Source organism: Schistocerca piceifrons, chromosome 5 (genome assembly GCF_021461385.2).
Source record: "Schistocerca piceifrons isolate TAMUIC-IGC-003096 chromosome 5, iqSchPice1.1, whole genome shotgun sequence".
NCBI classification, from domain to species: Eukaryota; Metazoa; Arthropoda; class Insecta; order Orthoptera; family Acrididae; genus Schistocerca; species Schistocerca piceifrons.
In genome coordinates this window covers 534,579,822-534,715,196 of record NC_060142.1, presented here as the reverse complement: position 1 = coordinate 534,715,196, position 135,375 = coordinate 534,579,822, and the positions used below count along the sequence as shown (strand labels likewise).

At 41.9% G+C, this 135,375-nt stretch overlaps 1 protein-coding gene across 1 annotated transcript; it reads right to left on the bottom strand.

Moving 5' to 3' along the window:
- Positions 1-13,790: 13,790 nt before the first annotated feature.
- On the bottom strand, positions 13,791-110,199 carry LOC124799123. Its single transcript, XM_047262660.1, has 6 exons — positions 110,185-110,199; positions 100,509-100,717; positions 96,052-96,171; positions 23,031-23,040; positions 18,828-19,030; positions 13,791-14,001 (listed from the first exon to the last, which is right to left on the bottom strand). The coding sequence occupies exons 1-6, from the start codon at positions 110,197-110,199 to the stop codon at positions 13,791-13,793; spliced, it is 768 nt and encodes a 255-aa protein (XP_047118616.1).
- Between the last annotated feature and the right edge of the window lie 25,176 nt (positions 110,200-135,375).

The following is a 135,375-nucleotide window of genomic DNA, read 5'->3' as shown; positions in this document are numbered from 1 at the left end:
CTGGAGAACAGGCAGGCCGCTCCATTCGTCTGATATCTTCTGTTTCAAGGTACTCCTCCACGATGGCAGCTCGGTGGGGCCGTGCGTTATCATCCATCAGGAGGAAGGTGGAACCCACTGCACCTCTGAAAAGGCGGACATACTGGTGCAAAATGACGTCCCGATACACCTGACCTGTTACAGTTCCTCTGTTAAAGGCACGCAGGGGTGTATGTGCACCAATCATAATCCTACCCCACACCACCAAACCACGACCTCCATACAGGTCCCTTTCCAGGACATTAAGGGGTTGGTATCTGGCTCCTGGTTCACGCCAGACGAAAACCCGGCGAGAATCACTGTCCAGACTATACCTGGACTCGTCTGTGAACATAACCTGGGACCACTGTTCCAATGACCATATACTGTGTTCTTGACAACAGGCTTTACGGGCTCTCCTGTGACCAGAGGTCAGTAGAATGCACCTTGTAGGTCTCTGGGCGAATAAACCATGTCTGTTCAGTCGTCTGTAGCTCAGTCGTCTGTAGACTGTGTGTCTGGAGACAACTGTTCCAGTGGCTACAGTAAGGTTCCAAACAAGGCTACCTGCAGTACTCCGTGGCCGTCTGTGGGCTCTGATGGTAAGATATCGGCCTTCTTGTGGTGTTGTACACTGTGGACGTCCAGTACTGTAGCTCCTGGACACGTTTCCTGTATGCTGGAATCGTTGTCATAATCTTGAGATCACACTTTGTGGCATACAGAGGGCCCGTCTACGATCTGCTGTGTTCGACCAGCCTCCAGTCGCCCTGGTATTCTACCCCTCATAATGTCATCAATATGTGTTCTTTGAGCCATTTACAACACACAGCCATCATTAGCACGTCTGAAAACGTCTGCACACTTACTCGCTGCACCGTTCTCTGACATGCACCAACAAACCTCTACGTATATGGACTGCTGCCAGCGCCACCGTTCGACGACCGCAGGTCAAACGCACCGCATTGTTTCACCTTTAATCAGCATTATCCTTAATTTATGAGCATGAGTGTACATAACGCCGAACCTCTACTGCTCTGAGCAAAGAATCTTGGAGATAGATACGATGGCTGCTAAAGCCAGAAATATCACAATAGTTCAAGTTTCACTAAAACAAACAACCTCTAATGATGCAACGACCTTACTTTGTGTGTAGAACACAATGAATTAGACTTGAATATTACAAGAAAATATTTTAATGAAAAGATAGAAATAAGTGTCAGATTGGACGGGTGACATATACACCTCATTTTCATTTTAGGCTCCAAATCTTGCGACATACTCGCCAGCCAACCTATTTATGGTGAGCTGTGGGTACCTGGGATGCTGCGCCTCAAGGAGCTATAATTAGAAAAGCTGTTATGACGACACAGACTGGAAGCTGATGTCCGCCATGTTAGTTGACCCAAACATTAGCTTCTGATGGAAGCCATTTGATCAAAAAGACCAGCTTGCGTCATTTACGTGTGTACTAATCATTCTCATTGTAGTCTAAAGGAGGGATTCCCATACGGTGGTTTGCTACTACTGATGGTACGCAAGATCATTTCAGGTGGCACTAGCATAAGCAAACAAAACACTTACTGATCTAAGTAAAATTTTCCTCCTACGTTACTTTATTATTAAAGTAAAACGGTAGTGCTAGTGAGAAAACTGACTGATAAAAGTAGCATCTACATAATGTTAAAGAAAATGGATTCAGTGCAGAACGTTTGTTTTTGACACAGGAAGATCGGATTGCGTCCACCTCACCTCTACCTTCATTAATCGTCGCTGCCTTGGCTGGGACTGATTCATCTTGTTTTGATGTTGTCGACATTTTTATCGGGTTCTTGGACTGTGGTACTTTTATATCGATAGTACTGACTGTGTCCATAGGGATCTCAACGATAAGTATTATATTTTACTGCATACATTTTTAGTCAGTGATATCTGTGTAGGGTTGCCATCCATCCCGATATATCGAGACCGTCACATCCTCGACATCCTGAAAAGACCCAATTTTTTCCCGATTTTGCAAAATACTGTTATGAGCTTGGGTCAAGTACTGAAGTAACGCCATTGTTAGCGCAATATGTAAATGCAGCCTCATTCAGTTTTATTTATGTCAACAAACTTATGTTGACAAGTTCGTTCACTGATGGCGTTGCATTTTGCGTATCCTGCAAGCTCCTTCTAGATCTAGCGCCATTATTCGAGAAAATACGAGACTTCTCCAGTAGTACGGAGCTCGAACTATTTAAGCAGCTCACGGGGATAAATCAGGCAGTGCTCATTTGAATAGCGATCTGATAAGACCGTTCTTTCGAAACGTAATACTGGCAACGAGTGCAAGTTAGTAAGGTTCAAAGTGTTTACTGCGTGCATATAGGGCCTGAAGTGTATAGGGATGTGTACTTCGAAGACTAAAGTGTTGTTGTCGACTGTTTACCGTGTAATAAACTTTTCTTATCATAGCTTACGAAAAATAATTATATTGAATAAACTTTTTACTTCATTCCCCCCCCCCCCCCCCCCCGCCACCCCCTACCCCATCTCAGAGTGTCCCGACGACGTCCCAGCTAGATACGGCAACCCTAGTTCCGTTCCATGAATGTGTTTGTTCACTGTGTAAAGACAGATGTATCAGTATTTACCTTTTTCTAAATAAATATTCTTAACACGGGTCTTGTGGGTGGTTTTCGAACGTTTTCGTCCCGCTTTGTAACCGCTGCCAACTTGCTGTATACCAGTGTGTGACATTGCAGTAATTTATTGTCTTTGTAGCTTTGTTGGGCGTTACGTTAAATGTCATTGTGATACTAAGAAAGCTTGCCTCTGGAACTAGAGTATGCGTAACACAACGAGCTGATTCTTGACTATTATAATTGTGATGTGAAGTGTGACTTATAAGTGACTGTGTTTGGAGTTAAGCATAAAGCTATTTTTAGGCCACGAAGCTCCTTCTACCCTCAATGATGTACCAACACCTAACCGCAAGTATGATGTAAGCTACTTACAGTTTGGTTTTACAGTAAAGGCTGGTCCAGAAACCAGTGATAATCCAGTTCCCCAATGCGTTTTAGGCCCCGAAACCCTTTCAAATCTAATCATGAAGCCTTCTTTATTATGACGACATGAAAGTACTAAGCACTGTGAGTTAGTTGGAACCTATTGGCTTTCTTTTTCAATGGAAATCTGCGTTTTGTAAAAAGAATACGAATGCATGGCAAATTTTTTAACACTGGTACTAACTGGATAAAAATCTCGTACCTGACTAGTTTTAGAACTGCGAAAGAAGGAAATCCTCATGGAATTGATGAGTCTCTCTAACTGCGTGCGCCTAGAGACATGGTCCAAGCAGTTTTTGGGGAGAAAGTGTCCAAAGAAATACCGAAAGTTGCGTTATCGAACAACACGGTAAAAAATTCATATTATTTACTAGAAATAAGTACCACATGTGAACATGAATGACTCTGTAAAAAGTGCTTCCCCGAGACTTAATTACTTGTGTATGTCACATTTCTACCACACATAGTAGTTGAACGGCACGACAACTACATTTCATTCACAAGTGGATTCGTTCAAGTGTTATTTTCTTTTATATACAGGTATACACACGAATTATGGTTGCGCGGTTTACTTTTACTGTACTGGTTTATTTGTGTCATCTGACTTTAGATTTCCCATCATACCAACTCGAAAAGCTCTCTGGGTGAACACAGTGAGAAAGGAAGGAGGTTTTAAAATTTGTGGTAAGCTTCTATGAGATCAAACTGCTGAGGTCATCGGTCCCTAGACCTACACACTACTTAATCTAACTTTAACTTACACTAAGAGCAAAACACACACACAAACACACACACACACACACACACACACACACACACACACACACACACACACACACACACACACACACACCACACCATTGCCCGAGGGTGGACTTGAACCTCCGCCTGGGGAGGGGGGGGGGGGGGGGGGGGGGAACCGTTACAAGGCGCCTTATACTACGCGGCGAGAAGGAAAGATTGGAAACCGACAAAACACAACATTTTCGAGAAGAGGGCATAAACTGAACGTTTCGCCAGTCTTTATTAAGGGAACTTCTGGATTGCGAAAACAGCCTTTTCACATCATATCCTTCCGTTCCTAATTATTAGAAACGTATAACAAAAAGAGAGTGACATTAACGAGGTGATTTGCTTCGTATTCGTGGATCAAATATGCAAAAAGTTTGAATATACCTTCTTGACGGTGTGTTATTAACAGAATCACTGTAATATTTTCTGTTTAGAGTTGCTCCTGCCTTCTGAAATTAACAAAAATGGTTCAAATGGCTCTGAGCACTATGGGACTTAACATCTGAGGCCATCAGTCCCCGAGAACTTAGAACTACTTAAACCTAACATCATACACATCCATGACCGAGGTAGGATTGACTTAACATCTGAGGCCATCAGTCCCCGAGAACTTAGAACTACTTAAACCTAACATCATACACATCCATGACCGAGGTAGGATTCGAACCTGCGACCGTAGCAGTCGCGCGGTTCCGGACTGAAGCGCCTAGAACTGCTCGGTCACAGCTGCCGGCTCCGAAATTAACAGCAAGAAGCAATCGTGAACAGTAGTCTGCTAATGTTTTGGGGCGTCTGACATGGCGGATCTGGCTTTCAAGCAAAGTACTGCATTAATTTACAGAATAAAAATCCGCTTCACTTGCCAGTAATTTCTTAATTTATACCACAACCGGTTTCCAAGGATAATGCTTCATCTACAGGTGTCACCAAATAACTGTTGGAATATAAATGTGTGGCGATCGGGCCAGTCAGTCATGGTGGTCGCACCCATGCCTAACAAATGCATGGGAGCGTAGGACCCCCATGGCTGGCTGAGTCACTTCCGTGTCGTGCTGCGCAGGCGGGCGCTGTGGTTGCTTCCAAGCGTTTGTTCCACACGACTGTGACCTCCATGAATGACTGGCGCGACCGCTACACATTTATGTTCCCACCTGAAGATGAAGCTTTATTCTTCGAAACTGGTCGTGGAATAAATTAAGAGATTACTGTCAACTGAAGCGGATTTTTATTCTATATATATGTTCTCAGTTGCGGATGTTCGTTTGACCAAATATTTTGTACAGCGTTAGGTTCGTGGTGCCATTTCCCCTTATTACCTTATTACACCCCCACGTGCGTCATAGAAAAACTGGAAGAATAGCAATATCATCTCTGCAACATGTCGAAGCCAGCGCCGCTGTCAGCGTACTGTTCTTGACTTACCAGGCACCGGTGGAGGATCGTTAAGGCGATTGTGTCTCCCTAGTACTTATAGCTAACCATATGTTTGACAGTACAAAGAGGCGAAACTGCCTAACTGGTGTTCTACTTAACCAATAACTGTCAAAGACGATGTTATCGCACAAATCACTGAACTGTGTCGAGATGTGTTAGTCAAATCAAATGGTTCAAATGGCTCTGAGCACTATGGGACTCAACTGCTGTGGTCATAAGTCCCCTAGAACTTAGAACTACTTAAACCTAACTAACCTAAGGACATCACACACATCCATGCCCGAAGCAGGATTCGAATCTGCGACCGTAGCGGTCGTGCGGTTCCAGACTGTAGCGCCTTTAACCGCTCGGCCATGTATTAGTCGATCACAATGTTATTGCTCCCGGGAATGAGGACACTTCGGTCGGCTCGTGTGTTTACCTGTGCGCTTGAGCCGGCCGGTGTGGCCGTGCGGTTCTAGGCGCTTCAGTCTAGAACCGCGGGACCGCTACGGTCGCGGGTTCGAATCCTTCCTCGGGCATGGGTGTGTGTGATGTCCTTAGGTTAGTTAGGTTTAAGTAGTTCTAAGTTCTAGGGGACTGATGACCTCAGATGTTAAGTCCCTTAGTGCTCAGAGCCATTTGAACCATTTTTGTGCGCTTGAAGCCGATCAGATTTTGCTCTGCTGTTTTAACGACCATACAACTTGCTCTTGAAGCTATTCAGACTTCCACAGTGTATGCGACAGCTGAAAAAATTGTTGTGGTTTTTGTTTACTGTAATTTCAACGCGCGTTTCCGATAACGGTCACGGGAGGCCAAGTGCAGTGAAGGAGTGTGCGGCTGGTCCCGGCGGAGGTTCGAGTCCTCCCTCGGGCATGGGTGTGTGTTTGTGTTTGCCCTTAGGGTAATTTAGGTTAAGTAGTGTGTAAGCTCAGGGACAGACGACCTTAGCAGTGAAGTCCAATAAGATTTCACACACATGTGAACATTTGCCAAGTGCAATATTGTCGTGGTGCAGTAGTATACGGGTAATTTATTTATTGAAACTTTCTGACACATTAAAACTTTGTGCTGGACCGAGACTCGAACTCGGGACCTTTGCCTTTCGCGGGCAAGTGCTCTACCAGGAGAGTTTCTGTAAAGTTTGGAAGGTAGGAGACGAGGTACTGCCAGAAGTAAAGCTGTGATGACGGGGCGTGAGTCGTGCTTGGGTAGCTCAGTTGGTAGAGCACTTGCCTGCGAAAGGCAAAGGTCCCGAGTTCGAGTCTCGGTCCGGCACACAGTTTTAATCTGTCAGGAAGTTTCATATCAGCGCACACTCCGCTGCAGAGTGAAAATTTCATTCCTGAATTTGTTTATTGTTATATTTAACCTGCTAACGAAGCAGTCTACACATTTTCATTCCATTCATTACAATTACCATGTTATAAGTTAATCTAATATACGAGAGTATAAGACCCTGAATAATTACTGTAGAGCAGAAAAAACGCCGTTTGCATTCGTCTGTGAACAGTGCAACAAAAGAGACAAATTACAGGGACGTAGATTTAATCTATAAGGGCTAGATAACAGAGGATAGGAAGGAAAAAATAGAAGAAAGAGAGAAAGCGCGCAATGTGATAAAAACGCTGTGGTGATAGGGGAAAAGAAAGTGACGTGACTGACTGAGAAGTGAAAAGACGAAGTGTTCATGGGAGAAGATGGGAGCATCAGGGGAAATACTGAAGAAGGAAAGAGAGAGAGCAATGCGATAAAACAAAATGGAGACAGGCGAAAAGAAAGTAATGTGACAGACTAAGAAATGAAAAGATGAAGAAGAGTTAATGGGAGAAGGTGCGTGCATGAGGGGAAAGACTGAAGCAGAGAGAGAGGGAGCAACACAGAACACAGTGGAGATAGGGGAAAAGGAAGTGACGAGCGTTGTTTGAGAGATGACTAGATGAAGAAGCATTAACGGGAGAAGAGGGGTGCATGAGGGGAAATATACAGGGCTATTACAAATGATTGAAGCGATTTCATAAATTTACTGTAGCTCCATTCATTGACATATGGTCACGACACACTACAGATACGTAGAAAAACTCATAAAGTTTTGTTCGGCTGAAGCCGCACTTCAGGTTTCTATCGCCAGAGCGCTCGAGAGCGCAGTGAGACAAAATGGCGACAGGAGCCGAGAAAGCGTATGTCGTCCTTGAAATGCACTCACATCAGTCACTCATAACAGTGCAACGACACTTCAGGACGAAGTTCAACAAAGATCCACCAACTGATAACTCCATTCGGCGATGGTATGAGCAGTTTAAAGCTGCTCAAGTCGACGAATAAAGCAAGCAGGGAGCTAAACGTACCACAGCCGACGGTTTGGAAAATCTTACGGGAAAGGCTAAAGCAGAAGCCTTACCGTTTACAAGTGCTACAAGCCCTGACACCCGCTGACAAAGTCAAACGCTTTGAATTTTCGGCGCGGTTGCAACAGCTCATGGAAGAGGATGCGTTCAGTGCGAAACTTGTTTTCAGTGATGAAGCAACATTTTTTCTTAATGGTGAAGTGAACAGACACAATGTGCGAATCTGGGCGGTAGAGAATCCTCACGCATTCGTGCAGCAAATTCGCAATTCACCAAAAGTTAACGTGTTTTGTGCAATCTCACGGTTTAAAGTTTACGGCCCCTTTTTCTTCTGCGAAAAAAACGTTACAGGACACGTGTATCTGGACATGCTGGAAAATTGGCTCATGCCACAACTGGAGACCGACAGCGCCGACTTCAACAGGATGGTGCTCCACCGCACTTCCATCATGATGTTCGGCATTTCTTAAACAGGAGATTGGAAAACCGATGGATCGGTCGTGGTGGAGATCATGATCAGCAATTCATATCATGGCCTCCACGCTCTCCCGACTTAACCCCATGCGATTTCTTTCTGTGGGGTTATGTGAAAGATTCAGTCTTTAAACCTCCTCTACCAAGAAACGTGCCAGAACTGCGGGCTCGCTTTAACGATGCTTTCGAACTCATTGATGGGAACATGCTGCGCCGAGTGTGGGAGGAACTTGATTATCGGCTTGATGTCTGCCGAATCACTAAAGGGGCACATATCGAACATTTGTGAATGCCTAAAAAAACTTTTTGAGTTTTTGTATGTGTGTGCAAAGCATTGTGAAAATATCTCAAATAATAAAGTTATTGTAGAGCTGTGAAATCGCTTCAATCATTTGTAATAACCCTGTAGAAGAAGGAGAGAGATAGCAACGCGATATAGCACAATGGAGATAGGGAAAAAGGACATGAGTGACTGATTGAGAAATGAATAGACGAAGACACAGCGAAAACTGGCCACATCCGTTAATAATTTGGGAAACGTTATGTATGTAATGGAAGTACTTCAGCTTCTTCTTAAAAGCAGCCGGGCACTTAATTGTGCAAAGAGTGGAGGGTAGTTTGTGCAAGAGATGGACAGCAACAAGACCGAAGGAGTTTGTGAATGCGGGAACAGCTACGGTACTAAATACGTGAGACGACAAGTACGTTATCTCTGATGTGAGGTACTGTGGTGCACGACCACTGAGGTGCCAACGAAGTGAACATAGCGTTTGGTAGTCACGTAACATGTCTGATCGCAGCCTTGCTAACTGGGTGTAAGAGGCACTGACATGATCAATCAGACGGATGTTGCAAAGAGCATGTCAGTACGCTTCCTAGAGTCACAGTCAACTCTGAGACTGACTTCCATAGAATAATGCATTGTGAGAACTTTGTACAAGACGAGTGTCACGTTTGTGAAATGGTGACCAAAAAAATGCGAACCCGCGTTGCTCGGACCTGTGTCGACTTTCTTTTAAAAATTGAAGTGATTTTGTGCACCGAATTGTTACTGTAGACGAGACTAGGGTCTACTATGTCAGATCAGAAATAAAACAGCAATATAAGCCGTGGAAGGAAGCTGGTGTAAAAAAATAAATAAATAAATAAAAGGCCGAGCTGGTTATGGCTATTGTTTTCTAAGATACAAAATGCATTCTTCTTGTTGATTAACTTGAAAAGATTGAAACAACCTGCCGAATACTATGCGAGATCTCTAGGGCAACTGGATAAATTCCGCGAGAAGAGAATTGGATTGCAAAAGAAAAAAGTCATCTTTTATCAGAACAGAGCAATGGCACACTAAGACTTGCGTCTATACCCTCGTCTGAAAAAAATTGTAGATTGCAAACGGTTTGTGGTCAATGACCAAATTTTAACAGTTATAGATGAGCATTTTTTAGACCACTAAATATTTTCCTTATCTTCTTAAAGGTTTTTGAGACCAAGACATGATCACGGTATAATTTATTGAAATCTTAGCGTAATAATGGAGATCTGTATGGCACGGATGTTTCTTCACCAGTATTGGATATTATTTTTGTCGACGGACCTGATACGATTTAAATGGGCTACTACTGACATTCACATGTTGTTAAGTAAATTCTCGTTTTTATTTGTCTTAAGCAATGCCCATTCCTGCCCCTTACACAACTGACCTCGAGAATACGAGCAGTCCGTGACGGTGGTGACACTGTTATTTTTACCGTTGTAACATAACGTAAGTATGAACGCTTTTCTTGAAAGCAATCGGCCATTTTCATGTTGATCATGAACCGATGGGGAACAAACACATAGTCAATCTACTTTTGCAAGGTGCCACAGTTGCACTAAATATCACGAAAAAATACAATTTCACCCTGACTGTTAAAATTTTATTTTCTACAATTGATAAATTGAGGATAATAACATTTTTAAGTGTACTTCTTCAAGGAATAATCATAACATTGTATATGGTAACGATGCAGAAATACCTTTCTGGAGCTATCACAATGTCATCATTCTTAATAAAGCTCTTTTGAGGCATAAATTCTGGATCAACAAGTTCGCCAAATTGTATTCAAAATTCCTGTTTCCCTATAGCATAAGGAACCAAGTATATACACACTGAAGAGCCAAAGAAACTGGTAGACGTGCCTAATATCGTGTACGGCACCTGCGAGCAGGCAGAAGTGCCGCAACACGACGTGGCATGGACTCAATTGATGTCTGAAGTAGTGCTGGAGGGAACTGACACCATGAATCCTGCAGGGCTGCCATAAATTCGTAAGAGTACGAGGGGTTGGAGATCTCTTCTGAACAGCACGTTGCAATATGTTCACTAATGTTTATGTCTGGTCAGCGGAAGTGTTTAAACTCATAAGGGTGTTCCTGGAGCCACTCTGTAGCAATTCTGGACGTGTGTGGTATTGCATTGTCCTTCTGGAACTTCCCGAGCCCATCGGAATGCACAACTGATATGAATGGATGCAGGTGATCAGACAGTATGCTTACGTACGTGTCACATGTCAGAGTCCTGTGTAGACGTACACTCCTGGAAATGGAAAAAAGAACACATTGACACCGGTGTGTCAGACCCACCATACTTGCTCCGGACACTGCGAGAGGGCTGTACAAGCAATGATCACACGCACGGCACAGCGGACACACCAGGAACCGCGGTGTTGGCCGTCGAATGGCGCTAGCTGCGCAGCATTTGTGCACCGCCGCCGTCAGTGTCAGCCAGTTTGCCGTGGCATACGGAGCTCCATCGCAGTCTTTAACACTGGTAGCATGCCGCGACAGCGTGGACGTGAACCGTATGTGCAGTTGACGGACTTTGAGCGAGGGTGTATAGTGGGCATGCGGGAGGCCGGGTGGACGTACCGCCGAATTGCTCAACACGTGGGGCGTGAGGTCTCCACAGTACATCGATGTTGTCGCCAGTGGTCGGCGGAAGGTGCACGTGCCCGTCGACCTGGGACCGGACCGCAGCGACGCACGGATGCACGCCAAGACCGTAGGATCCTACGCAGTGCCGTAGGGGACCGCACCGCCACTTCCCAGCAAATTAGGGACACTGTTGCTCCTGGGGTATCGGCGAGGACCATTCGCAACCGTCTCCATGAAGCTGGGCTACGGTCCCGCACACCGTTAGGCCGTCTTCCGCTCACGCCCCAACATCGTGCAGCCCGCCTCCAGTGGTGTCGCGACAGGCGTGAATGGAGGGACGAATGGAGACGTGTCGTCTTCAGCGATGAGAGTCGCTTCTGCCTTGGTGCCAATGATGGTCGTATGCGTGTTTGGCGCCGTGCAGGTGAGCGCCACAATCAGGACTGCATACGACCGAGGCACACAGGGCCAACACCCGGCATCATGGTGTGGGGAGCGATCTCCTACACTGGCCGTAAGCCACTGGTGATCGTCGAGGGGACACTGAATAGTGCACGGTACATCCAAACCGTCATCGAACCCATCGTTCTACCATTCCTAGACCGGCAAGGGAACTTGCTGTTCCAACAGGACAATGCACGTGCGCATGTATCCCGTGCCACCCAACGTGCTCTAGAAGGTGTAAGTCAAATACCCTGGCCAGCAAGATCTCCGGATCTGTCCCCCATTGAGCATGTTTGGGACTGGATGAAGCGTCGTCTCACGCGGTCTGCACGTCCAGCACGAACGCTGGTCCAACTGAGGCGCCAGGTGGAAATGGCATGGCAAGCCGTTCCACAGGACTACATCCAGCATCTCTACGATCGTCTCCATGGGAGAATAGCAGCCTGCATTGCTGCGAAAGGTGGATATACACTGTACTAGTGCCGACATTGTGCATGCTCTGTTGCCTGTGTCTACGTGCCTGTGGTTCTGTCAGTGTGATCATGTGATGTATCTGACCCCAGGAATGTGTCAATAAAGTTTCCCCTTCCTGGGACAATGAATTCACGGTGTTCTTATTTCAATTTCCAGGAGTGTATTAGGGTTGCCATATCACTCCAACTGCACACGCCCCACACCATTACAGAGGCTCTACCAGCTTGCACAGTCCCCTGCAGTGTCCATGTATTCATGAGGTTGTCTCCATACCCGTACAAGACCATCCGCTCTATACAATTTGAAACGATACTCGTCCGGCCAGGCAACATGTTTCCAGTCATCAACAGTCCAATGTCAGTGTTGACGGGCCCAGGAGAGGCGTAAAGCCTTGAGTCGTGAAGTCATCAAAGGTACACGAGTGGGCCTTCGTCTCCGATAGCCCATATCGATGATGTTTCGTTGAATGGTTTGCACGATGACACTTGCTGATGGCCCAGCATTAAAATCTGCAGCACTTTGCGGAAAAGTTGCAATTCTGTCACGTTGAACGATTCTCTTCGGTCGTCGTTGGTCCCGTTTTTGCAGAATTTTTCCCGGCCGCAGTGATGTCGGATATTTGATGTTTTACTGGATTCCTGATATTCACGGTACGCTAGCGAAATGGTTGTACGAAAAAATCCTCACTTCATCGCTGCCTCGGAGATGCTGTGACCCATCGTTTGTGCGCCGGCTGTAACACCACGTTCACACTCACTTAAATCTTGATAACCTGCCATTGTAGCAGCAGTAACCGATCTAACAACTGCGCCAGACACTTGTTGTCTTATATAGTTGTTGCCGACCGCATCGCCGTATTCCGGTTATTTACATACATCTGTATTTGAGTAGGCGGGCCGGCGTGGCCGAGCGGTTCTAGGCGCTACAGTCTGGAACCGCGCGACCGCTAAGGTCGCTGGTTCGAATTGTGGATCGGGCATGGATGTGTGTGATGTCCTTAGGTTAGTTAGGTTTACGTAGTTCTAAGTTGTAGGGGACTGATGACCCCAGCAGTTAAGTCCCATAGTGCTCAGAGCCATTTGAACCATTTGTATTTGAGTACGCATGCCTATGCGTTTTTTTTGGCGCTTCAGCGTAATATCACCTCTCATTTACAGTTCGCTTGAAACGTACGTATTTTTCATCCTCTGCAGAATCCCAAAATGTTTTATCACCAGGAGGTGGACTGTTCTTAAAATTTACGGAGTATTGTGCCGCCTGAAAGTGCAGCGAGTGTAGAACAACAGGAAGATATGTTCAAATCTGTGTAAAATCTTATGGGACTTACCTGCTAAGGTCATCAGCCTCTAAGCTTACACTCTACTTAGCCTAAATTATCCTAAGGACAAACACACACACCCATGCCCGAGGGAGGACTCGAACCTCCGCCGGGACCAGCCGCACAATCCATGACTGCAGCACCTTAGACCAACAGGAAAATAGCTGTGTAGCATCTGATGTCTATAAACCAGTTATCTGGAGTCCAGAAGGTACTCCAACAATAATTATGGGGATAGGAATGTCGTTGCTTAAAAGTTCAGAAGTAGATTTTGCATATTGAAACAAAAATTTTTGCAATAAAAATTTTGTAAATATACTGAAGTTTTATTTTGCACATCAGATCATATCTCAGCTCTCTACATGGAAATGTTACATAATGATGCAATTATTTTATACAGTAGGATGTTATTATTCACTTGATGAAGGTGGCGTTACATGTATATGTAATTATGATGCACCACAACACTGTATGCGTGTATAGATCACACAGTGTAATTGGCTATCTGACTGAGGTTTGCAGGTGCTGATAGCCCACCACAGTCCCTTACTTTTTCCAGGCAGGTAGCACACGGAGGGCAGGCACGGGTGCCGCCGCCACTACAGGTGCGTACGGATACGTGTAGTAGGGATACGTGTAGGCATACGGGTAGTAGTAGGGCACTGTAGTCACCACTCCGTTAGAGTCCGAGCGGGCCAGCTGCGACGGCGCTGCCAGGGGTACGTAGTACGGCCAGTAGTAGGAAGGGTACGGTGTCCTGAAAATGACAAACATCTCTTGTCTGAAACACATCCAGAGGTGGCGAAAAATGTGTTCCTTCGATCTTCTTTCTACAGTTCACAGCAAAACTTTTCCGTATTGCATCATCATAGTTCAGCTTCTGTTGTGTACTCTAGCAAACGATCCAAATACAAGAACCCTGTTCACGTTTAATACACCAGTTCCTTCTCCAAATGCCTTGCGTGATTCTTGTTAACGTTTTACACAGGTAGGCGACTATACAAGGTGGTCCATTGATTGTGATCGGGCCAAATATCTCACGAAATAAGCGTCAAACGAAAAAAAATACAAAGAACGAAACTTGTCTAGCTTGGAGGGGGAAACCAGATGGCGTTATAATTGGCCCGCTAGATGGCGCTGCCATAGGTCAAACGGATATCAACTGCGTTTTTTTTAAATAGGAACCCCCATTTTTTATTACATATACGTGTAGTACGTAAAGAAATATGAATGTTTTAGTTGGACCACTTTTTTCGCTTTTTGATAGATGGCGCTGTAATTGTCACAAACATACGGCTCACAATTTTAGACGAACAGTTGGTAACAGGTAGGTTTTTTAAATTAAAATACCGAACGTAGGTACGTTTGAACATTTTATTTCGGTTGTTTCAATGTGATACATGTACCTTTGTGAACTTATCATTTCTGAGAACGCATGCTGTTACAGCGTGATTACCTGTAAATACCACATTAATGCAATAAATGCTCAAAATGATGTCCGTCAACCTCAATGCATTTGGCAATGCGTGTAACGACAATCCTCTCATCAGTGAGTAGTTCGCTTTCCGTAATGTTCGCACATGCACTGACAATGCGCTGACGCATGTTGTCGGGCGTTGTCGGTGGATCACGATAGCAAATATCCTTGAACTTTCCCCACAGAAAGAAATCCGGGGAGGTCAGATCCGGTGAAGGTGCGGGCCATGGTATGGTGCTTCGACGACCAATCCACCTGTCATGAAATATGCTATTCAATACCGCTTCAACCGCACATGAGCTATGTGCCGGACATCCATCATGTTGGAAGTACACCGCCATCCTGTCATGCAGTGAAACATTTTGTAGTAACATCGGTAGAAAATTACGTAGGAAATCAGCATACATTGCACCATTTAGATTGCCATCGATAAAATGGGGGCCAATTATCCTTCCTCCCATAATGCCGCACCATACAGTGACCCGCCAAGGTCACTGACGTTCCACTTGTCGCAGCCACCTTGGATTTTCCGTTGCCCAATAGTGCATATTATGCCGGTTTACGTTACCGCTGTTGGTGAATGACGCTTCGTCGCTAAATAGAACACGTGCAAAAAATCTGTCATCGTCCCGTAATTTCTCTTGTTCCCAGTGGCAGAACTGTACACGACGTTCAAAGTCGTCGTCATGCAATTCCTGGTGCATAGAAATATGGTACGGGTGCAATCGATGTTGATGTAGCATACTCAACACCGACGTTTTTGAGATTCCCGATTCTCGTGCAATTTGTCTGCCACTGACGTGCAGATTAGCCGCGACAGCAGCTAAAACACCTACTTGGGCATCATCATTTGTTGCAGGTCGTGGTTGACGTTTCACATGTGGCTGAACATTTCCTGTTTCCTTAAATAACGTAACTATCCGGCGAACGGTCCGGACACTTGGATGATGTCCAGGATACCGAGCAGCATACATAGAACACGCCCGTTGGGCATTTTGATCACAGTAGCCATACATCAACACGATATCGACCTTTTCCGCAATTGGTAAACGGTCCATTTTAACACGGGTAATGTATCACGAAGCAAATACCGTCCGCACTGGCGGAATGTTACGTGATACCATGTACTTATTCGTTTGTGACTATTACAGCGCCGTCTTGTCACAAAGCGAAAAAAGTGGTCCAACTAAAACATTCATATTTCTTTACATACTTCACGAATATGTAATAAAAAATGGGGGTTCCTATTTAAAAAAACGCAGTTGATATCCGTTTGACCTATGGCAGCGCCATCTAGGGGGCCAAACATAGCATCATCTGGTTTCCCCCTTCAAGCTAGACGTGTTCCGTTCTTTGTGTTTTTTCGTTTGATGCTTATTTCTTGAGATACTTGGCCCAGTCACTATCAATGGACCACCCTGTATAATACTATCACTGTGTCCCAGAAGCTAAATAAACACAAATCCGTCATTCTTGTCACGCATGACATTTCACAGCATTTTTTTTATTTCTTTTATTATAATTTTTTATTTTTTACCTGCAAAGCATCACAGCATGGTGAGACAGTCACATACACTTACGAGCCCAATGACCAGTACCTCCCTACTCCCTCGCCCCGTTTCATGTATCCAGCAGACAGGAGGTTATATCCAGACCGCTGTAGCCCGCACCCTTCTCTGCGTTGTTCTTGTGGTCTTCTGTCCAGAGATTGGTTTGATGAGCTCCCCATGCTACCCTATCTTGCGCACGCCTCTTCATCTCCGAGTAACTACTGCAACCTACATCCTTCTGAATCTGCGTATTCTTACCCTCCACGCTTTCCTCAATATTTAGCTGATGATCCCTTGAAGCCTCACAACGAGTCCTACCAACCGATCCCTCCTCCTAGTCAAGTTGTGCCACAAATTCTTCTTCTCCCCAGTTCTATTTAGTACCTCCCCACTAGTTACGTGATCCACCCATCAAATCTTCATCATTCTTCTGTGGCACCACATTTCAAAAGCTTCTGTTCTCTTCCTGTCTAAACTGCTTATCGCCCACGTTTCACTTCCATGCATAGCTACATTCCATACAACTACTTTCAGAAAAGATTTTCTGGCAGTTAAATCTTTACTCGATGTTAACAAACTTCCCTTCTTCAGAAACGCTTTCCTTGCCATTGGCAGACTACATTTTACTTCCTCTCAACTTCGACGATCATCAGTTATTTTGCTGCCCAAATACCAGAACTCACCTACTACTTTAAGTGTCTCATTCCCTAATCTATTTCCTTTAGCATCATCTGATTTCATTCGACAGTTTCACTATCCTTGTTTTGTTTTTGTTGATGTTCATCTTGTATCCTCCCTTCCGTTCAACTGTTCTTCCAAGTCGTTTGCTGTCTCTGACTGAATTACAGTGTCATCGGCAAACCCCAAGGTTTTTATTTCTTCTCCCTGGATTTTAATTCCTACTCCAAATCTTTCTTTTGTTTTCTTTACTGCTTGCTCAATATACAGATTGAATAACATCTGGGATACGCTACAACCCTGTCTCACTCCCTTCCGAACCACTGCTTCCCAAATGTTCAAATGTGTGTGAAATTTTATGGGACTTAACTGCTAAGGTCATCAGTCCCAAAGCTTACACACTACTTAACCTAAATTATCCTAAGAACAAACACACACATCCATGCCCGAGGGAGGACTCGAACCTCCGCCGGGCACTGCTTCCCTTTCATGCCCCTCGACACTTATAACTGCCATATGGCTTCTGTACAAACTGTAAATAGTCTTTCGCTCCCTGTATTTTACCCCTGCCACCTTCAGAATTTGATAGAGAGTATTCCAGTCAAAGTTGTCAAAAGCTCTCTCTAAGTCTAGGTTTGCCTTTCCTTAATCTATCTTCTAAGTTATTTCGTATGGTCAGTATTGCCTTGCATGTTTCTACATTTCTACAGAATCCGAACTGATCTCATGAGGTCGGCTTCTACCAGTTTTTCCATTCATCTGTAAAGAATTCGTGTTAGTATTTTCCATCTGTGAGTTATTGAGATGATAGTTCGGTAATTTTCACACCTGTCAGCACCTGCTTCCTTTGGAGTAGAAATTATTACATTATTTTTGAAGCAAGTGGGTATTTCACCTGTCTCATAGATCTTGCTCACCAGATGGAAGAGTTTTGTCGTGGCTGGCTCTACCTAGGCTATCAGTAGTTTTAGGGGAATACTGTCTACTCACGGAGCCTTGTTTTGACTTATTTCTTTCAGTGCTCTGTCAAGTTCTTCAGGCAGTATCGTACCTCCCATCTCATCTTCATTTACGTCTTCTTTCATTTCCATAATATTTCCCTCAAGTACATCACCCGCTTGGGACTGGTTTCCCAACTGAGCTGTTGATATTCGTACAGATGGTATTCTTTTCTCGAAAGGTCTCTAATTTTCTTGTACTTGGCATCTGTCTTACATTCTTATATTTGCCCTCTAGCCATTCCTGCTTAGCTGGAATGGCTTTAATGGAGAAATTATCTATTCAGATACCCACCACTCGCACCAGCTCTCACATATCTTTATGTAGCGTAACCTACATCTTGTTGTCAAGTGATTTAATGTACTAGTGTATGAAGTGCACCTTTGTCACAAAGCAACTGTCCCGTCATCATAGCCAAATAAAAAAAAATGGTTCAAATGGCTCTAAGCACTATGGGACTTAACATATGAGGTCATCAGTCCCCTAGACTTAAACTAGTTAAACCTAACTAAGCTAACGACATCACACACATCCATGCCCGAGGCAGGATTCGAACCTGCGACCGTAGCAGCAGCGCGGTTCCGGACTGAAGAGCTTAGAACCGCTCGGCCACAGCGACTGGCTTACAAAAAAAAAAAGAAAAAGAAAAGACCGCCTGTAAAGTACCGCACATATTTCATCCATTCCTTAAGCTCTATTACGTAAGAAACAGTGAGAAGATATAAAAGATATTGTTACAAGAAAGGAGTCTACCATATTCTATCTACTAACGGTTGGGGCACGGTAGAGATAAGTTTCCATTCTGATAGTGGTCGCTGTAGAAGTTCTTAAGAAATAACTCTATGAAGTGCAGTGGCAGATGAATGGACTGGTACTCACGGGTAAATGGGGGCTGCTGGGACGGCGCTCCTCTCACCGATGTCGACTGCGCCTGTCCTGGAGCCGAGCTCCAGCCCCTCCCCCTCCACCTTTGCCACCACAGGCGTCATCTTGTCCTCCGTTTTGGCCACCACTGTGACGGGCTTCTCCTCCACCTTCACTGTTTCCTCCGCAATGGCCGCACCCACCAAGACAACCAACAGCTGTCAACATAATGCAAACTTATCGTTATCTTTCTACACCTACATCTACAATCTGGAAGTCATCATAACACATGTACAGGAGGGTACTTCGATTACTGTTGATCTGCATTATGCTTTATCATATACGTAAGTAATAACTCCATCTTTTGAAACTGGATGTTTCATTTGTGTGCACCAAACATAATTATTTAATCACACGTATTTTGACAACAGATCTGTAGTGATTCTTCGCAGCTCCTTTTATTTTCTAAATATTTACAACTAAATTGTTGTGTTTTTTTACACGTCATTTTTGTGCTTTTTAATGTATCCACATGATTTTTTATTGTCTATATGATAAAGCATAATTGAAGAGGCAACTGAGGATAAATGGGTAGAGATATTGATAATCCTATATTTGACGATACGAGGTAGTACAGAGGAGCTCAAACTAGTAGTGCATTGGCTAAACCAAATATGCACGAATTCAATCTTAAAATCACATTACATAAAGCAAAATTTATGACATTTTTGACAAATACTCAGTACAGTCACTGGTAGTGATTAACAACAAAATGATTGTTCATACATCACATTTTAAATATCAAGGATAGCATCATGATCTATGAGCATGATAATGATGCAGATTTTAAGTTACACAAATGCAACGCAGTATGTGGAACAATAAACAGAACATTTGAGTTAACTGTGGTGCAATTTTTAAGTCAGTATCAAGAAGTAATACATATCTATGCACATGGCTCCAAAACCAGATACTCTGTCGGAAGCGTGACTGCTTACCATGTTTACAGAAGTCTGGGTTGCTCAAATAACCAACAGAGGCAAGTAATGTGACCGCGACGCTAGAAGCACTTCGTTTCTGCTCGCGGATGACAGCATCGTATTTCCTACTCACTTCAGTGACCCTTCGTTTGCTCTAACAGTACCTTTTTAGCACCAGTTTGACTGAAAACTCTATTGTATAGACCTACAGGATTATCAAAATGTTGGAATTAATGCGTGGAGGAAGCAAGTCCATTAATTTCGCTTAGGTGAAATCACACAGTGGAATCACTGGCAATGAAGCTATGACCGGTTAGCCAAAGAAGCTGCCTCGGCAGGTCACACCATCTGATCTAAAAACTTCGGATTATCTGTATGTCCTATACAGACGCATGACAGAAGCCCAGCAACGAAATTGAGAGGAAATAAGGCACAAAGGTAAGAAGGACGTAATAATTCATCCGGCGGTCTCCTGTTCCACGAAGTCTCATAAATTCAGTGCTTAGGAAACTCGCCTTTCTAACAGCCAGACTCAGGTTTAATGACGGATGTTTCCGTAAACATCTTCATAGGCTGCACATCGTCGATATACCTTTCCGCTGTTGCGAAGAAGAAGACGACGCATATAACTTTTTCTGTGGACGTCCCAGGCTATATGGAAGTACTACAATCGTTTTATAAGAACTTGTGCACCTTGGTCATCCGTTCCCAAACTCTACGACAACTTTATTGGCAACACAGGACTCCGGACTTTCTAAGAGATGTACAGATTCACGGTTGCCGCAGGTATAGACGTCTACACCACCATATCACTGAGAACTGAGTGCATAAAAGTGTTCTACAACTAGTGGTTTGTAACTATGCGTGTTCTTTCTACAACTTCTGGTGTGCATGCAAACAAACAAATATTCTACCACCAATTTTCAATCAACGCCTTTATATTTCTTGTAAATATGAACTGCCTGTATGGTGTATGCCAAAGGCCAAAACACTAAATAAAAAGTTAACAATAAAGCTCTAAAAGTATAAAAAAACCAAATGTTATAAAACTATGACGACAATGTTACATGGAATCAAGAGGCAGATAAATAAAAAGACAGATGACAACAAAATACAAGCAGCAGCCCAAGTGATATTCTTGAAGGGAATGAAGGGCGGCTTAAGAAGGAAACTAATCGGATTTTAAAACATTCATAATGAAACGAAAGTATGTTCTTTTAATGAGAAGATTATTGAATTCAGAGATATTGGGAAGCAGATGTGAACAGAGTGAGACATGAAAGGCTGTCGCAGGAAGTCATGAACGAAGATTCGAAAAAAAGACAGAGGCCGACGAAGGAAATGGTGGATATCAAATTTGTGAAGACGACACAGGCAGACGCCTCGTGCCTGCATGTGAGGCGACGATCACTGTCACTTCTCACATTTACGGCTCCACTCCAGAGTCATGAGCGGGAAGAATGGCTGTCTGTGACCGATGGTAAGGCATCGAATTTATCTGATTTTCTCGCCTCAGTTATTTCGCGAGATATGTGTGGCAGGTAATAATTCTTCTTGGAACTTGCTTTTTCCGAGCCTTAACAGTAAATCTCTCGGTAGCGCACAACGGTTCTCCGCTACCATCTGCCAATAGAGATCGGTGAAACCTCTGAGACGCTTGTCTCTTATTTGAATTTTCTCTATCTTCTGTAGCAATCGTAGCTCGTGAGTCTCCTACACTGACGAGCAGTTTCCAACAATCGGTTGAACTATGCTTTTTTAACCTACCTCCTCGGACCGAGCGAGGTGGCGCAGTGGTTAGCACACTGGACTCGCATTCGGGAGGACGACGGTTCAATCCCGCGTCCGGCCATCCTGATCTAGGTTTTCCGTGATTTCCCTAAATCGCTCCAGGCAAATGCCGGGATGGTTCCTTTGTAAGGGCACGGCCGACTTCCTTCCCCGGCCTTCCCTAAACCGATGACCTCGCTGTTTGGTCTCTTTACCCAAACAACCCAACCCCAACCCCCCTACCTCCTCGGAAAATAATGAACATTTTCTTTGGATTCCGTCTGTCAATTTCATCCTGGCATTTGTCTTGCCTACAACTAGTCTGATGTAATTTTTTTCGCTTTAAACTACCCCTGAAGCTCTATAGGGAAAACTTCAGGACTTCAACAACAGCATGCAGCACCAACAGCAGGTAAGTAACAAGTGACGCAGAACAAAACGAAAATCAAGTCGCCATGTATTTTATTTTACAAATTTACTAGTGCAATAGCCAGTAATTCTTCATCCTCCATTTATTAGGCAACCAACGTGGCAAGAATACCAGGAGCAAAATATTAGCACCATCCCACAGAATGTCACATCACTAAACTAATAGAATTTAATTGTAGTAGTCGCCTGATCATAAGTTGAAATTCGCAACGCACGGCGACATACTTTACCTAATAGTAAGATGAATATAAAACACAGAAGCGATTGTTTTGTGGTTAGTACAGAAACTGAAAGAAACCTGTATGATCAAGGGCTCTAATCGCCTAACATAGCAGCTGATTTTCTAGACATAATTTTTCTTTAGGATTTAATAAAAGTTTCTCGTATTACTCTCTTTAAGTTCAGTTTTGCTTCATTCAACTTGTGTTTACCAATGAGGCGCTCACTTCGGTTAAATCTGTGTAGAAGCTCCCTTCGCTTTTTGAGGAACTTTCGAAAATGGATACTGAACCACAGCGGGGCTTTTCCATCACATTCAACGAATACGAGAGCGATAGATCTTGCTTGGTTCAAAAGTGTGTAAATTTTACCCTATAAAATTCTTGATTTTCGTCCACTGGCGTCGAAATTGTTTATATATTTTAAAAAATGGTTCAAATGGCTCTGAGCGCTATGGGACTTAACATCTGAGGTCATCAGTCCCCTAGAACTTAGAACTACTTAAACCTAACTAACCTAAGGACATCACACACATCATGCCCGAGGCAGGATTCGAAACTGCGACCGTAGCGGTCACGCGGTTCCAGACTGTAGCGCCTAGAACCGCACGGCCACACCGGCCGCCTTATATATTAAAAGATCTTAAAATATTTATAGTTTTATCATTACAAGTATTGTGACGTGTACCATGGTTGTACTACTTTTTAACTGAATCATTTAAAATATGTGACGTACGCCAGAGAAGTTACTGGTTTCAAAGACAAACCAGACAGACAACTATTTCTAAATGAATCTAAGTAAAAATATTCGCGTAACAAACCAACAATGTCCTAAAAGAGAATTAAATTCAACGTACAACAAAACTTTACAGTGTGCTGGTTGTAATATGTAAAAGGACAGTATAGTTTTATTATTAGAATGACTATTAAAGTCGCTTGCACATTTTAGTAAATTATACGAAGGTCACAGCTTGTTCCGAGTGCAGGTAGAGCTTACAATGCGCAGGATAGTTAAACGATTTTGCATAGATGGAACTGAATGTAAATAACTAGTCTTTAAGCGCCATAATCGAAACAAAAATAATTCCAAAAATTTTCCATTAACAACCGTGGGGATCAAGGAACACTTACCACGTACACTGAATATCTAAAGTTGTTTTCTTTACTTTATGCATTCTTGTGACTCTGTAACTGTTTCTTCAGCTTCAAATCCCACAATCCAGAAAGTGTTCTGATCTCCCACCACTCCTGTAACCTCTGGTTAGGAACCTGTTGACATTCCAGAGGCATACGATGGCCAAACTTTGAAATAGTCGTCAGTGATGCTGTCCATTTTACCGTTAACTTATGCTGGATCTGAGATACCCATCTGACCTTGTTAATGCTATTACAATTTGCCTTCCGCAGTAAACACAGGAGACGCTAGAATTACAGCAAGCAACGGGCTGCTTTTTTGAGCACAATCGCTCGCCATAATAGCATCATCGAATGTAGCAAGTTGAAATGTCTATGGGATCGCTCACTGAAGCAGGTGTGAGAATGACTAACAATAGTAAAACGTGGAACTTCACAAAACTCGTATTCGATAAGGACGTTGCTGCAATGTAGTACGACAATGACTAAAAGGAACAAAGAGAAACGAGAAACGAAAATAAGTAAGGCAGTAAATAACGCGACTGGTTTGTCAACCAGCTTTTTCAAGCGACGCCATGGAGACAAGTTTTCATCAACAAACACGTTCATATATTGTTTTTCAGTCATTATCTCTACAAATGCAATAGTCTCTCTTAACAACAAAACATCCACAGTCTTTTCTTGGAGTTAGAAACGATAGAGGAGGAATGTGGCGTACAGAATGTGCATCCGAAACGTGTGTCTGTAGTCGTATGGTTTCATACCTTAACGATTTGTGCGTTGTTTCTGAAAACCATTTTGTGCACCAGAGCAAGGGATGTTAATTATGTGTGAATACCCTATGTGGAGGTGGCTCCCTCCTTGTTTACCATATTATCACTCTACATATTTGGCTATACGAACTAGTACATATTCCTCGATAATTCTTGTTTGTATTAGTAGGATCAAGTTTCTACAGCAGTGACACGGTGCTAACTGAAAGAGTTTTTCATGCCACTTACTCATTTTTTTCCCTTTTGACCCACAGGCATCCCTATTTCATGCAGTTACTACCGGCTACTTTCGCATGGCAACTTTTGAAATTATTGATGTACATACAGGATTGTGGAAGACTAAAATTGACTCTAAGCGAACTGCAGTTTCCTGCAATGATTCATATGATATGCTAACGTCTAAACTAACGACCATGAATTCCGTAAATGCTAAAAATATATTACTTCATGTGCACGTGCAGGATAAAACACATTTCGCCATGATCTCTCCATCGTCCAATGCAACGTCGGCAACTCTTACTAAGCAACTGAATTCCGGTAAATAAGATTTCATGTGAGAACTATGCGACCATTCGTGCACTGCGTGATGTGCCTTTTCATTCGAACAGAGCTTTTTGCCACCCAAAATCACATGGAAATCGCTCGGGGAAAGACTTGGTGAGCATAGTGGATGCGAAAGTAACTCAGACCTCAGGTTTGTGATTATCACAGGTGGTGTTTGGAGTGCGAGGTCCGTGGATTATCACACCTGCAGAAAGAAAACCAGGTCGAAGATGATAACTCCCAAAGGAGGGCCAGGAAAACTTTCCTGCTGATTACTGCTATAGTTTTATTTTTTTGGGGGGGGGGGGGGGGCGCGGGGCTTAGCAAGCCGTTGGAGTATGGAGTAATTCTAATGATTTGGAAGACGAGTGGCGACATACAAAGTTCTAGTTCTGCTCCTATCAAAAACCTAAGTAATACCGACTTTTAAATGATTTTCTTGAAAGAAAAACAGCTGATTACACCATATTTTTTCCTTTTGCTGTGAGCTTTGCGGGGCGGAGGGGGGGGGGGGGGGGCTAGCCACCGGCTTCGGGTGTCCTTGCACGATCTGTTCGTTTCTCTTTTACAAGAGTATTTTTACCTCATGTACTGAATTTGTAATGGAACAAGCAGGACACGATACTGAACAAAGCTGCAAAAGAGTACCAAAATCACATCTTATATTGTCTTAAAATTTACTAAACTTGTACTTGGTACTTACGAAGAACGTCTTCATGGTGGTTAGTGAGAGTCGCTACAGTTTCGGAACTGAGAAGCTGATGTCTAAACAGAGCGTCCTGTGGCACATATATATAGCAGTAGTCGTTACCCTAACTTAGTCTCGTATCTTAATTGTCTCTCTACTCCGGGCCATCTACACCTACCGCGGGAAAATTTGGTCATCAGATAGGTATTTTGTGTGACGGGGTTGCGGGCAACGTAAATCCCGCAATGAATGAAAACTAAGATAACTAATGGAGCTTTCTGTTGCGGCTAGGAGCCGTAAAACCCAGCGACAAGGAAATGGCGCCGAAATACCTAATTGATATGAACAGCTTCTCCCACAGCCTGTATGTCCGTTTTCTTCAACTAATTTGATGTTTATATTTTGTTAATTTTCTTTTTAATTCGTTATTATAACTTCGACTTTTCTTTGCTGAATACAATATTCGCTTGTGTAATGCAAATGTTTTTGTTATTGCATGATGAAAACTGTAAAATGTAAAATCAGTTTTAAAATACTGAGTTATAGGTCTCTAAATATTCAAAAAATTAACAATAAAGACTTTAGAGACACACGGAGACGACTTTCTGTTATCCGCCAACTGCAACCACTATACGTCAATGGATGTAGATCTCGGAAAAAGTCGAACAATGCAGTAACCAAAATTCCAAGGATGAAAGAAAACTTTACGCTAAATCGTGGCGTGCCTTGTAGAGAAGCTTACAGCAAACTATCACTACTTTTTATTTTATAAATAATTCAAAAGCCAATATCGCTTAAATACCTAATATACCTAATATAAAATTTGCAGAACGAGTAGTGAATTTAACAGATATCGTTTTTAGTCAACAAGAAGAGGAGTTGCTTAGCAAAGCTTTGCAATACAGTATTCCCCAAAATTGTAGCTCTAAGCATGTTAGCGAAGTCATTGCTCAAACGAGAATAGCGTTACAAGTAGCACGTTTTAAAGAGAATGAAGTATTGGCCGCAGCTACCAAGGTAGCTAAGATATTGGAAGATAGTACGAAATTCCGGACTCAGGTAAGTAAAGAATGTAATACATTGCATTGTACGAATCAAAAATTGGTAGAAAATCGCGCTATTGCGGTCCCAGCAGATAAGTCTAAGGCCACAGTAATCATTCGGGAAGCTCTGTTTCCAAACCAGAAATTTTTTTTCGCAAAAACAACATCAGGCAAATGACTAAGAATCCAATTAATAAGTTTAACACGGAAGTTAGGAAAGCAATAGATCGGTCACATTTTTTGCTGGATGATAAAACTAGGCGTGATTTAAAAATGATGGCAGTCGAATTACGTAACTTTAGGGCCCAGGTTAGGACTCACAAAGTAGAAAAAAGCATTAGGCCGATTGTGGATGGAAGGAAAGCTCCTAATGCCAAGTTGAGCAAATATCTTAATAATAAGTTGAAATAACTATATGTGTTTGAAACCTCTTACAGTTTAAAGAATAGATATGAGTTGGCAAAGTTTCCTTACGGATGTAACAGTACCAGAGGGCTCATGTCTGGCATGTTTTGATATAAAAAAATTGTATACTAATATTCCAATTAAAGAGTGTTTTGAAGTGGTTAAGAATAATTTCATAAAGCTTTGTAAGCTGAGCCAGGCCGGACTTGTGGAATTTGTCGATCTATTAGAAACGTCGCTGTCATTTAACGGCTATCAGTTTAATAACAAGTATTACAGTCAGCGTGACGGCTTAGCAATGGGCAATTGCCTAGCTACTACGCTGGCCGATATATTTATAAACAGCCTGGAAAGTAAGTTATTCAGGGATAATATAGCGCTAAGAGAGAAAACGGTTTATTACAAGAGATATGTAGATGACATTATAGTCCACGTGATAGATGATAGAAAGGACTTCAATGATTATTTAAATGCGCTGAATGCTATGCGTAAGCAGATCATATGTACAGTAGAAGTTGAAAGTAATAATAGTATTAACTACTTTGACCTCACTATTACTAATGCAGCCGGCCGTCATACGTTTAGAATTTACAGGAAACCAGTAGCTACAACCTTGTTATTCATGCGCAATCCAACCATCCATCTAAGTATAAAAAGTCCTATTTTTGTTCAATGATACATAGGCTCTTAAAGCTGCCGTTGCGTCGGAGCAGCGTTAGGCAAGAGATAGAAGTTCTCAAACTTATAGCCAGTAGCAATGGTTATGATGTGGCCATGGTGGAGAGGTTGTATACAAAAATTTAAAAAAAGCAGGGATAAGAAGGAAAGGCCATCTAACAATAGTAAGGGTAAAAAGTACGTTCCAATGACATATCAAGGCCCGTTTTCTGACAAGATAGACCGATAGTTTCGTAAGTCCGGCGTGGTCCTGGCATTTAGCATGAAAAATAGTTTGCGCTCGAAACTTGGGCATACGATTGAAGACAGCACCGATAAATGTAGAAACACAGGGGCATACGATTGAAGACAGCACCGATAAATGTAGAAACACAGGAGTATACAGATTGCAATGTGACGGGTGTGAAGGCTTTTATGTGGGGCAAACGGGGTGATCGTTTTTTACGAACTATCGTGAGCACACGAGTGCCCACAGTAAGTCCGCTTTGGGTGACCACCTGCGGAACTCTAACCATAAAATTACTGATATGCAATAAGGTATGAAAATCTTGCATAAAGCACCTAAAGGAAGCAAACTCAACGTTTTGGAAAACATCGAAATTTACAAAAACAGAAAGAGGTTTCCATGCGAATTGTTGAACGACCAGTTAGAATCGGCGGAACAATTTCTTTCACATATTTGATGCGGTGCTCTAGAGATCCTGTGCGGCCTGTTCACAAACTATGATTGGTGTTGTGTGTCTGTTATACTCGGAAAACCACCTACAGAGTGCTGCTAAAAACTGTTTTGACCTGGCCTCCCATAATTTCATGTGCCTATGCAAGTTTTCATAGTCGGACCGTACTACACTCATAATGAGTGTATAGATGGTGAGAGCCTTTTGTAGCACGTTAGTACTTTTTTAGCATTTACAATACCTAATACCGTAGTGCCCAGACAGGTAAAGCCCAGCATATAGGTTTTAATCACTCGTCACATTGTATCTAAGTTGTGTTATGAATAGCTTACTATATGTAAATTCCTGACTTCCGTATATGAATAAGGGTAAATTATAATATGTAGTTTTGTATGACGCTAATATGGATAATGCCTTTGCTTCAGATGCTTTTACTCTGTAATTGACGTACTTCATAGTATGTATAGTATGCACAGCATGTATAGTATGCACAGTAAGTGCATTCGAAAGTGTTCTGTGCATGGGTATTTGATTGGCAGTAATAGTAAAGTTGTATTGCGTAGGGGACGATGCGGGAGACCCGCACCGCCGACTAGGCAAGCTTCTAGCGCAGGTGGTTTTGCCATTGCCTTCCTCCGACCGTAATAGGGATGAATGATGATGATGAAGAAGACGACACAACACTCAGTTATCTCGAGGCAGGAAAAATCCCTGAACCGCTGGGAATCGAACCCGGGGCCCCTATCGCGGGAAATGCAAACTCTACCGCAAGACCACGAGCTGAGGACATTGTAGTAGTAATGAGTGGTTATAGCCTGGGACTGTGTGTGCACTGCTGGGTCAGCCGGACGGTTATGAACCACTAGAATCGCAGCAGGTAAACCTGCGCAGAATAGGGCAGTGTCATGCCGACCGTTGTCAGTCGAGCAGTGGTCATGTACCAAGTAGTTTTATCTTGTGACTTCGGTTTTACATATCTGATGGAAAAGAATGACCATGAGAGCAGTCGTGTTTTATTTTTGTGACAATGATTTTATATCAGCTGGTCTGCCTCATGTCTCGTTATATCCATATGGTTTATAAATGTTAAGCCACATTCAGGTATGTGGTACTGTACTAATAGTAATGTATATAGTGTAACTCATGTAAGCCCTCCCTCAAACCTGTCATTTTACATCTTCACAGATCCGATGATGGCACCTTTAGTGTGTTGAAACCGGTCATCCAGTAAACAGTATTTAAGCGATCTTGGCTTTTGAATTATTTCTACAACAGAGTGATCGCCCCACTACACATCATGTGTTCACTTTTTATTTGTTTATTACTATTTCATTAAGACCTGCCTCCTTGAATTTCTGTTGCAGACCATTTGAGACTCTAGTGACGCTATGGAGGGTGATTAAAAGGATGCACACAAAGTGAAATACTGAGAGGAGCCGGCCACTGTGGCCGAGGCGTTTTAGGCGCTTCAGTCCGGAAACGCGCTGCTGCTACGGTTGCAGATTCGAATCCTGCCTCGGGCATGGATGTGTGTGATGTCCTTGGGTTACTTAGGTTTAATTAGTTCTAAGTCTAGGGCACTGATACCTTTAGATGTTAAGTCCCATAGTGCTAAGAGCCATTTAAACAATGTGTACACGAATTGGAAAAATTCTTTTAAAAGTCCGTCCCATGAACAAAGTGTAAGAACTAAAGAGAAAGAAAAACGTCGATTACCCAAAGTAACAAATAACATTGAAATTGCAGAAAATGATTGAATGCTGAAATTTAGTTCAAATAGTGTACGGAAAAATAAATGTTATTATGTGTTATCTATGTATTGCAGTAGCCCGGAGAGAACACATTCTATAAAACCTGCGACACTGAACTATGTCTGTGATGCTAAAGAACAGTGGTCTTAATTCTCTTTTTTCCTATTCTGGAAGCGAAAAGCTACGTACTTCTCTTGTGGAGATCGATGTATGTAAGTGGTTTTCACAAAGTAATTGTGTGTTCCTTAATTTCATTTCTCTTCATGTGAGTTAATTAAGAGGATAATAATATAAGAAAACTGATATGGAGATTCTTTTGGACATTGTCTTTCGTTCGTCGTAATGGCGCACAGGCAACCATTACGTTTAAGTTAGAAACGTTGATTACTTGCGGCCTTCACTCGACAATAGAAGCAGAGAAATTAACCTTAAACAGTTTTGCTTACTATTTGAAAGTCGTTACATTTAAGGCAGGCTGATTACAATTTGAATTTAACTGAGAACAAATTTCAAAGCTCTAGCCTGTACCAGCATTAACATCTTTGCTCAAAAATATTGAGATAACAGCTTTCATGAAACAGTGAAATTAATTTTTATGAAGTTACCGAGAAGCACTTCACCGTTAAAACAAAGTCGATAAGGATCTTACTATTATCACTGCAACAATATAGCTACGTAGCTGGTTGTATTGTCTATCTCCGTAGTATTGTTGTATATCAGGCAATATACATACATTTTTGTTCCGACAAGCTACATGTGTGGTTCATACTGGGAGTGCATTTGTATTAAGAAGCGAACTTTCTCAAAGCACTAATTCATTCTGTTATTGCCTACGTAGCGCATTTCTTTACTGCCAGCATATGAAACTAGCCGTCCATTCGAAAGTTCAAAAACCCATACGAAAATTTATTGACACACTCAAATGCGTGTCGGAGGACAATACAATGTACCTCAAGTTCAACAAAGATAATACACTGTTTCTGTTGTGTACTTACGGTTGGACACAACTAGACGGAGCACCTGCATTTTCCTGTGGAAGTACGTGACGTAGGCAGTGGTACTTATTGCAGGATTTGGATCGGAAGGGGAGATCCAATTAAATGGTAAATCAAAAGCCTCGCATACGTACGCCTATTCGCCTCGAAGAAACTCATCCCTCGATAATACTCGTTTGGTGTAGAAGACAGCGTTGTACCCGAGTCTAACATACGTGCCAAGAAACTCCCAGAGATTTTCTGCAACTTCGCTATTGCAGCGCCGCCAAGCGTCTGACCTGTATAAACATAACATACTGCGAAACGGTTGTGTATATATTTAGGAGAGGAAGAGCCAAGTTAAAAATTTGTTCATGTTGTGGAGCTTATTATGATGCTATAACTTGTAGCACCAATCACACATCTAATCCAGAAATATCTTTGTTTCCATTTCCAAATGATGCCGAGAGGGAAGTCAGTAATGTTATGAATAAAAACATGCTTATTTCAGGATGACTAGTTATACTTTCTGGCATGCGAGAAAATGTTTAACATTTCCACTCACTCGAAGTGTCTTCAGAATGAGAATAGTAAAATCTTAAACATTTCATGATGTTACTGCTGTATAAAAATGTCTGGGCGTTTCCCGATTGCAGATAAACATCGACAGCTTTTTCAGTAGGAACTGCTTAGTTTCATAATTCAACGTCACAAAAAAGTATAGACCTACATACGGGTATGTTTTTGCAGCCGTCCGGAGTGGCCGAGCGGTTCTAGGCGCTACAGTCTTGAACCGCGCGACCGCTACGGTCGCAGGTTCGAATCCTGCCTCGGGCATGGATGTGTGTGATGTCCTTAGGTTAGTTAGGTTTAAGTAGTTCTAAGTTCTAGGGGACTGATGACCACAGATGTTAAGTCCCATAGTGCTCAGAGCCATTTGAACCATTCATCAAAAGAACTACATCTGGCTATGAGAGCTCTTAATGGATTCTCAGTTAGGAGGGCGACAATAATAATATAGAATGTCTAACAAATTTCAGTTTTAGTACAGAAAGATGGAGGAGGCATTCCAGAAACAGTTTTACCTCAGTGTGAAGTTGCAGAGGAAACCATTGAAATGTATATTAATTTCGTAGGTATGGAAAGGTGTTTTACAATGTAGGATGAAATAAAATGTTTTCCCTTTTTTAGACAGTGTGGTACCGATAACAAAGAAAGATGGATAACTTACTCACTTCCTTTCTTCAAAGCGATTTTTAATAGTATGTTCTCACAGATTCATATAAGAAGTCAAAACCAATGGAGGAAAGGTAGAACACAAGAAATTTCCTTGTCACTGCTGATGTTTATTTTGTACTTTGAAAGCCGGCCGGAGTGGCCGAGCGGTTCTGGGCGCTACAATCTGGAACCGCGCGACCACTACGGTCGCAGGTTCGAATCCTGCCTCGGGCATGGATATGTGTGATGTCGTTAGGTTAGTTAGGTTTAAGTAATTCTAAGTTCTAGGGGACTGATGACCTCAGAAGCTAAGTCCCATAGTGCTCAGAGCAATTTGAACCATTTTTTTTGTACTTTTAAAAGCGAATGAGAGAGGTAAAGGACTACTGTAGTTTATCAAGTGCAGAAAGTTAGCACAATTCAGTTAACTGATGATTCAGCAGTGGTAGGCGAAAGTGAACGGGAGTTTGGTTTTGTGCTAATTGTAATGGAACATGTGGTAGCTGTAGTTTAAGAAAGACACATAAATAAGAAGAAGGCCTAACAGGTGGACATCATGGAGGACTAAGTGTTACATCTGGGAAAGAGATTCTTGAAGCGGTATATGTATTTTCAACCTGGAAAGCAGTAAAGATAAACATGATAGGCACACGGAAGGTACAGAAGCAAGGACAAAGCTAAAAGGGCGTTTATAAGAAGAAGCGTTTATAAAAAGTATCACATAATCTCCTGAATGTAAAAATTGTGTCTAGTGTTGAATGTACTAAAATGAGTCCGAAATCCGCTAACAACTAGTGAAACAAACTACAGTCGGCCCAAAGCATCAGAAACTACGTGACAAGCACGCATATAAACGATCAGTTGTATTTTTTTAAAACATTTATTGAAGGAACAATGTTGCACATTCCAAATACATATTAAGTATATGTATATGGACACATTTTATACTTGAAATGACGTAAACAAAAACAGTTTGAGCGTTTGCAATTATGCTGACGTTAAAGAAATACAACAGAAGATTGTGTTACTGAGTAAATTATGTATATGGATACATGTTATACTTGAAATGATGTAAACAAAAACAGTTTGATCGTTGTAATTACACTGACGTTAAAGAAATACAACAGAAGATTGTGTTACTGACTAAATTACCAGAAAGGATTAACATGAACATCAAGAAAAGTTTTTTAAAGACATTCAAACTTCTTCAAACATGAATAAATAAAAAAACTGCACTTCGAATTACATGTGTTCCAATCTTTACAGAAGCATACATAGCATATTATGAAGGGTATCAACTAGTTTTGGGGATAATTTTTAATATATTAATGCAATATGCAAATATATTTTAATATAATAATGAACCATAGACCTTGCCGTTGGTGGGGAGGCTTGCGTGTCTCGGCGATACAGATAGCCGTACCGTAGGTGCAACCACAACGGAGTGGTATCTGTTGAGAGGCCAGACAAACGTATGGTTCCTGAAGAGGGGCAGCAGCCTTTTCAGTAGTTGCAGGGGCAACAGTCTGGATGATTGACTGATCTGGCCTTGTAACACTAACCAAAAAGGCCTTGCTGTGCTGGTACTGCGAACGGCTGAAAGCAAGGGGAAACTACGGCCGTAATTTTTCCCGAGGGCATGCAGTTTTACTGTACGGATAAATGATGATGGCGTCCTCTTTGGTAAAATATTCCGGAGGTAAAATAGTCCCCCATTCGGATCTCCGGGCGGGGACTACTCAGGAGGACGTCGTTATCAGGAGAAAGAAAACTGGCGTTCTACGGATCGGAGCGTGGAATGTCAGATCCCTTAATCGGGCTGGTAGTTCAGAAAATTTAAAAATGGAAATGGATAGGTTAAAGTCGGATATAGCAGGAATTAGTGAAGTTCGGTGGCAGGAGGAACAAGACTTTTGGTCAGGTGAATACAGGGTTATAAATACAAAATCAAATAGGGGTAATGCAGGAGTAGGTTTAATAATGAATAGGAAAATAGGAATGCGGGTAAGCTACTACAAACAGCACAGCCAACGCATTGTTGTGGCCAAGACAGACACGAAGCCCACGCCTACGACAGTAGTAAAAGTCTATACGCCAACTAGCTCTGCAGATGACGAAGAAATTGAAGAAATGTATGATGAAATAAAAGAAATTATTCAGATAGTGAAGGGAGACGAAAATTTAATAGTCATGGGTAACTGGAATTCGGTAGTAGGAAAAAGGAGAGAAGGAAACGTAGTAGATGAATATGGATTGGGGGGTAAGAAATGAAAGAGGAAGCCGCCTGGTGGAATTTTGCACAGAGCACAACTTAATCATAGCTAACACTTGGTTCAAGAATCATAAAAGGTTGTATACATGGAAGAATCCCGGAGATACTAAAAGGTATCAGATAGATTATATAATGGTAAGACAGAGATTTAGGAACCAGGTTTTAAATTACAAGACATTTCCAGATGTGGATTCTGACCACAATCTGTTGGGTACGAACTGTAGATTAAAACTGAAGAAACTGCAAAAAGGTGGGAATTTAAGGAGATGGGACCTGGATAAACTGACTAAACCAGAGGTTGTACAGAGTTTCAGGGAGAGCATAAGGGAACAATTGACAGAAATGGGGGAAAGAAATACAGTAGAAGAAGAATGGGTAGCTTTGAGGGAGGAAGTAGTGAAGGCAGCAGAGGATCAAGTAGGTAAAAAGACGAGGGCTAGTAGAAATCCTTGGGTGACAGAAGAAATACTGAATTTAATTGGTGCAAGGAGAAAATATAAAAATGCAGTAAATGAAGCAGGCAAAAAGGAATACAAACGTCTCAAAAATGAGATCGACAGGAAGTGCAAAATGGCTAAGCAGGCATGGCTAGAGGACAAATGTAAGCATGTAGAGGCTTATCTCACTAGGGGTAAGATAGATACTGCCTACAGGAAAATTAAAGAGACCTTTGGAGAAAAGAGAACGACTTGTATGAATATCAAGAGCTCAGATGGGAACCCAGTTGTAAGCAAAGAAGGGAAAGCAGAAAGGTGGAAGGAGTATATAGAGGATCTATACAAGGGCGATGTACTTGAGGGCAATGTTATAGAAATGGAAGAGGATGTAGATGAAGATGAAATGGGAGATATTATACTGCGTGAAGAGTTTGATAGAGCGCTGAAAGACCTGAGTCGAAACAAGGCCCCCGGAGTAGACAACATTCCATCAGAACTACTGACAGCCTCGGGAGAGCCAGTCCTGACAAAACTCTACCATCTGGTGAGCAAAATGTATGACACAGAAGAAGACTTCAAGAAGAATATAGTAATTCCAGTCCCAAAGAAAGCAGGCGTTGACCGATGTGAAATAAGTCACGGCTGGAAAATACTAACCCGAATTCTTTTCAGACAAATGGAAAAACTGGGGAAGATAAGTTTGGATTCCGTAGAAATATGGGAACACGTGAGGCAACACTGACCCTACGACTTATTTCAGATGCTAGATTAAGAAAAGGCAAACCTACGTTTCTAGCATTTGTAGACTTAGGGAAAGCTTTTGACAATGTTGACTGGAATACTCTCTTTCAAATTCTGAAGGTGGCAGGGGTAAAATACAGGGAGCGAAAGGCTATTTACAATTTGTACAGAAACCAGATGGCAGTTATAAGAGTCGAGGGACATGAAAGGGAAGCAGTGGTTGGGAAGGGAGTGAGACAGGGTTGTAGCCTCTCCCCGATGTTGTTCAATCTGTATATTGAGCAAGCAGTAAAGGAAACAAAAGAAAAATTCGGAGTAGGTATTAAAATCCATGGAGAAGAAATAAAAACTTTGAGGTTCGCCGATGACATTGTAATTCTGTTAGAGACAACAAAGGACTTGGAAGAGCAGTTGAACGGAATGGACAGTGTCTTGAAAGGAGGATATAAGATGATCATCAACAAATGCAAAACGAGGATAATGGAATGTAGTCGAATTAAGTCGGGTGATGCTGAGGGAATTAGATTAGGAAATGAGACACTGAAAGTAGTAAAGGAGTTTTGCTATTTGGGGAGCAAAATAACTGATGATGGTCGAAGTAGAGAAGATATAAAATGTAGACTGGCAATGGCAAGAAAGCGTTTCTGAAGAAGAGAAATTTGTTAACATCGAGTATAGATTTAAGTGTCAGGAAGTCGTTTCTGAAAGTATATGTATGGAGTGTAGCCATGTATGGAAGTGAAACATGGACGATAACGAGTTTGGACAAGAAGAGAATGGAAGCTTTCGAAATGTGGTGCTACAGAAGAATGCTGAAGATTAGATGAGTAGATCACACAACTAATGAGGAGGTACTGAATAGGATTGGGGAGAAGAGAAGTTTGTGGCACAACTTGACTAGAAGAAGGGATCGATTGGTAGGACATGTTCTGAGGCATCAAGGGATCACCAATTTAGTATTTGAGGGCAGCGTGGAGGGTAAAAATCGTAGAGGGAGACCAAGAGATGAATACACTAAGCAGATTCAGAGGGATGTAGCCTGCAGTACGTACTGGGAGATGAAGAAGCTTGCACAGGATTGAGTAGCGTGGAGAGCTGCATCAAACCAGTCTCAGCACTGAAGACCACAACAACAACAACAACAATGTACACAAGGTTGTATCAGAATTTAAAGACATCCAGTTGCAATTCATTTCCCGTCTTAAACGATTTTTGACGATACGATTACGGCTCTGCTACTGTGAGCTATTTGTGTTACACTACACTGACATTTTAGTGGATTGACATTACTAGGAGATGGAATATTTCTTTAATAAAATTTACTATTCGTGCTCTAAAATTCATCACCACATTTAGTGACTAAGCTATATGGAAACCGCTTGGAGCGCTAGCATCGCTTAAGCTGTTGTAATAAGGTTGCACTCTTTGTCCTACAGAGTTTCGAAACTGTTTGTCTTAGACTGTGGTTGTGCCTTGATAGCCTTTTCAGAATTTCGCCTCTGGCAAGTCCTGTAAAAGAAGTTTAATAATTTGCTTTTCCATTTTGAAATGATAGTATTCATTTTATGTGCACTGCAGTCATTTTCTGATATTACAAAAATTACTCCAAAACATGTTTTTCCAATTATGAAAAACTGTTTCTCGCTAAAATATGGTCACGTAGCTAGGAACAAATATTCTATTCAAATTTGAAAGTGTCACAATCGAAAAAATGTTGCCAGTGCTAAGATATCTCAATATTTTATTTTTACATAAAAGCCTGTACCTTAATCTACGCACTGACGCCATTACAGTCTGATTCTTCCTTGTTTACGTTGTGTACTGTGTGTTTAAAACGCCTCCGATAATCGTGAGTCCCGCCGACTGTGAAGTACGGGCTGTTATAATATTTCTTAGTGCTAAAGGCCTGTGCAGTTTGCGGAGAAAACATTATGAGTGATGGAATGGTAAGAAAGTGGGTGAGAGCATTTAAAGATGGGCGCACAAATGTGCATGATGAACAACGGAGTGGGCGTCCTTCGGTCGTTAATGAAAGGTTGATGCAGGAAGTGGACACTAAGGTGAGAGAAAACAGACGCTTTACGATTTCCTCCTTGCGGGATGACTTTCCTAATGTTTCTCGTAGTGTTTTGTATGGCATTGTGACCGAGCACTTGAATTACCGAAAATTGTGCGCATGTTGGGTACCGAAAATGTTGACGGATGTGCACAAAACGTTTAGACAGTGCATTGACTTTCCTTGAGCGGTACCACAACGAAAGTGATGATTTCTTAAGCCAAATTGTTACGGGCGATGAAACATGGGTGGCCTACGTAACACCAGAATCCATGGAAGTTGAGCAAGGGCATCGTTTTGCTGCAAGATAATGCCCGTCCGCATGTGGCGAATCAGACCAAGATCTCATCACATCTTTTCGATGGGAAACTCTAGATCATCCTCCGTACAGCCCCGATCTTGCGCCCAGTGACTACCATCTGTTACTGCACTTGAAGAAACACCTGGGCGGCCAGCGTCTTCAAGACGATGACGAAGTCAAAACAGTGGTGATGCAGTGGTTAACAAGTCAGGCGGCAGACTTTTGTGAGGAGGGTATTCAAAAACTGGTACAACGTTATGATAAGTGCCTCAATATAGACGGAAATTATGTAGAAAAGTAGATTAAGGTACAGGCTTTCACGTCAAAATAAAATTATTGAGATATCTTAGCACGTCTTTTTTAAATTTCGGAACGGTACTTACTTAAAAAACACGCCTCGTACTACACTGACGGAGTCGCGCGGGATAGCCGAGCGGTCTGAGGCGCCTCCCTCTGGCATGGGTGTGTGTGTTGTCCTTAGCGTAAGTTAGCTTAAGTAGTGTGTAAGCTTAGGGATCGATGACCTCGACAGATTGGTCCCATAAGACCTTACCACAAATTTCAAAATTTTTACGCTGAAGGAAAAAGGAGATGTTATGCCATGAAGCAAACTTTGTGGAGTGTTCATTACAAAATGGGCACTAAACGATTAAATTATCATTCCATTCGAAACTGATTCCCGTCAACACATCAGTATGAAGTGTGGACCCCACAGGTATCAATGCATTCTTGTATTCGTTGCCGTATGGAAGCAAATGGCCTTCAAATTTCATGTGAATGAATTTACTGCCGCGCCTGAAACACATGACGTGTCAGTTCACGAAAACTGCTGCCTGGAGGGTGCTGAAAGTAACTGTCTTCCAGTGCCATCCTAGACATGTTCTATGGATAACAAATCAGGAGACCATTCAGGTCAGTCAAGGTGTTAGACGTGTAAACTGAAGTGTGAGATCTTGCATTATTCTATATTTGTTATACCGGCCTTGAAGGCTATGACAACAGCATCTTGCTACATATCGGCGTGAATTTAGCCTCCCTTCAATAACTGCCAAACCAGCCGTATTGTCATATCTAGTAGCTCCCCACCAAATGATCCCAGCAGCTTTAAAGGTACCGGTCTCTAGAATCGCTGCTTTCTGTGACCTTTCACCAGGTCGGCTGAAGACACGTCGGCATTGATTTGGCCACTAAACACGGAACCGATACTCTTCGCTGAACACCACCATAGCCAATCAGTTGCCCTAGTTGTACCCCATGCAAGTCTTTGTTTTCTGAAGTCTTTGATTTCTGTGGTATGATGTTAGCGGTAAATGACGCGTGGTAAATTGAGGTTTCAACTTCGAGTAATCTCTTCCCGACGGTTCGTGGTGGCGCCAGTAAGCTCTACCTGAATTTCAGCTGTTATCATTCGTCTATTCGACACCGCCAGTCGACCAGTCCTACTATCTTCTCTTGGAGCAGTTCTTCTGGAAGGAACCGAGCCTGTCACTCTGTCGTCTTGAGCCCCTCTCGTCATAAATCATTCTCCAGTCATTGCGTTGCAGCCAACAATTTGTGCAATCAGTCGGTATGATGCTGCTTCTGTGTCTCTAGCGTCAGTGATTCGACCTTTCTCAAAGTCCGAAAGAGGAAGATAAGCTGCATGTGCATGGCGTCTGGACGACAGTTCCAGTAACGTTAGACACATAGAATAAACACCATATACTTAGACGTTCTTCATCTGTAAGAACGCTTTTTATGTATTGAAAGTTGAAGCGCGTACGTTTCATAGGCAGCGATGGCGAGCCACAGAATCTCTGACCAGAGAGCATGTAGTTCAGTTGCGAGGTAGCAATGGGAGAGTTCAGTGCTGTTGCAGTTGAGTTACGAGAGAGTGCAGTTGCGGTCTAGATGCGAGAGAGTTCAGTTGTGTGTGAGGAGTCGGCGGGCGTCGACATGGCACTCTGGTCAAGATTCAGGACGAGGTATATTATTTTTTAAATAAGGTAATGAAGCAGCATTGCGCTCAGCTAATGATGTAAATTAACTGTAACTAATTTGTCCAAGAATCGCCCCAAAAATAATTTTGTTTTCAAAGCAATTTTTTAACAAAGAATCCTTTAAAGAAAGAAATATTTCCCTTGCTATTCCTTAAAGAAAAGTTTCCCTTAAATTCAAAATTTTTGGAATGAATTTCCTCCAAGCTATGGCAAAAAATAAGAGCAGATGCACTTTTACCAAGGTAAGAATTACAGTTTAATTAGTGAACAGGGCCTAAGATCGACATTTCGGTCTATTTGCGTTTTCATTGTCACTGAGATTTCATTTTTTTATTGAATTGACTTAACATTTTTGTGGGCAGCTTATACCTGGGTCAGATTGCTAATTTTTATTTAATTGTCATTGTCATTAAATTTAATTGCTAGGAGGTTACACTTAGATCTATGTCTATTCTCATTTAAAATATTATCTTTTTCATTTTTGTGGGGAGGTTACACTTTTCGACACCCGGTCCAGGATCGTATTTCGTTGAGAATCTTCTGAAACGTAGCCAGATATCTGCTCTTATTTGTTTAAATATAATTAGCCTTTGGCGCAACGCTTTTACTAATTTTGTGACTTTCTTTCCTCAGATCATCGGCAATTCGTTGCTCTGTTGTATTTGTGTGCTGTTTTTGCATTGTGCTTATTTCTTTTGTGAATAATTGTGACTATTGTAAAAATGCCGCGAAAGACTATGAATAGTGTATCGCGAGGTATTATGAAGGAATTTACCGACTTAAACAACGTAACCGATAGTAATTGTGACACGCAGTGTAATGATGACAATGCTGCGTTCACTGACAATCAGTGCGTTCCAACCACTCGTGATGATTTTTATCTTACTGATGAACAAACGAACTCAATTGTCTCCTCTGTTGATTTGACGACAATTGATGACGTGGAGCGCCCTATTGTAATGAGCGCTGCCCAGCTTAACACACCCGGTTTAGAAAATTCAAGTAACGTACAGAGAAATTTTTCTAATGAAAATGGACAGTGTACTGAAAGTACGACGGATCCATTTAATTCCGAAATAGTGACCGACAGTGTACATTCGGCTGGCAAACCTTTTTGTAAATCTCAGAATAACCAAATGGTTACAGAAAACGCGACAATTGCAGGTACGCAATCAAACAGCACAGATAATAGAGTAGGTAATGTCACAGAGGATCCAATCATGGCATTGTTGCTACGAATTAATGAACGTATTGAAAAACTTGATAACGATTCCAAACAAAATAAGGAAGAGTCCAAACAACAGAGTGAAAATCTCAAACAACACTTAAATGAAAAACAAGACAGTCTTAAAGAAGATCTCAAACAACAACTCAGTGAACAGAACGAACAGTTAAATGAAAAATTAGACAACAATTCCAGACAGTTAAATGAAAAATTAGACAACAATTGTAGGCAGCTTAGTGAACAAATTAGAGCCGTTGCCGCGCAGTGTCATGACACTAACGAACAGTTACGCGAGGAAATTGAGGCTTGTTCAAGAAAAAGTAGCGAAGAAATTAGATCTGTTGCGCAAGAATTAAGGGAAATGCAAACAGCTACAACAGAAACACTTCGAGACGAAATTAACGGAGTCGCTAAACAATGCTCTGAAAAGGCTACACAATTACGCGACGAGTTTAAAGCAATGACAGCAGAACTTTCGCGGACAGTGGATGAAAAGATTGACGCGAAATTCGACCAACAGAACTCTCAAATTAACGAACGTCTTAGTCTTCACATACAAAACAGTGATACGCGTTTCCGCAGATTTATTCAGGATGAAAATAAAGTAAAACGTCAAGTCATGGAAACAATCACTGCACAGAGACAAGAAGACAAACGTAAAATGCTTGCAAAGGCAAAAACATATGTAGACAACAATATTGCCACAGTGTCGGACAAAATTAATACCATCGAACAGTTGAACGCGGAATTACGTGATGAAATTTCTGATCTTAAATCGAAAACAGACACATACACAACAGATTTTCAAACAGTGACCGACAGACTCGAACAATTAGAACTAACACAGGATTCCGATGTCGTCAAAGCTGACGTTAAAAAACTGAACGAAACTACACGTAAGTTGCAAAAACAGATTAATGCCTCCGATTCTAAAACCGATGATCAGGCAAAAATACTGACTGAAAAATATGATGAATTGGCCAGTCGTATTGATGCTATTGAAAGTAATAATGACAGCAAATCAGACGATACTTCACCGGTTTCATTTAACCAAACTTCTGAATTTCAAATTTTACAGCAGACAATTAATGAGATCGATTCGTCTAATAACACGTTGCGTAGAAAGTTGTCAAATTTACAGCAAGAAGTAACAGAGATAAAAAATACTTCAGTTAATAACACATCACAGCAGACGCCACTTTGCGAACATTTGTCAGACTCGCGCGGCGCGTGTAGTTTGGGTGATCTACGGAGAGTACGGGACTTAGATTCCGAACAACCACAGTTCAACAGATTTTCTTACAATCCTGATCCTGTTCCATCATACAGAGACGATAATTTCGATTACAAATATTTTCTGTCAGTGAGAAAGTTTAAAGTGTTTAAAAATGACAGAACACAGATTCATCCGCTACATGTGTTGTTGTTGTTGTTGTGGTCTTCAGTCCTGAGACTGGTTTGATGCAGCTCTCCATGCTACTCTATCCTGTGCAAGCTTTTTCATCTCCCAGTACCTACTGCAACCTACATCCTTCTGAATCTGCTTAGTGTATTCATCTCTTGGTCTCCCTCTACGATTTTTACCCTCCACACTGCCCTCCAATACTAAATTGGTGATCCCTTGATGCCTCAGAACATGTCCTACCAACCGATCCCTTCTTCTGGTCAAGTTGTGCCACAAACTTCTCTTCTCCCCAATCCTATTCAACACTTCCTCATTAGTTATGTGATCTACCCATCTAATCTTCAGCATTCTTCTGTAGCACCACAATTCGAAAGCTTCTATTCTCTTCTTGTCTAAACTATTTATCGTCCATGTTTCACTTCCATACATGGCTACACTCCATACGAATACTTTCAGAAATGACTTCCTGACACTTTAATCAATACTGGATGTTAACAAATTTCTCTTCTTCAGAAACGCTTTCCTTGCCATTGCCAGCTTACATTTTATATCCTCTCTACTTCGGCCATCATCAGTTATTTTGCTCCGCAAATAGCAAAACTCCTTTACTACTTTCAGTGTCTCATTTCCTAATCTAATTCCCTCAGCATCACCCGACTTAATTCGACTACATTCCATTATCCTTGTTTTGCTTTTGTTGATGTTCATCTTATATCCTCCTTTCAAGACACTGTCCATTCCATTCAACTGCTCTTCCAAGTCCTTTGCTGTCTCTGACAGAATTACAATGTCATCGGCGAACCTCAAAGTTTTTATTTCTTCTCCCTGAATTTTAATACCTACTCCGAATTTTTCTTTTGTTTCCTTTACTGCTTGCTCAATATACAGATTGAGCAACATCGGGGAGAGGCTACAACCCTGTCTTACTCCCTTCCCAACCACTGCTTCCCTTTCATGTCCCTCGACTCCTATATCTGCCATCTGGTTTCTGTACAAATTGTAAATAGCCTTTCGCTCCCTGCCACCTTTAGAATTTGAAAGAGAGTATTCCAGTCAACATTGTCAAAAGCTTTCTCTAAGTCTACAAATGCTAGAAACGTAGGTTTGCCTTTCCTTAATCTTTCTTCTAAGATAAGTCGTAAGGTCAGTATTGCCTCATGTGTTCCAGTGTTTCTACGGAATCCAAACTGATCTTCCCCGAGGTTGGCTTCTACTAGTTTTTCCATTCGTCTGTAAAGAATTCGTGTTAGTATTTTGCAGCTGTGACTTATTAAGCTGATAGTTCGGTAATTTTCACATCTGTCAACACCTGCTTTCTTTGGGATTGGAATTATTATATTCTTCTTGAAGTCTGAGGGTATTTCGCCTGTTTCATACATCTTGCTCACCAGATGGTAGAGTTTTGTCAGGACTGGCTCTCCCACGGCCGTCAGTAGTTCCAATGGAATATTGTCTACTCCGGGGTCTTGTTTCGACTCAGGTCTTTCAGTGCTCTGTCAAACTCTTCACGCAGTATCATATCTCCCATTTCATCTTCATCTACATCCTCTTCCATTTCCATAATATTGTCCTCAAGTACATCGCCCTTGTATAGACCCTCTATATACTCCTTCCACCTTTCTGCTTTCCCTTCTTTGCTTAGAACTGGGTTTCCATCTGAGCTCTTGATATTCATACAAGTCGTTCTCTTATCTCCAAAGGTCTCTTTAATTTTCCTGTAGGCGGTATCAATCTTACCCCTAGTGAGATAGGCCTCTACATCCTTACATTTGTCCTCTAGCCATCCCTGCTTAGCCATTTTGCACTTCCTGTCGATCTCATTTTTGAGACGTTTGTATTCCTTTTTGCCTGTTTCACTTACTGCATTTTTATATTTTCTCCTTTCATCAATTAAATTCAATATTTCTTCTGTTACCCAAGGATTTCTACTAGCCCTCGTCTTTTTACCTACTTGATCGTCTGCTGCCTTCACTACTTCATCCCTCAAAGCTACCCATTCTTCTTCTACTGTAATTATTTCCCCCATTCCTGTCAATTGCTCCCTTATGCTCTCCCTGAATCTCTGTACAATCTCTGGTTCTTTCAGTTTATCCAGGTCCCATCTTCTTAAATTCCCACCTTTTTGCAGTTTCTTCAGTTTTAATCTACAGGTCATAACCAATAGATTGTGGTCAGAGTCCATATCTGCCCCTGGAAATATCTTACAATTTAAAACCTGGTTCCTAAATCTCTGTCTTACCATTATATAATCTATCTGATACCTTTTAGTGTCTCCAGGGTTCTTCCATGTATACAACCTTCTTTCATGATTCTTAAACCAAGTGTTAGTTATGATTATGTTGTGCTCTGTGCAAAATTCTACCAGGCGGCTTCCTCTTTCATTTCTGTCCCCCAATCCATATTCACCTACTATGTTTCCTTCTCTCCCTTTTCCTACACTCGAATTCCAGTCACCCATGACTATTAAATTTTCGTCTCCCTTCACAATCTGAATAATTTCTTTTATTTCATCATACATTTCTTCAATTTCTTCGTCATCTGCAGAGCTAGTTGGCATATAAACTTGTACTACTGTAGTAGGTGTGGGCTTCGTATCTATCTTGGCCACAATAATGCGTTCACTATGCTGTTTGTAGTAGCTTACTCGCATTCCTATTTTCCTATTCATTATTAAACCTACTCCTGCATTACCCCTATTTGATTTTGTGTTTATAACCCTGTAGTCACCTGACCAGAAGTCTTGTTCCTCCTGCCACCGAACTTCACTAATTCCCACTATATCTAACTTCAACCTATCCATTTCCCTTTTTAAATTTTCTAACCTGCCTGCCCGATTAAGGGATCTGACATTCCACGCTCCGATCCGTAGAACGCCAGTTTTCTTTCTCCTGATAACGACATCGTCTTGAGTAGTCCACATTGGATACAACAATTTAGCTTTGCCTTTCCACCGACTTGGCCCGTTACGCACAAACTTGAATTTATTTGCAGTTTTTTGGAAGGCGAGCCGGCAACTCGTATGAGACCGATCGCGAGGCAATGCTATTCAGTAGAGGAATTTCAGAATGCTTTTCTGTCAGCGTATTGGTCGAAGACGACACAGCGTGGAATTAAAGATCAATTAATTAGTTTACCAAATTATGAGAACTCCAATTTTTCCACTGTCACGCAATTTTTTGAGCACATGGTCCAGCAAAATCAGTATTTGAGTGAACCCTACAGTGAATCTGCACTGATACAATTATGCATTTCTAAATTACCAAGGTCATTAAGAGTGTCACTTCTAACAGGTCAGCAAAAAGAAAATATTTCGGCATTCAGGGATCTGCTGCAGCTTTTAGAAGTGCAGCAATCAGATTATTCTTTCGTAAACAAAAATTTTTCATATAACAACCAAGGCCAACAGACGTACAGCAATTATGATCAGACACGTAATTTTAATAGGAAAGGTAACAGACGCTTTAGGAATGACAACCACCAAAACTTTAATAACAGACAAAATTCTAATTATCAATATCGTCAAAATTTTGAGCAACAGGAATCACATTTTGATAACAATAGACGTTTTCCACCACAACAGCATGAAAGTCAGCCGGTTGGAATACATAACCAACAATGTAATGCACAAAGTCAACCTAACTTTAATGTTTCGCCGCATGCACGAATAGTCCCAGATCCAACAAATAGTAACGCACGGCAGCAAAGGAACAACTACGTACAGAAAACGCAGTATTTCAATTCCTATCGCAATGCACCGTATAGGAATGACTATCACGACAGACGTAAAAATGATGAGCACATTTATCAGCGTACATACACTCCTGGAAATGGAAAAAAGAACACATTGACACCGGTGTGGCAGACCCACCATACTTGCTCCGGACACTGCGAGAGGGCTGTACAAGCAATGATCACACGCACGGCACAGCGGACACACCAGGAACCGCGGTGTTGGCCGTCGAATGGCGCTAGTTGCGCAGCATTTGTGCACCGCCGCCGTCAGTGTCAGCCAGTTTGCCGTGGCATACGGAGCTCCATCGCAGTCTTTAACACTGGTAGCATGCCGCGACAGCGTGGACGTGAACCGTATATGCAGTTGACGGACTTCGAGCGAGGGCGTATAGTGGGCATGCGGGAGGCCGGGTGGACGTACCGCCGAATTGCTCAACACGTGAGGCGTGAGGTCTCCACAGTACATCGATGTTGTCACCAGTGGTCGGCGGAAGGTGCACGTGCCCGTCGACCTGGGACCGGACCGCAGCGACGCACGGATGCACGCCAAGACCGTAGGATCCTACGCAGTGCCGTAGGGGACCGCACCGCCACTTCCCAGCAAATTAGGGACACTGTTGCTCCTGGGGTATCGGCGAGGACCATTCGCAACCGTCTCCATGAAGCTGGGCTACGGTCCCGCACACCGTTAGGCCGTCTTCCGCTCACGCCCCAACATCGTGCAGCCCGCCTCCAGTGGTGTCGCGACAGGCGTGAATGGAGGGACGAATGGAGACGTGTCGTCTTCAGCGATGAGAGTCGCTTCTGCCTTGGTGCCAATGATGGTCGTATGCGTGTTTGGCGCCGTGCAGGTGAGCGCCACAATCAGGACTGCATACGACCGAGGCACACAGGGCCAACACCCGGCATCATGGTGTGGGGAGCGATCTCCTACACTGGTCGTACACCACTGGTGATCGTCGAGGGGACACTGAATAGTGCACGGTACATCCAAACCGTCATCGAACCCATCGTTCTACCATTCCTAGACCGGCAAGGGAACTTGCTGTTCCAACAGGACAATGCACGTCCGCATGTATCCCGTGCCACCCAACGTGCTCTAGAAGGTGCAAGTCAACTACCCTGGCCAGCAAGATCTCCGGATCTGTCCCCCATTGAGCATGTTTGGGACTGGATGAAGCGTCGTCTCACGCGGCCTGCACGTCCAGCACGTACGCTGGTCCAACTGAGGCGCCAGGTGGAAATGGCATGGCAAGCCGTTCCACAGGACTACATCCAGCATCTCTACGATCGTCTCCATGGGAGAATAGCAGCCTGCATTGCTGCGAAAGGTGGATATACACTGCACTAGTGCCGACATTGTGCATGCTCTGTTGCCTGTGTCTATGTGCCTGTGGTTCTGTCAGTGTGATCATGTGATGTATCTGACCCCAGGAATGTGTCAATAAAGTTTCCCCTTCCTGGGACAATGAATTCACGGTGTTCTTATTTCAATTTCCAGGAGTGTATAATAACAGTCGATCTTACCAACAGCAAAATCATCCGCAAGAACATATTCTCATGAATGAACCCGACAGTAGGTATCATCCAGAGCGTAACACGTCTGGAAGAAGTAATAGAACTGTTCAAATAGTAGAAATGCCACAGCATCCTCCTGATAACAATAACACATCAGATAGAATTTGACCAGATACAGTACAGGTCGCATCTTCCAGTAACACAAGCACAACTTTAGACACACAGAATGTTATTCACGAAAATGTTATTACTTTTGACGACATACGAGACACTCTTTTACAGGAAAGACCAGTTGTTCAGAAAACTATTTCACACCCTGTCATCGAAATTAAAATTGGTTCATCGAAATTTTCAGCAGTAATTGATTCTGGATCACCTATATCAGTAACAAATGAAGAAACTTTTAACGAGTGTAACAAAGAGAATACATATCCCACATTACCATTAGGCAAAACGAAAGTGAAAGGAGCAGTATCGAGTAAAGGAGTAGACGTTAAATTACAGACACATTTATCATTTTGTATTGCAGGTCACACATTTCACTCAAATTTTTGGATTGTTCCTTTATTGACAACAGACGTTATTTTAGGTAATAATTTTCTGGTACAACACGACGCAATTATTGATTTTCAGAATTCCTATTTAATGTTGAAGGATGAAAATGTGCAATTGGCTTTAGAATTTCAGCATTCACTATCTGCAGAAGAACAAACAATTAACCGCACAGAGGTCATTTCCGCAACGCGTAACATAGACTATAATTCCACATTGTCCACGGATACGTACGTACATAACTATAATACTACAGACGAAGCTGACTACGACGTAATGCAGATGATTTCCGATAAAGTTAAACAAAGCAGTGCAAATACAGACGACGAACGCACGCAACTACATAAAATTCTTTTACAGCAAGCTCCAGTTTTCGACAACATTCCTGGTACTATGTCCGGATTTAAGTATGAATTTCAAGTCAAACAGCACGACACATTTAAAGCTAAGCATTATCCTATTCCGTATATTTATAGAGAACAAGTTAAAAAAGAATTGCAGGATATGCTCGACCAAGGAATTATAGAACCAGCAGTTAGTCCGTACATAAACCCGCTACATATTGTTAAGTAAAAAGATGGCTCACTTCGCCTCGTACTTGATTCACGTCACATTAATGACATTATTATTAATGAAACAGATCGACCACAGACATTAGAGGAACTTCTACAAAAATTTCACGGTACAGCTATTTATTCCACACTAGATTTGAAATCGGGATTTTGGCAAATTCAGCTCCATCCGAATTGCAGAAAATATACAGCTTTTCTCTGTTTTGGTGACTGTTATCAATTTTGCAAATTACCATTCAGTTTAACTATTTCTTCTGCAGCTTTTATTCGCGGTTTGAACACAATACTTCCGACAGACCTTAAAGACAGAATTACGACGTACGTAAATGACATTCTTATTGCAGAAGCTAACTGGACTGAACACAATCTGATTCTAGAACAACTGTTGGAAACTTTTCATGCACAAGGACTCACAGTTAATCTCGGTAAATCGCATTTTGGCAAAACTTCTATAAAATTTCTTGGACACGTAATTTCAGCAGAAGGCATTGCGCCTGATCCGGAAAAACTTCAAGCTCTACGTGATATTACTGTTCCTACGACAAAAAAGCAACTACGCAGTTTTTTGGGCTTAATTAACTTTTTTCGCAAATTTATTCATCATTCTGCTTTAGACACACCTAGATTATGTCATTTAACAGGTAAAAACAGTATTTGGTCTTGGGATAAGCAAGCACATTCTGAATTTGTGAACCTGAAACATGCTTTGTTGAATGCTCCACTTTTATCGCACCCAGATCTTACCAGAAATTTTTCCATTGCCACCGACAGTTCTAACACCGCTTTAGGCGTACACATTTTTCAGGAAATTGAAGAAGATGGCTCTACAGTAATTAAAAACATCGCATTCTGTCACCTGCCGAACGAAATTATTCTGTTACAGAACTGGAAACGTTGTGTGTTGTTTGGGCTTTTACGAGATTTCGGCATTTTCTTTATGGCAGACATGCCACCGTATACACAGACCACAGAGCGATACAGTTTTTACTTTCCGCAAAATTCACTCACGACAGATTAAGCAGATGGAAACTTTATTTACAGGAATTTAATTTTACGGTAGTTCACATTCCCGGCCCACAAAATGTTATAGCAGACGCACTTTCTCGTTCTCTCAGCAACAATCAGCATGACATCGCAACCAACTTCTGCAAAGCAAATTTCAGCGTTATGTACATTCAGCAAGTTGCATTTGAAAATTTTATTTCGTCGTCATTACAGGATATAGCAAAAGAACAAAGTAAAGACAACGTGTGGAAAGAAATTAAACACCTTTGGCAAGATAGGAATAATGTTACGATTAGAAACCATTACACAGTACGCAATGACATTCTGTTTCGCCGCTTTCATCCTGACAGCAACAATTGGTTATTATGCATTCCTGACGAACTGGTTAACAAATTAATCTGGCACACTCATTTAAGCTACGCACATTACGGAGCCAGAAAATGTTTTCTTATACTGAGACAGAACTTTTATTTTGCCAATATGGAAAAACGTATACGACGAGTTTTAGCGTCATGTAAAATTTGCCAGAAAGCTAAGTCAGACACCACTTCACATATTCCTCCATTATATCCCATTATACCTATTAAATTAAGACATATGGCCGCAGTAGACATTTTTGGTCCAATTCCGAGAACTAATAGAGGTTATTGCTACATCTTTGTCGCTGTTGAACTCACTTCAAAATTTGTTACTTTCACTCCGTTGCGCAAAGCTACTGCTAAAACTGTTTCGAAAGCATTTGTAAAACATTTTCTATTTCATGTAGGGCATGTGATGAGAGTAGTTTCCGATAATGGATCACAATTTCGTTCTGCTATATGGACACACATGTTACGAGCTAGAAACATTTCTCCGATCTATATATCCAAGTACCATGCTTCTTCGAACCCCTGTGAACGATTAATGAAAGAAATTGGTAAACTGTGTAGAATATACTGCCACAAAAGACATATTGATTGGGACACACACATACACTCATTCCAAGATGTAATTAATTCCATTCCAAATGAATCCACTATGCTATCTCCGTCTGTTATACTGAAAAACGTTGAACCACCAAACAAAATTAAAGAATTAGTAAACTTCCCTACCTGTCGTCGACTAAAACACCACGAAATAATTGACATTGCGCTGAACAACATCAAACGTGCCGCAGAGCACCGGAGAAGACAGCAAAAACAGGTTTGTACGCTCCGAGACTTTCACATTGGACAGAAGATATTAGTACGAACACACTATTTATCCAGCAAAATAAAAGGTAAGTGCAGTAAATTTGAACTTCTATACGCAGGTCCATATCGGATTCGCAGCTTTCCTCACCCCAATGTTGTACACGTCGAATCTTTGAGAACCAGAAAATCGAAAGGAAACCACCACTTATCCAACATAAAACCCTTTATTGAGTGAACATACTTTACGATTTATCACACTGTAATGCTATTTGCTAATTTTTATAAACATTTCTGCAATTATATTCACATGACTAATTATTGATGATTATCGTATTTTTTCTTGGCAAGTGCCCGGCAAGGTAAGGTTAGCAGGTCGCTTTACTTGTTGTTACACATCAGACCGTGCACATTTTCCATTTTTTTTGTGTGTATGATTGTTTTCCTGTTTTGTTGCTATACATTACGAAATAGCTAAGATATAGCAAACACCAGTTGACTTTGACATTTTTTGCCCTATGATATCTCAACATCGTGACTATTTTATATTTTTCTTTTTTTTTTGCTGCTGCATTGTGATATTCTGTGTACACTTTTTGCCTTTGAACTCTGTCTATGCTTTTGACATATTACGTTTTCTATCATGTTATGCTGTATGCTTAATTGTGTCACCATTAACCAGTCATTATTTAGTGAGTATATGATTTAAATGCAAGGGATTAATCTTTGTTCATCAATTTCAGAAAGAAATAATGCGTAAAGGAAATAAATTAAACAGAAATGGGAATTTCAACTACGGAATAGACGAAAGAAGATACAAAAACCTTATGAGGAAGAGTAAATGGATCAGAATTAACAAGCATTAACAAGAATATAATATACACATCGTAGAATAGCAGTCTTAACTAATTTTTTCTTTCAGAATACAAGGCGATTGATGCAGGCTGTCAGACAGAACTACACATCTTAGTTTTAAGTGATGAAATATGATAGAGATAAGGAATAGTTGTATAATGAGTAATGAAGTGATTTTTTGCAGATGATAATGAATGCTGATGAATAATGATGAAGAATAATATGGATAATGAAGTTTTTTTCTTTACAGATGAGGATGATGTTGAAGTTTATGTATTTATGCTATGTAGTTATTTAAGTATTTGTTGCAGTTTGCTTTGACAGCAGGTGTTATATTGCATAGTAGGATGACTGAAGGTTTTGGAAAGGACAGCTATGGAACACATTTTTTATACACATTTCACTACCTGTTAATTCGAAGTTCACTACTTTTCAGCATAGTCTGCGTTTCTTCTTTCAGCTCAATAATCCATTTTGTATTCTTTTCAGGAGAAACTTTTCATGATACTTACTAAACCTGTTACTTATTATACCTGTTCTAGTACTTGCATTTTTATTTTACCCATTTGTGTCTATCATTTATAAATGTGATCACATATACTGCCTTGTTACATAACCTTGCTACAGTTGACTCATGACGAATGACGTTACCTATCCTCATTTGCAGCAATAGGTCAAAAGCAAATATTGTTATGCCTCAGCAATTAATTATCGATCCCAACGCAATGCATTGCTAACTAACAAAAAAAACAACAAAAAAAAGACAAAAAAATTGTATTACCTGTCCCAAATAAGGCTACTAGTTTAAGAGAATTCTGAATAATACTGATCAGCTCTGAATAGTATGTCACTTCAGTAATGACTTCTTAATGATATAAAAAAATATAAAATAATGCTTTGTAACTGGCTAATAACTGCCACTGTTTATTGTAATGAGACTACTTATAATGCCCATGATTATTAATGCTATGACTGTAATTAACTGATTTTTAATAATGACTTCTTAATGATACAAAAAAAAGGAAAAAAGGTGTGTATCACCAGTTTCAAATAATGCTACTCATTTGAGAGAATTCTGAATAATACTGAATGATGAACAATGTTTTATACTATTCAATACTTGCTGGCCACTGAGTGCCAATAATTAATATAACTAAATGAATTATGAATTTTCATGTTTTGGTAACTGGCCACTGAGTGCCAATCATCAATGTAACTAAATGAATTACGTTATTAATTATGCCATTAATTAGCTCCTGTTTTCAATTATGACTTTTCATGTTTTGGTAACTGGCCACTGAGTGCCAATAATTAATGTAACTAAATCAATTATGTTATTAATTATGCCATTAATTAGCTCCTGTTCTCAATGATGACTTTTCATGTTTTGGTAACTGGCCAATGAGTGCCAATAATTTGTATAACTCAATGAAGTATGTTAATGCTAGGTCAATAATTGACTCTCCTTTTCAATGATGACTTCTGATGAACATTATTCTGTCATACTAAATATGCTTTGTAACTGGGCAAGGACTGCCACTGTTTATTGTAATACGATTACCCATGATGCCAATAATTTAATTTTATGAACATTATTATGTAATACTAAATACATGGTACAGAAATGTTCAATAACTGGGCTATGAATGCCGCAAACTACTAATGTAATTGCTAATCAAGACTAGTCTGTGACTTAATGTCCTTCACCTTCTGACCTAACTACCTGGAATTACTGTAATATCCATTTGTCTTATCCATTCTCATGATCATGGAGCACTATATTTGGTTTTTGCACTAATTCTACGTTGGTGTGCCTTGTAAGAGCGTGGTGTTGACACGACATGCTGTCCACCACTGTGAGCGATGAAGACGTTATTATGGTCCCACTGTTTGGTGTACCTGATGTACTGCCAAAATGATAACATGGAATATTACTACGACATTTCAGTGTCTTGGCTACGCTGATAAACACTTATGGGAAAAGAACTACGAATTATCTCACTTGGTGTTGTACTTCTGTGGAAAGATATGGACTTTCAGTGCAGCTGCGTGCAATCTAAGTGCTACAACCATGATGCAATCCTTCCCTTTCCTATCCTAATTCTGGTAACATAGTAAAAAAAACATTTTTTGCTAACATGATTTGTATTCATGACCTATACATTTTTTTCGATTTGAAGATATGTTCTAAACTACAGTGCATGTGCACTCATGTCACTTGTCAACATGATTTTTTGCCGTTCTGTTTATTTGTTCTGAAAATGCTAAAGAATTTTTTCAGTGCGTGTGAACTTTGTTATCTATCAAATAATTAGTATACACATTTTTCTGATTTGCTAATATGTTTTGTACTCATTTTGTCTTTGTCTGATATATTTTGTACTCGCTGCATGTGCACCACATTTAATTCATGTACTACATCCGAATATTCTGTAAATTGTAAAAGTTGATCAATTAAAGAAAAAATTTTGCCGCGCTTGGAAAGTCCAAATGACTCACCATCGCTGCCAAATTCTTGCCCCCCCCCCCCCCCCCCCCTCCCAGTGGAGGGTTATGAAACGCGTACGTTTCATAGGCAGCGATGGCGAGCCACAGAATCTCTGACCAGAGAGCATGTAGTTCAGTTGCGAGTTAGCAATGGGAGAGTTCAGTGCTGTTGCAGTTGAGTTACGAGAGAGTGCAGTTGCGGTCTAGTTGCGAGAGAGTTCAGTTGTGTGTGAGGAGTCGGCGGGCGTCGACATGGCACTCTGGTCAAGATTCAGGACGAGGTATATTATTTTTTAAATAAGGTAATGAAGTAGCATTACGCTCAGCTAATGATGTAAATTAACTGTAACTAATTTGTCCAAGAATCGCCCCAATAATAATTTTGTTTTCAAAGCAATTTTTTAACAAAGAATCCTTTAAAGAAAGAAATATTTCCCTTGCTATTCCTTAAAGAAAAGTTTCCCTTAAATTCAAAATTTTTGGAATGAATTTCCTCCAAGCTATGGCGAAAAATAAGAGCAATGCACTTTTACCAAGGTAAGAATTACAGTTTAATTAGTGAACAGGGCCTAAGATCGACATTTCGGTCTATTTGCGTTTTCATTGTCACTGAGATTTCATTTTTTTATTGAATTGACTTGCATTTTTGTGGGCAGCTTATACCTGGGTCAGATTGCTAATTTTTATTTAATTGTCATTGTCATTAAATTTAATTGCTAGGAGGTTACACTTAGCTCTATGTCTATTCTCATTTAAAATATTATCTTTTTCATTTTTGTGGGGAGGTTACAAAGTATTGAAAATAAGCTCTCACAAGGGTCAAATTTTAATCAAAATATCCCGTTGGCATGGAAATTCTAGAATTTCAGTTTCATAGCGTCCGCACGAGGGTTTCAAGGAGTGAGACTTACAGTTTCCATCAGCATACATTCTAAACACTACGGCGTTAACACTGTATGAAACTAACTAATACGACCTGATAACATATATTATGCCGGGAAGAAAAGACACTTCTCCCACAGTTTTTTATGCGCCATGAAGGCTAAGATGACCATTCAGTGTAGTTCACACTTCTTCCGACCTCGTGAAGGATTCCGTGTGATGCGACGAGCATACAGAGGAAAAAGGGCTAGGGGACACAACGTTGGTAGTGTGTAACAAATGGGAATCTGGAAATGGTGAAGGCGTGCTTGGGTAGTCTGTGCGTCTAACTACTGTGCCAAGGTGACACATATGGTTAACGCATCTGCCTAATAAACAGGAGACTCACGTTCGAATCTCGGCCTTCGTACAAATTTGCATTTGTCGCCAAGGAATTTTCTCATTGCCCGAATGCGGCAGAAAACGAAATTTCTTCTTTTACAACAGACGTCCGTGGGATCAAACAAAGAATTGGTGTTTGTTACTTCTGACATGTCCGTGAAAACAGACACCACTTGTATGTATATAGACACGCCAGGAAGGCTAATATAATCATTCAGTATAGAGCACTCTTTGCCGGATCTCGTGCGGGACTACGCTTGGTGCGGCGATCAAGCAGAGAAAAAAGCGCCAGGAGACGCAACTTTGATAGTGTGTGAGAAACGGGAATTTGGGTTGACGTGGGAGGCGTGCTTGGGCAGTCCGTGAACTTTTCTCTAACCACTATGCCAAGATGACGTAGGTGGTTAATATATCTGCCTAGTAAACAGGAGACCTGAGTTCGAATCTCGGCCTTAGTACAAATTCTCATGTGTCGCCAACGAGTCCTTTCATTGTAGGAATACGGCAGAGATCGGAGTTTCTGAACATATAAATATAAATTTACTTGCATTACTGGGAAAATGTCAAGCAAGGTAGTTACGAAGACAAACTTTCTAGCATTTGGGTGCAGTTGCGTCCACTGAATACCATGGTTCTGAGTCACTTAGAAGATTGTACAAATCATCTAAAAGCACTTGCTCTCTAACGTCTGCCATAAGTGGACAAATTAATACTACGCACTCAGGAGACCTGGCCCGTCAACAAACGGACGTTTCTGAGTGCCGTTTCCCAAATCCTTTCTTGCACTGAAGTCTTTTGATTGTAATCTTATCCCGTTATCACAAAATAAACAATAAATACTTTTGCGAGGGCGTGCTGAAAAGTAACGCCTCCGAGTTTTTTGTGTGAAAACTCTGAAAGATTTTTAAATAAAACAAGGGTTATTAACATTCTACAACTTCATTCTTCGTGTCTACATATTCGCAGCCCTCATCCGTTGAGGGTTCCGAATTGTGGCGTGTAACAGGGCAGTTTGTAACGTAACTAAGTCAGTGTGTGAGAAACGGCGTGCTATAATCGAGTTTCGAATTGGAGATTTCGTCCACACATGGAGCACCATTTCCTTAGCATGACAATGTCGGAGCACAAAAGGACGCTGTGACATCTGCAACAATTCGACGCCTTGCGCTCACTGCAATCGGCCATCCTCCGTACAGTCCCGACTTGGCCCCATCCGATTTTCATCTGTTTCCAAAACTTAAAGTACACCTTCGAGAACTTCATTTTGGTAGTAGTGAAGCGGTGCAATCAGAGATGATGTGGCTCCGTTAGCAAAGTCAAACATTCTACAGTGACGATATCAACAAACTGGCCTCTCGTTGGAAGAAATGTGTTCGTCGCCAAGGTGGCTACATTGAGAAATAAACATGTAGACATGAGTAATAAAGATGTAGAATGTTAATAACGTTTGTTTTATTTAAAAAGCCTTGAGAGTTTTCATGTAAAAATTCGGGAACATTACTTTTCAGCACACCCTTGTAGTTCGAGTTTGTTCGTCCCACTCACGTTATCTCTCGTTTATTTTCCAGAATTTTAGGTTTTAGAAATTATTTTGATTGTGGCTGACAACGTGTTATTTTCTTCATCAGTGATCCTCGAAACATTAATTCAATAGTACTTGTTTAGTACGAGGCAGCAGTGTACGTCCCAATTATGTCGACTGGGCATACTCTAATATAACGGGAACAGAAACGAGATAGATGGAAAAAAATAAGTAAGCTGATTGTTATTCCATAAGTAATCGCCATAATTGTTAAGACATTAATTCTATTGTCAGACAAGACGATCAATGCCTTCTTGGAAAAATGTTTGCGGTGTGCGTGCCCACGTGTTGCCAAGGTTGTTTCGAGCACGCTGCAGAAGTTTCGCTAGGAAACACTTACACGTTCTCCGTACAGTCCCGACCTCTCCCCAAGCGATTTCCGTGTTTTTGGACCCCTGAAGAAAGACAATCGTCGCCGTCTACTTGCTTCGGTCGAAGAGGTGCACGCCTGTGTACAATCGTGGTTCCGTGGGCAACCGCAAACATTTTTCCATGAAGGCATTGACTGTCTTGTCTGACAGTGGAATAAATGTCTTAACAGTTAAGGCGATTACATTTAAAATAATAAACGGTTTACTTACTTTTTTCCATATGACTGCTCCTGATAACTGCAAATAGGGCTGCAGCCGGTTTTGCCTTGGAACCTCTAGAGAATCTTACGTATCATTCGTCTCAGTGTGGTCCTGAAGTTTTCAGTTGTGATCCGTGCACCTAGTCAATCACTCCAAGGCTGACCGAACGAAGTGGCGCAGTGGTTAGCCCACTGGACTCGTATTCGTAAGGACGACGGCTCAATGCCGCGTCAGGCCATCTTGATTTAGGTTTTCCGTGATTTCCCTAAATCGCTTCAGGCAAATGCTGGTTCTTTTAAAAGGCGATTTTCTTCCCCATCCTTCACTAATCCGCGCTTGTGCCCTGTCTCTAATGACCTCGTTGTCGACGTGACTTTAAACAGTAATCTCCTCCCACTCGAAGGCTGATTGTTGCACTGATATGGTATTATGATACAAAGAGAGTGCAGCGGTGTTTTGTACTCTGCAGTGATGGCATGGCTATCAAGTCGATAAAGGCGCTACGCCTTTTGGTGCGGTTACACATGCCAGATTTTTTTTATCAGTATGCACACCTAGACACTAGCACACAATATTTCTTTTTAATGAAATACTATGCACCCTAACAGTGGACTTCCTGGTGACGGAGAGCCTACTCTTAAGCAGCAGTTACGTAGTTTTTTGTGCAGTTATTTTCAATTTATTTCTCGCACATTATTGCTGATTGCGTGAGACTGCCTCATTCAATCTTTTACCTAGTTTCAGTCTGTATTCAGCAGACACCGCAATAATGATGTGGTCAACATAGCCAACTGTTATGTCCACTGTATTCACCCCTTCTAATATCCAGCAAAGTAGTGTAGTCTGTAACTATGGAGCAATGGTAGTCAATCTGGTCCCTACGGCCAACCAGTAGCCGTTCGAGCTTTCATGGTGAGCGGTAGGTAGTTGGGGGTGAAAGATATTTTCATTAGGTTTTTATAAACTTTTGACATAAAGTGTTTGGTAAGTAAATGTCAATACAGCTTTAACTTGTTGCAACTATGCTTCATAAATTTTACGACATAAAGTTAGTTTCTTACTGTATAAATCACCATTACCCCAGAACTGGTGGACAGTTAAAAAAATTTTACTACCGACCGAGATACAAAAGTTGGTGGTAGGTAAAAAAGATTAGCTGTGGAGTAGGGTTGTAAGTGCAGCCACCATGCAGGTTGTAACATAACTACAGCCATCCACCTCTGTCTCCCCCGCCACCCCACCCACCACACACACACAGCATTGCATATTCCAGTTAATAATACAGTTGCAAAATTTATTGCATTTTGTTTATGTGATTGTATATTGTAAATTACATAAATGTAGTATTACATTTGAATTTATTCTTTTCATACTGAAATTTCCATATTGTGAATGTTATTAAGAAATTGTAGCTTAACTACTTAGTTGCTTCATTCCTGTAAAAGCCGATATTCCCACGAGGGAAAATTACCATAACATTTTGAATTTACATGACACTAACCAGCAAACCGATTTTTGTATTTTTTTTTTATTTACGGTATGTGAAGTTCAGAGCTCAAATGTCAGTCAGCTTCAACAGTTCGATGTACTCACAAAATTCTCGAGAAAATCGAGTTTCGAGTTTTCCAAAGAACTATAATTCACAGAAATTGAGACAATATGTCATGATGGGCTACAGGGATCATTTGGTAGCACATCATCAGTTATTCTGCTGTTCAAATAACAAAATACGTCCATTACTTTAAGTGTTTCGTTCCTTTATCCAATTCCCTCAGCACCATCTGATCTAAATCAGTTACATTCTATATCTTTGTTTTGCTTTTCTTGATGTTCACCTTACATTTATCCTCCTTTCAAGACACTATCCATTTCCTTCAGCTGCTCTACCAAGTCCTTTGCTGTCTCTGATAGAATTACAATCTCATTATCATACTTCAATGTTTTTATTTCTTCTCCCTGAACCTTAGTTCCTTCTCCAAATTTTCTTTGGTTTCCTTTATTGCTTGCTCAATGTACAGATTGAATAATATCGGGGATAGGCTACAACCATTTCTCATACCCATTTCAACCACTCGAGTCTTGTAACTGCCGTCTGGTTTCTGTACAAGTTATAAATAACATTTCGCTCCCTGCATTTTACACATGTACCTTCAAAATTCGAAGATTGTATTCCAGTCAGTATTGTCAAAAGCTTTGTCTACGTCTACGATTACTATAAATGTAGATTTGCCTTTCCGTACCCTTTCTTCTAAGAGAAGTCGTATGGTCAGAATTGCCTCAAGTGTTCCTACATTTCTCCGGAATGCAGATTGATCATCCCCAGGCTTGGCTTCTACCAGTTTTTTCCATACTTCTATAAGTAATTTGTGTCAGTATTTTGCAATCATGACTTATTAAACATAGTTTCGTAATATTCAGACCTGTCAGCAGTTGCTTTCTTTGGAATTGGACTATTACATTCTTCCTGAAGTCTGAGGGTATTTAGCCGGTCTCATATGACTTGCGCACTAGTGGAATAGTTTTGTCATCAATGGCTTTTCCAAAGATAACAATTGTTTTGACAGAATGTCGTCTATTCCAGAGGCTTTACTTCGACTTAGGTCTTTCAGTTAGTTGTCAAATTCTTCTCGCAGTATCATATCTCACAACTCATCTTCATACACATTCTCTTCCCTTACTGTAATATTTCCCTTGTACAGCACCTTTATATGTAACTTTCACGTTTGAGTTTTCCCTTCTTTGCTAGGCACTTGTTTTCCATCTGCGCTCTTGGTACTCATATAACTGCTTCTCTCTTCTCCAAAGTCCTCTTTAATTTTCCTATAGGCTGTATCTGTCTTGCCCCCAGTTAAATACGCTTCTATAGTCTTGTATTAACAGTTAAAGTAGTAAAGGAGTTTTGCTATTTAGGGAGTAAAATAACTGATGATGGTCAAAGTAGAGAGTATATAAAATGTAGACTGGCAATGGCAAGGAAATCGTTTCTGAAGAAGAGAAATTTGTTGACGTCGAGTATAGATTTAAGTGTCAGGAAGTCGTTTCTGAAAGTATTTGTATGGAGTGTAGCCATGTATGGAAGTGAAACATGGACGATAACTAGTTTGGACAAGAAGAGAATAGAAGCTTTCGAAATGTGGTGCTACAGAAGAATGCTGAAGATAAGATGGGTAGATCACGTAACTAATGAGGAGGTATTGAATAGGATTGGGGAGAAGAGAAGTTTGTGGCACAACTTGACTGGAAGAAGGGATCGGTTGGTAGGACATGTTTTGAGGCATCAAGGGATCACAAATTTAGCATTGGAGGGCAGCGTGGAGGGTAAAAATCTTAGAGGGAGACCAAGAGATGAATACACTAAGCAGATTCAGAAGGATGTAGGTTGCAGTAGGTACTGGGAGATGAAGAAGCTTGCACAGGATAGAGTAGCATGGAGAGCTGCATCAAACCAGTCTCAGGACTGAAGACCACAACAACAGTCTTGTAGTATTTGTCGTCCATGCATTCCTGCTTAGCCATTTCACAGTTTCTCTCGGTCTCATACGTTAGACGCCCGTATTCCATTTTGCCTGCTTGATTTGCTGCATTTTTATATTTTCTTCTTTCACGAGTTTATTTAAATATCTCCTGTGGTATCCACAGATTTTTACTAGGCCTTGTCTCTTTACCTATTTGGGCCTCTGCCGTGCTCACTATTTCATCTATCAAAGCAACCCATTCGTCTTTTACTGTACGAGTACACCTCTCCCCTGTTTGAGTCAATCGTTCCCTAATTGTTCCACTGAAACTCTCGACAACGTCTGGTTCTTTCAACTTATCTAAGTCCTTAACCACTGACCCTTCTGCAGTTTCTTCAGTTATAATCTACAGTTCATAAGCAGTAAAAATATTGTGGGCAGAGTCCACATCTGACGCTGGAATTGTCTTAAAGTCTAAAACCTGACTTCGAAATATCTGTTTTACATTATGTGATCAATGTGAGACTTTCTGGTGTCTCCAGGTCTCTTACACGTAATACAGTCTTCTTTCCTGATTCTTAAACAAACTGTTAGCGATGTTTAAAATAGCTCTGTGCAAAATTGTACCACACGGCTCCTTCTTTCATTCCTTTCGGTTCGTTCATATCCTCCTACTATCTGTCCTTCTCTTCCTTTTCCTACAATCGAATTACAGTTCTCCATTACAATCATATTTTTCCCCTCGCTTAACTATCTGAGTAACTTTTTTTAATCTCATAACACATTTTTTCAATCTCTTCATCACCTGCGGAGCTAGTTGGCATATAAATTTGTAGAACTGTGGTGATCATTGGCTTCATGTCTATCTTGCTACAATAATGCGCCAGTATGCTGTTCATAGTAGCTTAGGTTAATTCCGGCTTTCTTATTCATTATTAGACCTACTCCTGCGTTACCCCTATTTGATTTTGTATTATTACCCTGTACTCACCTGACCAGAAGTCCTATCTCTCATGCCACCGAACTTCACAAATTCCCACTATACATAACTAGACAAGACAGTGAGTTAATAAAAACGTAGTAAAATTTGGCTGAAGTTGGTCCAGGTATCCCTAAGTTCTGTTTTTGTATCACCCTTTTTTCACTTTCGCCTTCTGTGGTTGCAAGTGATACGTGTGTCCAGTTTGGCAGGAATTGCGTCAGGCATTACAGAGGTGCACCTATAAATCGAATGAGCTGTCACAGGCTCTTACTGCGCCCAAGGGTCTGTGACGCAATCTGCTAAGCACAGCCATCGTGCAGGAACTCCAACTGGACAGGCGGGGTTCTGTGTTATGCTCTTTTGTCACCTCGTTTTCAATCCCCCCTCCTTCGCTGTTGCGGGGAGATTGTTCTTACCCCATATTGTTGCGTAGTCATGCAGTTATGTGCCATGTTTAAAATTTCAAGTTTCAGTTCATCGGAAACTTAGTTTAAAGTCAGTTGCAAATTTTGTACCAAACAGACAGAGAGACAGGAAAACGACCTAATACAATGTGTTAAAAAAGCTGAGACGCAACACCTAAGTCATTAACAACTGTCTTTCAGAAACACATTGTAGCTGTTCACTTTCTTTCTTTGTCAGGCGTTTCTTCTTCATCATCTGGAGCCAAATATGGATATAGATGCATCAGTGTTAGTTAAAGTTAGAAAAAAAAATGGAGGGAAGTCCGCTTGACGATGAACTCGTTAAAGAAGGCTGTGTGCTAGGACAGGAAACGGGAGTCGTCCATGTCCTTTGCAAAGCAAGCATTCCAGCATTCATCTTAATCTAGTTAGGGAAAACTTTTAACTGCATAGGAGTTATTGCTGTATTCTGTATTTCTAATATGAGCTGTTTTTGCGAAACACTACTTGCTCTTAAATCATGCACCTTTAAACAGAGTAAAATCTATACTGATAAATTATATGTTCTTATTCTGTTTGAAAATTTTTGATTTTGTCTAAATTCCTCTCCCATGAACCATGGACCTTGCCATGTTGGGGTGGCTTGTGTGCCGCAACAATACAAATAAGTATACCATAGAGGCAACCACAGCAGAGAGGTATCTGTTGAGAGGCCAGACAATCGTGTGGTTACTGAAAAAGGGCATCAGCCTTTGCAGTAGTTGCAGGAGCAACAGTCTAGATGATTGACTGATCTCACTTTGTAATACCAGCCAGCATGACTTTGCTGTGCTAGTACTGTCAATCGCTGAAAGCAAGGGGACAGTACAGTCGTTACTTTTTCCTAGGGCATGTAACTGTATGGTCACGTAATGATGAGATCCTCTTGGATAGAACTATTCCAGAGGTAAAGTAGTCCGTCATTCATAACTCTGGGTGGGGACTGCTCAGGAGGACGTTAGATCTCTTAATGAGGCAGGTAGGTCATAAAATTTAAAAAGGGAATGAATTGTTGAAACTTATTTGTAGATTTATAGCATATCATGTTGTTGTAAGCAAGGGGAAAATGGATTTAGTGTTGGTAATATTCTAAGTCATGTAAATAATAACATTATCCATGTGGCATCTTATGCGTTCTATATAGGGATTTTGCTCAGCTTTGAGCGTGTCTTTTGTTCTTTCTATATGTTTTGCCGAGTTTTCTCATGTGGTTTTGTACTGATCCTCAATTATACGCAAACTTTGATTGTATCTTGTGTATAGACAGTGTTGTCCTATCCCACATAAATTTATTCAGAACGCCAATATTTTGCGAAATCAGACAGGAAACGTGAAAGAAAATAATATTATTTATAGCAAACTCATTTCTGTAACGAAAGTTGGATGTAATTCCTACAGAACGATGTATACTAGTAATTCTATAAACATTTTTACCTGTGACTTACATTACTAGAGATAACCGAGATCCGTGGGGGTGACGCGAAAGCATGTACTATAAATAAGACAAGCTGATAAACTCTGATGTAGTGACTTCACTTTCTAAAAGGGATGTTGTGTTAGTCAATATACCAAGAAGATATGGGACACTGATGAACACACTTCCCGAAAAATTACTGGGCAGTCAAGCTAACACTGTGTTTATATGGACAGCAAAACACTAAAACGCTGAGGGAAGCTCTAAGAAGAATCCTGCACTTACCTGAGATCAACTCAGCAATCTGCTGTTCACTTCTGGCGTAGTTCAGGATGATGAAATTCTCTTCGTGCGATGTGGCACGATTTGACTTACACCTTCACAAGCTTAAGGAACTCAAGAGGCTCCGGCGTGGCCAGGTGATCTGCGTGCGGCGTGTCTGACATGGTTGTCGTTATGAATAGTGGGCGCGTCATCATTATTGATTTGAACTGTATATTTAAAGCAATATAAAATTGTCCTGTAGAGATACTTAAACAGTACATGCCGTGGAGATTAATTACAAAAGTCCAGAATGAAATTTTTACTCTGCAGCGGAGTGTGAGCTGACATGAAACTTCTCGGCAGATTAAAAATGTGTGCCGGATCGAGACTTCGAAACTACAACTTGGGACTTCTGCCTTTCGCGGGCAAATACTCCACCAAAGGTCCCGTGTTGGAGTCTCTATCCAGCACGCAGTTATAATCTGTCAGGAAGATTTATGTCAGTTCACACTCCGCTGTAGAGTGAAAATTTCGTTCTGGAAATGTTCCCCAGGCTATGGCTAAGCAGTGTCTCCACAATATCCTTTCTTCCGGGAGCGCTAGTCTTGCAAGGTTTGCAGGAAAACTTCTGTGGACTTAGGAAGATAGGAGACCAGGTACTGGCCGGAGTAAAGCTGTGAGGACGGGCCTTGAGACGTGCTTGGGTAGCTCAGTCGATACAAAACCTGACCGCGAAAGGCAGGGGTCCCCATTTCGATTCTCGGTCCGGCACACAGTTTTAAGCTGCCAAGAAGATTCAATTACCAAAGTGATTTCGATTCTATGTCCTCCGGCAGAGAAGACATACAGAGAAATCTGCGCAACATGGAAGCCCTACCACTTCGGCTGTATGGATTACCTAAGATCCGCAAGAACAACGTTCCACTGAGACCGATTGTTAGCGCTCCTGGCTCACCGACGTATAAAATGGCAAAACACTTGGCCTCTATGCTCCAACCGCACGTGGGGAAGACCGACACATACATAAAGGACTCAGGACATTTCATTGAGAAGCTAAAGAAACTAAAACTTGCACCAAACGACATCCTGGTCAGCTTTGATGTTGTTTCGTTATTTACGAAAGTGCCACTCAGTGACGCTCTGGAGCACATCGCTTCATTTTCCCGCAAGTCATCACAAATTTCTTGCATGCATGTCTCGCCACGAACTATTTCACGTGGAATGGCAATTTCTACGAACAGCTGGAAGGCGTTGCATTGGTAGTCCTCTTAGTCCAGTGGTGGCCAACTTCTTCATGGAACATTTCGAAGTACAGGCACTGGACGCGGCGACTTGTAAACCTAAGGTGTGGTACAGATACGTGGATGATACTTTCATGGTGAAGAATAGCTCGGTGACTTCCTAAGACACTTGAACAGCTTGCACGCCAACATAAAATTTACCATGGAAGTAGAAAAGGACAAAAAAACTACCATTTCTTGATGTGCTGGTCACATGAGATGGTGAAAACCCGGGACATAGCGTGTACCGAAAACCGACATACATGGACCGATACCTGCACAAACTATCAAACCACCACCCGAGCCAGAAAAGAGGCATTATTCATACGCTCGTAACGCTAGCAGGTCGAATATGTGAGCCGCAGCACCTCAGACGCGAAATGCTACACCCGGAAAGTTTTCTGAGGAGCAATGGGTACTTTACAAATCATATTAGAACCAAACACTAGGCGAAGCAAGAAATCAGAGAAGGAAATGTCGGGTACGGCCTTTCTGCCATACATTCCCAGAGTGACGGACAGAATCGGCCGCATATTGCACAAACACGGCGTAAAAACAGTTTTCAAACCGACAAGGAAGATCAGAGAATGTCTTAGATCGACAAAGGATGAAACGGACCCACTTGCAGTGTCGGTAATATACCACATACCATGCACATGCGGAAAAGTTTATGTCGGAATCTCTGGACGATCTATCAACACAATGATCAAAGGACATAAGCGACATTTGCAGGTTGGGGTAGGTGGAGAAATCGGTCGTGGCAGAGCACACGTTGAGTGAAACCGACCACGTAATAAAATTCACCGACACGGAAGTGCTGAATGTAGAGAAACACTATCACACCCGATTGTTCAGAGAAGCTGTAGAAATACAAAAACACGGGAATAGCTTCAACAAGAAAGAAGAAAGCCTTAAGGTAAAAGGATCCTGGCTTCTCGTACTGCAGCGAACGACCGTCGCAGGTAGCAAGAGGAGAACCGCATCGGAAATGACAGCGGAGGAGCCCTCGGACGTTGGGGCGCCAGGTGCATATAGTCTGCGGCAGCGAGCTCGGCTCCAGTTCAACATCGGCAATGGAGGCTGAAGCTTTGACAATGCCAGCCACTCGTAATGGCGGAAGGTCAGTAAAATCATCAGACAAACGTTGGCCGAAGAACCCGAGACAGAAGCAAATAGGCAGTTTGTCAACAAGTGGCCACGAAAGCCTTAACAATTTTTAAACAGTCTGTTATAATCAAATGGCTTACCAAAACGTCGTGAAAAACAAATCAATTCTTTCATGTTAGTTAACAGTAACGGATTACCATAAGTCATTCTATATCTAAGACAAATAAGTTTTCTAGAAAAGCTACCGTATATATAACTAACTGCAACTATGTAATTACTAATATTGTTATGCTATATCAAACATTCAGCCCCTAAATGCTGTAGCACTGAATTGCGACTCCCAAATATCGTCTTCGCCATTCAAAGGGGCAATGAAAATCAGTATATTTAAATACGTCAGAGATTGAAACAGAATTATCTCTTTGTAATAAACTAATATCTTTTTTTCCAAATTACTATTGCATCCTGTTTTTTGCTAAGAAAAGGGAAGTAAGAAAAGTCTTGTTGTTAACTCTCACGTGTCCGACCACCAAGCAGTAAGGTCATGTATCTGTTACGTTCTGTACTTTGCTTTAATAATAACTGACGTAAGTTAGTTAAATTTGTGTCTGTTATTATTTATTATTATATATTGTTTACATTCATTAGCCACGTAGTTGATCCTTCTGTTACTCTCGTATAAAACATATATTAATGTTTCGACCCGTCAAATTAGTTGGAGGTGGTTGGTTTGGTGACGCCATCAGCGCGCTATCGTTTATGCATTTTCATTTTTACATTTCGAGACTGCAAGCCAAGTTAGTGTTCTTTACTAAGTGCGATTATCGCTATTATTCTCATGCAAATCATTTTGTTACATTGAAACTAAACATTAACAAGGTCTTGGGTCACCAGACTTTTCCCCTCTCCAATAACTACTTCTAGGTCTGATAGGACGTTTCAATGAATATTTAATCCTTTAAAATATTAGACAAAGTAGGAGTGCGTGATTTTAGATCAGCAAGTCTAAGAGTCATCTTTTTATGACTATATTCTTTATTGTTGTCATCAATGTGATGCGGCCTTACTTCCAGTTCTAAACATTAATAAAATCCACACTAAGCAAAGCATTATATCATGAAACTTTTTCTTGCATGTATATGCAAATGATTAAAATTTTTGCAGACCTACACCAGGTAGGTACACGTAACGTAATCTATATTCTGTCTATGGAAAGAATCCGCAGTGAGTTTGTTATTTATATTTCGCATTTTAGTGTTGTTTGTTTGTGAGAAGGTCGTATTATGCAACGTATAAGAAAGAGAAACACCTACCGGCACTAATCAGAATTCGACAGTAGCAAGATCATTCTCTGCCGAGACTGCCGTTAATCGTTCTGAAGTATTGCTCCACCTGTTGCGGGGTCCCATGACTGTGAAGCAAGTATGGAACCGACGTGTTCAGGAGGGTAATACTCAACGCTATGCAGAATCTCAGAGGCCACACACGATTAGCGTCCGAGAGGACTGACTTGTATTTAGCTCAGCCGTGCACTATCGTACAGTGACGTCATCTATCTTGCGCCAGTAAATGGACTCGTTTGCAGCAAAACGACTGTCCAGACGGACAGTACGACGACCCTTCGCACTCCAAGAACTGCGAAGTTGTTGTGGCTTCACTTAACATGAGAGCACACCGACTGTGGTGATCCCAACGACAGTACTGGGCATGGGAGTGGCACCATATCGTCTTTACAGAAGAGTACCGATTCTGCGTACAACAGCACGATGGACATATCTACGTGTGGAGGAGCAAAGGAGAACGAACTTTCCCAGATTACAATCTTCATTGAAATATTGACCTAACAGCTGGTGTGACGGTATGGGGTACCACTAGTGTAAGACGTGTATAGTTCTGTTGTCTATTGTCAAACCACAATTTATGAAAGATATTTATATTTTATTAATAGGATTAAGTAGGAATAATTAATATTTGTCATGTTGGAAATAATTGTGGTAGCAGGGAATATCTGTAACAAAGTATTGTTGATATAATTTTAAAAAGGGCGGGAGAAACCGCGTACGGATCCATTTTAAGAAAAGAGTGGGAAAGACCGCGCATTGATACATTTTGTAATGGTAGCAGGGATTGTCTGCACCAGAAAGCATTGTTGGCAGGAGAAACGGCACTTCAGCGTTCGTAGGAAGTCAGTAGTAAGCGAGAAGTGAAGCGAGTCGGTAGCAGGTCTGAAGCGAGAGGTTGAGAGGACCGGTGTGCCTGCCAGCCACTAGCTATGATTTACAAGAGATTATAAACGGATGTACAGAGACATCAGCTAACTATTATAATAAGAGGAACTAATATTATTGAATTAATTTTTTGAGGAACTCAAGACTACTGAAGGTAGGTTTGCGCATTGTTAGTTGTAAAGATTATTGTAAAAAGTAAGTCTCATTTGAACGTCTGTAAAATCATTTCATTCAGAATATAATTAACTTTTGCCAGCAATATTGCATTTCTAATTATAATCCATCCCAAAAACCATTAACGTAAAACTTTGCAAAATTTATGAATTACGTAACTTCAGTCAAATTAAGTAAAGAATAACGTCAGCTTTGCTATTAAAGAATAACGTCAGCTTTGGTAATAAATACAACCACTTATTATGAAAGCCCACCAGCAGCTAATAGAGTATAGTAAAACAGAGTAAGTATATTCATGTCGCAGTTCGATGTAGCAGTCAGATGGAGATCCAGTAACAGTAAAAAAAGTAAGGAATTGTTGTGGGTTATTGCAGATAATGACTGAGGGCCACGACGACGACACATTCTACATTTCGTCGAAATAATCAGAAAATCACTTTTAATAAGCAGCAATTAAATTTGTATGCGAAGATAGAGAAAGAGAATAAATTTCAAAGGGAAGATTTCATTTGTTATTATTAAGCAAGAGATGGAAATCCTAAGGAAAGGTTTCATAGTTTATTGTAACAGGAAAGGTTATCAATAACAAAAGAGATATAGAGGAGACGACGGGAAGGTTTCACTAGATGCAAAATATGACCATCTCTCCTCGCGTGGATGGCAACTTGGACAGCAGTTACTGTTTACTATTTTCTAGGTCTCTGTGATGTTACATTTCAACGGGATAACGCAAGACCATATACTGCCCGTGCTGTCCTCTCCTACCTCGTCTGGCCTGAACGTTCTCTAGATATCTCATCCACTTAAAATATCTGGTCATGGGTTGCCAACCACAACGGTTTAAACATTTTCCAAAGAGCTGAAGTAGAATGGAATGACGTGTCTCTCACTCATGCTCAGGTCTACTTAGCCTCTTTCCTTGATGTCTGGAAGAAGGTGATGAACACTCCAGCCAGTTTTGAGTGTGGCGAGGAGGTTATCCTCTCGTGTGACACTTCAGAGTGTATCCATAAACATGTCAGTAAGTGCTGCGTGGACCGCCCCCGGCCGAGTCGGTGGGGCGTCGGTTGCCGTCGGCTGCATCGTGGTTCGGATCTGCTGCTGGCTAGAAGTCGCGCTGCAGCAGGTCTTGTTTCTCCTTTCCCACGTCCCTCAGTTTAAGACTGGTGTATGAAATGTCAAAATATAAGCATCAGTGAGAAGATAATTACTATTCTCATCCTGTGGAAAAGTTTATTAGTGTCCATTTCACTTGCATTCACACGGATGGAATTAGACTGTTTTTGGAGTATGTTCTGTATTTTGACACTGTTCAACACAATGTAGTGATTCACATGTAAGCTTATCACACTAAGCACATTTTGAACACTGCACCGTTAATCATACAAGTGCCCGTAGTGTGCTTCGTTTACTTAAGCGGAATGTAAATACACTCCTGGAAATGGAAAAAAGAACACATTGACACCGGTGTGTCAGACCCACCATACTTGCTCCGGACACTGCGAGAGGGCTGTACAAGCAATGATCACACGCACGGCACAGCGGACACACCAGGAACCGCGGTGTTGGCCGTCAAATGGCGCTAGCTGCGCAGCATTTGTGCACCGCCGCCGTCAGTGTCAGCCAGTTTGCCGTGGCATACGGAGCTCCATCGCAGTCTTTAACACTGGTAGCATGCCGCGACAGCGTGGACGTGAACCGTATGTGCAGTTGACGGACTTTGAGCGAGGGCGTATAGTGGGCATGCGGGAGGCCGGGTGGACGTACCGCCGAATTGCTCAACACGTGGGGCGTGAGGTCTCCACAGTACATCGATGTTGTCGCCAGTGGTCGGCGGAAGGTGCACGTGCCCGTCGACCTGGGACCGGACCGCAGCGACGCACGGATGCACGCCAAGACCGTAGGATCCTACGCAGTGCCGTAGGGGACCGCACCGCCACTTCCCAGCAAATTAGGGACACTGTTGCTCCTGGGGTATCGGCGAGGACCATTCGCAACCGTCTCCATGAAGCTGGGCTACGGTCCCGCACACCGTTAGGCCGTCTTCCGCTCACGTCCCAACATCGTGCAGCCCGCCTCCAGTGGTGTCGCGACAGGCGTGAATGGAGGGACGAATGGAGACGTGTCGTCTTCAGCGATGAGAGTCGCTTCTGCCTTGGTGCCAATGATGGTCGTATGCATGTTTGGCGCCGTGCAGGTGAGCGCCACAATCAGGACTGCATACGACCGAGGCACACAGGGCCAACACCCGGCATCATGGTGTGGGGAGCGATCTCCTACACTGGCCGTACACCACTGGTGATCGTCGAGGGGACACTGAATAGTGCACGGTACATCCAAACCGTCATCGAACCCATCGTTCTACCATTCCTAGACCGGCAAGGGAACTTGCTGTTCCAACAGGACAATGCACGTCCGCATGTATCCCGTGCCACCCAACGTGCTCTAGAAGGTGTAAATCAACTACCCTGGCCAGCAAGATCTCCGGATCTGTCCCCCATTGAGCATGTTTGGGACTGGATGAAGCGTCGTCTCACGCGGTCTGCACGTCCAGCACGAACGCTGGTCCAACTGAGGCGCCAGGTGGAAATGGCATGGCAAGCCGTTCCACAGGACTACATCCAGCATCTCTACGATCGTCTCCATGGGAGAATAGCAGCCTGCATTGCTGCGAAAGGTGGATATACACTGTACTAGTGCCGACATTGTGCATGCTCTGTTGCCTGTGTCTATGTGCCTGTGGTTCTGTCAGTGTGATCATGTGATGTATCTGACCCCAGGAATATGTCAATAAAGTTTCCCCTTCCTGGGACAATGAATTCACAGTGTTCTTATTTCAATTTCCAGGAGTGTATTTTCGCGACGCGCTGCGTAGCCAACGTTGCATTATTGTTTGGCCGCGCGGCTGGCTGTACAGTCTGTCACATTAAATTTGGCACGCGGAGACGCTTCATATCAAACTACTAAAGGTCATCAGTTCAAATTAATTATTAATATAGTCAACAGTACTCAACGTTCATAGCGTTGCTGCCAACTTTGACACTCCAAGACGTGATCACAGTTTTTATCACTGTTCATCATTATTCACAATGTAAATCACAGTTCTTCACGCGTCCAATAGTTCCTGCGAAACACGTTTCACTGTTCTGATTGCTGTCAGTAGTTTTCCACAGTACTTAACAGACAATCTATATGCAAATGACACTTTTCAAGTAATGAGATATGATACGCTTGCACATAAGTTCATATTACCGTGACTGAATAACAAAATTTAAAATTTTACACTGTCACATAAACATGAGACAATATAAAACTTTCAGAATCTGCTACATTATCCTGACCATGAGATCATTACTGAACTGTCCAGATAACAGTACATTTCCATTTTTATTACAGATGCATATATTTATATATTTCTATTTTTTATTTTTTTTATTGGGATTGTTATTTATCATGTTTTCGGGACAGATGTCCACGTTCGCTTTATCTAACCGGAATGTTGCTCATAAGAGCATTTTAAATGACTTCGTAATGAAACCGGGTACGTAAATCAGTACACAATCAGATTTCGCTTCACTAGTGGTGAAAGCAGTTTATTTTATTTTTATTTATTTATTTATTTTTTCCTCAGTCAAACAGCTCACACACCACCAACACTCGCTACATGTGTGGGACTACATGACTTATGAAAATATTTTTGTTATATCCACTCTTAAACACGAACAAATATATTATTTAAGCATTTTAATCATTTCTATGCTACGTATAGAAAGGTAAAATTCCTCAGATTTAATGCAATAACACTCAAGTGTTTATCAAGTTATTGATCCCTTTTAGAGTGAAATACATTTATTATGGAAATTCTCTACTCCTTGTTCAAATAATTCCACAACATTACAGTGTAATACTTGACATAAAAGCTTATAAACTAATACATACATAATATTATCAAATTATTACTGCTAATTATTTTACCATAAACATTATATTTACAATTACGGGGTAGTGCACTTGCACTTCTGTTTGGTCCTCTGTATATTCACTTCGTTTTTCTTAGTCCAGGGGACCGAGTAAGATGCTCTGCAATAGGTCTTGTGCGGATATACTTTCATGTTCATTGAATACTTCGAGGTATCCGGATAATAATTCTGTTAATTGTCTAGCCTCTGAAGCATTAATGCAAGCTGCCTCCTGTACTTTCTCTTCTATTTTTGTGACGATGTCACTCACGTTGCTGGGTGCATCGTTATTTCGATTTTTGTGACATATCTGTGGGTTTTCTGACAGAAAGATTCATTTTTCTCATCAGCAGAAGGTTCGCACCGAACTCCCGATTCAGCATTAATGTTATGGGTCGCTGTTGGTACTTAAGTGCACATGTCCCACGGGCGAGATCAATTACAGCTTCCCTTGCCCGAAGGAACTCAAGACCCAGAAGTACCGGTACTGACAAGTTATCCGTTAGTAGGAACGTGCATAATAAGCGATCATTTCCCAAGGAAACTTCCACCTGTGTCTGGTATTTTATACTCTGTGCCTTTTTTCCCAGTGCCCCTATAACCTCACAATTTGCAACCTGCAAAATCGGCAATCTCCTTATCTCCGATACCTTCTTGAAAAACTGCGTGTTCGTAACTGATACATTTGCACCTGTGTCAAGCAGAATAGTAGTTGTCACACCATTTACAGCTCTGGTGACACTTGCTTGGATATTTTCCCTTTGTGGCTTATTAGAGACAGTAGGTTCCTGATATAGCTCATCTTCGATCCTGTTGCCATTACCGTATCATGTTTATTTTTTGTTCTGTCGACTTATTGCCTTCATTGTTGGCCTCGGTCACCTGGCGAAGGCCTACAGGGACCGAAATTAGTTTGTTGGCTTCTGAATGTTTTGTTTTGTTTCCGAAGGTACCTCCACTGTTCTAACATTTTGTGAGTTTTCAGTCGAAGGAGGCCTGCTTGGACCCCACCACGGTGGATATTGATTGCTTGGTATAGGTATAGCCTGTACATAATTTATTGACTGACCTGAATTGATAGAATTTTGCTGCGGCTGCCAATGATTTGGCCCCGGCTGTCGCCAATATTCACTGTTACCCCGCATATTTTTAGGCTTGTCTTTATATGGACTGTCTGACCTGTTGTCATTTCGTCTCTTTCGGTTGCTATTGTTATTATTTGGGTTTTCATTGTGGTACAGCCTCTGATTACCATTCGGTTGTTGGTGTTGTTCGACCTTTTGATAATTACTGTTATTATTATTAGGATAACCAAAATTTTGTTTGTAGGGATTCCTACTACTATTATTATTATTGTATTTTCCGTTACTATAAGCTTTATTTTTCTTTTTCTTTGGACTACCTTCACCCCTATTTCCATTATTTCCATTCCATGAATTTTTTTATTAGGACTATTATTGTTGCTGATCACGTCAGAATTTTTTCTAGCGTCTTCTAGCACTAGATCCAGTGAATCAATTACAGACAGAAATTCTTTCAGATCGGTGTCTGTAACATTAAATAATTTTTCTCTAATATGTATGGGCAATCTAGCTTTTAACACTCGCAATAAGCCTCTGGTTGTTACTGGCTCATCCCAGTACCGGGTCATGTTAATATATTTTTCAAAGTACTTTCTTAAGGAACTTGACTTCGGATTGTACATTTCTGCATTGTAAACAACTTTACGGAGTCGCTCTTGAGTAGACGCTGACCAGAATTGATCAAGGAACGCCTTCTCAAAGTCGTGGAAAGTCTTGCAAGTTTCTGCTGCATTTAATGCCCAGAGCGACGCATCACCAGAAGTATGTGAAACCACAAACTCTATTTTCTGTTCTTCCGAACATGATTTTGGAAGAACACTTTTGAAGTTTCGAATGAAAACTACTGGATGTATGTTTTTCTTGCTTTCTTCGTTAAATATTTGAAACTGTCTATGCTTAATTAGGCTTTCTTCATGCATCAAAGTAGTTAAGTGCATGGAATTGCTATCATTCGCAGGTGGTGTGGTTACTTTATTACAAGTACATTCTATTCCACTATTATTGTTCCTTGGTGTCACATATTGCTCTGATAATATCGGTTGATTACTAAAAATTTGGTCTTCCTTCTGGTGCATTAAAATTCGCTGATAGATTATCTGCGATCTTTTCCCTGTCAGTACCAGTGTTGTCATTACTGCATACTGTCAGATTTTCAAAGTTTTGATTTTCAGAGCTCAGCACCCTGGCTACTTCTGTTCGGACTTGCTTTCGGATTTCCGAGGGAATGTCCTCCTGCATTGTTTCCACAGCGGTAGCCAAGGCTTTGAATTGGTTCTCTAGTCCATCTACTTCAGTTTGAAGACTATTGACATGAACTGGAATGTTTGTTAACGGTTCAATAGTGGTTTTTACTGCATAGATCTCCTGCTTAAAATGGGTAGTAATAGCATTATCACGATCGACCAACACTTGAGTTATCCTACCGACAATTTCTTTATCTCTTTCCAGAAAAATATTGTTTATATTTTCCATAAATTTCTTTTCCTTTTCTTGGTTCCTGAGCTCCTGTTGCTGTTTTTCTATAAGCTTTTCCTGTTACGTTTTTCCTTTTCCTGCTGACGTTGTCTTTCACGCTCCTGCTCTTTAAGCTCGCGTTGTTTTTCACGCTCCTGCTCTTTAATAGTAAAGTTTTCAAATAATTCTGTTAGCATATCCTGTATGGACATAGCTTGAGCATTGCTAACTTCTGCCCCTTGCCCAGAAGAAATATTGTCATTAATTCCTAACTGGTTGAATGCAGGAGTGTCAGTTTGTTTTGGCAACTCCTCGGTTTTACTATCACTCGGGACATCAGTTTCTAAATTATCATTCATAATTAAATTTTCTAATAATTCGACAGAAATATGGGTAGATTGTTCTACCTGAGACTCTGATGTCATCTCTGCATCAGTATGCTCATTCGGTTTATTTTTCTTTTGTTTAACCATTCTATCACCAATATAGCACAACAAATATATAAATCACTGACAAGCACCAATTGACACAAAATGATCTTATAACTAACACATATACACAAATAACACTCAAAAATATTATTCTCGCAGCCAGAATATTCAGTTATTACTATTTATGGCTGCAGGTACTACATTTAGTTTCAAATTGCACACGCAGCGATTGTAGCTAGTGTGCTGCTATGTAAATACAGAAATCTGTATTGATTGAGAATGGTGGAGTGCACTGCTTGTATGAAGTTATGGCGCAGAGACAGATTCGTACAGCCGTTCGGTAGGAAGATGTCAATGCTCATGAAACAAGTAAATAAACAATGATTAATAGTTTGTTTTGGTACTCCGTACCTGTAATAGATCACAATTTCAATTATTAAAATGAATAAACGTGCATTGGTGGCCCCACGTTGGACGCCAGTGTGGCGTTTGCTATGTTATTCAGTGGTTTGGTATTTAACTATTCAGTGGTTTGGTATTTAACTAATTTGTAAATGGAAATGATAATCTTATTTCATTACACTGAGTAATTACTAAATAATTTATCTCCCGGCTAAAGATTTGATCAGGTTGCTAAAGAACTCCAAGTTAACGTCGTGTTAAAGTGTTGTCTGTAAGTTGTGTAAGTGTCACTAAATCACAGTTCATACAACAGATTCCTTACAACTATTGATTAAGATGGAAGCAGTTATCTTCAGCAAAATGATCGTTAAAACCACCGAATATCAGCCGCGCACAACACTGACGTATGTTACCTGAAACAATATTCTTCGCAACTCGTGCGTAATTAATTTCGGCTCCACACATCAGCTAGAAAAGTTTCTTATAAGGATCGTGCTATAAGCACTGTTTTTAAAGAACCAGTCTGATTCGAATCATTTTCATATAAAATGAGTTCGGGACCACCGGTGCACATTTATTTTTACACATTTGTATTACCTTCAGCATTTATTCTGCAGAGTTGCGTAATTTAAATCTGAATTTGCCGCTGAGGTAATTGTTAAGATGGCGGCAGACAATTGATAGAGACTTTCTATTGTTAGGGCAAATAAGTAAATATTTAAAATGCTTATTAAACGCTATAAAATCTACTTTCGTATTGTGCACTATTTAGACTTCATCAAGCAAACATTTCATTTGTTTCTAAGGAAAAGACATACAAAAACGCGATACAAATCGCTATCATCAATGGCTGCGCTCCTTGCAGCGGAAAGAAATAATTAACACAGATAATGCTTACTGAGAGAGGAATTAAAGTTACAAATAATTATTCACTCATATTTATAATAATGATGAACTCTATTTTCAAGTAATAGTTAACAAATAATTACAATTTCTTAACAGACTTCAGTTCGATATGCGTCCGCAACCTACAAAACCCAACCAACAAAAGGGTATAAAACAAAGGAAGACAAACGTAGATCATAAAAGAAATTTACAATTATCATTGTATTTGTATGATACACATCAATATGTCCAATGACATCATAGAATATTATATAAATAATTAATATTTATCATATTTTTCACTGTTTTTTCATATGTTGAATAGATAATGTTATAATTGTTAGAGGCATAATTTTCTCTCGTCGCACTGCAGCTAAAATTTATCTCGTGGATGTTACACATAGCCAGCATTACATTGTAGCATGAGATACAATGTTCTACTGCTATTCAAGGCTCATCGTCCACTCAGTCGTAGATAGTTTGCAGCTGTGTTACATCATGTCTTACGGAACATTACACCAAGAGTTCAAACGCCGTAATGCCAGCAGCCGCAATAGGCTATCACTAAGGAACACGATAGCTGTGAATTGCGGACAGTCCCAACAAGAACAACTGACGCAAGAAATAATGCGAAAGTCAGCCCATGTCTTACATTCTCCGCAAACTCGGACTCAACAATCCTTTGGTTTCCCCATCTAATTTCCATTTAGTGGTATGCCGCCTCGCGTGTACCACTACATTCCATCAACTCTACACCAACACCCACGCCAATGGCCGGCCGCGGTGGCCGAGCGGTTCTAGGCGCTTCAGTCCGGAACTGCGCGACTGCTACGGCCGCAGGTTCGAATCCTGCCTCGGGCATGGATGTGTGTGATGTCCTTAGGTTAGTTAGGTTTAAGTAGTTCTGAGTTCTAGGGGACTGATGACCTCAGATGTTAAGTCCCATAGTGCTCAGAGCTATTTGAACCATTTTTTGAACTTGCCAAAGAAATTTCCGACGAAATTCCAACCGAGTCGTTGTGAATAAATCTCAAAGGATGTGTAACGACGAAAAATCAACTTCATATGTTTTGATTATGAAGATCAAAAGACAGAACTAATTTGATATGTGTAGAAAACAGGGGTCAAATTTCATTAAGGTGTGCCCAGCTTACTATTCGGATACGATATACACATACAGATTTTTCATGGTATGTCAGTTTAGTCTGTATTTGGCCTACCAGTATGTCACACAATCTTGTTATGACGTAATCAGAATATATCTGCCACGATACAGGGCAGCAGAGGGTACTTCTGGCACCATTATCATTAATGTATTAAGTAGAAATGTGAGCAGTGGAGCTGCGACCTAGTGTAGTAAACATGTGATTCATCCGAAGAGGCGGCAAGTTTCCATTAGTCCCGAATCCCTATGGTTCCGCTCCCACTGCAGTTTTAATTGACGACGTCGCTGGGTCAACATGTGAACACGTAGGAGTTGTCTGCAGCGGAGCTCCACGTTCCACAATGTACTATGAACGGTGTGTTCGAAACACTAGTGCGTGCACCAGCATTGTGCTCTTTCGTCAGAGGTGCCACAGATCACCATTTAACCTACTTTACAGAGCAGACAAGTCTCCGAACCCCACGTTCTGTGAAGAGTCGTGAACGTCCAACCATTTTACTCCTAGTGGTACTTTCACTGTCCTTCTACCTCTTTCCGTAGGTGCTGACGATAGCAGCACGTGAACCATCGACCAGCTTCACTGGCTTCGAGATACTCGTTCACAGGTTCTGCGTAATAATACCTTTGCTACCGCGTTACGTGCCCGCAACGCCACAAGGCGGCATCCAAATGTAAAGATTCATGTTGAATGTTACTTAAGTTTCTCCTGCCTGGTCCATTGATGAATGAATGCGAAATTTTCGTGCTTCACAAAATTTATTCACTTTAATTGACATCCGAACTGCACACTCGTCATGTAAACAAAACACAGACAGACTTGACTGATCTCTTTGACTTCCAAAAGTAACTTCAAAACTGACCCCTCGCTGCATCGCTTTATATAGAATTTTAACAATAACGTCCAAAATAAAGCATTGTTAATTTTGTACAATTTTGATGTTACAATGAAAATTTACAAAACGTAAAGAAACTGATGTTACAGCCGAATAAGGTACAAAATACAATATTTAATGACAATCTTTTATAGTAATATCTCTGGTTTTTCATAAGAAAATCCTTCTGAACTTTAATTACAATAATGTCTCTCATATTATTTTAATTACGTAATTAAGTACAGTTTGGGTTCGGTTACTAATATTCAACGGTAGTACAGAGCTCGTGCTTTATCCGATTACATACATAAAAGACACAAATAAGGCCTCAAATTCTGGAAATTGGAAAACTGTGAGATCTAAACAATTGGAGAGTTAATTAGAAATGTAATTACAAAGAATATTAATTACAGAGGAAGACATAAAAATAAATAACAAATGAAAATACATCGCTTGGTAGTAACTTTTAAGCTGTTTTTCAAGATAGTGAGGTCTTCTGTCACTGGATTTTTAGATTACTATTTTGTTAATTAGAAGCATTGATTTTTCATGCTAACATCTCTGCAGTCTCTAGTTATTTATTGCTAAGGGCTTATTACTTCAATTTTTGATTAGTTACTTAATTTAGCATATGTACATAATTTTATCAACGACACCAATCCACCGATAATTATGACAACGCACGTCCATCCAGAACATTCCACACGCCTTCGCAATGAATATCAAGTTTTTTGTCAAATAGGACAGAATTTTATATATATATATAAAGACACACATACAAGGCCTTAGGAAGCACTGGATTGTCCGGTAACTATCCGGATGTATATAAATGAATTTTGGGGAAGGCTGTATCGTTATACTAAGTTGCGGTTGGCAGTGGTCTTGATGTTTGGCTTTTCACTGTATATTCTGTACGTACTTTACATCTCTATTTTACTCATTTTGTTTAATGATACGCTGTGTAGCGGAAATAACAAATAATAAAAAAAGATATGCGTAGCTCCAAGGTTCTCTTTCATTAATTTTGACATTTTTTACTGTTACCTGATTTTTGTTGATATTTTATGTAACCCTATACTTTTTACTAGTTATCCTCAAAATATCGATCATATTATTACAAGTAACCTCTGTTCTCACGATCCGGAGGGTTAGATTGTGATTCCAGTTCTTTGTGACGGACAATATGTCACGGTCACCCCTATTAACTGTCACGGAAGCTTGTGCAGAACTCATAGAACTGCTGGCTCTATGTTCCATATTGGGGTTTCTGGGTTATCAAACACAGCTCGTGCCGGGGTTCACCGGTATCCATGAGATTGTACAAGTTGCATACTCGTTATGTATCATCTACAAAGTGGTCCGCCCCGGTAGCTGAGTGGTCAGCGTGACAGACTGTCAATCCTAAGGGCCCGGGTTCGATTCCCGGCTGGGTCGGAAATTTTCTCCGCTCAGGGACTGGGTGTTGTGTTGTCCTAATCATCATCATTTCATCCCCATCGACGCGCAGGTCGCCGAAGTGGCGTCAAATCGAAAGACCTGCACCAGGCGAACGGTCTACCCGACGGGAGGCCCTAGCCACACGACATTTCCATTATCTACAAAGTTTCGATTGCGGCAAGTACAACTTGAAACGGCACACTTAAACTAAAACACCCCGATACGTCGCGCAGGTGTGTTGCTATTCTAACTGTTCCTGTACCGATCGGAAGATTACCCCTGACGTTGTTTGCAAACATACAGTTACGGGTAGAACGTCGTACTCGAGAGGATTGTAGCATTTCAGTTGAAAATAAAGCGCCAGTAGGGACGTATTAGAAACGTCTGTGGAACAGTACAGTGATCATCTTTCATACCACGAAGGACAGTCGCGATCAATGATCAGGTCCGTATCATCATGTTACGCTCAGAAAGCTTATCCCCATCGACGCGCAAGTCGCCGAAGTGGCGTCAAATCGAAAGAATTGCACCAGGCGAACGGTCTACCCGACGGGAGGCCCTCGTCACACGACATTTCATTTCATACCAAAGTGATGTGGTGCGGACATGCAATGGGTTTCCATTGACAGGTAATGTTCACGTTCACAGGATGATCGATATCTACGGTTTTTGAGTCAAAGGGACCGTGGGCTGAGTGCTCCAGAACTAAATTCGACGTTCGCAGAAGCTACAGGGCCTCGTATATCACACCAAACTATTAGGAAACTATTGCACTATGTCACCATTCCTGACGACCATGGCGAGTACTACGTCGTATACACAACACCATGGACTGCCTTACAGAAGGGCAATAAATCGTGCATAATGGATGCCCCAGTATTGGCGTCGCGTGTTGTTTGCAGACGAAACTCGGATTTGTTTGTAACTTGATCGCAAACGACATGTTTGGAGGCAACCTGATAATTTCCAACGCTTCCAGCACTGTGCCCCACATGTGCAACAAGAGCGTGGTGGAATGATGGTGAGGTGGTATTACGAACAACTCTCCTGCTTGTTGAGGGAGATTTCACTGCACAGCGGTACAGGGGCGAGATTCTGCAGCCAGTAATGGGACTGTATCGCCAACATTTCGCTGACAATTTCATCTTGATGGATAATAGCTCACGTGTTCATCAGGCGTTTCTCGTAGACATGAAATGAAATCAAATTGGCGTATGGCATTGCTGGACGGGAGGCACCATCCGGGGAAGTTCGGCCGCCGAGTGCGAGTGTTATTGCAGTCGACACCACATTGAGCGACTCGCTTGCCGGTGATGAGGCTGAAACAATGATGAGGACAACACAACACCAAGTCCCCGAGCGCAGAAAATCTCCAACCAGGCCGGAAATCGAACCCGGGCCCATTTTTCGTTCACATATTCCGTTACCATGCAAGGATCAAGACAACAGAGTGTCTTGCCTGTACCCTGGACATGAACTCAGTCGAAAATGTGTGGGATCGATTGAAGCGAGCTGTTGTTGGACGTAGACAATGACCATACACTCTGCACCACTTGCAGAGAATCGCCATTGAACAGTGGAACGATATGGACCAGGGGTGGCTTGAGGATCTCATCGATGGTATGCCACGAAGGATTCAAGCCTGCATCCGAGCAAGGGGACTTTCCACCCAGTACTGACGTTGCTCAGGAGTACTGTGATAAATCTTTCGTGGGAAACAGATGAGTTTGTCGTTACACAAATGTTTATTTCTTGGGTTGTTTGGGGAAAGAGACCAAACAGCGAGGTCATCGGTCTCATCGGATTAGGGAAGGACGAGGGATTAGGGAAGGATGGAGAAGGAAGTCGGCCGTGCCCTTTCAGACGAACCATCCCAGTATTTGCCTGGAGCTATTTAGGGAAATCACGGAAAACCTGAATCAGGATGGCTGCAAAAATTTGTTGATACGAGAGTTGTCCAGCAAGTAAGTTCCGATTGTTCGCTAAATGGAAACCACAGTGAAAATCAGAAACATTTTATTTGCAAGAGTTAGCTACACTTTCCAAATACTTCTCTACATAGTCGCCGCTCCGACTTAGACATTTGTTGGAGAGTTATACCAAATTTCTAACACCATCGTCATAGAAGGCAGCCGTCTGTGCTTTCCAATAATTCTCTACGCTGGTCTATAGCGTATAGCCTACGCCCAAGTGTTGTCTTCGTATCCAGCGTTTTATGTGAACAGAGATGATACACAGGACGAGCCAATTGGAGCTGTGTTGTGGGTGATCGAACACTTCCAATCGAAAAGGCTGCAGGAGCGTCTTCACTGTCTCTCCAGAGTGCGGTTGAGAATTGCCATGAAGAAGGAAGCGCGTGGCAGTTGTGTCAGGTGGGCTGCATTCATTAAGGCGAAGGCTCTCAGCGGGCTCTCTACTTCGCACGAGACTGCGCTGTTCTAGGCACATTTACTCGCTAACAGTGCGCTCACAACTGAAAAGAGCATCTTGATGCGATCGATGGTCATACTAGAGACACTACCCAACACATCTGTGCAAAGCTTCATTGGGTTTTCACTGTGGTGTCCATTTGGCGACCGATCGAAACTTACTTTGTGGACAACCCTCGTATATTCGAGAGCATACTGAAAAGTAATGCCTCAGAATTTTTCATGTGAAAACTCTTTAAGCTATTAAATTAAAACGAAAGTTGTTAACGTTCTACATCTTTAGTCTTCATGTCTATATATTAGCAGCCCTCTGTGGCTAGAGGACTCCGAATTGTGGCTTGTAACGTGACGATGTATAACGTAAGTATGTTGATGTGTGAGAAACGGCAGCCTGTAATCGAGTTTCGAATTCGAAGTGTTCCTCCACATAAGGAGCACCAATGCCTTCAGCGCGATAATACCAGACCACACACCATCACCTTTGGTTCACCGTGATCGATCTTCCTGTCTGGTTTCCATCTGTTTCCAAAGTGCATAGGAAACCTTCGATGGCTTCACTCTGATAGTGATATGGCAGGATGACTGCGCTGAGAAATAAATATGGAGACATGAAGAATAAAGTAGAATTTTACCAACGTTTGTTTGATTTAAAAAACTATAAAGAGTTTTCATATAAAAAGTTTGTGGGCCTTACTTTCCAGCACACTCTCGTCTAGTAGCAAACCCGGCAAGTCACAAAATTTACAAAACTAAGTTGAAGCTATCAATTTAAAGTAGAAATATATCACTACCAAGTAAAACAAGAATATGTTTCAAAATCAGCGATTTATTCGTGATACAGAGCACTGAATTCTTGGTCATGCAACAGAATGGGCCAAGTCTTGCAGGCATTGAATTGATAATCTGCCATGTCAAAGAACGAGCAACAATCCACATAACGCAGCATTTTTGCCTGGAATCTTCTGTTGTTAGCTTACACACTAATGTGACCAAATCAGAAGGGAAAAATAATTCCCTATACTGTGTATAGCCTAATGTGTACATGTCCCGAGTGGTGAACTGAAAAACTGACTTTCACACGTTGTGTTACATAGTGGAAACATCAATAGATGAAACTCCTGAATCAAGTGCAACAAAGAGACACATCAAAGTGGAAGTCACAACTGCTAAAGCGAGAGCGGTAAGAATAATAATTCCTGCAGAAACATTTTGGCCTATGTGGTTCAGAAGCTGCTGAAATTTCAAAATATCGTCCTTCTGCTGACACAATCAGCTGCCGAATTAGTGACATGTCCAGTGACATAGGAGACATTTTGAATGAGAAAATAAAGAGCAGTCGTGAGTTCTCTTTTCAGATCATCGAGTCAGCCTATATTGGCAGTCATGGACAACTTCTTTCCTACATAAGGTATGTTGATGGGTATGTAACTACAAGTAATTTCTTTTTTTGCGAAGAACTTCACAAACGAGCAGCTGGTGAAGAAATATTTTGTGTGACTAATGAATATTTGCTCCACAATGAATTAACATGAGAGTATTCCGTTAGTGTTTGCACAGATGGAGCTGCTTCTGTGTCTCGTTCACTGTGAAGCCATTGTTGCTAAGTCTTTGCCACCTCCTCCTAGAGTTGTGAAATCTTGCTAGCATTCTGCTTACATTGATGTCCTTATGAGTCATATTCCGAGCTCATGTGGGATACAAATTGAGAGGGAAGCAGCTCCAGTCCTGAAAGCCATCATCTGAGAGTTCACCTTAAGCCTTTTAAGGAAACCGTGGAAAATCTAAATCTCGATGATCAAACAGCGATTTGACCCTAGAGATTATGGGTTATTGTAAATATTGTGTATGAAAGAAGAAACTTTGTAGCAGATGTTGGTAACATGATGTAGATGTGTAATCGTAAGTTTATTAGTAGCTGGAGATAGCACATGTGCAGCCGTCAGTTGTTCACCGCCAGCCAGTCTGTGCTATTGAATAGAACAATGACTTTATTGTTTTATTGGTATTGTTTTGACAGTGAAGTGACTTGGCAAGTTCTGAATCACAGAAGAAATAAGAGATGTTATACACTCATTCCGTAAATAGTGACAGATATTTAGGAGAGCTTTTTTCTTTACATAAGAACTAAAAAATTTTCCTGAAAAATTTTGTTTATGTTGTTGTTGTGGTCTTCAGTCCAGAGACCGGTTTGACGCAGCTTTCGTTGCTACTCTGTCGTGTGCAAGCTTCTTCATCTCCAAGTACCTACTGCAACCTACATCTTTCTGAATCTGCTTAGTGTATTCATCTATTGGTCTCCCTCTACGCTTTTTACCCTCCACGCTGGTGTCAAAAACTAAATTGGTGATCCCTTGATGCCTCAGAACATGTCCTATCAACCGATCACTTCTTCTAGTCAAGTTGTGCCACAAATTCCTCTCCTCCCCAATTCTGTTCAGTACCTCCTCATTAGTTACGTTATCTGCCCATCTAATCTTCAGCATTCTTCTGTAGCACTACATTTTGAAAGCTTCTATTCTCTTCTTGTGTAAACTATTTATCGTCCATGTTTCACCTCCATACAAATACTTTCAGAAATTACTTCCTGACACTTAAATCTACACTTGATGTTAACAAATTTCTCTTCTTCAGTAACGCTTTCCTTGCCATTGCCAGTCTACATTTTATGTCTTCTCTACTTCGACCTTCATCAGTTATTTTGCTCCACAAATAGCAAAACTCCTTTACTTCTTTAAGTGTCTCACTTCCTAATTTAATTCCCTCAGCATCACCCGACGTAATTCGACTGCATTCCATTATACTCGTTTTGCTGTTGTTGATGTTCATCTTATATCCTCCTTTCAAGACGCTGTCCATTCCGTTCATAAGGCAGTAACAAGCATCGTCACCTTGTTATTGATGTCTTGCTGTACATTCATCAAAGGTACTTCGTCTTTTTCGAGTTGCAAAACTTCTTCAAGATTTTTGCCACTAGTCGTTTGCTTTTTTCTTAATGTTGCAGTGCTTGCCAGTGGTTCATCGACTGGAACCATTTACGACCTCTCTTCTCGTGAGACAGGTATAATGATAGGTTAAAATTCTTGAGATATTGCCATCTGGATTGGTGGTTTACAGTAACAAGGAACTCAGCACAACTCTTGGAATTAAAGTGTCATTTAAGAAATGAATGTGTGGAACCAAGGCCAAGTAGAACTGCATTTCGATGGAGTTTTTGATGTGGACTGCTAAGGCAGCCAGTCCACAGTGACGGGTAGCCGAAAGAAAGGCACGCGTACCCACACGCCGACTGGCGTGAATTCTGGAGCAGGATAAGTATTGATTCTAATAAGAAAAGTATGCAGCTCCTCGAATACTTAACTTTAATTCTTTGTTGGTTTACAACGTTCTTGATGAGACATTTCATACGATAACTCTCAAACTATGTAAGGCTAATGGCGCCTTGCTAGGTCGTAGCCATGGACTTAGCTGAAGGCTATTCTAACTGTCTCTCGGCAAATGAGAGCAAAGGCTTCGTCCGTATAGTCGCTAGCAATGTCGTCGTACAACTGGGGCGAGTGCTCGTCCGTATCTCGAGACCTGCCTTGTGGTGGCGCTCGGTCTGCGATCACACAGTGGCGACACGCGGGTCCGACGTGTACTAAATGGGCCGCGGCCGATTTAAGCTACCACCTAGCAAGTGTGGTGTCTGGCGGTGACACCACAGTTTTCCCTTGGTCACTTGAAATCATTTTGCCGAGTTCCTTAAGTTCTTCTCTGTAACTTTCTCTCAAGTGTTTCCCTTTCGATATCACCATTTGAATTTGAAGAATAATAAAAGGATGTAAGAATATATGGCTCTGAAAATTCCTATTGTCACACATGTATGAAAGTAGATGGACTAAGTAAACATAAATGGATTAAGTACCTTTACATGTATCATTACAATACTTGTAATGTACCCCCACTGATGGTAAAAAGTGGGGCTACTTCTTTTTTTTTAAAAAAAATAAAAAAGACTTGTGCAGTAACACTTCTGACAAAAGCAGATGGGAGTCGTCTGATACGTTGACTGCAAAAGTTGGGGCATAGCACCAGCTCGCTCAGCATTCCAAATGTCGTCGGCGCAGGCAGGCTTCCGCCATCCTGTTGTGGCCCGCCGGCGGTTGTGAACACCGCTACTCAAAACAATGTACTTGATATCCCGACGTGTCACGGCTCAGCCCGGCGTGTCCCGGCCTTGCAGATGATATGAACAGGCGTGAGTATCCGCTGTAACCGCTGGTAGCCTCACGGCAGTCTACCTCTTAAACTTCGTCGTGCATTTTGTTGAAGAATCGTTTGAATTACAAAATCATTTACATTACAAAACAAGACGTAAATATTTTTTCCTGCTCACAACGTTTCCAAACTACGGCACAAGAAGAAACGAATTATTCAGCAAAAACAATATTTGAAACCTACGATCTAAAATTAAAGGTTTCTTTGTGTTTTACATTTTTGATACGGTGATGTGGCCATTCCACATTGCCGTTGTTGGTTTCGATTGGCCAGTGGTCATCTTCAGACTACCGGAAGATAAAAGAGAATACAAGGAATCATTGTATCTGTAATAGAATGAATGTGTGAACATGTGTATGTTCAGGATATCCTTCCAAACCACTGGATCGATTTCAGCCAAATGTGGCACAGAAAAGGCAGCCCTTCTGAGTACCAGCAGTGTGTGAGCTGTAACCTCGTTGGCTCCAATAGGAGTTAGCCTCTGTTGTATAGGCTACCCTGCACTACAGCAGTTTGTGTGGAAAAAGTATTGGTCAGTAAAGCCAACTTGCTTTGCAGGAGAGTCTACATGTCAGGGGCAGGAAATAGTTTTCTGGTTCCCAGCATCTGGTCTACTCTACATGATGGGTGTGTTATGTTAGAGTAGTGTAGGCCTGTGCTACATAGCAGCCTGCATGTCAGAGACAAATAAATAATTTTCAAGCTCAATGTGTAGCCTGCCCTGAATGATAAGTGTGTTGTGGGAGTAGTACTGGCCTGCTTTACTGAACTGTACTGCAGGGGCTACATGTGCCGATGAGCTTGGCTGAGGACATGTTCAGATGGGTGGAGGAGGGAATGGACAAGAGCGAGGGGGAGAGGAGGAAATTGATAGAGAGAGGGGAGGATGGGAGATGCATGTGGGAGATGGAAGGTGTAGAAGGGTAGTGGGCAGGTGGAAACGGAAAAGAGAGAGAGGGAGGAGTGTATAGTCTGAAGGAGGGGGGGGGGGGGAGAAAGATAAGGTCAGTGAGATGGGCAGAGGAAATTGACTAAGAGAGGGGAGGGAGAATTTCGAAGTGGCAGAAAATGTGGGGAGGAGAAGATAGACAGAGGTGGAAGGATGGTGTGGTTGGACAAGTGAAGAAAGAAGTGGACACAGAGAGGAGAAGCAGGAACTGTGTTCAATATATGTGTTGGATGCATAAGTGGGTGAAGCTGTGGGGAAAAGGCTAATCCATACAAATTATAAAAATGTATATATGTTCCACACCTCCTAAATTACTGGACCGATTTCAACCAAACTTGTTACACACGTCATTTACTGTCTAGAGAGAATCACTGTGGTGATAAGAACCACCCACCTATCTAAGGGATGGGGGTGAAAAAGCAATGTAGGCCACGCTGTGAGAATACCCTTACTTTAGTCATTCAATATTTGAGAATGTGGGAAAACTTAATGCACAATTTCAAATTTTTATGATACTTTTTCCCGTTGACAACCCCCGCAAAATTATGGAAGGGAAAAATTGCAACACTTGCTACATTTTCACTGTTCATGCAAGTAAAACTGCCCCATGAAGTACGGCGTTTTAATTGATTACACCTTTACTACTAACTGTATTCGTGACACATTTTGTAGACAGTATCCACATATACCGCTGAATGTACCAGAAAAATTACATAATTTTACGACTCTTAGTTCAGGCGATATGAATTCATAAACGCTGAAACGTGTGAAAAAATGCCACATCGTGCAAGACGTTTAAATTTACCACTTCGTTGCTATCTGCTCTATTCGCAACACTTTTGATGGACAGTGTATCCACATCAACCGCTGAATGTTCCAAGAAAAATATATCAGAAGATATGACGTCATAAACACTGATCTATGTGAGAAATTGCCACATCACGCATGACGTTTTAATGTAGACTTCTTTACCACTAACTATATTCGCAATACATTTTGCAGATTGTACAATAATATACCACTGGATGTACTTGTACAGCACATAGTTCCTCCATGTGTGACTTATGCTTTCGTAGAAGGACAAAGCACAGGGGGATGTGGCTTGTCTACTGGAGGCAAGTGGGTCCTGTCTCTCCTCCCCCCCCCCCCCTCCCCCATCTCCCATCCCATGTTGGGGCCAGGCTCGCTCCCTCAGCTTCCCTCAATCCTACCTGGCTGCAGCCAATTCTCATACACTTAATGCACTGCACAGAACTTGCAGAACAGTTGGTTCTGTGTAGTTCCACTATGGATCGTTGGATTTGGCGAACGTAGACGCTGCCATCGGTAGTTGGGCTCTATGAGCTGGTTACCTTTTAGAACCTCACAGGGCTAGGGCTGACTACATGTGAGTTTTCTCGAATTTGCCCTAGTTTTGTGGGCGCCTGGTGACCTCTTGGGGAAAGGGCGAGTGGGAGGGTTATACAACAGTCCGGAGTAAACCTGGACATTATTTTTGAGAGCACTCCGTGGCGTCTTGGGGGAAGGGGAGCGGCAGCGTTATACACATTTTTGTGTGCCTGGAGAAATTCGATTGATGAGAAATAAATAGATTTTAATAAGTCTTAGTTAAAATCCACCAAATGGGGACAGGCATGTAGCTATTTCGTTTGTTTTACCGGGTGATCAAAAAGTCGGTATAAATTTGAAAACTTAATAAACCACGGAATAATGTAGATAGAGAGGTAAAAATTGACACACATGTTTAGAATTACATGGGGTTTTATTAGAACCAAAAAAAATTGCTAAACGCATGAAAGATCTCTTGTGCGCGTCGTTTGGTGATGATCGTGTGCTCAGCCGCCACTTTCGTCATGCTTGACCTCCCAGGTCCCCAGACCTCAGTCCGTGCGATTATTGGCTTTGGGGTTACCTGAAGTCGCAAGTCTATCGTGATCGACCGACATCTCCAGGGATGCTGAAAGACAACAACCGACGCCATTGTCTCACCTTAACTCCGGACATGCTTTACAGTGCTGTTCACAACATTAATTGAGCATTTCCTGTAAAGAACATCATCTTTGCTTTGTCTTACTTTGTTATACTAATTATTGCTATTCTGATCAGATGAAGCGCCATCTGTCGGACATTTTGTGAACTTTTGTATTTTTTTGTTCTGATAGAACCCCATGTCATTCGAAGCATGTGTGTCAATTTGTACCTCTCTATCTACATTATTCCGTGATTTATTCAGTTTTCAAATTTATGCTGATTTTTGATCACCTGGTATATTAACAAATCAGCAGCAAGCACGCTCGGGCGCTGTTCTACACAGATATTTTCCATAATTCTTTATTGAGAACAACGACAAGCAGCTGACAATCGATGATTGCACGCACCGCACCGCCACGCTATTGGGCGACTAGTCGTAAGCACACTGTATGTATCCAGAAAATAATGAACAGTCCGCCGTTCTCCAAGCTCTTCCCGAGGTAGGCAGTTTAAGTGGTGATAGACCTACACAGGGTGCATGTGCATTATTGGAAGCTACGGCCATAAGAAGCATTACCCACAACCGCACAGCTTACGTAATGTCCCCACTGATTCTCCTGTCGACAAAGTTGTGGTATAAATTCATGATCATGTCGTGCGGATCATTTTTAAAGAGGCTTTCTCTTACCACCACTACCTTTATCCCAACAACTACATTTATTCCAAGTCATTATTTAAAATTATAAAAGTGTGAAAGTTCCGCACACGTCCCTTGGTAGGAAACTACCACGGAAGCTGCATCGGAAAAACCTGTTTCAGTCCTTGCTGATCAACCCTCGTACGTGCAACTGTTGACCAACTAACCGCCAAGACGAACCAAGGAGCAACCACCAATCGCCCAAACGAACCAAGGAGCAACCATCAGTGTCTCCTCGATGACTTTACAGCGAACGTTGCTGCTTCTGGGCCTCTGCAGCTCCCGCTTGGTTCATGTACCCATGCTGACTGCTGTTCTTCGGCTACGAAGGTTGCAATTTGCACGCCAGTACCGCAGCTGTCGTCCACTGAGAGGCAACAGGTGGTCTTTTCAGATGAAACACGTTTTATGCTCCATCAGACAGATGGCCGTTCGCGTGTACAGCTTGAAACGTCTGAAAACGAACACCCTGCGTCAATCGTCGGAATGCTTCAGGCCGGAGGAAGGGGTGTTATGGTCTCGGGAATGTTTCCGTGGCAATCTCTGGCTGATCTCGTCAATCTGCAAGACACAGTGGATAGACGCAATTATGCATCTTTCCTTGGGGCCTTGTCCACCTCTACATGCCGTGTGTTTTTTCCTCGGGACGATGCCATCTACCAGAAGGACAATGCAATGTGTTACACAGCTCGCTGCTTACGTGTGTGGGCTGGAGAGCACCAAGATGAGTTTACCGTACTCACCGGATTTAAACCCAATGGGGCATCCGGGGACCAGCTCGATCGGGCTCTACACGCCATAGATCCTCAATGGATAAACATAACGCAGATTGCCAACGTGTTGGAGTAGGTATGGCTCCGCATTCCTGTCGGTACCGTCCAGAACATCACTGACTCTCTTCCTCTTCGCAGCAAAAGGTGGTTATTCAGGTTTTTAACAGGTGGCCACGTTAATGTGACTGCACAGTGTATGTCTATTATTTGGTAGCTAGTTTTGGCTACAAATGAGAAAGGGAGCACATGTCATATGACATGAACATCTCGATAAGCTGACAGATAGATATCAGTTGCACGCGGCTTACCCAACGAACGTTAATGTTTCTTTGATGTGGTCTTATTGTTTTAGTGGTGTGTTATGCAGCATTTGACTGCCTGTAAAAATTATGGAAGAGAATAATGAGTCGTTCCACAGACAAAAATGATTTAGAAATACCAAAATTTTGATGAGACGTTTCTCAAGATCAAGTAATAGAATTATAGCATGAAAGTAAGGAAGGACACCACTGCTGAGCAGATCTGGGCGATTTATTTACGAGAAACTATTTGTGTAGCAGTGACGCGTCTTTATTTATAAAATAGTTTGTGTATCTGTCCCATAAATGTACGTGTAAGGTATTAATAGATCGTCATTCATTTTTTCTGTCCATACTACGAAGTTCTAAAGTTCTTTGTACATAATTATAAATTCTGCTAATGATTTTTTGCTGATTAAATACGAAGGAAGATTTAGACCCACGTGTTTTATGTCGGTATGAAACTATATCCATATGCTGTGTCACCTGTTGGAAAGAAAGAAAAGTTATAATTTCAGAGAAAGCCGCAATATGTGCCAGTAGGATAAAGACTGGGGTATTGGTTTATCTGCACTTTTACCCGTATTACTGTAAAATAAATTGTTGTGCAAAGGTTTCAACAGCTTAAACCTGCGGTGTCATATCATCTGAGACTGTATTTAGCTGTAGTTTACTTCATTCTGATAAAAGAAATTGTCATATATTACATGAGTTGAAAGGTAAGACTGAAGTAGGTGCTCAGTTTCAAAATTCGATGAATGACTAACTTTCTGAGGCGATAATATGTTAATATTATCTTACTTATAGAAGATATTTCTGAATACTCAACGTTTTGTAATATACTGTATTCTGCTTCTTGTCTTCTTATTCTTTCAGTATCTGTACTACATTTACCACAAATCATTAAACGTAAGCGTCTTTGTGTAAAAACCGGCCATAATGAGAAATAAGTAGATGTTATTTCTGACAGTGACAATAAATCAGTTTCAAACATAGTTTTGAGGAATTGTCTGCAGTTGAAATTCTTCCACAAACGTTGATAATCTCGTAGAAATTACGATAGTTGCTGCTCGGTCTTACTCCACCTTACGTGACTTCGATGTTCTTTTTAAAGCACAACACTGCAAAGACAGAGGCATGTGCAGTCTATAGAGTAGCAACTGTCTTGTAAAACTGACCATGTGTTGTTAGTTGATGAGCTGTACTCCAGCGTCCCCTTGTACAGTGCTTGTTACTCAGCACCAATTTCTCAGACTGTTTTCAGACATACATTTTCCTACTGTGTGCTGGCGACATGTCGCTGAGCAATTTTTTTAAATTTTAACACCAACATATGTAACTTAATTTGGATTAACACAAAAAGAAAGGTTATCGATCACTAATTAATATTCAGAGCGTATCAAAGATAATATTGCAGGTTCTGCGTCGAATAATATCTCTGTTGAGGGACGTTAAAAGAATATTCTACCCCTTGCCAACCATGCCAATCGATCTAGCCTGCGGTTTTATAAATTATTTCATCGAACATACATGATACTTTGATGTCTAGCCTGGTGTGAATAGTACAGTTGGCAGTACTTTTCTCTGCAAACTGTTTGAATCTGGTGTATGTACATCAAAGTAACAGAACATAATGTATCTTGTCTCTGTACAAAGAATGATAATGGTTTCCTTCTTAGGCAACTGATCGCTAATAAATAAATCAGGAAGAGAGAATGAAATTAAGAATTAAAATGTCACTTTTCTTGATTCCGTCAGTGACGCTGTTACAGTTATAAATGTAGTAAAACTACAGGAAGCAACGTTAAATTGGTAATCACACAGTTCTGTCAATCTTTTTTTGTATTTGTTTCACCATACAGTCATTTTGTATTTAATGCAATGGAACTGTGGAGCCCTTGTTATTTCCGGTTAATGAGATTTTTTCACTAAACTGTGTTCTACATCTACATCTCTATACACCCTCAGCAACTTACACTACGGTGCGTGGCGGAGCGTACCCTGTAGCACTACTTCTCATTTCCTTTCCTGTTCCACTCACAAGCAGAGCGAGGGAATAATGACTGTCTATATGCCTCCGTATGAGCACTAATTTCTCGTATATCATGTTCGTGGCTCTTACCCAAAATGTATCTTCACAGCGGTAGAATCGTTCTGCAGTCAGCTCCAAATGCCGTTTCTCTAAATTTTCTCAATAATGTTCCTCGAAAAGAATGTCGCCTTCTCTCCAGTGATTCTCCTTGGAGTTCCCGAAGCATTTCCGTAACACTTGCCTGTTGTTCGAACCTGCCGGTAACAAATCTAACAGAGCAGTCTCTGAATTGCTGCAATGTCTTCCTTTAGTCCGACCTGATACGGATCCCAAACACTTGAGCAGTGCTCAAGAAGAGCTCGCACTTCCGTACTATATGCGGTCTCCTTTACAGATGAACCACACTTTTCCAAAATTCTCCCAATAAATCGAAGTCGACCATTCTCCTTTCCTTCCATAATCTTCACATCCTTGTTCCATTTCATATCACTTTACAACGTTTCAAACAGATGTTCAAACGACGTGACTGTGTCAAACAGGACTATACTAATCCTGTAACCGATCATTATGGATTTTTTTCTCTTCTGATCCACATTAACTTACATTTTTCTACATTTAGAGCTAGGTGAAATCCATCACACTAAATAGAAATTTTGTCTAAATTATCTTGTATCGTGCTACAGTCACTTAGTTTCGACAGATTACAGAGCACCATTGCATCATCGGAAATATATATATATATATGACCACTGTTGAAAACAACATTGGTCCTACCACAGTTACTCCTTACAAAGAGCCGGCCGGAGTGACCGAGCAGTTCTAGGCGCTACAGTCTGGAACCGCGCGACCGCTACGGTCGCAGGTTCGAATCCTGCCTCGGGCATGGATGTGTGTGATGTCCTTAGGTTAGTTAGGTTTAAGTAGTTCTAAGTTCTAGGGGACTGATGACCACAGCAGCTAAGTCTCATAGTGCTCAGAGCCATTTGAACCATTTTTTAAACCCTATGAAGAGGAAGCCCTTGGTGTCAAAGGCAAAATCATACAAGATACAGATTTGTAAGCAAGTAGGTAAAATATTCTCAACGGAGCTTTCTTGTCATTCTCCTTAAGCCATGTAAGGAAAGCATGGAAAACATAATCTGCATGGGCAGGGACGAGTACCCAATCACTCTGAATGTGGGTCCAGTTCCCTAACCACTATGCGACCCCTCTCAACAGAATTAGAAAATTCTTTGGAATATGGATGCTGCATCTGTTAAACGGTAACTGAAAGCAAAAAAGAAAGAATCAGTTCATTTGCAAAGTATGCACTGTCTTGAGAGGAACACAACCGATAATGTGCGTCAGTTTCAGGCATGGAAGTAAGTTATTTGTCTTATTCATTTCGATAGGATCAGTTTGCTGATAGGAATGGAGCTGAATAAAAAAGTACTGCTAAATTGAGAAAAATACTCTTTGAACATTTATTTATCGTTTTATAATTTCACTTCTTGCACACGAGTATTAATGTTTTTGATGGTATAAATACTGTGCATGAAAGAAGAAATGTTACAGCAGATGTAGGTAACATGAGGTAGACATGTAAATATAAGTTAATCAGTACCACACAGTTCGATCTGCAAGACCCATACAGGAATGGCGAGTGCCTTGACGAGGTCAAAGACTGCGGGCAGCGCTTCGACTACTGCCAGTTGCCGTAGTACACGGAGGCTCCAACAGGTGGTGCTGGTGCTGGTGCAGGTGCCGGTGCCGCCGCCACTACAGGTGCGTACGGGTACGTGTAGTAGGGATACGTGTAGGCATACGGGTAGTAGTAGGGCACTGCTGGGACGACGCCTTTACCGTCCGAGCGCGCCAGTTGCGAAGGCGCCGCGATAGCCACATACGGCCAGTAGTACGTCGAGTATGGATATCTGGAAGTAACAAACAGTTTTAGTGTGAGATCCATTTCAGTTTGGGGCAAAGTGAGTCTGCACTTTCATCTTCCTAGTGTAAACCTATTTGCATCCTGCACCACACAATGCACATCCAGCATCATCTATATGCTCTTAGAAATCAGACCACCTAAAAGAAACTGAAGCTAAATAAGTGTAAACTCACCATGTCTATCACAGAAAGCCTCTCAGACTTCGTTAGTTGACTGTGCAGTTTGATACGAAGATCTACAAGGTGGTGCCGACCAGTCCCCCTAAGAAACATTTAGTGACGTATGTGAAACTATCTCCAATACATTTTTATCACACTGTTGATGAACCAGTACTGCCTGACAATGCTCAACCCCCAATTCACTGCAGCCAGTTGTTTCACTCTTCCCCCGTAACTGCTGCACATGTACCATGACATAAAACATTATATTACATCTCTCCTACCAAACTTTCACCGAGCTAAATGTCTAATATTTTCGAATCTATGGAGCCCTTAAGAAACACATCCATATAAGTAAAAAATACCTCAATCGGTATATTAGTGACACCATACATATAGCTACCTAGCCTTCCTTCCAGATTTCCTATGTCTTCTTCCTGCATACCCATATCCCCAGGCTACGTCACTTACTCTTCATAGATAGTAAATTAGTTCAAAAACGAATGGGAGGCTATCTGTATCCACATTATCTGAGTATATGATTACCTTTACCCTTCCCATCTCCCTCACACGTCTAATTCTGACGATCCAATTCCTTTCACCAACTTAGTGAATTACCTCGAATGAATATTAGGTATCACTATAACACAGATTTCTCAGTTCAGTATTCATCACCATAAAGCCACCATCAAATTAAATTTCTAACTCAACATTACCAGTTTTCTGGAACTTGTCAAATGTCTTGATCTCTTAATTAAACCAATTACACCTTCACTAAACCAGCATTGCCGTCCAATCCGTCACAGCTTGTAAATGTCTGCGAATGTTTCGGATTGGCAACTGCCGACCTTTGTGTTTTCTAACCTGTATAACATATCGAGTCAGGACGCTCCCATAGTTTATAATATTCCATGATCACCTCTGTACACAGCTTCATTTCCCAATAGCGCATTATCGAAACATTTTCACACTACCAGTAAAGGTACACTATTGTTACATTTTATTTTTTATCTTCAGTACGTTCAAACCTTCTACATTTAATACCACAGCAGCTTCCGCTACTTTCTAGATGTTTGTCTTTATTTTTATTTACCGCTGGAAGTAAACTTTTTTTAAGTTTATCACCGTCCTTGTAATGTTTCTGTCTTCGTCTTCTATGTAAAACAACGACATATCTCGAATATTCCGTCAATACAGACAATACAGTGGTTATCCCGCTTATTAACAGATGTACTGAGCTACTGCTACTTTTACATTCTTTTATCCATCCATTTCTCCAACATTATACTCTGTTTTTATTACGTTGCAGTTGTTAACAATTTTCTTCACAGTATCTTGATGATCACGCAACGACTCAGGTAAAATATGTTCCTTTCTTCACTCTACTAGTCATGACTCAGGAATTATTATTTCGCTCCCCATTCCAGCAAAATAACACCTTTCGTGTGGCCCTTAATTCTTCAGCTCTAATCTCAACTGTTCCATTTTCGTACATACGTCCCTACAATCCCCTCCTGGTACCTGGGTACAGGATTTTTATTTATTATGGTATTCTCACACATTTATAGCAGTGGTTATCACCCACTCTAATGAAGTGCTGATTTAACAGTGCTGAGCACCATGGGAAATACCGTGATTTTAGCAGTCTCTGTATGTAGATCTTAGATTTTTTTGGTTGTCAGTCTTTTCACGGGAAATTACATGTTCTCTCTAGGGACTGGTACCGTTTTAAACTCTATGGAATGCTATGCAGCGCCAAATGCAGCGGTAGAGCAACAAATACCGCTGTCCAGTTAGCATGAATGCACAATAATGTGAGAAACTGAAACAATTGTTTCAGGCCTGAACTGTTAAAAGTTGCTCCACCCAATTTGAGGGTAGTTTTGGGAGACTTCACACATTCATCCAGTCGAATGCTGCTCCTGGGTTCCACTACTTCCAACCAATAAAAAAAAAGTAACTTTAGAAACACTTTTTTTTTCAATTTTAATCGTGGCAGTCAACATTCAAAACAGAAACGCTGAAGTTTACAGTAAATCCATTAACGTGATCAGATGTGAAGTTTTGCAAGCAAACAAATATAAAAAGTATTTTTTGAAGTTTATTCCTCGTTTCTTCGCTTCGTAGAACATTAATGTGGCACTTTTTGCCGATATGCAACAGGATTTTCTCAACCATTCCGATCTTTTATATTATAGATTTTATAATTTCAGTGTCAACCAAACACCGTTGGAATATAATAGCTTTTTCGCGAATATTATCTATCTGTATTTCATAGGTCGTTAGTTACCCTGAATGTAATCATATGATGGTATCATTTCAGATTATTAAATATTAAAAGATTCCATACACTATTGAGATATGCATATCGCTCTGGTATCAAAGTGATCTATTTTAAAAGTACAAATTGGATGATCCTGTCATTTCAAGTAAGTTAGTTTTGCATAAGTCCTATCTAAATTAATACTTGCGGCATAACACGTTTTCACATTCAAATTCAATCATATCAAAAATGGCAGTTTTAGAATTTTGCCTGGTTTTAGATAAATTTCTGCGGACACACGCGCTCTTTCTAAGGTTATCACACATCCACAAGGAACAATTTCTATAATTGGTCAGTGTTTCGTCTCTCGCATATGTACTGCTGGGTGTTTGCACTAAATTTTAAGCCATTTTGACAAACATCTCCAGACTCACTGATGCTGTCAGTACCAAGAGTATTAAGTACATTACCACTGCTATAGCAAGAAATTACTTTCATTTCCTGCTATATACAGCGAAAGCAACTTGAAGTATGAGGAGATGTACTCAGTGCAAGCATTACAATTACGTAACTCAATGTGTCAAAAAAATACTAAGCCAGATAATCCGCTGCGTGTTCTAGATTACAGCTGCACTGTTTACGTGGATCGCTCAAAACAGATACTAATATTCGCAGCTGTGGATATAAGCTATGTTATGGAAATATAAAATGAATAGCCATCTGTTGTTATTTCTCTACAGCCTCCATGTGACACCGAAAATTTTATCTTACGATGATATTAATTTTAGAGGAGGAAGTAATTGTTATAAAGAACAGAAAGCAATAATTAGGTATAATGAAAAAATTGCAGACAGGCAATACTGACATTTTGAGGGAGATTTCTTACAACGAAAGCTTATTAACAAATTTTATCATTGATATTTCTCCCATATGAAAAAGCTGGAAGTTTATGTGGTAGAAACTGAACTAATGGAAAAAGAAAATTATCATTCATTGTACCTGACGACGAACCGTTTATAAAGAACGACTGATTGCAACTAAACAATAGTTAGATAATATTGTGTTGGTTTCTTCCATGCTTGGTGAAAGGGAATATTTTTGTAGGATGGGAGAAACTAATCATTCTTGGTAAAAAAAAAAGAGATTTCATATTCTTGTTTCTGTAATTTCTCCCTCGTAAAAGATTCCTCGTGGAAGCGTCAGGGATCGTATGGTGGTCGTAATAGCCGTAAAGTCACGTCTTTCACGTTCCATGTACCAGCTGTTCGAGAAAGGGCGAAAATTATGTTAATAATGGCAATGGTTCACTGTTCCAAGATTTAAATGTGTGAAATATGTTACACTTGTTGAAAGGTGTACCTACAAATGCTGAATTCTGTAACACTATCGATAACTTCTTTTTGTTTTGATCACCATATTACCTTTTTAACGATTCACCATACATTACGAGCGTCAGGTTAGCTCCAGCATCAAACAACAGCAAGTGTTGCCACATATCTGAAGATGGGGCTACTTCGAAACAATTAATGCCTGACGACTGCTTAATAAAGATTTTTGGCAATCGAGACAAAAGGTAGTTACGAATAGTGTTGTATATGGCAGCAGATCTCTTGAAAGACTTTCGGTCCAAAGCGATTGTGACGAGGTCACTGAGGGTTTGTAGCCTGTGACTTGAGTGCCACCACACGAGTGTCGAGCGGTACTCGTCCGGCCATCCTGATTTAGGTTTTCCGTGATTTCCCTAGATCACTCCAGGCAAATGCCGGATGGTTCCTTTGAAAGGGCACGGCCGACTTCCTTCCCCATCCTTCCCTAATTCGAGCTTGTGCTCCGTCTCTAATGACCTCGTTGTCGACGGGACGTTAAACACCAGTATCCTCCTCCTCCTCGAGCGGTACTCACGGGTAGATGGGCGCTGCCGGGACGGCGCTTCTTTCACCGATGTCGCCGACCGCCGTCCTGGAGCCGAGGTCCACCTCCTTCCCCTCTGCCTTGGCTTCAATCGTCTTCCCTTCCGCTTTGACCTCCTGAGCTTTCTCCTCCAACACGACGGGCTTCGCCACGTTCACTGCTTCGTCCGCAACGATGGCGCCCACCACGACTACCAACAACTGCAATCATATACCACACCTCCATTTACCTGTCACATTTGGTTGCAAACGGAGGTAATAATAACACTTTCACACGCTTGAGCAAAGTTGTAAAGAATATCGAAATGTTTTAAACATTCTCTGATTAATGGTCAGTGCTGTTTCGGAACTTGCTGTGCAAGAAGAAGCCTGAACGAAAATTTTAGGAAAATACTTGAAAACTTAATTATTTTCGACTTTTGTAGGTTACATTGAATTTTTAATCAATTTCTGGCATCCTTGGAGGTCTATGTGTGCTATAAAACGTTCTTAGGCACCAAATACAGATAAAATTGTGTGTTCATATCCAGAGACATTATTGTAGTAAAATGTCACGCTATACTTGTTTATCGCTTGATTTTTTTTATCTGCTGTTTCAGTATTACAATATTGTTAAATAGATGCCGAAGATGGATTTTGATCAAAACTGCGCCATTGTTGAGTGGCCGACTTTCGAAAGTCAATCAATTCGAAACCCCTATTGCCTTTACCATTGTTGTAAATGGATTAGTAACGAAAATAAATATATTCCAGCAGTGTATTCAGGAACATGAAATGGCCTGCAACAGACCGCTGAGAAATCAAAATCCCAAGCTATCAAAATTGTACGGTGTGATTTACACATCCTAATATTTTTATCTTATTAAAGGCAATGTTTTCGGAATAATGGTTTCGGGGATTTCTATCAAAGTTTCAAGTCTAATCTGTAAGGGAATCAAGCCTTGAACTTGTACTTCACAGATGATAATATAAAGCTGGGCCTGAACTACAAGGAGCAGTGTAGGATCTTGACTCGGTAATTTAAAAAGTTACTCAGCTGTAATAGGCCAAAAGAGAAAATTACCTAACTCCATGCTACCCACGTACTGACCAACTCACATCCACCATCTAAGACCGAAATTAAACAGTTCTTTGATCGTCTCACTACCATCATCAACGTTCTGCCCAAAGGCAGGTTTTCACATGGTAACTCTCCATGCCCTCTTGTCTTCTGCCATCCTCTACAGATCCACGTAGTTTACGTTTTCCTTCATGTCGTCTATCATCTTGTATCTACTCGTTCCCCTCAATCTCCAAGTGTAACCCTTTCCGACACCCTTTCGTTATTCACTGTTTCAACCTGGCTTACCGGCTTATCTTCTCCTTTCTCCTTCACATCTCAGACTTGATGTTTCAACCACATATTTTAACCTTGTTTCACCCTTTCGTCTCAGTGTCCATGTTTCTGTCCTACAGGGTCCCACACCCCAGAGAAAACACTTGCCAAGCTTTTTTTCTGAGACCTTTATCGAGATTGCTACATAACAAACTCCTCTTTCTATCGAATGCCTCGTTCGCTGTAGCAGTATCTTAATATTTGTCGTTCTTCTTCCTATTCCGATTGCCTAGGTTTTTTTTCTGTACTGGTTCCCATTCCACGTTCCAGAAAAGCTTCAGTCAGATCTTTTAGAATTTTATTTACAGGTCGTTCACTTTCTGCTACTAATACCGTGCCATCAGCAATAAAGAATAATAAAGCAGTTGGAGATGACTCATTTGTGGCGGAGCTCCTGAAACTGTCGAATGAAGATACTCTCAACAAATCAGCTGAACTCTTTGGCGAGATATGGAGAGCTGGTAGGGTACTATCTGGCTGCCAGTCGGCACTAATCCACCGACTTCTTCAAAAACGAGACAAGAAGGACGTCAAAATTATAGGCGTGTTTCGTTAGTCTCCGTTCCATAGCAGATGGAGGTCACTTTGACAAACAGGCTGGGAAATGCCAGGCCGGTTTCAGGAAAGTATATTCTTGCTCAGAGCAGATTTTTAACCTGAAAAACACTATAAGGTACAAAGAGACTTGTAGATACGGCTATGAGGTTGTACTTATTGTCGGACTCAGTTGACCGCTGGTCCTTAAATAATCTGAAGGAATTAGTAGATGAAAAAGCAGAAAAACTGAAATGAAATGATCGTGTGGCATTGTTGGCCTGGAGGCCCCAACCGGGAAGTTAGGCCGCCGGATTGCAAGTCTTTTTTGAGGTGATGCCACAAGGGAAGACGTCGGTGATGATGAAATGATGATGAGGACAATACAACGCCCAGTCCACGAGCGCAGAGATAATACAGAAATTTGATTAAACACTCTGATAAACATAGAGCTAAAAGTGAATTTCGTTCGCCAAATCTCGGACCTCTTAGAGATCAAAACTGGCGTCAGAAAATCAAATGGCTCTGAGCACTATGGGACTCAACTGCTGTGGTCATCAGTCCCCTAGAACTTAGAACTACTTAAACCTAACTAACCTAAGGACAACACACACATCCATGCCCGAGGCAGGATTCGAACCTGCGACCGTAGCAGTCGCACGGTTCCTGACTGCGCGCCTAGAACCGCGAGACCACCGCGGCCGGCCTGGCGTCAGAGAAGGTAATGAACTCTTGCCACTCTTTAACTATCGTTTTGGAAAACCATATTTGAAAACATAGGAAGTCTCTGACCCAAGAGCGGGGAATGAAGACCAGTTCAAACTAGAACCCAATGTGTGTACGTTATCAAGTGACTTATCCACTTTTGGCCAATAGTATTAAGTGAGCAATCATAAAGATTGATCGACATACAGAGGAAGCTGAGAAAATAGATTACAGGTCTCCTTTGAGAGGACAAAATACATAGTAAACGTCAGCGATGGACCAGGATGAATGATTTGAAGCCAGTGAGAGGTTAATCTTGTGAAGAAATTTAGATACCTGGGTGAGGCAATTCAACAGAAATAGCTTACAAGGAACTGATCAATCTTAGGATCTGTAAATTGAACCCAGTATATCACTCGACGAAAAACTTCTACAATAAGAAGTCGCTCAGCACTGAAGTCAAACTAAGACACTACGGCACAGTTATTAAACCACAAGGATTATAAGCTTCAGGGACTTTGACTATTAATAGAAGGGAGCTGGTCGATAACTCATTCAAAAGAGAAAGCAAAATATTTAGGACGATTTTAGTCAACAGATATATTAATGGACAGATATGTTTGAGATAAAATGAGGAATTGTGCAGTAAATTATCTATTGAGTTACATAGCGACGATACTGGTGCCGAAATGGAAGACGACAGTGGCCCCAATTCCAGAATTTGGTCTTCCGACATTGTTTCACTGGGGAAGATCGTAACACGGTCCCTAACTTCAATCATCGTACGATCGCCGAAATGACAAGAGATTGCGGAACAGAAAAACAACTACAATCGCAGTGGAAAGGCATCTGGAGCAAATGAGATACCTGTAAGGTTGTACAGAGATTATGCGAAAGACCTTTCTCACCCTCTAGCAGCAGTTTATTGTAGGTCTCTCTAGCAACGAAGGGTACCTAGTGGTTGGAAAAAGTGCAGGTCATTCCCGTTTTCAAGAATGGTCGTGGGACAAATTACATGAGTAAAGGGCTATGTCGCTGATGTCATTCTGTTGTAGAACTTAGGAACATGTTTTATGCTCAGGTATTATGACGTTTTTGGACAATGAAATACTCCTCTAGAGAAATCAAAATGAATTCCGTAGTCATAGAATTCAACACGGCGCTCTTAACGGAACAAAATCGTCAGATGTAAAGATAATTTCTGGAGTTCCCCAAGGAAGTGTGATAGGACCATTACTGCATATTATAAATAAATGATTTTGTGCATAACGTCTGAAATTCCACAATGCTGTTCGCAGATAATGTGGTTGTCTAGATGAAGGTAGGAACGCCGCAGGGAACCGTGGCGATTTGGAGGAAGATCTACAGAGGATTGATGAATGGTGCGAGAACTGGCAGTTGACCCTGAACGTAAATAAATGTAACATGACGTCTATACATAGGAGAAGAAATCCACTATTGTAAAATTACACTAAATCCACTACTGTAAAATTACACAATTAACGACAAACTGCTGCGAATAATGACTACCATAAAATATCTAGGATACAATTCGCCAGGTAACGAAGTATTTGGCTACCTTAAGAGAGTCATAGCTACTCCTGCCAGTTGCTCCCCGTTTTCGACCACCTTCACATTTTCAAGCTTACAGTGACTACTGCAGCAGAAGCGATACCCCATTATTTATCCAACGTACAACTGTCACAGTTACTCCTGCCAGGTGCTCCTCCAGTTTGCCGATTTACTTCACCCGGTGACGAGGCATTTGGCTACCTTAAGAGATCATAGTAACTCCTGTCCGTTGCTCCCCCTTTTTGACGACATTCACATTTTCAAGCTTACTCTAGCTATTCCAGCAGAAGCGATACCCCATTATTTATCCACCTTAAAACTGTCACAGTTACTCCTGCCAGGTGCTCCTACAGTTTGCTGATGTATTTCACCCGGTGACGAGGCATTTGGCTACCTTAAGAGAGTCATAGTTACTCTTCCCCGTTGCTCTCCCTTTTTACCACCACCACAACTTCAAGCTTAATCTGGCCAATCTGCCAGAAGGGCTATGCAACTATTTGGTACCTTAAGCTTCTCATAGTTACTCCTGGTAGGTATTCCTCGAGTTTCCTGATGTAATTCGCCTGGAGACTAGGCATTTCACTACGAAAGCCGTCTTTATTCACAATTTAGTACATGTGAATAACACAAGGTAGATTCTTAAAACTTGTGCGCCAGTACCACCGAGGGGTAATCAAGAATGAAGGACGGTATTATTTCAGAACTCTTGTAGCCCCAGGAGTCAGGGCAACCTAACTTAAAAGAAACGGCCCTCTAGCCTATGCCATCCCTGAACATCGGCCTCAGAGCTGCCATCTTTTCAAATAGGCCGAAGATCCAGGCGGTTCCTCCGAGCACCCGCTGGCAGGCAGATGTTGGTGCCCATGTCCCCCTCCAGTTCAACGTCACCGTATCGAATCCTTGCTGCTGGCTGCCGGACCGATCTAAAGTGGCATAACTAGGTAAAACAAACAACAGGAGAAGCAGGTGCCAGACAGACTAATAGGACGAATCTTAAGGTAATGTTATTCTTCCTCGAAAGATGTGGCTTTCAAAACACTTGTTCCATCGATTCTTGAGTGTTGCTTATCAGACTGGATTAACAGAAGAGAGAGACAAGATTCAACAAAGATTGGGGCCCTTCGTCACGGGATCGTTTAGTCGGTGCGTTGGTTTTACCGAGGTTCTCAGCAAGCTCCAGTGGCAGACGCTACAAGAGAGGCGATGTGCATCGCGGTTAGGTTTACTGTTGAAGTTACGGCAGAGTACGTTCAGGTAAGAGCCGGAAAACATATTGCTTCCTCCCACAACGTCGTGCGAAATGAACACAACGAGGAAATTCCAGACATTAGAGTCAATACTGAGATTTACCGACAATCATTCTTCCCAAGCGCAATTCGCGAATGGTACAGGGAAAGAGGGATCAGTTGATAGTTCCAGAAGTACCCTCTGCCACACACCGTCAGGTCTCTTGCAGGGTATGGATGAAGATGTACAGAAAGACAGAACCACTAACATCATCAGTTAAAAAGAAAAGGTTCTTGTTCTGCGGGCACATCTTGCAAATGCCCAACGATCGTCTAGAAAAAAAAAAAAATTATATATATATATATATATATATATATATATATATATATATATATATATATATATATATATATGGGTGCCCGCAGAACAACAACCTACATATTTATTTCTCAGCATAGGCACCCTGGCGGTGTTCTCGAACGTGTCCTTTAAGTTTAGGGAACAGATGGGGCGAAGTCGGGACTGTATGGAGGATTATCGATGACGATGAACCCAAGGCGGTAATTGTTGCAGATGTCGCAGCACTCGTGTGTCAAACTGAAGAAGAGGGTGCTCCTCATGTGGAGGAACTCTTCGAATTCGAAACTCGATTACAGCACATTTTTTTCTCATGCGCCGAATTACCGTAATTACGTTACACATCGCTATGTACATGCTAAAATCCGGAGTACTTTAGCGACAAAGAGCTGCAAATATGTAGACATGAAAAATAAAGATGTGGAATCTTAATAACGTTTGTTTTATTTGAAAATCTTTAAGAGTTTTCACCAAATAATTCGTAGGCATTACTTTTCAGGACGCCCTCGTAAATGGTCTGGCATTTACCATTAGCAGTGGGCAGCACTTAGAGGACAGATTGATGAAATTATCTAAGATCGGGACAGAGCTTTCGGACACTGTTGAACCCAAAATATCTATCTCGGAATGGAGAATGACGTGTGATCAAATTAGTGTGAGTTCGAATGTCACGACACAGTCAAGTCACTGTTTTGGGTATAAGTGATAGTGGTTCTCAATTTTAGGGCGTTAATGTAAGAGCTTTTTGTAGTGAAGTAAACGCAACAGTTGTTCATCCAGAGAGAGCTTCAAAAGCCATGGCCCCGCTACAAGCAGCCACGAACATAGCTTTCAATTTTTGAAGCCGTTATCTCAAAAATCTCCGCTCTGTTAAAGGCACCGCTTCCTTAAAAAAAAAATAATTCTGCAACTTCCTCGCCATTATTTTAGTTCTTACTGTTTCTGAATAAAAGTTTCCTATTCAACTTCTTGCCAAAGGCCTTGTCGCAGTGGTAACACCGGCTCCCGTCAGATCACCGAAGTTAAGCGCTGTCGGGATGGGCTAGCACTTGAATGGATGACCGTCCGATCTGCCGAGCGCTGTTGGTAAGCGAGATTCACTCAGCCCTTGTGAGGCAAACTGAGCAGCTACTTGATTGAGAAGTAGCGGCTCCTGTCTCAGAAACTGACATACGGCCGGGAGAGCGGTGTGCTGACCACATGCTCTTCCATACCCGCATCCAATGACGCCTATGGGCTGAGGATGACACGGCGGCCGGTCAGTACTGTTGAGCCTTCTTGGCCTGTTCGGGAGGAGTTTAGTTGTAGTTATTCAACTTCTTAGAGACTTTGAAATAACTTTTAACGCAATTACTGCTGGCTTCCTTTATTAATTGCATAACTATGCCTAAATACTTAACGTGTAAGCTATTAAACCTGTTTTGTCTGACAGTTAACGTCAGATCAACCCCAGACGCAAAAACAAATAGGAAAGCTATAGGAATAAATATATTTTGTCTGTATATGAAATGTCGAAGATGACCGTAAAAGTGTGAAGAATAACAAACTTGTTTCACATCTACCAGCCACCAAATAGATTCCAAATCTGCGGGCTGGTCGGCAGAATTTTTATCGATCCTTTAACTTGTAGGAATGGTTTTTCGTGTTGAGAAACTCTACGGACGTGTAAAAATTCCACTTTCATGTAACATAAATTATAGACAGCTTTAGTTGGATAAATTTTTAACGAAACAGAGCGGTCATCGAGCTGAAAAAGGCTTCAAGGGCTGCTTTCTTTACACGTCTTAGTCATTGTAGGTAGTACCATGTTGTCGTCACACTTCACAGCACAGGTAGTGAAGGCGGCGATATATAGTTTAATGCGAAGTCTAAACCATTATGCGATGTCAAATTTTACCAGAATACCCTCCATCCACGCGTAATACTAAAGGTGCCTCGCGCACGAACGTCTGGGTTACAACATTGATGCTTAATCAGTCGACTGACAAAGCCATTAAATAAGAGTTGGGTAGCCATGCTCCCTGAATATAATGAACTTGAATGTACTGTATCAAACTAACAATTGCTAATTAATTATACTACCACTCACTGTTGGTTGCAATCTGGCGAGCGTTGTGGCACGGGGTTTAAATCCCTGTCAGACACTCAAATTAAATTCTTCGTGATCGTCTCACATCACCAAAGAACATGCCAGGAGCTGGCTTCAGAATGAATACGACAGGTTTGCCTCCTCATCCTTCATATAACCCAACTTTCGCTGTCAATAATACCCTCATCGTCGACAAGATCTTAAATTCCAATCTGACTTCATTATTTTTCGTTGGTTGTAATAAATTAACCTGATGTTACTACAGTTAGTAGTAACAGGTGGCGTAATGCACTGCTACTTCCTTGCAAAGCCTGCTAAAATTTTTTTCCTTCAAGTTTTCGCGATCAGTAAGATTACTCTTTCTTCTTTTCATGATAACAAGAAACAGCTGCCGAGGTGAATACTTTGTGTATGCTAAGCTTATAAGAAAAGTTGTGGTTCGTTCCACAGAGATTAACTGTAAACAACACTGATACACTTAATCACATGAAACTACAAGAACCTTCCTTTGGATGGTTATGCTTCGCGTATAATTCCCATGTAGTTTAGCTATTGTTCAGTCAGTTAAAGGGCAACCCAGTTTTTGATCGATGGATATGAGAATGAAAGAAGCACGCTATTACATTGAACATCGGTGAGGAACTGCAGGACCACAACCCCACCAAAAATAATGTCACTACATAATTTTTCATAATGCGGGGCCGCAGTCATAATATATTTCTTTAAAGTCAGTACCGCCATTAGCCGGCCGCTGTGGTCGAGCGGTTCTAGGCTCTTCAGTCCGGAACCACGCGGCTGCAACGGTCGCAAGTTCGAATCCTGCCTCGGGCATTGATGTGTGTGATGTCCTTAGGTTAGTTAGGTTTAAGTAGTTCTAAGTCTAGGGGACTGATGACCTCAGAAGTTAAGTCCCATAGTGCTTAGAGCCATTTGAATCATTTTGAGGTACCGCCATTAGACTGTTGTATATTTACAGTGTTACATTTACACGACTTCAAAGTGCCATTTTCTAATGTTTTAAGTGTTATAAATTGCCTGAGATGGCATACTATCGTATTAAAATACAGTGTTATAGATTACAGTATTATAAATTGCCTAAGATGCCATCTTAGGCAGTTTATAACCCTTAAAACACTTGAAAATGTCACTTTGAAGCCGTGTAAATGTAACACTGTAAATAAACAACAGTCTAATGGCGGTACTGACTTTAAAGAAATGTCACTACAGTCTGTCTTGTTAAATACGAATCAAAATTCGCGTTCGATTTATAGAAGTTCATAAGAAGATATAATTTAACGAATTGTTATCTTTGTCATGGCATTGTGGGTAGGTAACTGGTATCAGTTTTGCTGCACAACTCGGCCTACACCTACTTCACGTTTACTTCTGCATCTACATTTATACTCCGCAAGCCATCTTACGGTGCGTGACGGAGGTTACTTTGTGTGCCACACTCACTCTCCTGCTTTCCTGTTCCAGTTGCGAATGTTCACGGGAAGAACGATCGGTGGTTAAACTCTCTGTGTGCTCGAATATCTCTAATTTTACTTTCAAGGCCTCTCCGCGAGATATGCGAAGGAGTAAGCAATATACTGGTCGATACTTGTAGGAGTCTACTCTCTTGGAATTGCAACAGTAAGCTACAACGTGATGCAGAACGCCTCTTTTGCAACGTCTGTCACTATAGTTGCCCGAGCGTCAACGTGACATTTTCGTGTTGTTACGCCGTGTAACAACGCTTAAAACGAATATTTAATTCGAAGAGCGACCTTTTTCACTTAAATCAGATAACTGGGACATGCTACTTACGAGAAACGCCCTCATGATGACTCGTTCTGTCTGAAGACTGAGAAACTAATGTTCCAATAGAGGGCCCCGCTGTGTATATATGCTGCAGAAGTCGTTATCCAACCTCAGCCTCATATCTTAATAGTATCTCTCCTCCAGGACATCCTACTCACCCGCCGGAGATTTCGCTGGTCAGAATGGGATTTCTGTGACGTGTTTCGAGAAGCGTAGCGTCCCACAGTGAATGAGGATGAAAATAGCTAACGCAACTTGCTGTCGCTTCAATTAGATGTATAAACGCGGTGACAAAACAGTGAAAAATAAACGTTGTTTGTGAACTACAGCGTAACGTTTATACATTATTTTTTCCTCCGTCATTATCAGTGTCATTTCAGAGATATGGTATTAGCGATGGGAACGTTACCGATAAAAGTGCCAATAAAGCGCAGTTACCAAACACAGTTTTCCAAAATTCTTTCACCAAAGAAAACGAAGTAAATATTCCAGAATTCAAAACAAGAACTGCTGTCGACATGAGTAACTTAGAAGTAGGTATCCTCAGTGTGTCGAAGCAGCTCTGATCACTTAAGAAACACTAGTCTTACCGTCCAAGTTGTATACCAGTTAGATTCCTTTCAGAGTATTCTGATATAAAGCTTCATAATTAGCTGTCATATACAGCCGCTCGCTTTACAAAATATCAGTAACTAAAGACGAGAAAGTTGCACAGATTATGCCAATAATCAAGAAAGGAAACAGAAGTAATCGGATGAATTCCACACCCATATCAGTAATGAAGATTTTCAGTAGCATTTTGGAAGATGAACTGTGATTGAAGGAATGTTATCAATTACGTCGAGGAAAACTATCTACTCACACAGTGTCGGCACGGATTCAGAAACTATCGTTCTTGTGCAACGCAAGTAGCTCCTTATTCTCAGGGAATCTCAAAATGATTCCATATTTCTAGATTTCCACAAAGATTTTCATACCGTTCCCCACAAGAGGCTTCTAAACAGGTTGCATGCCTGTGGAATATCGTCTCAGTTGTGCTACTGTATTCGTGATTTCCTATCAGCAAGGCGGCAGTTCGTAGAAATTGACGGAAACCCATTGAATGAAATAGTTGTGAGATGCGCCGTTCCTCAACGAAGTGTAATAGGCTTCTGCTGTTCCTAATCTACATAAACGTTGCAGAAGATGCTGTCATTTACTGTGTCGTAAAGTCATCATAAGACCAAAAACAATTCCAAAATTATTTAGACAAAATATCTGTACGCTGCGAAAAATGGCAGTTGACCATAACTAATTAAAAGTGTGAGGTCATCTAGAGAACTACTAAAAGAAAATCGCTAAATTTCGGTTACACGATAAAGCACACAAATCTAAACGCTATCTACACTCCTGGAAATGGAAAAAAGAACGCATTGACACCGGTGTGTCAGACCCACCATACTTGCTCCGGACACTGCGAGAGGGCTGTACAAGCAATGATCACACGCACGGCACAGCGGACACACCAGGAACCGCGGTGTTGGCCGTCGAATGGCGCTAGCTGCGCAGCATTTGTGCACCGCCGCCGTCAGTGTCAGCCAGTTTGCCGTGGCATACGGAGCTCCATCGCAGTCTTTAACACTGGTAGCATGCCGCGACAGCGTGGACGTGAACCGTATGTGCAGTTGACGGACTTTGAGCGAGGGCGTATAGTGGGCATGCGGGAGGCCGGATGGACGTACCGCCGAATTGCTCAACACGTGGGGCGTGAGGTCTCCACAGTACATCGATGTTGTCGCTAGTGGTCGGCGGAAGGTGCACGTGCCCGTCGACCTGGGACCGGACCGCAGCGACGCACGGATGCACGCCAAGACCGTAGGATCCTACGCAGTGCCGTAGGGGACCGCACCGCCACTTCCCAGCAAATTAGGGACACTGTTGCTCCTGGGGTATCGGCGAGGACCATTCGCAACCGTCTCCATGAAGCTGGGCTACGGTCCCGCACACCGTTAGGCCGTCTTCCGCTCACGCCCCAACATCGTGCAGCCCGCCTCCAGTGGTGCCGCGACAGGCGTGAATGGAGGGACGAATGGAGACGTGTCGTCTTCAGCGATGAGAGTCGCTTCTGCCTTGGTGCCAATGATGGTCGTATGCGTGTTTGGCGCCGTGCAGGTGAGCGCCACAATCAGGACTGGATACGACCGAGGCACACAGGGCCAACACCCAGCGTCATGGTGTGGGGAGCGATCTCCTACACTGGCCGTACACCACTGGTGATCGTCGAGGGGACACTGAATAGAGCACGGTACATCCAAACCGTCATCGAACCCATCGTTCTACCATTCCTAGACCGGCAAGGGAACTTGCTGTTCCAACAGGACAATGCACGTCCGCATGTATCCCGTGCCACCCAACGTGCTCTAGAAGGTGTAAGTCAACTACCCTGGCCAGCAAGATCTCCGGATCTGTCCCCCATTGAGCATGTTTGGGACTGGATGAAGCGTCGTTTCACGCGGTCTGCACGTCCAGCAGGAACGCTGGTCCAACTGAGGCGCCAGGTGGAAATGGCATGGCAAGCCGTTCCACAGGACTACATCCAGCATCTCTACGATCGTCTCCATGGGAGAATAGCAGCCTGCATTGCTGCGAAAGGTGGATATACACTGTACTAGTGCCGACATTGTGCATGCTCTGTTGCCTGTGTCTATGTGCCTGTGGTTCTGTCAGTGTGATCATATGATGTATCTGACACCAGGAATGTGTCAATAAAGTTTCCGCTTCCTGGGACAATGAATTCACGGTGTTCTTATTTCAATTTCCAGGAGTGTATTTGGCTAAATACAATCACAACAGTGAACAGCTTAAATTGAAATGATCACGTAGAAGTAGATAATGCTGTGGGGAAGACAAACGAGTGACTGCGTTTGGTTGGCATAACTCTTAGATGTAACAGTTCTACTAAAGCGACAGCCTACACTAGACTTATCCGTCCTCTTTTGGAGTATTGCTGAGCGGTATAAGATACAGACCAGATAGGGCATCTCGTTTCATACTATCGCGAAACAGGGGGGAGATAAGATACGCGAGTCGAGGTGGGAATCATTAAAAGAAAGCCTTTTTTGTTGCGATGAGATATTTTCACGAAATTTCCGTCACCAACTTTTTCCTCCGAGTGCGAAAGTATTTTGTTGGCGTCGACCGAAGTAGGGAGAACTGCTCATCGAAATAAAATAAGAGTAATCACAGCTCTCACGAAAAGATTTAAGTGTTCGTTTTTCCCGCGCGCTATTCGGGAGTGGAACAGTACAAAAAAAGAGTGAGCATGGTCCGATGAGCTCTCTGCCAGACACTTAAGTCTGAACTGGAGAATAGTACTGTAAATGGAGATGTAGACTAATTAACAGTGACACAGGGACATAGTGACATCGAATGTTGTAAATTCTTAGTAAAAAGAAGGGAATCAAGTACTACGAGGGAATTATCCGAATGGGATGGGGATCGGTAGACGTGATGTACATGAACAGACAAGCAAATGATTACAATTTCAGAAAAATTGGAGGATTTATTCCAGGGAAACAGTTTTACATTTGAGCAAGTCAATAACGCTCTGGCCCACTCCTAGCCTTTTTGCAACGTGTTATTCGCCTTGGCATTGATTGATAAAGTTGTTGGATGTCTTCCTGAGGGATATCGTGCCTAATTCTGTCAAACTGGCACATTATATCGTCACAATCCCGAGCTGGTTCGAGAACCCTGCCCATAGTGCTACAAACGTTCTCAGTTTGGGACGGATCCGGCGACCTCGCTGGACGAGGTAGGGTTCGGCAAATACGAAGACAAGCAGTAGAAACTCTCATCGTGTGCGGGCGAGCATTATCCTGCTGCAATGACAGCTCAGGATTGCTTGGCACGAAAGCCAATAAAACGGGGCGTAGAATATCGTTGACCTATCGCTGTACTGCAAGTATGCCGCGGACGACAACCAAAGGAGTCTTACTATGAAATGAAATCACACCACAGACCATTACTCTGGTGGTCGGGGCATGTGGCGGACGGCAGTCAGGTTGCTGCCCCACCACTGTCCATGGCGTCTCCAGACACGGAATCTCATTGGCTGGAGTAGAAGTGTCTTCAATGATGAGTCTCGCTCCGAGCTGACCCCGATGACCAACAAAGACGTGATTGGAGAAGCACCAGACAACAGTGAGGTACTAAACTGACTGTCGCCCGCCATACGGCACGACAACCAGGACTGCTGCTCTAGGGTATCATTTCATTTCATAGTATGACCCCTTGGTTATCCTGGGCATCCCTACAGCACAGTGGTAGCCTACGTCGACGACATTCTACGCTCCGTTTTGTTACCTTCATGGCAAGCCGCCCTGGGCTTACATTTCAGCAAGATAATGCCCGCCCTCACAGGGCGAGAGTTTTTACTGCTTGTCTTCGTGTATTCCAAACCCCAACTTGGCCAGCAAGGTCCCGAGATCGCTCGCCCATTTACGACGTTTGGAGTTTTATCGGCAGGGCCTTCCAACCAGCTTCGGATTTTGGCGGTCTAACGCGCAATTTAAACAGAATTTGGTACGATGTCACTCATGGTATCACACACCAACATAGTGAGTGAGGTAAATATAGGAATGGCTCGGGAAATGCCTGCCGACTATATAATAACTCCCAACTGCTTCCACAAGCCTTACAATAGGCCGGCCGGAGGTTCGAATCCTGCCTCGGGCATGGCTGTGTGTGATGTCCTAAGGTTAGTTAGGTTTAAGTACTTCTAAGTTCTAGGGGACTGGTGACTTCAGAAGTTAAGTCCCATAGTGCTCAGAGCCATTTGAACCATTTGAACCTTACAATAGAATAAATGGAAGCAGGAAAGTGGGACAAAACAGTTCGACAGTTCGTTCACTGATGGGTCGAAAATAGACCAATGCGTTGGGACACGGGTGTATGGGGTTCAGGAAAACTGGCCTCTGTATTCCGAGCTGGAATTACCGCAATCAGGTCATGTGTGGAGGAGAATATGCGTAGGTGCTACAAGGACCGTAGCATCTACATCTATTCAGACAGCGAGACAGCCCTGAAATAATTGGCAGCTCGTGCAACAAGATCTAAGATTGTTGTACAATGCCACAGAGCTCTGGTGGAGCAAGGGAAAGCAATAGGGTAAACCTAGTGTGGGTCCCTGGCCACTCAGGGATCTGTGGCAATGTACAAGCCGACAGATTGGCTAGAATGGCAGCAACAACTCCATTTATTGGGCCAGAACCTGTCCTGACAATCACCAAGGCTATGATTAAATTAGAACTATGGAACTAGCTTAGGAAACAGCACATAGGATATTGGACTAAGGTCCATAAACAAAAACATGGTAAGGTAATGATGCCGAAGCCATGTTTTAAAAGAAGCTCTGTAATCCTGGGATTGAACAGGAAAGAGATCAAACTCATGACTGGACTGATGACCGACCATGGGAATTTCAAAAAACACCTACACACAATGGGTGTAACGGAAGAGGACCCTAAATGTAGGATCTGTGACGATGGTGAAGAAACTGCATCACACCTAATCTTCGAATGCATGGCATTGGAGAGTAAAAGATACAGAATCTTCGGGACAATTAGACCTGAAGAAATTGTGTCTAACAAAAAACTGGTAGAGGGACTCCTTGCACTAGTTAAGGGCACTGGTTGGCTTTACTAGATAGACAGGGAGCTATACCGCACAATAAACTTAGTTTCCGTGCAGGTAGTGGCGGGTTAGACCTAAGCTGTTTTAGCTTCCCTGTTATAATCAAATCAAGACAAATCAAATCCCTGAGGAGAACATCCAACAACCTATGCCTGGCAGAGGTTCATCGAACCACGTTCACTCTGTTTCTGTACCGTTCCACTATCGAACAGCGCGTGTCTCTTATTTCATATGGTGATCATTTCTCCATATAATTATTTAGTGGTGCGTTGTCTTTTTTTGTCTTGGAGTGTGTATTAAAAGTACCATATTCATAATCTTGTTCTGAAACTGTGTTTCTGTCTTAATAGTAGTAATATCTATTTTGCCTTTGACGATGACACACGAAAACTTATTTGTTTCCCTTGCTTTGACTCTATTAGTTCTATATAATTTTTGGCCAACACTGCATTCACAACGAAAATCTTTAGTCAAGAAGAGGGCTTTCAATTCGACCTATGGCGTCCGTCTGCCATTGAGACCGTTCTTCTGCCGTCTCAGAATTCTAGCTTTGTTATCCCTAAACATACACTCTCCAATGGGACTTGTCGTTTACAGAGAAGAATTGGGCATTATGGTCTACCTAGACGGACGAAACCATCATTTTGATGGGTGCAGTTTTATTTACCTTTTTTACAACAGTGAACAATTTGGTTGCACATATGTCAATTTATTTCATGCTATTTATACAGTCTACAGGGACATAGTTTTACGTTTTTTTCAGAAGAATTACCGCAATGGAACTGCTCTTGAGACTTATATACCCACACCATTGAATAGGCTATGAATGATTTCTCAAACTACTCAGCTTCACTACCACAAATACTTAAACTAAAATATTAATACCTGCAAGGATAGATTCGAGAGGTTGTTCCATTGCCTGATTGTTCAAAATTATGATACAGTGATTCAATGAAATGTTTTTCTCTAAGATTCAGGAGGCTGGTGATAAATTCAGAATATTTCGTAGTTTTAAGATGGCAGTGTTGTTATACACTGTGGAGCAAAATATGCTTTTAAATGTCATAAATTTTCAAGGAAAAGAATTCACTGCCTCACAAGTATTTTCCTGTTTATGTAACACCATTCCAGGCAAAGCAAGTGGTATGTCAATACACAGTGGAAGTGGAGATGCTGAGTACTAAGACACATCTCATATATCAAGGCTTTCTGTGAGAAGGCTTGTGTATGATACCATAGGGAAATTGGAGATGAAATTCATGTAAAATCTGTATGTACATTACAATCATGTGTGGATAATCCTTAACATGGTTTCAGATAAGTTTGCAGCAGTAGAATCAATGATTTATATGTGTATGTTATGGGTGAAAGAATGACTACCAAGTACAGCAAGGAACTTCAAGTCGATGAATATACGTGGGAACACAAATAATGACTATTTGGATGGATCGAATTGTAGATCAGTTTAAAGAGGTGTAGGTGACGGCTGAATGGTAACAGGTATTAAGGCTGCCATATTAAGGTAAGAATTCGATTACTACAAATGTTCGAGATGAAGAACATAGGGAATAGATATTTTGTATTTTATATAAGTGGCTATATTCATTTGTAAGATTTTTTGTGAGTCAATTTTCTGCATTGAATGTGAGTTTATGATATTTCAAGTGAGATCCATAGATCACCTATGCCTGAGGTACAAGCAGAATTTCCCCATTACATCCAATGCTGGGGTGCTATCCCAATACTGGAGAGCCTCGGCAATAGTGACGATCTAAGAAGAGCAAGATAAGCTGAAGATGTGAATTGAAGTTTGTGTTAGGAAAGGTACTGGACTGGATGGTTCATGCAGCTGTGTTAGCAATAACTCTGTGATGGTGTGGTGCCTAGCCCACCTGCCTAATAAGCAGGGAGACCCATCTTCAAGTCGTGGCCATGGCACAAATGTTAATTCATTTCTTCAGCTTCTATCGTTATAGTAGATAAGATGAGACTCAAATTTTTCAAGGAAATTTAATTACATCAGACCTGTACTCACATTGTTTTCCCTGTCAAGGTATCAGAAGGAGCTGTTTTTACTGAAATGTGTAAACAATAAGATGCTACAGTAATTACCTGACTTTCACTTTCAGATGGTTTGATGAAGTGTTTCTGACATAATAGCGTGTATTGTTGTATCGTACATTATTATTTATAAAATTTTACTTTTCAGGTGTAGATGATTCATTTCTGTGTTTATTCTATCGACATATGTATATTTCTGCATTACTTTTCTCATCAGTTGGATATTTTTAAAGTTGGAATGCTCATCCTCAGTGTCCAGTACTTTATTTGACACTTAGAAGCATTTCTCATGTAAGCTGAATAGTTGTGCGTTGAACATTGCCTAATGGTAGTGTAGAGCTGCAAGTAGTGTAAAGTGCGACAATTTGTGTATGATGTAGCTAGTGTGTAGTTTATGGTAAAGGACAATTGTTGCCTTACTGTAATGTAACTTTCTTGGATCACAAAAAACAGTTAGATGAATACAATTAGCATACAAGCTATCACTTGTAGTGACACATATGCATCAACCATATATAGCTCTTTCATATTCTATTTCTATGCACACTGTGCTGTGAATATCGCAGGGGTGAATTGCGACTAAAATTACTGAACTCAAACTGTGTGCCTGGAAGCACCAGAGGAATATAAAGAGCTTGGAAGGAGCAGTTACCACAAATGGCCTGAAATCTTCTCAAACACTGAGACAAGAATATAAGAATATATACACTTTTTCTTTATAATTTTTTGTAATTGAGTCATTTATTTAATTTTCATATTGTGTGAAAATGGACACGGTTTAAATACAAACCTTTGTGCTGAACTTTCCTATTACGTATTTGTAATTTTTGTATGTTTGATCTGCTACACTCTCTGTCACGTTTCATGATCACTGAAGTCAATTCCATGTTGTACTGATTTTTAAGGAATTTTATACTATGTATTTGTGTAATAAACTAATAGAAATATTAGGAAATTTTCCAACGGATAATATCCTTGATATAAGCAACTCTATAAAGAACATTGCTGGCGAACGTATTTTACGAATTTTAATACTAATTTCCAAAAGCCATGTAAAACTTTATGTTGCACAGTAAGGGGAACGAATTAATGTGTAAATGAATGACGACAGTTTGTGTGTACCAGCAAGATTTTTATTGTAATCCATACATTTTCTGTTTCTAATAATGGACGTCGAAGGCAATAATGGTTACAAATATGTATAACGAGTGGCGAATCAGCCATGTGTGTGTCAGTTTTCTGACAGTTTTTGTGAGCTAGTTTTGTTACATTATTACCCAATAAACATGTGATTTTGAAAGAGGACGTTGTGACAACCGAAATTTCTTGAAATTTCTCTTAGTAGTACCAAATAAACAGCTACACTGTCAAGAACTCAGCAGTTTGCAGCAAGTTTCGGTGGAACAGACAACTCGCAAATTCTTTTACAGCTATCTTCAGCCTCGGAGATCGCCGAGAAATTAAGACGAGTATTTGCTAATTAATTGGTACACCCAGGTGTATATCAGCCTCCTCTCACTCATATAGCGAAATCTCAGACAACAATGAGCGTATTAGAACTTGACGAATCAAACCATTTCATTTGGGAAAGTAGCACTTGTGTTAAGTTATATTCAGACACGACAATAATAATAGCTTTCAGGAAAAAACGACTTAATTTGTTACTATTCCCTTCCATCTTTCTTTAGCATTTCATTTTATATTGTTGCGCCAACTTTGTGGACCCATTAATTTTGACTGTTGTGTCACACATTTATGTACCTGTTGTTAATATGTGCATGTTACATTTTTGTGGTAGGATTATGGCCTCGTCGATTTTGAATTTTTGTCCCAACTTTGAGGTCCAATTAATTTTGAATATTATGTCTTATATTTATGTAAACTTCTTTAAAACGTTCATTTTACATGTTTGTGCCAAAATTGTTTTGAACATTACGTTTATGCACTTTTAGAAAACAATATATCCATTTGTGTAATTTTTTATAAATGAATATTGTGATTAGCTTTGTAGGTAGGAACTTATATGATCAATTTGGAATGTCTTCTGCTGGTCTTTCAAAAATGTAAGCGGAGTGTGATGAAAGTAGCTGGTCAAATAACTTTCAGAACTATTCCTTCTTGTGTGCATTCTAAATCGCAAACATACTACAGAGATGTTTGTGTATCAAGTAGTCAGTCATTTAATGTATCTCAGTCTTTGATGGACTCAGAAGGGATATCTCAAGTGCAAGACTTAGGCGAGTGGTAGGAGTAACCAATGGAAGGCGAGCGCAACCGCTTGTTTGACTGTGGGAAGGCCGTTTGAACGGCTTTGTAGTCCTGTCTGAGCCTTCATGTCGGCGCTTTCTGGGTGGAGCGGTGCTAAGATGGATAAGTAATGTACTAAGTTGCTTTGAAATCACTTTCTGTTCATCATTCTGGCTCACATCCTGCAGCATGGTGTAACTTTATCTTCAGCAGTTCCAGAATTTTAATATGCATTTATTTACGTTCAAACTTATCATTCATTGTTCAATGAGGTGCTCAGAATTCGAGACACTTTTTATAGACTCTGATTTTTGATTAATCCATTGGAATAATAGGTCTGTTTAATTCACCACATTCTCGTATAGCAAAATGCTTCCAGCATTTTCTAATACGTATGTATGGAGTTCTTGTTCAGACCTTTCTTTTGTGGTCATCCACGACGTGTTTCATGCAAAGACGAGTGCATGCTTTATTGTAGTAGTGACTGTGTTTTAGATGGAATAATTATCACCTGAGTCAAAGCTTATGAGGTTTATTCATAATCCCGTGTCACTGTTTAATTCACATTTGAAGATTCTACTATTTTTACAGTATTGTGTGCGTATTGCAACCTACATCGAACTACAGCCCGCAACTTTACAAACTTGCTGCCTTCAGCAATAATTCCAGTCATAGAGAGACACTATTAGAATCGATATATACGTTTCTCAAAACTGCAGTAAGCAGAAAGCTATTCGTCCGTTTCTTTGCATGCTTTTAGGTCAGAAGGTGTCATCATCTGGCACACAGAGCGAGGTAGCAGTACATCATCTTATGTACAATATGATTAACATATTTATTTCGATTTCAGATTTCAAAATAGATTAGGTTAACAACTGAACCACGCATGTTCGTTGCACGGGAGTTACGTGCAAGGTTAGCTATCAACTCGTTTCTGAAATTTATGAACATACTGCAAGTGAGTTGATCACAGAATGCATTTAAATATTCGTTGATGCCAGCTAGTCATTTGTTGCACAATGTAAGTTGTGCTTACCCTTCGGTATGTTCCTTTCCTTTTAAATCAGTCAGATAGCGTTACGAATCATTTCTTTGGTCTAAACTTTATGTAAAATAGGAAATGTTGCTGGATACATATTTTCATGTACTTCAAATACTTTTAGGTGCGTGGGGATCATACAAGGTAGACATAAAAAATTAAATTTTCTGCTTGATTATCGGCCTTTCCAGAATTCTTTTATTGAGCCCACGAGTAAAATACACCCGTTAAAACGTTCGACAACTACTGATGTATGCCACTGAATTTTCTAGAAATGCAGTTATGTATTACGCATTATGTACATTACGCCAGGAATTAAGTGATTTTATAATAAGTATTATTGATACATGGGATTGACTTCAGTCCTTTGGATGTGTTGTGTATGTTTCATAGAGCCACTCGGAATCATTAGCTGAATACTGTTCTAATTCACGCTAATGAAAAAGGACAGAAGCGCGGTATAAGGAACTATGACATCTACATCTACACAGATTCTCCGCAAGCCACCATATGGTGCGTTGTGGAGGGTACCCTGTACCACTGCTTCTCATTTCCCTACCTGGTCCACACGCAAACAGAGCGAGTGAAAAACGACTGTCTGTATGCCTCCGTAAGAGCCCTAATTTCTCGTATCTTCGTGGTCCTTAAGCGGTGTGTATGTACAACGGTCTTCCAACGTGTCGGACCCCCTTTTGCCTGGTGCAGTGCAGCAACTGGGCGTGGCGTGGACTCAACAAGTCGTTAGAAGTCACCTGAAGAAATACTGAGCAACGCTGCCTCTACAGCCATCCATAACTGCGAAAGTGTTGCCGCTGCAGGATTTTGTGCACGAACTGACCTCTCGATAATGTCCCGTAAATGTTCGATGGGATTAATGTCGGGCGATCTAGGTGTCCAGATCCTTTAGCTCAAATTGTCTACAATGTTCTTCAAACCAATCGCGAACAGCTGTGGTCCAGTGACAAGGCGCATTGTCAGCCGTAAAAATTCCTTCGTTGTTTGAGAACGTGAAGTCCAAGAATGGCTGAAATAGGTCCCCAAGGAGCCGAACATAACCATTTCCAGTCGACGATTGGTTGAGTTGACAGAGGACCCAGTCCAGTCCACGTAAACACAGGCTATACCATAAATTTCCTTTAATTTACGTCTATGGTCACAAAATTTTTGTTCACAGATTACCGGTGTCGGTCTGCAATGACCACCTTCAGATCTGCAGCAAAAAATATGGGAAAAACATAAATACACTCGCAGATTATCTACAGCTTAAAAACAATAAATAGACTATAATGAAAAGTACTACTGGAATATATATACATCCGTGCGCCTTAAGTATGAAGAAGCATACCTGTGGTTTATAAAAACAGTGTCCTAATGTACTACAGCCATAGTGGCACCGTCAAACGTTAAATGCAAAATCAGTACGAGCATCGTCAAATATATATAAATAACAGCATATGCATGAGTCATGTTGTCAGTAGCACTACTGTTCAAAACAAGCTGCCATGCAGTAGCCACAAGATGTTTGTGTTGCAAGTTCATCAGATGTCGCTACTATAGGCATATAGTAGTTTTCAGTGTGTGTGTGTGTGTGTGTGTGTGTGTGTGTGTGTGTGTGTGTGTGTGTGTCAGTAGTACTTTTCATTATGGTCTATTTATTGTTTTTAAGCTGTAGATAATCTGGAAGTGTATTTATGTTTTTCCCATATTTTTTGCTGCAGATCTGAAGATGGTCATTATAGACAGAAACCGGTAATCTGTGAACAAAAAGTTTGTGATCATAGACGTAAATTAAAGGAAATTTTTCTATATACGGGTCACTGTTTTATTCGCGACAGTGTCGCGGCTTGTGAAACAGGCTATACCACTATGGAGCTATCACCAGCTTGCACAGTGCATTGTTAATGACCTGGGTCATAGCTCCATGGGATTTGCGCCACATTTTAATCCTACCATCAGCTCTTACCAACTGAAATCGGGACTCATCTGACCAGGACACGGTTTTCCAGTCATCTAGGGTCCAACTGATATGGCCATGAGCCCTGGAGACGGCGCTGCAGAGAATGTAGTGTTGTTAGCAAAGGCGCTCGCGCCGATCGTCTGCTAACTTATCCCATTAACGCCACCTTTCGCCGCACTGTCCTAACGGATGCGTTCGTCGTACGTCCCACATTGATTTGTCCGGTTATTTCACGCATTGCTGCTTGTCTGTTAGCACTGGAAACTCTACGCAAACGCCGCTGCTCTCGGTCGTTAAGTAAAAGCCATCGGCCACTTCGTTGTCCGAGGTGAGAATTAATTCCTGAAATTTTGTATACTCGGCACACTCTTGACACTGTGGATCTCGGAAAACTGAATTCCCTAATGATTTCCGAAATGGAATGTCCCTTGCGTCTGGCTCCAACTACCATTCCGCATTCAATGTCTGTTAATTCCCGTCGTGCTGCCATAATCACGTCGAAAGCCTTTTTACAAGAATCACCAGACTACAAATGACGCTTCTGCAACGCACTGCTCTTTTATACCTTGTCCACGCGAGACTACCGCCATTTGTATATGTGCATATCGCTACACCATGACTTTCGTCACGTCACTGTATGAAACAACTGTGTTTTTGTCACTCATTTTTCAATCCGTTTTATTCTGTAGCTTCCATTGTTCAGTGTGTGCCGTTGTTCATTACCACCACGTGTTAATGTTCATATTTATCATATTTAAGAGCTTTCAACTCTTACATCTTGATACTTTTGTGATACACGCAGTGCAATTCCACTTCGTTTATTCTGAAATTCCTACTTGTTCCTTACTTACCTTAGTTCGTTTCCACCACGTTTTTGTGTTCTGGTTTAAGAGCTTTCTGTGCCATTACTTCCGTAGTCTTCCTCTCGCGCAGTGTATTTAAATTAAATGTGTTTTTACTTCACCTTTTTTTCTTCATGGGTGTATTTCCCTGGTAATTTTAAGCATTCATTCAAGGTGTTAAAATAGAGGGAGCAGCATCTCTCTGCTGGTCACTGATGGTCATGGTGGAGAAGCTTTGTCCATTTCTTTTCTCCTCCGTGTAAACCTCAGCAACTGCATGTGGCTGCTAAGTGCGCATATGGTTAACCCATCCTTTGATTATTAACGTCCCATATTCCAAGAATTTAGTAGCGGACTCAAAACTAAGGTTTAAGATTTATCAAGCATGCACCTTAAGATGTAGCCAACGGCCTTGCCGCAGTGGTAACACCGGTTCCCGTCAGATCATCGAAGTTTAGCGCTGTCGGGCTGGGCTAGCACTTGGATGGGTCACCGTCCTTGTCTGCCGACCTCTGATCAGGCGGGGTGCACTCAGCCCTTGTGAGGCCAATTCAGGAGCTACATGACTGGGAAGTGACTGCTCCGGTTACGAAAACTGTCGACGGCCGGGAGACCGGTGTGCTGACCACATGCCCATACATACTCGCACCCAGTGACGCCTTTCCGCTGAGGATGACACGGCGGTCGTAAGGTACCGTTGGGGGTTCCGATGGCTGTTCGGAGGGAGTAAGGAGAGTATCTTAAAATGTATCAGGCACCAGCTTGTCACATTTTATTATGTCTACAAGTGTTTTAATCTATGTATCATTTTACCAGTAATTGTATTTAGGCTTTCAGTAGCTCAGATTCATCCCACACTCCATCCACCTCTGACCGAGGGCGCAACGTACAGAATTTTCTTGTGCAATAATTGAATACTGGTCCTTTTTCATGAATTATTAATTATACTTAGATTAGCCCCAGCTTAGACAGGCCGGTTTTTCACTTGCTAAATGCACGGCTTTCAACTATAAAACCAGAGCTAAGACTATTCAGGGTGCAGCCGCAGTCTTTACGTGATCGAAATCCCGTAAAATACTCGAGCTAGCGCTAACAGCAGCGATCAGTCTGTATCTCTATTCAACATTGTAATCTTTTACACCTGACAAAGCGACCTTCTATCGTTGCCTACTAAGCCCTCATTAATCCCATCATAACTTATATCAAAGCTGTCTGGATCTCCATCCCACCCAAATTTTACAAATCTCTTGAAATGCTAGAGGGACGTGTACTCTTATTTCCCATTCGTACCGACCTGTCTTCCTCAAACTATTCCTATACCAACTCATCCAGTTCCTACACATTCTCCTCTGATTGGAACACTTCAGAACCCAATACATTAACCAGAAAATCCAGTACCAACACACAAATCTCTACCCAACAATCAACAATCAAGACATTCTACTGTGACGTTGAACCCTCCGTGTCTCTCCTATCCTCTCCTGCCTAAATTTTAATCCTCTCTCACTCCCCAACAAAGAAATCCGCCCCGATGCCAACAAAATTTCGAAATTTGATCAGGGATATTTTCTGTTTATTTTGCTATCAGGGACCTGTGGCCTCCATTGCCTCGTTCCACAGTAACTGCATTTCATTTGATTTCTTATCCATATTTATCTCTGTATTGCACCGAAAATATGTGTAAAACAGTGCAGATGTCGACGGTGTGCGCTATCTATATTGTTGCTGTTGACAACCATAATGCACAGCTTACGCTTCGCCCCTAAGCTTGCCTTTAAGATTGCTCAGTTCTGTCTCGGCTTTGTTTAGGCGGAAGTGTTGGCTGTACATTAACAGTCGCTGTGCATTCTGTCGTGATCATGGTGACCAATAGTTTGAAAGGGGACAGTTCTGCATTTGCTACGTACCGTACTGTACATTGACAGAACACATTAAACACTCTGTGAGTGGAATGCGCTTGTTTTGTCTGAGGATTGTTCTGTTACTTTGTGTTTTCTGTTGTACGTTTTGGTAATTGCGTATTACAGATTTCTTCACTGTTGTGAAGGTTTTTTTCACAGAGATAAAGGTAATTGGGTAAAATTATAATCAAATTAGTACTCTGTAATGGGCAGCCGTGTAGCACGGATCCTTTATGTCATAATATTCAGAAAATGATCCCGGATCAACGCCAGACATTTGCTAAGCAGGGTTCTAGTCTAGCCACAGCTAACCACGTCCCACACTCAGTTCACGTCTGCCTAACCCTTCGCCTCTTCCCGCTCCCTACATTCCATGTCCCCATTATAGCAGTCGTGTTTTCGTCTCCGTGATGAACTTGATCATTTCCATTCCCAAATACGACATCGTTTCACAGTAGTATCTATTTTAAGTCTTTAAAAGATCACTTACTGTAATTTTTTTTAGACATTCCTGTAATTTTACTATTTTAAACTATAAAATTTACCTTTATTAATAGGTTTAAACACCACATTACTATCTAGTTTGTTTGATTTTATAATTCTAAGTTATACCCGTCTTTTGACTGAATAGCGTATTTTTTCCCGCTACCAGCTAAAATATAGGAAAAAAGATTTTGTGACTTATTCAGATGTTATGACTGAACTGACGTTGTAAATATACAGAGGGGTCCAAAAAATGTATCCACTGTTTAAAAGTCCATAACTTGCAAACTAATTGACGGAGTTGTCTCATTTTTGGTGAAAGAGTAGCTTAAAGTCCAACTTAAAGATATCACAGTAATGTTCGAAATGGTCACCATAACATCCACACACAAACGATGCCGCCGAACTGCAGCACGAACTACTGACTGCAACGTGTTCTATTGGATATTTGCACATGATTGTAGGATGGATTCTCGAAGTTCATCCAATGTGCGTGGCTTTTGTCGATAAACGACGTCCTTTAGTGTTCCCCGCAGGTAATAGTCCAGAGGAGTTACGTCTGGAGAACGTGGTGGATGTTCCATAGCACGTCTACGGCCTATCCCTATTCCTGGTAGATTTTCGTCGAGATACGCCCTAACACGATTTTGGTAGTGGGCTGGGGCACCATCTATTTGAAAGTAAACTCTTCCGTCTCCATACAAGATTCGGATGGCAGGTAAAATGGATGTCTAAGCTTGTGAAGGTACACCTCACGGGTAACTGTGCCGTCAAAGAAGAATGGCCCAATCAAGCTCCGGTAAGACAACCCACACCAAACATTTACTCCTGGCAAATTCACGGCTTTGTCTACATGGACGTTCGGATTTTCGGCGGCCCAGTAGATGCAGTTGTGACGATTTACTGTACCACTGAGTTTCAACTGTGCCTCATCAGACCATACAATCACCTCTGCAAACTCTTCATCGTTACGCACCATGCTAGTAAACCACTCGCAGGACTCCATTCTACGATCTGGGACGTCCTCGTTCATTGCGTGTAGGAATCGTGGGATGTAGCACTTCCACTTTGCTGTCTTAAAAATTCGCCGAACACTTGAGCGACTCAATCCAGTTTCACGGCCACACTGTCTCACAGACTTCTGTGGTGAGCGAGTGAATTGTTGTAACACACGACGGGAGTTAGCTGGACTTATTACTGTTACAGGTCGTCCAGATCGTTGTTTATTTACATCTTTAACACAGCCTTCGGCTTCAAATTTGTCTCCAATGCGACGAATCGTTAAACGTGTCGGTGGCTCTGTTTGATACTCATTTCGCCATTGCCGTTGAACCTCATTGATATTTTCGTACTTAAAATACCACTTCAAAACTGACTTCCTTTCATCGAATGTAAGCCTTACGCCAGCCATGTTTATTCGAGTAACTAGGTGCTACTAAGTACAAAATACTGACTATCTGGCGACTGTCATCTGACAAAACAAACCAAAGTAATACAACGCTTGTGTGGCGATTGCCGGAATTACAAACTATTACCCTACCAAAGATGAGTCAACTCCGTCAATTAGTTTGTCAGTTATGGACTTTTAAACAGTGGGTACATTTTTTTGACGCCTCTGTATTTACAGAACAGATAAATTAACAGTAATGTTGGTGAGTCTGTCATGATGTAACTAGTAAAATTTTAATAGGTTGTAATACAAATAACTACAGTGAAATTAATTTGATTTTTCACAACAGTTTTGACTTTTCAAAATGCAAATGTAATTCTACAGTTACCAAACGTGAAAGATGCAAAAAATTCTGCTAAAAAAAGTAGTAATACACGAATCTAATAATCATAAGACATCAAACATCAATAATCGATGATTCGTTGAGGTCCGTGAAGGCGATATTCCTTGAGAGTACGTTACTTCCGCCAGCTGTCGTAGTACCAACTGTACGGGTAGTACCAGCTGTACGGGTAATAGTAGCCGTACGGGTAGTAGGCGTCGTACCAGCTGTACTCGCTGTATGGCTCGTACGTCCAGTAGTACCTGAAAACGACAAACACCTCGTGTGTGACGTGCGTCTGAAACCAGTACAAGGTAACTTTCTACTTCACTTTTCTCAGAGTGGGCGAACATCCAAGCCATGTCTCATGGATCTGATCTTGTCCTTCCTGTATTCTCCTCGGTTAAAATGGCTCTGAGCAATATGCGACTTAACTTCTGAGGTCATCAGTCGCCTAGAACTTAGAACTACTTAAACCTAACTAACCTAAGGACATCACACACATCCATGCCCGAGGCAGGATTCGAACCTGCGACAGTAGCGGTCGCTCGGCTCCAGATTGTAGCGCCTAGAACCGCACGGCCACAACGGCCGGCTATTCTCCTCGAATACATTCCAAGAGAGTCAAACTACTGCTATCAAAAACTGATATATCTTCTCTTACTTTTCATGACCCTCCGATTTCATTCCCCTGTAGGTGATAAACTTGATAAACTTCATTACCTTACCGTTTATCCTTGAGATAAATAAATGAAAAACAATCGTGTAGGCTTATGCCATTCTTGGCATCTTAAAAGTGGCTATAGTTCTCTAATTTTCCTTTCGAACTACAAACACACACGCCGACCGGGGTGGCCGAGCGGTTCTAGGCGCTACAGTCTGGAACTGCGCGACCGCTACGGTCGCAGGTTCGAATCCTGCCTCGGGTATGGACGTGTATGATGTCCTTACGTTAGTGAGGTTTAAGTAGTTCTGAGTTCTAGGGGACTAATGACCTCAGAAGTTAAGTCCCATAGTGCTCATAGCCATTTACAAACACACACACACACACACACACACACACACACACACACACATCTCATTCCACTTACTGCATTCTCACCTGTTGCTACCATACTGTACATACGAGGGAGTCCTGAAAAGTAATGCCTCCGAACGTTTTAGTCAGTTCTCAATATCGGCTGAGATATCACATGTCGTACTATGTACGTGGTCGACTTTTCCACTTCTCTGAAGAAAGTTTCATCCCCCTGCCACTAGAGGACTCCGAATTGTAGTGTGTAAAGTAACTATACGGGCTACTCGTTTATTAAGGTCCGATCGGTTCGCGAAGTGGAAACCACAGCGAAAACCAGAAACATTTCATTTGTAATAGTTAGCTACACCTTCCAGCTACTTCTCTACATTTGTGACAAAATAAAACACCTACAGTCGTCCTTCCTTATGATTTTATTGTATTGCCGGCCGCTGTGGCCGAGTGGTCCTAGGCGCTTCAGTCCGGAGCCGCGCTGCTGCCACGGTCGCAGGTTCGAATGCTGCCTCGGGCATAGATGTGTGTGATGTCCTTAGGTTAGTTAGGTTTAAGTAGTTCTAAGTCTAGGGGACTGATGACCTCAGATGTTAAGACCCATGTTGCATAGAGCCATTGAACTATTTTTTATTTTATTTTGTTGCAACCAGTTTCAGCGCTTCAATGCGCCATCTTCAGGCTGTAGTTGATGCGGAAAGGGTTGATACGATCCCTATATATATGTCACATCAGTTGTCAGCATAACTGGATATGCAGATAATGTGTCAGCACCCTAACCATCAACTGGCAACTGACTGGACAAACATTCAAATACTGGTTGCAACAAAATAAAATAAAATCATAAGGACGGCTGTAGGTGTTTTATTTTGTCACAATAGTAAACGGCCGTCGTCCCAAAGACCTCCTGGCAAAAGGATGGACATACAAAAACTTCTCTACATAGTCACCGTGTCGACTTCGACACTTGTCGGATCATTGTACCAACTTTCCAATACCCTCGACATAGAAGGCAGTCGCCTGTACTTTCCACCAATTCTGTGCGCTTGTCTGTATTGTGGGTGATCAAACATTTCCTACCGTAAACGCTGGAGGAGCGTCTTCATTGCCCCTGCACTATGCACCCGAGAACTATTATGAAGAAGAAAATGCATGACAGTTACGTTATGTGGACTGCATGAAATCAGGCTAAATCTCTTAGCAAGCGCTCATTCTTGCCCGGACATAGTACAGGGTATTTCAAAATGAATATATGGGTTTTAAGGCTTTGTAACACATGTTACATAACGTTACAGTTATAAATAATACACTAAATGAAAGATAAACACAAACAGTTTTTCTTGCAATTATTCAGTGTGAACACCGATCACACATCGAGTCGATAGGCGAGTTGTTCCGAAACCTTGATCAATGTGTCAGGAGTAACTGTTGCAATAACACTGTTTCTGAAGTCGGATAGATCAGCTGGTATCGGAGGCACATACACATGATCGGGTCAGATCGTGCTTGAACGTGGAGGTCATGCATAAAATGCTGTGCCAACCGGCCCCTTGCTCCCAATCCACCGGTCAGATACAAAGTCGTTTAACCAGCCGAGTACTGCGTTATGACAGCGAGGCGGCGCACCATCTTGCTCCCAAATAAAGATGTGTTGTTCAGCTTCTTCCCACTGAGGCACGGCCATGACTATAGCACATCAAGATAAGAAACATCAGTTACAGTTGATTCACTAAAAAAGAAAGGCTCATAGACTTTCCGCGGCGATATTTCTTGGGGCTATACGTGAAACACTCACACTCGTTCACACGTTTTTCAGTTACTCTTTGTCATTCCATACTCTTCCCACTGCGCACATGTATACAAATCAAACTGTTTGAGTTGCTCTTCCATTTCGTGTATTATTTAAAATTGTAATAAATGCTACAACGCCTTAAAATCGGTATGTTCATTTTGAAACACCCTGTATTTTCGAAGCATCTATACTTGGCGGGACATAGTATTTTCTAAGCTTCTTTACGTGCTCAGAACTGAAAAGAGCGACGTGACGCGACGCAATCGACGGGCATATAAGAGACTCTGCCAAACACATCTGTGCAAAGCTTAATCGGATTTTCACTGTGGTTTGCATTTCGCGACCGATCTGACCCGAATAAACGAGTAGACCTCGTTCGTCGGCGCGTGAGAAATGACATGCTGTAATAGAGTTTCTCACCGCAGGAAAGGTGCCACCAATTGGAATCCATGGAAGACTGAAAGCTGTATACGGTGATGATTATATCGGCATCAGTGATGTGCGATGTTGGGTTGTTCGTGATCGTAATGAAGGAAGCGGTGGTGCAAACCTCAACCGGTGTCAACGAGAAATACGGGCCCTGCAACGGACTTGTGGCGTGAAACTAGTCGGTTTTCCGCCACGCTTCGCGAACGCTAGGCTCCGTGCAGGGGTCACAGAAAATCAGTATTCCATTGAAAAAGAAAGCCACTAAAGTTAAAGAGAACAGTTAAGATCGCAATAATATTTGTTTATTAACCGATTTCAGCTTAAGTTAATGCTATCTTAAGAATTTTTGACCCTGCAAGAGTAGGAACAGCAAAGTTACAAACAGTACTACACTCCTGGAAATGGAAAAAAGAACACATTGACACCGGTGTGTCAGACCCACCATACTTGCTCCGGACACTGCGAGAGGGCTGTACAAGCAATGATCACACGCACGGCACAGCGGACACACCAGGAACCGCGGTGTTGGCCGTCGAATGGCGCTAGCTGCGCAGCATTTGTGCACCGCCGCCGTCAGTGTCAGCCAGTTTGCCGTGGCATACGGAGCTCCATCGCAGTCTTTAACACTGGTAGCATGCCGCGACAGCGTGGACGTGAACCGTATGTGCAGTTGACGGACTTTGAGCGAGGGCTTATAGTGGCCATGCGGGAGGCCGGGTGGACGTACCGCCGAATTGCTCAACACGTGGGGCGTGAGGTCTCCACAGTACATCGATGTTGTCGCCAGTGGTCGGCGGAAGGTGCACGTGCCCGTCGACCTGGGACCGGACCGCAGCGACGCACGGATGCACGCCAAGACCGTAGGATCCTACGCAGTGCCGTAGGGGACCGCACCGCCACTTCCCAGCAAATTAGGGACACTGTTGCTCCTGGGGTATCGGCGAGGACCATTCGCAACCGTCTCCATGAAGCTGGGCTACGGTCCCGCACACCGTTAGGCCGTCTTCCGCTCACGCCCCAACATCGTGCAGCCCGCCTCCAGTGGTGTCGCGACAGGCGTGAATGGAGGGACGAATGGAGACGTGTCGTCTTCAGCGATGAGAGTCGCTTCTGCCTTGGTGCCAATGATGGTCGTATGCGTGTTTGGCGCCGTGTAGCTGAGCGCCACAATCAGGACTGCATACGACCGAGGCACACAGGGCTAACACCCGGCATCATGGTGTGGGGAGCGATCTCCTACACTGGCCGTACACCACTGGTGATCGTCGAGAGGACACTGAATAGTGCACGGTACATCCAAACCGTCATCGAACCCATCGTTCTACCATTCCTAGACCGGCAAGGGAACTTGCTGTTCCAACAGGACAATGCACGTCCGCATGTATCCCGTGCCACCCAACTTGCTCTAGGAGGTGTAAGTCAACTACCCTGGCCAGCAAGATCTCCGGATCTGTCCCCCATTGAGCATGTTTGGGACTGGATGAAGCGTCGTCTCACGCGGTCTGCACGTCCAGCACGAACGCTGGTCCAACTGAGGCGCCAGGTGGAAATGGCATGGCAAGCCGTTCCACAGGACTACATCCAGCATCTCTACGATCGTCTCCATGGGAGAATAGCAGCCTGCATTGCTGCGAAAGGTGGATATACACTGTACTAGTGCCGACATTGTGCATGCTCTGTTGCCTGTGTCTATGTGCCTGTGGTTCTGTCAGTGTGATCATGTGATGTATCTGACCCCAGGAATGTGTCAATAAAGTTTCCCCTTCCTGGGACAATGAATTCACGGTGTTCTTATTTCAATTTCCAGGAGTGTATTTCACATGGCCTTAAAGCAAGATACAGAAAAGCTATGTTAAAAATTACAAACAGCACTACTGTCTATAGCGTTAAAAATACAGAATGGTTATAGCGTTTACTCTTATGACTGGTGCTGTCGGCTCCTTGTTTTTCTCTTGGTAACCACGATCGTAGATGTAGACCTTCAGAGGTGCTGGTCTAGATTGCTGTACACACCGGTACCTCTAGTACCCAGTAGCATGTCTTCTTGGATTGACGCATGCCTGTATTCGTCGTAGCATACTATCCACAAGTTCATCAAGGCACTGTTGGTCCATATTGTCCAACTCATCAACGGCGAATCGGCGTAGATCACTCAGAGTGGTTGGTGGGTCACGTCGTTCATAAACAGCTCTTTTCAATCTATCCCAGGTATGTTCGATAGGGTTCATGTCTGGAGAACATGCTGGCCACTCTAGTCGAGCGATGACATTATCCTGAAGGAAGTCATTAACAAGAAGTGCACGACGGGGACGCTATTTGTCGTCCACGAAGACGAATGTCCCGCCAATATGCTGCTGATATGGTTGCACTATTGGTCGGAGGATGACATTCACGTACCGTACAGCCGTTACGGCGCCTTCCATGACCACCAGCGGCGTGCGTCGGCCCTACATAATGCCCCCCTAAACAGCAGGGAACCTCCACCTTGCTGCACTCACTGTACAGTGTGTTTAACGCGTTCAGCCTGACCGGGTTGCCTTCAAACACGTCTTCGGCGATTGTCTGGTTGAAGGCATGTGCTTCACTCATCGGTGAAGAGAACGTGATACCAATCCTGAGAGGTCCATTTGGCATGTTGTTGGGCCCATCTGTACAGCGCTGCATGGTGTCGTGGTTGCAAAGAAGGACCTCGCTATCGACGTCGGGAGTGAAGTTGCGCGTCATGCAGCCTATTGCGCATAGTTCGAGTCGTAACATGACGTCCTGTGGCTCCACGAAAAGTATTGTTCAACTTGGTTGCATTGCTGTCAGAGTTCCTCCGAGCCATAATCTATTGAAAGCTGTCGTCCACTGTAGTAGTAGCCCTTGAGCCGCCTGAGCAACGCATGTCATCGACAGTTCCTGTCTCTCTGTTTCTCCTCCATGTCCGAATAACATCGTTTGGGTTCTCTCCGAGACGCCTGGAGCGGTCTCTTGTTGAGAGCCCTTTCTGGCACAAAGTAACAACGCGGACGCATTGAATGTAGCAGCAGACAGAAGCAGACTCCCAGTGCTAGTAGAGAGGAAGGACTGCCTAAATACCCTAAATCCAAGGAGGCGTCGAAAAAAAGGCATGGGTTGGATGAGCAGGCATGGAAGACAGATGAGTATCATAACTACTCAGAAGAACAGCTTGCCGATTGGACAGCGGAGGTACAGCAGTCTCAGCGTAAAGTCTCTCCACAGGGCTAGTGTAAAAAAATCCAGACGCTAAACACAATCCACAGGTGTGGACAGAATCTAGACGCTGAAGAATAGACGGCCGTGCAGAGGAGTAAACTATGCTTCCATAGTCCAATTTCGAGCGCACTAAGGCGCGATGTAGGAAGAAGAGGAACACTCCGTCCGCTCACCAGGAGGTAACACTCAGAACACGGAGGGTATTGAGGAATCGCAGATAGCAAGCCGAAAGATACGAAACGTGGGAAGACCAGCACCGTTTTCTGTCAAACATAAATCCCAAGAATTTGGCAACGTCCGTGAACGGAAGGTAAATAGGGCCTCGATAGAGGGAAGGCGGATAAAACTTCGTGCGACGCTAAAAATTTATACAGACGGTGTTAATGGGAGAAAATCGGAAGCCGGTTTCGATGCTCAGTGACTGGAGGTGATCGAGACATCCTTGAAGACGCGCGTTCAAGAAGGCTGGTCCTTTGAGAGCTGTAGTAGATTGTAAAATCGTCGACAGAGAGGGAGCCCGAGCCATCGGTAAGGAAACAATAGTCTGCGCGGGGTAGCCGCATGGTCTAGGACTTGTGACGGTCCGCACGGCTCCACCGTGTCGGAAGTTTGAGTCCTCCCTCGGGCATGGGTGTGTGTGTGTTGTCATTAGTGTAAGTCAGTTTAAGTTACATTAAGTAGTGCTTAAGCTTAGGAACCGATGACCTCAGCAGTTTGGTCCCATTAGACCTTACCACAACTATAACTATATAAGA

Bases quoted from the DNA above. Each gene is read 5' to 3' on its own strand.
- LOC124799123 (XM_047262660.1), bottom strand. The intron at 96,172-100,508 runs GTGAGTACCGCT...TGTTACTTCCAG, and splicing joins CCGGCAGCGCCCATCTACCC to ATATCCATACTCGACGTACT. The intron at 14,002-18,827 runs GTGAGTACCAGT...TGTCATTTTCAG, and splicing joins CCAGCAGCCCCCATTTACCC to GACACCGTACCCTTCCTACT.